The 144179-nt window shown below is 43.7% G+C and overlaps 5 protein-coding genes across 13 annotated transcripts in view; all 5 read left to right on the forward strand.

Annotated features, from left to right (window-relative positions):
• The window catches only part of pou2f2a (POU class 2 homeobox 2a), a 44563-nt gene extending 39625 nt beyond the window's left edge, over positions 1-4938 (forward strand). The window contains exons 13-16 of the mRNA XM_077007824.1: positions 2060-2108; positions 2375-2522; positions 3472-3545; positions 4560-4938. Coding sequence (XP_076863939.1) covers positions 2060-2108; positions 2375-2522; positions 3472-3545; positions 4560-4867 — 579 coding nt within the window. The 3' untranslated portion in view covers positions 4868-4938. The remainder of the gene's footprint in view (positions 1-2059; positions 2109-2374; positions 2523-3471; positions 3546-4559) is intronic.
• Positions 4939-24855: 19917 nt separating this feature from the next.
• On the forward strand, positions 24856-47987 carry erf (Ets2 repressor factor). Of its 2 annotated transcripts, none has more exons than XM_077009586.1 (5): positions 24856-25440; positions 39825-40059; positions 43208-43335; positions 43425-44368; positions 44471-47987. In XM_077009586.1, exons 1-5 carry the CDS (start codon positions 25419-25421, stop codon positions 45014-45016), a joined length of 1875 nt encoding a protein of 624 aa, XP_076865701.1. In that variant the 5' UTR covers positions 24856-25418; the 3' UTR covers positions 45017-47987. The 2 variants fall into 2 exon arrangements, with proteins under 2 accessions (XP_076865701.1, XP_076865702.1); XM_077009587.1 differs by having other exon boundaries at positions 43208-43323.
• Positions 47988-53261: 5274 nt separating this feature from the next.
• On the forward strand, positions 53262-81547 carry cica (capicua transcriptional repressor a). Of its 3 annotated transcripts, none has more exons than XM_077009584.1 (21): positions 53262-53388; positions 56419-60183; positions 64560-64691; positions 64811-64964; positions 65130-65229; positions 65384-65566; positions 67230-67362; positions 68104-68282; positions 68388-68511; positions 69005-69102; positions 69443-70313; positions 70662-70801; positions 70912-71015; positions 71506-71693; positions 71792-72193; positions 72666-72910; positions 74117-74241; positions 74964-75112; positions 75667-75798; positions 77541-77666; positions 78869-81547. In XM_077009584.1, exons 2-21 carry the CDS (start codon positions 56580-56582, stop codon positions 79150-79152), a joined length of 7473 nt encoding a protein of 2490 aa, XP_076865699.1. In that variant the 5' UTR covers positions 53262-53388; positions 56419-56579; the 3' UTR covers positions 79153-81547. The 3 variants fall into 3 exon arrangements, with proteins under 3 accessions (XP_076865699.1, XP_076865698.1, XP_076865700.1); XM_077009583.1 differs by lacking the exon at positions 53262-53388 and adding an exon at positions 53912-54093; XM_077009585.1 differs by lacking the exon at positions 53262-53388 and adding an exon at positions 53912-54093 and having other exon boundaries at positions 68433-68511.
• Positions 81548-82855: 1308 nt separating this feature from the next.
• gsk3aa (glycogen synthase kinase 3 alpha a) lies at positions 82856-100014 on the forward strand. 3 transcript variants are annotated; one of them, XM_077009596.1, is made up of 11 exons: positions 82856-82930; positions 83193-83360; positions 84459-84646; positions 84765-84848; positions 85798-85908; positions 86114-86244; positions 88823-89027; positions 95386-95481; positions 95567-95753; positions 95869-95946; positions 97737-100014. In XM_077009596.1, exons 2-11 carry the CDS (start codon positions 83195-83197, stop codon positions 97787-97789), a joined length of 1299 nt encoding a protein of 432 aa, XP_076865711.1. In that variant the 5' UTR covers positions 82856-82930; positions 83193-83194; the 3' UTR covers positions 97790-100014. The 3 variants fall into 3 exon arrangements, with proteins under 3 accessions (XP_076865711.1, XP_076865710.1, XP_076865712.1); XM_077009595.1 differs by lacking the exon at positions 82856-82930 and adding an exon at positions 82966-83047; XM_077009597.1 differs by lacking the exons at positions 82856-82930; positions 95869-95946 and having other exon boundaries at positions 82990-83360.
• Positions 100015-100672: 658 nt separating this feature from the next.
• On the forward strand, positions 100673-119415 carry LOC143517273 (uncharacterized). 4 transcript variants are annotated; one of them, XM_077009591.1, is made up of 8 exons: positions 100673-100965; positions 101780-102021; positions 102832-102976; positions 107805-108615; positions 108710-109247; positions 111744-111841; positions 113766-114241; positions 114437-119415. In XM_077009591.1, coding segments are annotated over exons 2-8 (2601 nt in total). In that variant the 5' UTR covers positions 100673-100965; positions 101780-102019; the 3' UTR covers positions 114968-119415. The 4 variants fall into 4 exon arrangements, with proteins under 4 accessions (XP_076865706.1, XP_076865708.1, XP_076865707.1 ...); XM_077009590.1 differs by having other exon boundaries at positions 100875-100984; XM_077009593.1 differs by lacking the exon at positions 101780-102021 and having other exon boundaries at positions 100865-100965.
• The last annotated feature ends 24764 nt before the right edge of the window (positions 119416-144179 follow it).

Here is a 144179-nt window from a genome sequence, read left to right on the forward strand (position 1 = left end):
CAGTTCCAGCAGTCCCTGCATTCTGCATGTGTGAAACTGCCTTGCCAAGAGTACAATGCATAACATATCAGTGGCTCTAAACCTCTGTAATCAACGCAGTAAAACACAGCAAAGTTGTTCTTTTGGCAAAGAGAGGCTATCAGGACACAGACACACACTCCTCTTTATCACCTTCATTTTCTGTGGTTTTATCGCTACAGTGTAACATATCATGGAAGAGCAGGCAGGGGAAAGCAGTTAAAAGTTGGAGGTGGAGGTGAGCGGACTCGTCCTCGGTAATGGCCTGTAAAATGGGGGCTGAAATGGTTCCTGCATCGAGTTCGCAACCCTCAAAAATAAATAAATAAAATGAAATAAAAGAAATAAATAAATACAGGATGTAACAGAAGCATTAAAAAAATGCTGCCATGACGACTTCACATCGAGGTCCATTCGGTTGAGGTTTTCTGGTACCAGCTAATTTCAGAACAGCCTCAAGGTGTCCACCTCAGATGGTTCCAGTAGAGAAATGCTCTGTTGTTGCCCATTACCACACTGTACTCTTCTAGATCACGCCCTCTTTTTTTTACCTTTGCTAAATGTTTGGAAATGCACTTCATATAAAGGCTCACTATCCAGAAATAACTATCTGGTTGGTTTAACGGCATTTTCTCTGTCACGATGAGGAAGCAACAAGGGGAACGGGGTGAAGTGCTCTTCTAGTGCATTGGCAGGTGCAAAATGCGCTCTCTGCCGAACCGGCTTGACACCACCGGTCCTGATCCAGCTCGGGCGACCGAGGCCGATGAGATGGATGAACCTTGGCAGAAACGCCGCAGAAGAAGTGTAGTGTACCCGCGCTGATAGACACAGTTTAAAACACAACAGAAGAAGTGTAGTGTACCCGCGCTGATAGACACAGTTTAAAACACAACAGAAGAAGTGTAGTGTACCCGCGCTGATAGACACAGTTTAAAACACAACAGAAGAAGTGTAGTGTACCCGCGCTGATAGACACAGTTTAAAACACAACAGAAGAAGTGTAGTGTACCCGCGCTGATAGACACAGTTTAAAACACAACAGAAGAAGTGTAGTGTACCCGCGCTGATAGACACAGTTTAAAACACAACAGAAGAAGTGTAGTGTACCCGCGCTGATAGACACAGTTTAAAACACAACAGAAGAAGTGTAGTGTACCCGCGCTGATAGACACAGTTTAAAACACAACAGAAGAAGTGTAGTGTACCCGCGCTGATAGACACAGTTTAAAACACAACAGAAGAAGTGTAGTGTACCCGCGCTGATAGACACAGTTTAAAACACAACAGAAGAAGTGTAGTGTACCCGCGCTGATAGACACAGTTTAAAACACAACAGAAGAAGTGTAGTGTACCCGCGCTGATAGACACAGTTTAAAACACAACAGAAGAAGTGTAGTGTACCCGCGCTGATAGACACAGTTTAAAACACAACAGAAGAAGTGTAGTGTACCCGCGCTGATAGACACAGTTTAAAACACAACAGAGCGCAGTGTTCATTCCCATTCGCTGCCCCCCCCCAACTCCTGTTTGCAGTACCACAGACGAGTTACGAGCTCTGAATTATACACACTAGTATTCAGGTTGACAAGATCATTTACATGACTAACCACTATGGTGGTTGCAAAAAACACTTTTTGTATATTATGAAAGTTGGACTCCAAGTTCTGAAATGGGGGTAGGTGTGATGGAGAATGTATTTGATTTAGTAGTCCATGAAATAGACTACTGTAGACTGCCTACAAAATAAGACCGAAATATGCAGTGTGACTGTTTGCACTACAACTATTACTTTTTGTAAAAGTCCAATGTCCAAATGACACATGTAGCCTAGGAAGTGCATCAAAAACAGGAATCAAAATTTTTCATAAACTACTTAACCACTTAAATATTCTATAGTATTTTTATACTATAGTATGTTTATATGCTCTTGTCTGTTCTCTTATCTTTCTCCCTCTGTCACCCTCTTTCTCCCTCTGACTCCCTGTTTCCCCCTCTGTCTCCCTTTGTCTCCATCTTCTGTCTCTTGTCTTCTCTCCAGATGTCCAGTCAGGGACTAACACAGCCTGCCACAAGCCTCAGTGGTCCAGGTAACTCAACAGTGCTTCCTAGAGAGCGTGAAATTCATCTGACAAAACCCTCTTTATATAGTAATCATTTATATTCCTATATATACATGTCATTTATATCATATTCCTTTTAAAACATGTTATTGTACTCTCATAACAGCAACTTGATCAGAAACGTGAACACATCTAATTACGATAGTGCTTTGTCTGGTAGTATATTCTAAAACATGACTCTATAACCTCCCTGGACCTGAACGTCTCTCTCTGTCTCTCTCATTGCTCGGTAGCTGTTAGTCCCACTCCTTCTGTGGCCTGCCCTCCTAACCCCACTGGCCATCCAGCAATGAGCTCTGCTCCATCTTCAGTGACTCCACCTCCTCTTGGCACAGCAAGTCCTGCCCCACCTAATTTAAGCAGCCCTGGTCTGAACACAGGGTAAGCAAACTGCTCTTGCATTCTCTCTCTCTCTCTCTCTCTCTCTCTCTCTCTCTCTCTATGTCTCTCTCTCTCTCTCTCTCTCTGTCTCTCTCTCACTCTCTTTCTTTCTTTATTTTTCTTCCTTTCTCTATCTCTCTATTGCTCTGTCTTTTTTTTCTACAGAAGGATTGTTCATATATGGACTCACAGCCTAATGGGATGTTAAGACATTCCTTGAAGCTCAAAACCCCTGTAATCAAATAGCCATTCAGGCCGACATGCAGGGTTACTGGAAAACCGATGTAGCACAATTTTCACAAAGAAAGAAGCAGGAAAAGTCCAGGAGATGAGGAGATTCCAGGGATATGAGAATATGACATGATGAATGGATCATTATATCAAAGGCCAGTTTAAGTATTGAGCAGTCGAGGTGCGGCCCACTATAAATTCCACGGACTTCATGAGTGCCCCGAGCTCACGGTGATCCCGTCCTTCACGGTGTCCTTTTGTCTGCTCTTGTCATTACCGTAACGTTTTCTGAAACTTCCGAGGCGGGGTGGCCGAGGGGCCAGACGCTATCTGTTATCATCGCCTCATGATCCCCGGTGTTTGAGCACGTCGGTAACATTCCTCTCTTCATTAGCAAGGGCGCTCGTGCGGAAGGGAGATGCAGCTCACTAAATTCGCTCCACCGCTGCCAAGTGTTGAGAGACCCTGAACTGATGGCCGGCTGGCGAAAGGAATTTGGCTGTCTGGAATGTGCAGACTCCAGCTTGATGACTGGCTCATTTAATCCCAGGCTTTTTCACCTGGGCATTTACACACAGGCCTGGATCAGCTCCGTTACTGTCTGGGTTTTTGAGATGAATCTAAAGATCCTCGCTTCTCCCCTGCATGTATGAATGTGTGTGTGTGTGTGTGTGGCTGTGTGTGTATGTGTGTGTAACTGGGACCATGCACCTTGCAGGAACACAATGATGGGTGTAAGCACAGGCATGAACCAGGCCCTCATCGCCAGCAGCCCCCTGGCTACAATGCAAGGTTTGTGACAGAGGGAGCAGGAGCTCAAAGCAAAAGACAGAGAAGGGGAGTGAGAGAGCAGGAAAATGGATGTTTACTTAGAGAGACAAAAAAGAGACTCAAAATAAGTGTATGGGGGAGTAATGTGAAAGACGCAGTAGCCAAGCGAGAGTGGCGGGCCACAGCTCCCTTGTCATTTGCGCATTACTAGAGTGAAGGCCGTTTTACTGAAGTTCTGAAGATCCTACTAAAGCAAGTAGAGCCTTCACTACTGTGGCTTTTCTCTGCTCATAACTGTGTGTGTGTACCGTGTGTAAGCAGGTAGAGAAGAATCAAAATGTGTAATTCATCCCCTCACATCCCTGCCACAAGCATGTTCCCACCGAATGAATGTGTGTGTGTGTGTGTGTGTGTGTGTGTGTGTGTGTGTGTGTGTGTGTGTGTGTGTGTGTGAGTGGATGACCGTGTGTGACCATTGTCAGGTGCAGCCATTGTCGTGTTTCATTCTAACCCTTTAACATGCTCTCACACTTCGTATGCAATCTGATGTCCATAATCTCATGTCCATTTCTTTATGTTTATCTAATACTTAGCTGAATATTATTATCATACAGTTATCATACAGTTAAGCCCGCCCACTAAGAGGGAAGATATGATTGGTCAATTTTACTGTCATTTGAAACTGGTATTGCGCTGAATTAGAACTGCCAGGCCCTCTGTAAACGAACAGCGGGCATCACAGTCCTGATAGAGGGAGACACAGGCTCACAGGCTTCCACTTAACTTAACCCCTCACCTTCCAACACAGATTGAATAGACACGGTTGAATAATATATTTGCTTATATTTTTGTAATTGTTTAGATGTCGATTGTCAAACTGTAGATAAAAAAATTGGATAAATAGTATTATATATATTTATGTATTAAGAATATTTTAGGCCCTCTGAGAGGGCGTAGAGGGCCCTGACGGTTCCCCACTGAGATATATTGATAAATATACATAAAGATTTTTTTTTTCTTCTTCTCATCTCACAGCTCTGGCTGCCAGTGGTGGTCAGATGTCCATTACTGCTCTTGAGGGTGGTGGTCAGATGTTCCTCAGCGGAGCTGGAGGTCCAGGGGCCGGACTTCGCCCATCCCTCTTCCTTAACCGTCCCACCTTGTTGCCCATGACAGCAGGTGCCGGCATGGGATTGGTCAGCGCTACCCGGGGATCTCCACCTCCCAGTGTCAGTCGCATGAGCCCAGACTCATGTTCCGCCTCTCCCTGCTCAAGCCCAGCCTCCTTCTGCTCTTTCAGTGAAGCTTCGCCACCTCCGCTGGGTGGGGCAATGGCTGAGTGACGCCTATAGCAACCTATTATTGGGGAGTGGGGGGTGGGGGGGTGGTATCGGCGGAGCAGTCGTAATGTCAGAAAAAAAACCTCGCCTTTTCAACCAAAGCCATCTCTCACTCCCTTGTTCCTCTCCTTTCCTCCCTCTCTCACTGAGTCTTTTAATGCTAAAACCACACAGACTGAGGGAGGGATGGAGGGAGGGATGGTGGGAGGAGTGGGGAGGAGAAGAGAACAGGAATACGGGGGGGAGGGGGTGTTTAAACCAAAAAGATTGAGCTGTCAGTTCATTTGGAGAGGTGGACTGGTAGTGCTTCTCTGTTGGTAATGGTCCTTTCTAATCGAAGAAGAGACGCCTACAAACAGATGAAGGTGAGGGTGGGGACGAAAGAGGCTCCTACAAACAGATGAAGGTGAGGGTGGGGACGAAAGCCAAAAAAAGAGAATACGACTGTTGTGGGGAAAAAATGGATGGCAAAGACAAGGAAGGAATGCCACTGAACAAGAGTCAGTGAAAGGAAGAGAAGATTTGAACCAAAAAAAAAAAAAAGACTCAAGAAGACTAACAAAATTACCAACATGCCAAAATCGCCAAAACAAAATACCAAAAACCGAAACCAAAAAATCGGAGAGAAAAGCTTTACCTAAGACATTTAAACCTGACCCGTCCAGGATCAGCTCATCAACTTCACAAAACAGCATCAAAAATATTCCTCGTTTTTCAGATTTCGTTTTCTTTAGTCATTGAATGTTCAGTGTTCACACTCTTTCAGATTCTCCTTCTAAGGTCCATATTGTAGAGCATTTTCTAATCTGCTAAAATGTCCTTTCACAGCTTTCTCAATCTACCTCTGCTGTCAGCTTGCTCCATTTCTTCCATTTCACATGAGCATATTTCCATCAGATGACCATATTTCCGTCTCAGATTACCATGTTTCTGGATACTTCCAACAATTTATTTTCTGTCATCTTTTACAACTGTGCGATATGATAAGGGCCCATTTGGAGAGATTTTGAAAAGTTTGATGCTTAGTACAAAGCATCAAACCAGTGAAACTATACAGACATCCACATGAGTGAACATGTAGTTACACAGTACTTAGCAAATATCCTCCCTAACCCTTTTTATTTACCATTCCATGGATTTTTATTCTTGCTGTCATCTTATTCCAAACCATAACTCAGACTCATTCTCTTGGATACCAAAGTAATTGTCTGACTTTTTAGCACTAGCTAAAGTGTTCAGACCAGACCTCAGACATGTCAAAATAAAGAAAAAAAACCCACCAAACAAACACACATACACACGGAAAAGAAGTGATTTTTTTAAAGCGACACAAGCCCCTCCCTGCAAGCCCCCCAAACGCGCCCGTGCTCTCGTGCCCGATGTCCTGTGCCGCAGAAGGATACAGACCAGGCGGGCTGAATCAAGCACGGCCAGGAGGGATCTGGCAGGCAGGAGGAGCCTGACTGAAGAGGAGGTGCGGTGCCTGAGGGGCGCTCCACATGATCTGGAGGGGAGCTCTCCACAGGAACATAGAATGTCGCTGTTGTTGATTTTTTTTTTCCCTTTACATTCCCAACACAAGGATCAAACCAAAAAAAATGTAGAGCAAGCAAAACCAATGAATGACTAAACTGACAAAAGAAACCCAAAACCAAATACAAAGAGTGGACGAATAGGAGGTGGAGAAGGAGGATGCTTTTAGAGGAGGGAGGTGGCGCAAGGCTTGTTTGTCATAGACTGACCCTGCTGTGATTGGCAGTTCCACAGTTCACAGTGCTGAGTGACAGACAGGATCCACGCCCTCTCCTCCTCCCTCCTTTCCGTTATGTAGGGCCTCCATTCGCTCACTCTCTTTCCTGGACGGAGGAATATTTAATGACCTCACTGAACTGAACTTCAAAATATATATTCTATATATTTTGTTTTATTGATTTTTTCTTGGTCTGTCTGTTAATTCTGTATGACCTTGTCTCATTCTTTCTATTTTTGGGACAATGAGGTAATGCGTTGCCTATTTTCATATTTTGTCTGTTTTATCGTTTTGATCTTATTGTGGGAAGTTTCTCATCAGGTGGTTTGAAATAATACTGTGAAAATGTAGCTTCCAAGTTTTTCTTTGATCAAGAATGTTGTGAAAAAAAAAGCCAAAACTGAAAAACCAAAAGCAAAACATTTTTGACACACAAACGTACCAAATAGCAACCGAACCAATGCACAACAGGTGGAGTCAGAACTGTTCTGGTGCTAGGTCATTGTGGAGAGAGGGAGAGAGAGAAAGAGGAGAGATGGAGTGAGAATGGATGCGAGTTGCATCAGAGACCGTTCGTGTGTGTGTGTGTGTGTGTGTGTGTGTGTGTGTGTGTGTGTGTGTGTGTGTAAGGAAGCTATTCTCCAGCATGTAAACCAAACCGAAAATAACCAGTTAGCCTACACACCTTCTGTCCAGTGTGTCACCAAAAACAGTGTTTGATTATGTGATCTTACTGAAAGACATTGCATAACACAGATACATAAAAACCAATGAGAAAACTGGGTGGGGGTGGGGTTGGGGTTGGGAGGGGTGGAGGGTGGGTGATGGGATGGTGTCAGATCAACTGTAAAACCAGTTGCCATACACTTCTAGAGGGAATGTACCTGTTAGTGCGTCGATAGATTTTGTAGGAAAAAAAGATCTATGTTCTACTGCTTACTTATTGCTAATGTAAAAAAGGCTGTGATGAAAAGGTCATTATGAAATGTGGATGATAATGACTTTAGACCAAAAGCTTCAAACTGTCTCTCTTTGAATTTTCTTTTCATTCAAAAATTTGTATTTATTATTGGGTTGGGGTGTTTCGCGATGGTTTGTTTGATGATTTGTATGTTAGCGACTCTTAACTTTATTTATCAGCTTATTTATGTATTTATGATGTTTTTTTTTTATTTATCAGTTTGGTCTTTTTTAATCTTTGTAAACCAAACTGAACTGGGAAGATGTGGGATGACGTTCTGGTAAAAAAAAAAGTCTTCACTGAGATTAATGAAAAATAATATTTCTTCTTAAACTCCAATAATTCAAAAACAAGACTAAATAAGCCAAGCTGAGACTGCTGGTTGGTTTCAGATTTACTCCCATTGACTGATGGGCTACTGATTTGAAACCAACCAAAACAAGGAGTCATAGAAAAAGACAGAAGATCAAAAATCCAAAAGAAATACAAGAAGTTGTCTTAGCAAAGCTTCCCTCACTGACCCATCGATTATAAAGCAGGATCAGACTCCGCCCTCTAAATCAGACTCCGCCTTCTAAATCTGACTCCTTCGTTTCTGCTTCTGTCCCTCTTTTTTCTGAATGATTTGGGGAGGAGAGAGAGAGAGAGATACATTTCTGCATATACCTCATGTTTGATTAGAAATGCCAAATAGATGAAACCAAAAGCTTTAACTTTTTTGACAAAGGTGCGCAGAGGAGATGTTGCTCAGGAGAGGGTTTGATAAACTCCATTTGCGTGAGTAAAAAGGTTTGCAAACTTCCCCAGATAACCCATCTTCCTCCAGATTCACACTTACTTTACATGCAGATCGCTAGCAAGAGGCTACATTCAGTAGCCAAGAATCACACAATGTGTTGGAGGCCAAAGAATCGTGGCAGTTCCTCTTTTTTTTATTTCCACAGTGTGTGAATCTGTTGGTGTATATATGTGTGTATAGACTTGTGGTGGATTCCCTGTGGAGAACCTAGAGCGATACCAAAGTTAACCTCCGAGGGCTACCAGTCGCATGTCACAGTCTCTCACACACACTCACACAAACACATATATTAAAAATACATGTAAATATATACCAGCTTTTTTATATCAAATTGTGGACCATCTACATACATATCAACAAGAACCATTGCATGTAAAATTATTTTATTTGCTGTATTTCATTGTCATATTAGCTTTTTTATAAGGCAAGTCAAATATAACTGATAGGGTTATATTTTTATGTGCATCTGGAGTTTCTCTGTTTTGTACATGTGGGATCATAAATCCCTCTGAATCGTTTTATGCTGCCACATTTCTTCACTGGCCAAGTTCTAATACAAGACTTTAGCCAGTACCACACTGACATGGTAGGGATGCTTACGCCTGTGGAAATCAGGAATTCAGTAGAATTCACTAGAACCTTAGAGAGTGTTGGTCAAAGCCAAATTTTACAAATACTCCTTTCAAATGGCCACTCACACATCAAAATGCAGTGTTGTGACTAAGAGGACAACACACCCCTCCACTACCCCAACCCCGCCCTCCCACCACCCCAAACCCAACCCCGCCCCTCCCTTCCCCCCCGTCATGTAAGTGCATGCCATTTTCATTCCATTTTTCTCCTTTTTCTTCATTTTTCTTTTGACAGCTTTAATCCAAAGGTAGTTTGATGAGGGCAGGAAAGGAATATTTTACTTATGATAAAAAAAAACCTCAACAGTGAAAACCAAAGAGTTCCACAGAAACCTTTTTCTCTTTTTTATGAAAAAATGCAGAAATTTTTAGTTTTTCTCATTCTCAGAAGACGTCCTGGACGTTGATAGATGATAACGACTCTTGCGATGGTCGCTCTTTGACTCTGTATTTCTGTATATGCTAGGATCTGTTATCCCTCTATTCGTCTGTGTGGTTCCCCGCTCTTACCTCAGAAGCTCTCCATGGAGTTTGTAACCCGTTTTGGATTTTGTTCAGAACTGTTGAACTGTCCCTTACTCATCGCTCTCTGTGTGCCTGTTGTATGAGGGTGGGACTCGGGGAGGGGAGGGTGTGGGAAAACCAAACAATATGTGTTAGGATTAAAGTGCGACTTTAGACCAAGCAGTGTCCAAGTGATTTATTCCCTCTTATATTAGCTTTGTGAAGGCTTTTCTGGGTAAGGTGTGTCTACCTCAAAACTATGTATACTGCGTATGTGTGTGTGTGAAGCTACAGAAAAAAATAACATAAAAGTTCAAGAGAATAAATACAATTGCTAGAATTGCAAAGTTAATGTCAGAAATTGTCTAGTAATGATAATTGCTAGTTTGTGATTCCTGATCCTCGGCTATGATGGCAACATCCCAGATTAAAGACGTTCCTCTCAGCTTATTCCCGGTTAGGTTAGAGCTATAAAGAGAAAGGTCCTCCCTGAGCGTTCAGTCTGAGGTGTGTGCAGATGCTGGAGAATTGTGATCAGAACAACTAACCTAGCTGCTCACTGTTTGAGGCAGCAAATATTCTATCTGAATCATGATAAATCAGGGAAGTATAATCTAATGCTCTACCTGCATGAACACACCCACTTAAGATCATTTTATAACTAGATAATACGCTGGCTGAACATTTGAAGCATGTGATATAGCCCAGACATTTATCCCTAACACTGCAATGGTACTTAGATCATTCATGGTAATTCCAGACCATTTATGACCATTCCGGACCATTCATAACCATTCATAAACTGCATGCATAAGTACATGAAGAACATTACATGACAAGTCTGACTGAATCAGAGTATATTTAAAGTCCATGAACATAGATGGAATCCTCATACCCAAAGCTCTTCTTCTCACTAATTATGTTCTCCGTAGTTGGGCTTTAACCAGTTCATCTTTCAGACCTTCCAGATGGTGTCCTGGTCCTTGTACCTTTGAAACAAGCAGAAGCTCGTCAAGGTGCAGTTTCGTACTCATCCATGCAGTTCTATCTTTCAGCTCCTCCATGTGGTTGTTTGTTGTCATGCCTGACAGCACATCCTGAGCCAAGAACTGTTTTCATGTTTACACGAGATAAGATGCTGGCAGGTCTAGTCAAGGTAGCCCAAGCTCACCTGCATATTCAGATAAACGCTTTCATTTTGTTCTCATTCTAAAGCAGCAAAGCATTTCCTTCCCACCATTTCCTTACGTATACTTGGTATACACCTGTGGAAATGGTTTATTCATGTTAGACCTTAACATTGCACTCACAATATTTGGCAGATACTCTTCTCCAGAAGAACTTAAATATTTAGAAGTATGACTGCATGTGTCCTCAGTGGGAATTGAACCCACAACCTTGGTGTTACTAGCACCATGCTCAACCTTCTCTTGTCCTTAATGATGTAAAGGTGAGTATACACCCAGAGCTCATACAATCATTCACCTATCCTTTATTTGTGGAAAAGGTGTGTTTGCACACAACAGACTACTCTATATGTGTTTGTGATAGGGTAGCTGCTTCTCCCTATCACCAGCCTCAAGAAGGCATGTGTTTAGAGACATTTCTACTTAATAAGATAAAGAACTGCGAACTGGCACTTACCTGAATCCTTTCAGGGAGCGACAACGCACGGGCCACCCAACTCCTGTAGTCTTGAGAGGACTTCAGGACGTCACTGGTTCAGGGGGGGATCCAGTATACTTGGGGGAGTATAATATGAATATGAATAGTTAAATGACCATGCTTACCTGTTAGACAAAAGAAGGCAACTTCAAGTATACCGTCATATCACAAATGGATCCCACCCCTGCCACAATTTGTGGTATGGTAGGTCAAGTCGCTCCCCAAAAGGATTCAGGTAAGTGCCAGTTCACAGATCTTTATCTTATCAAGAAGAAATGTCTTTATACACATGCCTTCTTGAGGCACCTACCCTATCACAAGGTTGTTTTCCAATCATGTGAAGACTTATTACATTTTGACATATGGATCAGGAACACTTCCACACTGAGTTAACCCAACATCAAGGTAAGTAATATACTTATGTAATTATAATTGTAAATGCGAAATAATAATTTAGAATAGAATTTCTTAAAGGACACTTGGTAAACCTGGAAGGTGTGGAAGCTCTCAAAGTACAGTGTAATAATCTTACAACCCAGAGTTGGTCTCACTGCCTTTTTTAATTGTGCACTTTTATGTAATGTTATTTCCAAATTTGAGCTTTTTTTAGTGTATTATTTGTCATTTGCAAAGTCCATTATCTGACCTTGTATTCAGTCTCTTCCCGTCCCCAGGCCTATCTACTGCAAGTGACATCTGACAGGACTTCCTACATGTAACATGGCGGAGCCAAAGGGCAACAGAGCCCTTGACACCCCTACTGCCACCCCACTGGAAATGGTAATTTAAAGAGAAAATATGTGTTTCCTTTCATTCATCATTTGTATATGGACCCCTCTGATAAAGCCTTGGTCACCCTTTGCCCACCCCTTGAAAAAAAGTCTAGCTTCGCCACTGTCTACATGTACCACTGCAGTACGACCTTCAGCACACCTGACTTTTCAGGCTCCTTAACTGTCTTCAGTTAATTCCAAATGAAGACCCATCTCTTTTAGAGCACTTATATTTAACCTAATCATGCCCTCAGATAGATTGTACATATTGAACTGTCTGGTTTAGTAATCGTGCCTGAACTGTCTTGTGCAGTCTGACCTCCATATTCACAGGGGTCAGGGGAGCAGGACCCTGGTAAAAGTGTAAAAAACTAGACCCCTCTACACCTTAAACTAGACCCCTACACCGCTTAATACTGACGACTATATTTAACACCCGTCTCTCCAAACAGAGTGCATAGTTTGCAGTTCTTGCTAAATCTTTCAACTTTTTCTACATTTCTTTACATTTTCATGTCTTATTGCATCATCCAAATTTAATTATTCATGGCAAACCTGTGAGAAATTGAACCTGTGAAAGTTAAACCCACAAATGTTGAGCTTTGTCTGTATTTTTTAAGCCTGTGTTGTACTGTATCTCAGTTTAGGTTGCAGCACCAACTTTTGTTTGTGGCAGTCTCTGGTATTACAGTGTTAATGACCTGCAAATGGCAGTGACTGCACCAGACAACTTATTTAGAGACAAAAGATCTGAATTTTCAGTCAAATATACTTCATTACTGACATTAGTTAATTTACATTGAGTGTGAGAAACCAAGCCTAAACTGCTAGGTTTTATTCCAAAAACCTCTTTTTGAAGCATATTGCATGGTGTGGCCTCTGTTTTTGCTTCTTTTGTCTATTGTTACAACCTACCCCGGTAGAGGGGTACGTTGTACAACGGAACACCATGTATTTGATATCAACTCACGATGGCTGTGATATTTGAATTGAGTTTTGAATTGGTGCCATTTATAGTAAACAAATGTGTGTACTTTGTATAAACGTTTGAGAACTCTAACTCTAACTAAATTCAGCGAGTTACGGGTTCTGAAGCAAAAAGTGTTAAAACCATAACCGGTCTCCCCTACATACACAAGTCCATCTGTTTCAGAACACTCTCAGTGGACTTCAGTGGCTAGCCATCAGGAATTAGGGGTGTTGTGTAATGAAGTCCGTAGTGGTCAGAAGCATGTCATTCCAGAAGAAGATTAGACCTGACATAGTTTGTACAAAATACAGTAGGGATGACAAAAACGACTTAAAAAGCTGGCTACCAATACATTAAGTACTAGGGAGTAACAATTTCTGTTACTTATTTGTTATAATCCAAAGATTTTCCTTTAATGACAAACACTTTTCAGCTCTGTTAGCTGTTAAATTTCGTCCTAACCAGTAATGTAACATGCGCCAAAAAAAAAAAATAAATAAATCACCCATTCTTTTAATACTTCTTTCTACCACTAGATGGCCACCAAGGCTACTCTTTAAATTCTGTCTAGACCCCGTGTTCAGCAAAACTGGATTTGTAGCTGTGGCAAATATTTCAGAGTTTGGACTCCAACCGAGTAACTGGTACTAATTCATGTAAATTCTTTCTTGACTGTTAGATTCACATGTCGTGACAAAACCAGTGCAAACATGTCGAGCCGGTTAAGGGTATTTTGAATAGGCAACATATTTGAATATTAGCTGTGACTCAGAGAGTGACTGTTGAAAACTATATTGTATTGTACTGTATAGCTTTCTCACCCTGATGCACTGACAACAGTAAGCATGATATAGTAGAGTAGTGAATATATATATATATATATATATATATATATATATATATATATATATATATATATATATATATATATATATATATATATATATATATATATATATATATATATATATTCATTCGTGGTGTCAATTCCAGGTTCTAGATTTGCTAGATTTTCTAATTAGCAATCCAGGTAAAATTAGTGGAATCAACACAATACAGGAAGCCTGAGCAAAATCCTGGTGAGGACTTTTAATCTCTGAACCTCGAATTGACACCTCTAATATATATATATATATACACATTATTGTTGCAAACATGTTGTTGCATACATGTACCACACACCTGAACGTAGGACTGTGTAAGAGAGTACTCACCAAACTGAGCCATTTAGGACTGTGTAAGAGTGTACTCACCAAACTGAGCCATTTAGGACTGTGTAAGAGTGTACTCAACAAACTGAGCCATATAGGACTGTGTAAGAGTGTACTCACCAAACTGAGCCATTTGCACGCCGTCAGGCCTCAGCCTGCTGCTTGATCTGAAGCTGCATTTCTCTACTTCCTCCCGTGGAGCAGGTAAGCACACCAAAGTGACCTTTGAGCGGGCATATGTGGCGCATGGCCTGAGGACGTGTCCCGCTGCAGGACAACGCATGATGTGTCCTGCTGCAGGCCAACGCACGACGTGTCCTGCTGCAGGCCAACGCACAACATGTCCCGCTGCAGGCCAGCGCAAGACGTGTCCCGCTGCAGGCCAACGCACGACATGTCCTGCTGCAGGCCAACACACAACGTGTCCCGTAGCAGGCCAGCGCACGACGTGTCCCGCTGCAGGTCAACGCACGACGTGTCCCGCTGCAGGCCAGCACACAATGTGTCCCCTTACAGGCCACCGCACAACATGTCCCACAGCAGGCCAGTGCACGAGCACAGTGCCCTTGTGGCTCTCGCACCAGCTTCTCCCATGGATCCAGCACCCTGACGCCTCAGCGCAGTAAAGTCCCCCATGTTGCACTGCCACAGAGGGGGTGCTCACCAGGAAGGCGAGACTCTTCCCCAGGACACCCCACGTCCTCCTCACACACACAGTAGCTCGTGATGTTCCACATCAGGGGGAGTTCTTGGTCATGCAGTGACATGCTGTAGTCCAGGACATGAAGTTACTTAATAAACATGATGGCAGCAAACAGGTATCAAATGTATCAGTCCTCTCTTCTTTAGGGGCTTAAAAGTGACACCACTATTAGAGAACTTTTACCAACAAATATGTCATCCAAAGAATGATAGTAATATCATAGCCTTAGAAAATGCCATGTTTCCAAAGGAAAAAAACAAATATGAAGCATTTGAAGAAATATATATATATATATATATATATATATATATATATATATATATATATATATATATATATATATATATATATATATATATTTATTTATTTATTTATTTATTTATTTATTTATATATCAGTGGGGAACTGTCAGGGCAGGGCCCTCTACACCCTCTCAGAGGGCCTAAAAATATTCTTAAAACAAAAATATATAACATAATTTATCCAATTTTATTTTATCTACTTACAGTTTGACAATCGACATCTAAACAATTACAAAAAAAAAAATGGAAGGTGAGGGGTTAAGTGGAAGCCTGTGAGCCTGTGTCTCCCCCTATCAGCACTGTGATGCCTGCTGTTCGTTTACAGAGGGCCTGGCAGTTCTAATTCAGCGCAATACCAGTTTCAAATGACAGTAAAATTGGCCAATCATATCTTCCCTCTTAGTGGGCGGGCTTAACTGTATGATAATTTCTGATAATTGCTGTCGTTAGCGTACCACCGCTAGCTAGTTTCGATTCATTCCTTTGACGTCCTCGTGCGCGTTGTTTACATATTCTGCTCCCGAGGTACACGGAGCTGTGGACCTCATTTTGTTGGAACCTTATTTTGCTTAAGAAGTTATCTAGTACAGATATTATTGTTTATTGCGTTTCTAAAGCTGTACTGTCGTCTCAATTTTTTTTCATTATTGCAGTTAATTAGGAGAGTAAACAATTTTTTTCCGGGGGTGGGAACAGGCCCAGGTTTAATGGTCACGGTTCGCTACTGATATATATATATATTTATATATTTATATATATATATATTTTAGGGGTGGGGCGCGATCAACAAAAATTAATCGAATTAATCAGAAGCTTTATAATTAATTAATCGAAATTAATCGCATTTTAATCGCATTTCAGTATTTAACATGAGAAATATTAATTTAAGTTTGAATGATGAATGAATCAATGAACATAATCATAAACTTCAACATCTTGTTTATTTTTCTACTACACAGACCAATAGATGAATGCAGAAAACAGAGCAAACAGTTTTCAGAACACTGGAAATTCTGACCAAAAATGTTGTTTAATTTTGGGAGTTTTGCTCAGGATATTGGAAGAATAAGAAGAATTGAATTAAATCAGAAGATGTTTTTTAATACCATTTTAGATGGTATACCTTTTCTTTAATTTCTCAGGCCTCTGCCACAGGCATCTCCATAGTGCCTAGAAGTGTCTTCTGCGTGCTCAAAGCAAATGACTGGATCTTCCATTCATCATTTATAATATGAGCTGTCACACCAAGATAATTCTTGTTGCTAACAGAGGTCCAGTGATCCCCAGTCAGAGCCACATTTGTGGCGCTATTCACAATAACCTGTTTTACTTCCCTTTCCTCATACAGCTGCTGGATTTTCTTCGACATTGTCTTTCTGGACGGCAGTTTGTAACTTGCATCAGTTGACGCAATGTGTAAGCCTTTATCTTCAACAACAGAGAGTGGACAACACTGCAAACAAACGCCTCCGCCGCTCGCGCGAGGTGTGCGGAGTCGCGCGCTACGGTCACTCGCGAAAGTTTAATCCAGTCTTGATTAAGTTTAATCCAGTCTTAATGGTCCAATGAAGGTAATATAAAAACCAGGACATTTCCTCACTTAAAAGAACCCGGGACACCAGGGACAGAATGTGAAATACGGACATGTCCCGGGAAATACGGACGTTTGGTCACCCTATTGTACTAGGAATACATTTAGCAGCTAAGTTATCATTACTGACCTGGGGTGAGTTTCCCGAAACGTTCGTAGCGCTAAGTACTTCTTAACCTCATACGTTTCATACGAGGTTACGAAGTACTTAGCGCTGCGAACGTTTCGGGAAACCCACCCCTGCGCGTTAGCCCAACATGTTTTGCGTTGAGGTGGTAACGAAGGGTGCAAGTGCTCCTGTGATAAGCGAACTCCTTCCTGCATAAAGTGCAATTAACACTATTTGTGTTTGTACTTCCATCTGGAAGTTTCTTATATTTAAATTTCCCATCCACCAGCGTAGTCTTCAGTCATCTCCATCATGATCTTATTGTGCGTCCATATAATCTGTATGCCTGGAACTCGTGCACTGAGAAACATTCCACGGTGCAAAAGTGTCTCATGTGTTATATGCATTAAATTTGCGATAATTTTTTTAGTTTGTTAATTTTCCTGTAATTAATTAATCGAAATTAACGCATTAAAGTCCCACCACTAATATATATATATATATATATATATATATATATATATATATATATATATATATATATATATATATATATATATATATATATATTTAGTCAGTTCAATCAATTTGATGCACCAGGCATTCATCTCACATGCCACCCAATCAGTTGTCTGAAAAGTTTTCTAACTTTTGGCTGGTCCACACACACAGCACTCAGGCCTTTAGCTGCAGAGTCTCCAGCATGACGTACACCTCATGATGTTGTTATTATTATTGTTAACAGTGCTATTATTAATAGCTGGGCTTTGGGCTTTGTGTAGACTGAGAGTGGTGACCGTGGCAACAGATGCTGTGGGGTGTTTTTTTCGACGCCCGCCACACGAGGCTGAGGTCGGAGCATTGGCAAGCCAGCTGCTCACCACAGTCATCCTGGCACTGGCCCTTGTGAGGTACACACACACACACACACACACACACACACACACAGACACCCGCGTCCATGCAGACATAAACGACACACTCACTGAGTGTTCGTCTCGCACTTAAACTCACGCCTTCACACGCACACAGATCAACAGAACATTCTGAACATTAACAAATATGCACATAAACATGGAGAAGTACAAACACACACACACACACACACACACACACAGGCCGAGCACACTCGTCATCCTTAACGATGCTCTCATTAACCCACACAAATTAGTTGAGACACACACATAGGCAGACATAAACATACAGAGACACTTTAACACTAAAACACACACACACACATTTTCCATTTACCATGTGTATTAGGAGGTGGCAAGGTGGAGGAAACAGTTCATTCCAGGGGAGTTGGGAGTGTACTTCGCCACCCAGTCCCCAGACCCCGAGTGTAACTGGGCACCATTCCCCACTTTCCAAACCCACCACAGCGTTCCTGCCGCTGCCTCCACGCCCCTTCTTGCCCCCCACAGGGTGGCCGGGAGGCCGGTGTTCCCACTCTCTCCCTCCGAGTCTCTTCCTCACTCCCTCGCTTTGCCAAGCACTTTGCACTTTGTTCCGTCAGTATGGAAGCAGCTGATTTTTTCCATTTGCGTTTTAGAAATGGCCAATCGGGCTCCTGGAGCTTTTGGACCACTCCCACTTTCGTTTTTTCTATTTTTTTTTTTTATTTGTGCTGCTATTTTCAGGTCTTCCACAGGGAAAGAAAGATTAGCAGCAGCATGCGAGAGAGGGAGTGCGAGTGAACATGAGGGTGGTGGGGAGTGAGGTGGGGTGGTGTGGAGGTGTGGTGGTGTGTGGTGGTGTGGTGGTGTGGGGTGGTTGTGTTGTGGTTTGGGTGGTGTGGAGGTGTGGTGTGGGGTGGTGGTGTGGAGATGTGGAGGTGTGTGGTGGTGTGGTGTGAGGTGGTGGTGTGGAGATGTGGAGGTGTGTGGAGGTGTGGTGTGAGGTAGTGGGGTGGAGGTGTGGAGGTGTGTGGTGGTGGTGTGGAGGTGTGGTGTGGTGTGGAGATGTGGAGGTGTGTGGTGGTGTGGTGGTGGTGTGGAGGTGTGGTGTGGGGTGGTGGTGTGGAGATGTGGAGGTGTGTGGTGGTGTGGTGTGTGGTGGTGGTGTGGAGATGTGGAGGTGTGTGGTGGTGGTGTGGAGGTGTGGTGTGGGGTGGTGTGGAGGTGTGTGGTGGTGGTGTGGAGGTGTGTGGTGGTGGTGTGGAGGTGTGGAGGTGTGGTGGTGGTGTGGGGAGGTGTGGTGTGGAGATGTGGAGGTGTGGTGGTGGTGTGGAGGTGTGGTGTGGGGTGGTGTGGAGGTGTGGTGTGAGGTGGTGGGGTGGAGATGTGGTGGTGGTGTGGGGAGGTGTGGTGGTGTGGAGGTGTGTGGTGTGTGGTGGTGTGGAGGTGGTGGTGTGGAGGTGTGGTGTGGGGTGGTGTGGTGGTGGTGTGGAGGTGTGGGGTGGTGTGGAGGTGTGTGGTGGTGTGGAGGTGTGGTGTGAGGTGGTGGGGTGGAGATGTGGAGGTGTGTGGTGGTGGGGTGGTGTGTGGTGGGGTGGAGGTGTGTGGTGGTGGGGTGGAGATGTGGAGGTGTGGTGATGGGGTGGAGGTGGTGTGGTGGTTGGAAGGGGTTTGGGGGCATCAGTGCACGGTGCCAACAGAAGCAGGAAGGGAGAGTTCCTTCGAAGACACAGGAGACACTGTCAACACGTATACGCCAAGCTCAATATAGACTGACACCGTTCCACACATGCCTCTGCTTCACACACACACACACACACACACACACACACACACACACACACACACACACACACACACACACACACACACACACATACAGAAGTGAGCTCACCCTGTCCTAACCTCTCTGCTCACTCAACATTTCTTGCTTAACCTCTACCTTGCTCTACCATGTTTTACTCATGTTCCTACTTTTAATCTTCTTTCTCTCTCTTTCCCTTTTCTTTCTCTTTCTCTCTCTGTCCCCCACTCCCTCTTTCTCTCTCACTCTCCCCTTCCACACAGGATGGGTGTTATAGGCTGTCTTGGCATAGTGCCTGAAATGGGTCAAATATAACTCTGGAATTCCTCTCCTGCAGTCTCTCTTCCTTACTGACTTACCATGTCCCCTCTCTTACACACTCACACTCACTAACACACACACATGAAGAGTAGGTCTCTCCCTGGGATTACAATAGACTTTATTTACACTTAACTGAGTGGTATGAGGGCACCTGGCCATACCACCTTTGAAAAATTTACTTAAAATATTTGTACGTGTATTGTATGTGTATTCACTATCCTGTAACTATGCAGAATATTTGGCAGAATGTCCATTCTGTTTCTAACCGTATGTTCATTAGCACAATACTGCCATGCCACATTTAACCTGAACACAACGGGATGTTTTTCAACCTGAAACATTATCATCTCCAGTGTAATCGCAATATTCCTGAAACATGTAACTGCCAAGACACATTCAACATGAACCACAAGATTTGTTTCTTTCTTTTCTTTCTTTCTTTATTCTTTTCTATGCTTCTTTTTGCTTTGTTTTTTCATTCTCTCTTTTGCCCATTTTGACCTCCTAACTCCCTTTCTCTCTTTCTTTCTCATCTTTCTATCCTGTCCTCCTCAGAGCCAGAGTGTGTTAATCCTATTACAAATGTGTGAATACCAGCTGGGACAAGGAGAAGGGGAGGTCCAGGACAGTGAACCACGAGTGTGTGTGTGTGTGTGTGTGTGTGTGTGTGTGTGTGTGTGTGTGTGTGTGTGTGTGTGTGTGTGTGTGTGTGGTGTATTTTGCTCACTGTGGGGACCAAATGTCCTCATGACAAAAAATGTTCTGGGGTGATGATGTTTGATGTACTTTTTCTGCTTGATCACATATATTATGACATAAAGTCAGTCATAGATGTGATAAAGTGATAAAGGTTTGCTTAGACCAACTATGGAGTCTTTCTCCAACTTGGTGAATGTGGGTCTGCATGGGTTTTAGTTCTTACTTCAGAACTGTAAATGTGTGTGTGTGTGTGTGTGTGTGTGTGTGTGTGTGTGTGTGTGTGTGTGTGTGTGTGTGTGTGTGTGTGTGTGTGTGTGTGTGTGTGTGTTTGCATGAAACTCAGAAGTATGTGCTAGGAGGTGGCTGTTGCAGACAGCAGAGAGACAGGCCAAATGTGCTTCCTGAAGGGTTCAAGCACCAAGAAAACAAATAAGTCACAATGAGTCCATTCACACATGTGCTCTGTCTCTCTCTCTCTCTGTCTCTCTCTCTCTCTCCCTTTCTTTTTTTTCTTTCTCTCTCCTGCCTCTCCTTCCCTTTCTCCTACATTCACAGAAGCACATGCTCTCTCTCTCATCCATTTTGGGCTCTGCTTTATCCCTTTACACTCTCACTATTCTGTCCCCACACCCCTTTATGTCTTTCTCTCCCTGACCCTCTTTGCTAATCCCTTATTCTCCCGAGGCTTCATTCCCCTCTCCCCTATGCCAAACCACTTCCACTCTCTCTCTCCCTCATTCTGCCTCTCTGTCTCGATATCTCTCTTTCTCTCCCTCTCTCTCTCTCTTTCCTGCTCTCAGGCCAAGCACGGAAGTCCCGAAAAAGACCTTCGTTTCCACAGTTCATCTCATTTTTAGCAAAAAGGTGGATCAAAGAAAAAAAGATGGAGCTACTGGATCAGGAGTCAAGAAGTGAACTGCCAACCACGGCACCTTGAAACATCTTCATAACGCTTCATATTACACACACACACACACACACACACACACAAAAGAAAACCCGCCGCCACTGAACACAAAGCAGCCTTTGTGTGTGCACGAGTGTTTGGATTCTGTATGCATATGTGTGGACATGTATTTTGGTGTCCCTTTACAGGGTCAGTGGGGGAGGTTTAAGACCTATAGTCATGGATGGGAGTTGGCTAGGGAGGGCCGCTTTCCCTTCTGAACCCCAATCACATTACCATTAGATTTCCTTAATCAGATCATCTTAAAATGCAGTAGAGAGCTGGTGGCCGGCTCTGGCTAGCTGTTCCCAGCAGAGTCCTCTGTGTGCTTGGCACCATCTTGACCTGCAAATCTAGGACACTACTTTAATCAAGTTTATCTGCTTTTTTCTGTGCCTGGTTGATCTTTAGACCACTACCATTGGCTATCAGGGGGTTAATCTCATCTGACCAGCGTTAAATCATTAGCCCTGCGAACAGCCCGTCACAATCCCTTGTCAATTCAGCGCTGGGACGGATGCTGGCTGGACGCAGCTTCAGACGCCTGCTCAGACGAAACATTTGGGCTGGTGGCTCTTAGTGACCAGCAGTAGTGATAAACAGATAAATACAGGTTGGGATCATGTAGATATGTCTTGCGCGTGTTCCTTTGTTGAGTTAGCAACTTTGTTTACTGACATGGACATTTGGTTGAAAAGCAAGTCTGCTCTCCAAAGGTTAGCCAACTTTTACATCTATCAAGAAGTTCATTAAATCTTTTAACTTCATTCAATCCCTCAGTGTTAGAGATGTGTGAGTAGACCTGATGCTCACATGCTGAGATAAATTATACATTGTTTATTTTATTTTAGTAAATTTACCAAAGTTAAAGTTTTGAAAGTATCAAAACTAGGATGCAGATCAAGTTTAAATTAACATCAATATTAAAATTGTATTAGTAAATCTAAAAATGTAATTTACATTTTACATTTGAAGACTTAAAAACAGTTAAAACAATTAAAACAATGTACCAAAGTACTGCAAAAGCAAACTTTTGGAGATTTGCCAAACATTTGGAGATTTGGTTTGTTAATTTCCTTCTTGATTTCTGTTGCTGTTTCATGAGAACCAATTTTAAAGAAATATCTCAATTTAACAGACTTGGTAGATTATTCAAATGGATTAGGAACATTTCTTTCTTGCCTCTTTACTGTTGCTTGCTGCTGGAAGTCTATACAGTGTTTGATGTGTAGTCTTGTAACAGCACTGTTGCAGGCCAACCCCTCATGCCTCAGGTGATGTATCCCATTGATTGCTCTTTAGTCTTCTTTTGCCCTTTGGGGGACTTGAGGAAGTTTATCTTCAACTCCAGCCAGCACACTAAGACGTTTAGATGCATCATGATTTCAGGTTGAAAAGCAGAATGACTCTTGTTAGTGTTATCCTCAACTGCCAAAAAAAAGAAAGAAAAAAGAAGCATTCGACCAATCGCGGCCTCGCTCCTGTTCAGACATGTCACAGACCTTGAAGGTACCTCAGTAGAGGAGCTTACACGGAGTGGTGTTGTTCTGCTCTGCGACACGTCATAGGCTGGGCTACAGGAGAATGCTCCAGTCAGTGGCTGGAAGGACAGGCTCCTCTCCTGTCTAGCCTCTCTCCCTCTTCTTCTCATTCTTTTCTCATCTCTATCTCTCCACCTCTTCTTCTCATTAGTTTCTCATCTCTATCTCTCCCCCTCTTGTTCTCATTCCTTTCTCATCTCTATCTCTCCCCCTCTTGTTCTCTTTCCTTTCTCATTTCTATCTCTCCCACTTTCTTTTTCTGCGGCCGCGTCTGTCTGTCATCCTGATTAGGGATGGCAAGGTTGCCCCACAAAAGAGAGGAGAGAAAGAAAACATCCAAAAGAAACGAGGCCACACCCATATTTGGCCCCTCACGTTGAACCAAATGGTTACAAAGAGCCTGCGGTGGCACCTTCATATTAACATCAGCTAGTGAAGTCAACACTTCTATCTATCAAATTTTCCTCTTATGTTAGCTGTATTTCAGTTTTCAAATGTTCAGCATGGACTTCCACACACAAACCTGTCGATACAAACCCCACTGCAAGCCAGTGTTAATTCTCGAGACATCTTTATAAAATGTTAGTAGTAGAGAAGGCAGGTGATGTGTGTATACTCTTGTGTATGAGTCTAGGTCTGAGAGAGTGAGAGATAGATGAACATTAACACTTCATTGTTAATTTGGCATTGATGTGCAAATACTTCAGAGATGTTATTGTGTTCATGCTGCAGATGGAGAAAGGCGGAGGTGAACGAAGGAAATGGAAGTGGGGCGGTGGAGAAGGCCACCTAGCGTCACCAATTTTTTTCCTTTTCCATTCAGCTGCTCTTGGTCTATGCTTCTGTCACGGGTGACATTTTTTGAGCTGTCAAATGCACACGTAGCACTGTTTGCATATATAGCACTGACATTGGGCTCATTCAGTGCACACAGGCAAACATACCTCCTCTGTTCCTCTAGGAAGCCATGCCTTGCCACTATTAACTAATACTGGTAAATAGATTACTATGATTTAAATATAGATATGTGGTATGTAAAGTTAGCTATTCTGAGTTAGTTAGGCAGAGCTATACATTTGTAATTAGGTCAATTGATAACATTATTTTTCTACGCAGCAATAGATAAATAATAAGTGACAATCTATTAATCATGTATTGCAGTCAGGATGTACTGCGCTCAGCGTACAATCTCATCTTTGTCTCCGGCTGTGGGTTTTGCTCTTAACTGGTAGTCCAGGCCTCTGACAGTGAATTCAAATTTCATCCCATACACTAACACCTTAAGAAAAATTATAATGAAGTTTATCTAAAATGCTTAAAAGTCACAAGCTACCTATATTTAGGTAGGTAGGTAGATACTTTATTGATCCCAATTTATCCACAAACGAAGTATGTAGGTCAGTATGTAGGTGAAGATTGTTAACATTACTATTGCATAATTTTAAAGCAATGATTTGGGCCAGCTGATATAGACGAATAGACTTCATATGGTCAGAACTACTGTCTTCTGCAGTCACGTCCTGGGCATTTCTGCTCTGCCTTAGTGAGCTGCTGGACGTTTTAGGGGTTGTTGCGACTTTTCCTTCCCACAGTAGGGAGAGATGATTGATTGTCTTTTCGGGGCTGCGTGTGTGTGTGGGACAATGTTGTGACGTCACCTCGCGCAATCTATGTTCAGCGGCGTTGGCGGTCTCCACAGTAACGCCGCGAGCTGCAATGACGCCAGCCGAGCAAATGGCGAGTGGGCGTGACCCCCCCTCCGCCCCCCCCCCCCCCCCCCCCCCCCCCCGCTCCGCGTGGGCGGCCCCGTGTGGTCGCGAGAACGAAACACGACACTCCGAAACGGAGGAAGGGGGGGCCGACGGGGGGAAAGAGTGCATAGAGAGAGTGGAAAAAGAGAAAAATTCTGTGAAAAGAGAAGGAGAAAACTGCCTCAGACAGTGATTTTTCCCCCCCTTTTCGGACATGGTATGTTTTGACTATGAGAATGACGCGGACGTGTTGAATATGCGGCGCTGTAACGCGATTAAAGTCATCAGTAATTTACCGAGTACACTCCGGGCACCCGGATCCCGTCGGTCGGCGCGACGCGCTCAAACTTCTCCGTCCGCGCAGCTCGACAATAGCGCGGCTCTCCCGAACTAAGGCGGCGCTCGTCGGCTGTAATCGACCTCAAAACAAACTCGGGAACAGCAGGGGGGCCGAGAGCGGAGCGGAAAAGTAGCGAGAGGGGCTGAAAAGTTAGCGAGGAGTTTTGCGGCGAGCGCGTTATCAGGCCGGGAGGAGGACCGAGAGAGAGAGAGCGAGCAGACGGTCGGTCTCACCACTCCGGTGACCCACTCACAGCAGGCAGGCTAACCGAGTAGCTGCTACCGACATGAAGACCCCGGGGGATTCGGGTAAGTTAATAACACAGCGAATACGCCGCCGGCCGTCTATTTAACCACAGGTTAATCGGTCCCGGTCCGGTGTAGCTAACTCTCTACTCGTGTTGTATGTTGTATTTGTATCTGCAGGCTGTTTTAACGTTACACTCGACGTACTAAAAGTAATGGTGCAACATACCGGGTTTCATTAGCATACCAGGTATTAGGCTAACTTTATACCCCCTAGCTAACTAGACGACCACGGGTGACTTATAACAGCACCACTAGGAGTGGAGCTTTATTGTTCTCGTTTTAAAGTTATCCGGACAACGTCCTCGTTGTCTTCTTTTGTTCCAAAAGTTGTCCAAACTTTAATTTAGATAAAAAAAACCAAACACAGCGAGCTTAGCCGAGATAGGTGAGCTAACTATGATAGCCAGCTAGCCGTGTGATCGGAGTGTGTGAGGTTACACTGTGGTAACTGCTGCTGTGTTTGTTGTCATCCACCGCACCTGGTCTGGGCGCTACGTGAATGTAACATAGTTGGTGCTTTGGTGAGATGTCGACGTGTGGAGGATGGAGGATGCAAATCTCGCATCCAAACGGAAGCGAAAAAAGTTGTCGGCTGGTACACGCGAGTTTGGGCCAACTTTGGGTGGTTGAGTCGTGGCTAGCTGACTAACCCGTGCTGGCGGCTCGGCCGCCACCGTCCTACACTCGCTGGTTTTCATCCTGCTCGGCTTCAGTAACCAGCCTTGGCTTTAGGACGCCAAGAACTTTGATGAACCAAGACAAACGCGACGGGACGGACCCGCAGTGTTATAACAGGCGGCCGTGACTCACGGCTCGCCCACCATTTGCTGGTTTTCCTGCCAGCCATTTGGCTTGAGAAAGTTGTGCTGAGCGCTCGCCGCCTGCACCTCAAGCCCGCACTGCGCGTCTTTGTTCGGCCTGCTGGCTGCGTGGCGCATGGTAGCCACATACCAACGTCCACTTTTAGATGTTGGCAAAACGAGCCTTATTCGTTTTATAGCTGCTAATGTAGGCTATATTTTTATCCCCGTTGGAAAAAAATCGATAGTTTGAACTGTTTAGCTAACGTTAGCACTGCTACCCAAATAAAATGTGATCTCGTTAGTAGCCAAGTTAGCTGGTGAAGGCTCAAAGTTCTCCGCCCTAGCAGTACTTGATGCCCTTTAATGCACCTTGGCGAAATTATCGCTTTAATTTAATTGTAATGACGATTTAAGTTATTAAACAACGAATTTACTACCGAAGAAACAGTTTACAACAACGGAGGCTTCAATTATCTCCGTCAATCTTGGCTTTCCGGAAGTTCTGATACTTTTGCTTTTAATCGCATACATGCACAATAAATTTAATCCCGTATTAAAATACGGCGCCCAATGAGATATATACGGCCATGTTGCTATTTAGCGCTCGGGTCTAACGTTACACGGACGAGTAAGTGCACAATTTGTGTGTAATGGTATGTGCCTGCTGGAGCTGTGAGGAGGGAAGTCTTCAGATACTGGCGTGTTTCACCGAGTTTGGTGGTCTGCGCCACTTTTAAGAGGAATGAGACATCGCGTCTCCTAGTCTTGTGTTGTATCTTAAAAATCATTTAGCCCACGGTGAAGTCATTTTCTCGTGAATTTAACCATTAGCTGATTTCTTCCATTCCCCTCCCCCTCGAGTTCTCCAAAGTCCTGACACCCTTTTATTTAACCCTTTTTGTGGTATGGTAGGAGTGTACCATTTTTATGTGTGTAGGACAGCGCTGCGTGTAGGTGGTCAGAGGTGGGATTGTGAGCAAAAGGTGGGATGCTTGTGCGCTGAAGTTCATCTTCAAATGCAACACAAATCATGCTAAACTACAGTGAGGCTCCATCCAACATTTTTATGGTGCTTCTAAGTTAAGCAGAAATTCAAGTGTGTAGGTTCTCCCTTTAGAGTTCTGTTATGACTGTCTAGGAAAGTGCTCACCTACACTACCTTAAATGCAATTTGACAAATTACAAAGCTTACTTAAAATAAATTGGTCCGTTTTGCTCAACAGCTGATTTTTAGACCAAGTCTAAAGGTTCTCATGAGTATGGGACAGGCAGGCTCAGGGGGAATATAAGGTGTTCAGCTGTGTAGAAGCAGTATCAGATGGTGTGCTCTAGGCACTGTGCTCCCCACCCAAGCCTCCTGTGTGCAGGAACTCTGAAACCGCTCTTCCTGCAAATTCTTGCTTGGGTACCCAAGAGGTTAATTACACTAAAACAGCTATTTTACTCTCTGCTACTGTTCTGAGGTTCTTAGACTTATTGCTGGTGTTGTCACCTCAGAACACCACGTATTGTTTTATGTATTAACTAGTGCTAAACCCCTGGTTTACCCTGTTGACATAACAAAGTGAAAATACAACTATATTCATTTTACTGATAATGTAAGTATTTTATTTGAAAATGTAACCACTTTAGGAAGAACCAGAGACACAAAAATCCCAGAGTTGGTTGCTTATTACTCCACTGGGTCCTTGTCTCTTTAGCTAAACGTAATATCCGTCCATCTGCCTCACAGACCAATAAGGTCCCAGTTTGATGTTTTTTTTTCTTCTTTTTTCCACTTGCATTACTCATTATATCAACATTTCTCCACATGTGAGGCGGCACATCTGGAAACGGGCACGTCGTTGTCTCTTCCAGAGTGAAAGGGCCCATATGGGCAATTAGCCAGCATTTAGAGAAGGCAGCCGTGGGTGCTATTAGTTTCAAAGGAAGGTGGTGGCGAGGGGGGTGGGGGGCTGGGTGGAGGTGGCAGTGCCTGGGGAGCTTTGTAGGTGTGATTCACCCCCTCCTCTGACACCAAAGGGCCTCAGACATCTCAAGACCCAAATGTGCAGTCAGAGGCTACTTTCACATTGTCCCATAGAAACAACCTAATGCCACTCCGGCAGAGACAGCCAGAGGCACGTGACGGCCTCAGCCGTGTGAGCGGTATATACAACCGCCTCTGTTCTCTCTATTGCTGGGGGGGGGGGGTAACTCTCACTCGAGTGCTGTTTCCAGACAGTATTCCATAAGTTTTAGGCACTTTTACTTATAAGTGTGTCATTACAGCAGTGCCACCCAGGCAGCAGAGTTTTGATTGGCTGGTGCATAGCACAACTCGCGTTGGATTGGTTGTACTTCCTGTCTGACCTGTGGTGATGCACAGGAAGCAGGTTTTTCCTGGAAACAGCAGAGAGATGAGAGATCAGCGACAAACACAACACACGGTGAGGCTCAGGTAACGTGAGCTAACCAAAACCACATGCCAGGATGCAATGCTGACATGGTGTGAGCCTGAAGAGAGCAAGACATAAACACACACGCTGAAGAGCAGCTTATCACTCGGAGGTGTAACGAGAACGCCAGCCAACCGGAACCAAAGCGTGGGGGTTACAGGGCAATTTAGAATTGAAGACTGCTATCTCCCAACACCTTTTGGCACGTTTCCCTCTGAAACCTGAGTCGTTCTGTTTTTTTTCCTCCCTCCCACCTCAGAGCTCGTTTTACCTGACTGTGTTGGTCTGAACCACTTTAGTTAGTAATGAGAATTTCAAAAGTCTCAGCTGCTCGAGAAGATATTAATCCAAGTCCTACTTAATGCCTGGCTTTGAATATGCCAGACACAAAGTTGTGCCGGGCTCCGTTTGTGGGTTCCTGGCGTCTCCTGTGGCCGAGGAGCAGGTCTCTGGCTGAAGGACACGCCCCCTCCCTCCAGCCGCGGTTGTGGGGCGAGCGAGGCCGCGGCCGTGTTGTGTCTGCTGCCACGGTTTGGTGGGAACTCTGAGGTCTCGCCACGTCTGTCGGCTCTCGGCCCGTGCGTCTGTGGCTTCACCTCTCCCTTCAGGGCGGGTAGGTGCGTGTGTGGTCACGTCCGCACAAGTGTGAGTGTGCGGGCGTGCACGCGCGCCAAGAGGCTTGTGTACTTGGTGACGTTTTCAGAGCGTCCCCTCGGAGCCCGTGCCCAAACTGAGGCCGAGACGCCAGCGCGGTGCTGTCTGAAGTCTCGGCAGCACACCAGACCTTCTGGTGGCAGCATTGCTGAGGAGACAGCGCAGCGGCAAACAACTCCTTTAAACAAAAACGCTCCTCCATCTTAAAAACAAGCTTCTGAGAAACCCGGGCCAGCTCAAACAATCTGCTTTGCATATTACTAACTGGCTCATACCAGCCATCATTAGATATTTGCAACATTGGTGTTATTCTGTGAAATTTTGCTCCAAGAGGCTCCTTGGAGAGTGATTTCTCTTCCTCTCTCGCGCTCAGATTTGCTTAAAATAAGAAAGCAGGGATGAGCAAGGCCATTGTTCTGAGTAATTGGTGCTGGAATCTAAGGATCAAAAACTTGTGACATAAAAAAAACCTGGTTCTCACAAATTAATTAAAACATTTTCACCTTGGCTCGCTGTTCCACCCACAATTTGCTGGTAATGAACACAAGTCATGGTTCATAAAGGGTTGAATGCAACGCACACACAGTTTATTGGGGGGGGGGGGGGCAGACCCCCCACATTCCACTTTAATGGCTGGTGTCTGCATTGCATTACACACACGCCCACCTACCCGCCCTTCTGCAGACAGGGACACACACTTTCCTAATTCTCACACTCGCGCTCAATCTCCCTCTCTTGGGCTGCCATCTTTGTGGTGACGCCACTTTGACTCGTTCCCTTTTATTGTTACTCAGCCAATTTAGTTTTGCAGGCAGATCTAGCATTAGTGCAGCGGGGTTTCCGTGCAGCGTGTGGCTAGCGGGTAGCAGGAGTCTGGCCGTGAGGCGCTGCGTCTCGAGGGGGGCCCTCCGAGCCACCCAGGTACTCCAGCTCCTCCCACTCTGACTCATGGCTGCGTTTGTGCACAGGCAAGCGCCTTCTCACAACCCGTCGGTGGATTTCCGACCCCGTGTCAGCTACCCTGCTGGGCGGTGGAACTTTCAGCCACTCTTGCGGAACAGTGGAAACGAAGCTATTAAAATGCACGACTGTTCAAGAAATGCAGCCTTTCAGTGGACTCGAGAGCCCCAGGTGATTTCCAGTTCAACAGACCGGGTGTCTGGAGGTGGGCGCGTGGTGTCGGGGCCCAGCGTTGTTGACGGGGGGGGGGGGGGGGGGGGGGCGTTGGAGTCTGCACGCTGGCGGGGAGCTCGTAAGCGATGGCTCGTGGCGACAGCGCGGGGCGGGGGCGTGCCTGTGGCAACGGGGGCGGTGGCAAGCAACCATAGAGACTTAATCCCCCCACCCAGCACGTGTGCCGTCGGGCGCGGCGTCTGCGGGCGCACACCCGCACACGTGCGCCTGGAGGAAAATGAAAGTAACGACGGCGTCTTGAGCCCCAACCACAACACAGAACTTGAAAGAGAGGCAATCTCTCATTCTCACCCCTCCGCCTCCCACCTTCCTCCCTCCGCGTTTTCCACTGCGCCTGGCTCCATCTCCGCTCTCCTTCCTCGTCTTCCTTCTCAGCTTGACTCCTTTTGGATTCAGTTTGCCAAGTTTGCAGAATGTGACTGTAGCAGCTCTTTTGAGATTCTTATATATGCGATTGTTGAGAACTAATACGACAGGAACACCGAGAGCGGAATCGGAGCACCGAGGAGGTCGAATGAATTTTGTGCATTTGAGTTGGGTAGAAGTTGGAGTCATTTGGCTTTGGAGTGGAGTCAGAACATCAGTGCCATTGATCCACTCAGACGCGGAGGCTCCCCTCACCCGCCTCGTCTCTGCACACGCCGCCCACCCCAGCCCGTCTGCAGCCAGCCCTCCAGCTAGGGCCCACGCACACTCCAGCTGATTGCTGCCGGCACAGATGACCGTCTCACGGCCCCCTTCAGGGTGTTATGGGGTCTGTTGTTTGCTTCAGCAGGGTGTCTGCATTTGAAAGGTCTAAATGCTTAGGATAAGGGCCCGAAGGCTCGCAAACTGTTTAATAAACCACATGTCTTTCTTAACAGTATTCACTTTGAAATATTTCATTGTGGTTGTGTAGGTTTTATTCTTTGTTTGTTAATTGGTCCAAAAAAAAAATGTTTCTCTTGACTTTTGTTGTGGTGACTATTTCCCTTACTGGTATCCAGCAGCTCTTTACATTTCCTCTGCAACACGGCCTGGTCAAGCAGAAATCGAATGTTTCTGAGGCCTCTGGAATTGCATGTTATTTCAATCCATAGACCGACAAGGACATAAATCAGTTTGAAACCAGGGAGGAAAAGCTCGTCAGGCTGCCACATTAAGTACAGATCAAAAAAAAAAAATGAACGCAATTAGACGGGCAGAGCGGGTAGATTATATGTGGACCTTGTTTATTCCCCACAAACCCGTTTGGGCCCGTTTGAGGCCCCGCGCAGCGCGCTCCGCTCTCGTCTGACACGGGCAGGGCAGCGGCGGGTAAAATTACACACTCGCCACGAGCTCGGCGCCAAGGGAGAGAAGGCGAAGCGCCACCAGAGCCCAGTTCGACCTTGGTGACCTCTTGCCCTCCAGCAGAGAGCTGGCTTCACTCGTGTTCAGGGCGATGCTGGTGGCTCACACACGACTGACCCAGGCCTCCGAAGGTGTCTGCTTGGTTCTCTGAAGTTTCTTCCCCACATGAAGAGGCAGGCTCTGTTCTGATTGCTTAATGACCAGTTAAGATTTTTACTTCGCAGCTCGTCAGTTTTTAGGATGCCGAGGTTTCCGACTCTTGGACATGTGCTTTCAATCCGGTTTGGGTCGGTGTGCTGTAGAGACCCTGGGGCTGTGCTGTATAGGATGGACAGAGAGGGGTGGGGGCACCAGGTCATTAGTTCATGTGAGGTTGTTGGCCGTAGAAGATAAGGCAAGATGAAAGAACAGCCCTGATAAGATAGCAGCATAAAGGTTTATCAGAGAGATGAGCAGCTCAGTCACCCCTGAAGCCTCAGCTGATTTAACTACACTGTGTAAGGCTACTGACTTGTGACTGAAGACTTGACTGAATATAGCGTCATGCTATGAAATCTGAGAGCCAAATCAGACTGAATCTGAATCATTTAAGCGGATTATTGCTTAATTGCTTTAAAGTTGTATGTATACCTGAACATCCCATATCAGAACATTTTCAAACTCTGGCCTAGTGTACACTTAAACCAGAGCCATACAACTGTGACCAGCACATAGAGGGACTGATATGTTTACCCTTTGTTGGTGATTGTGTCAGTGGTGCGTAATTCAGTTTGGGCTCTTGGTGATCTTGGATTGTGGACATAGGAGCACAGAAGGCCCAGTTTTTAAAAGAGGGATGAATGTGTTAGACCCAGTACAGAGGGAGAAGACTGCATGCTCAGTGGCGTCTCCTGCTGGTGAGCTGCGAGCGCTTTGGCCTTTTGCACCGGGCCGGGTCCCTTGGCAGGCTGCAGCCTCAGTGCCCCTCATGCACGCCACTCCTCACATAGCAGGAAAATTGGCCCAGAAACGCGCCCTGCCTGACCATCTATGGCTGATTTAATCATAGCCCTGCGAGGAACTCCCCTGTGACGCGTCTGGTTTCTGTCTGGGCTGAGTTGGCTGTCGCACTATGGCGTCCCGGACATCTGGAGCACCGTCTCTACCGCCGCTTTGCCGGTAACTGGAGTTTTGGGCACGGTGGTGTTGACACGAAGATTGCAGACGTGAAAATAACAGCTCTTAGATGTTTAGCTTATGGTGCGACAGCTGTAAAAGTGTTAGACCCAGCTAATGCCTACCGATTAGTCTCCTTGTCTTCAGCCCACACACCCACTCTGCTCTCTTCTTGGGTGGGTAACGGTTCAGAGTGGCCCACTGCGTGCCCACCTCGATGTGGGCACTTCCCATCGGGCCTGGGGTCCCTGAAGTTGGGCTGGCGTGTTTGTGAGCACCTTTCCTAGGCTGTGACAACACGTGCATTAGAGCAGGTGCAGGTAGTGTTGTGAGTTGGAGCAAGTATCCTGTTGTGTGGCCAAGCTCAGGGGGCTATGCCCGTCGGGTTCGCACATTCCAGTTTAGACCGTCTCACCTCAGCACGCTCCAGCTAGTGCTCAGAGCTCCACAGACTAGCGGACTTTCACTAGTCAACCGGGTTTAATGTTTTATTCAGTCAGCTAGAAATGTGTGTGTTTACAGCTGTACAAAATGCTCATTTGCTGTTAAAGCTATGTACTCTAGCCCAAACACATTGTTGAGGTACCCGAGGGTGTCCCATATCTGTGAAAACTGTGTTTCACTCAGACAAAATAAATTAGTCATGAATTCTCTGTGCGTCCTTGGCTCGTAGCCTGCTCTCCTTACCCACATCAGCTGGCTCTTTGTCTGGGGCGGGCCACCCTGGCCCTGGGGGGCTGAGGCACACAGCGAATCTGCATCCAGGTGGCACCACCATGGGCTCCTGAGCACAGCAAGAGCAGTCATGAGGGCTTGGGTGGGTGTGTGTGGGGGGAGGTGTCTGTGTGTGTGTGTGTGTGCCTCAAGCTACAGGCTGTAGGTCCTCTAACCCTGGACCTGTTCTGTTGGGGTTGGCAAAGGTAGAAGTGACACACACAGACTGTTATACTTGAGTGCCCTGTAGACACACACAGACTGTGCTATGTTGGAGTGCCCTGTGAACGAACGCACACACACACACACACACACACACCATGCACCTGCAGGTGACTGACTTTCTTTGATCTCGCACTTATCCGGTCTTGCTTCACTTGCTCTTCTTCTCTCTCTCTTCCCATCCCCCCCTCTCTCCATTCTGCACCACCCTCTCCTCCCTCTCTCCTTCCTTCTATCTGAGTGAGTTTTCTCACCACCTCCTCTGCTCTCTTCTCACACTCCATATTTTGATGGTCTTGTTTTTGTTTGTCTCAGTTGCTCTCTGTTTCTGGCGCTGTCATTGTTTATCTGTGGGACTGTCACTGAAATGTTTCAGGAATTCACTGCGTTTACATGTGCCGCGGTGCTGTGGGTACTAGTACAGAACCAGGTTAATGGCCACCGTTTCTTGTGATCATTTCTTAGAGGTTTATTTTTACATTCCTCTCTAATGCAAACACGAACAAGTCAGTGGCAGCTTTAACAGAAGTGTTTTCACACACAGCGTTCCGCCAATTTTGCAACCCCTCCGGTACGCGTTGGGATTGGAGAAATCTCCTTCTCTCTGTCGGAGCCCTGATGTCCAAAGTAGACGTGGGCCGGGCAGTTTTTAGCTGAAGCGCGTGCTACAGGTGGTCCTCTCACGGTCCCCGTCCTGCCCGGCCCACTCACAGGACTCCTCACACACAGTTCCCATTGCACAATTACACGAGCATATAAAAATGCTTCGATAGAAAATCCGAAACAGCTGTTTACATGCCTGCAGAGCAGTGGCGTAGCGCCTGGGTGAATTATTCAGGTTTTGCGTACTGCAAAGAAATGGAAGAGATGGAGATAATGGTGTTCATATGGCTTCAGTAGTCGGTGTGTTTAATGGGGAAGGATGAGAGGGGGTGTGTGTGTGTGTGTGCAGCTTGTTTGCGGGTGCATGCAGTGTGTAACAAGCAGGTTTTGATCATGCCGCACAGAATCGCTGCACGGAGATCACAGCGTTGGAACATGGAGCACCGCATGCCATCTGAAAGCTGCTACTCTTCTCAGAGAGTGATCAGTGTAATCAATCAGTTAGCACACCAAACGTGGGCATGCGCTCACGCACACGCAGCCTGCACATAACGTCGTCTTCTCTTTTCACTCTCCAACACTCTGCAAAGAACTTTTGCAGCAAATAGTAGATGTAGAGGGGGAGCAGCAGCTCTTGGCTCCATGTATTTCTCATCACACACGCACACAGCGCTCACCTCTTTCTCCGCCGCCACCACCATCATTAGCAGATGGAGGCCGACCTTTTCCTCTGGCTAAATATAGACCCCACAAAGAATGGGAGGAAGGGAGGGAGGTGGAGAATGGATGGAGTGAGAGCAAGCGAATGAGTGCGGGGGCCTTCAGCATACTGGAGCCATTAGGCACACGCGCCCGGCGAGCACAATGACCCCCCCCGCCCCCCCCCCCCCCCCCCCCTCCTCGCTGACGTCACAGCGTCTCAATAAAAAAGGCTTTATAGCGGAGCGCTAATCGCAAACGGAGAAAGAGCATGGATCCTGTTTTAATGCACTTTAGGGACAGGTGTTCAGAATGTGTCCTGCCCCTTTAGGCAGCCTAGGCTGAATCACACAGGGCAGTCGGTTTTGGCCAACAGTCTCACTTTTCGTCTGTATAAATGTGTAGGGTGTAGGGTTCAGTTATTGTTTAGGCATGTGTGTGTTGGGTTACTGGTCAGGTTTGTGCTGGTTATATCATTTAAGGATTGTGTCAGGGTGTTTGTGAGTGTTTACCAGGCAAGGTAGGGGTGTGTGTGTGTGTGTGTGTGTGTGTGTGTGTGTGTGTGTGTGTGTGTGTGTGTGTGTGTCAGGTGGTCTCTCAACTCTGTACCCAGTGGTGACGGTAACCTTCAGAGAAGCAGCAGTCTCAGAAGGGCTGGCAGACATCAGGGGCCTCCCTGTTAGAACTGTTATTGCACTTTGAGCATGTTTGTGTTCACTCGGGAGCCTTGTGCTCTTAGCCACGCGTGATGCACTGGCCTGATTTTTGTGCAATTGCTTCAGAATGGTCTGCTAAGGTAACTGTTGAGCACACAGCACTCAATGGCTTCATGACCCCGCAGGCCAAGGGCAATTCAACTAGCTGCCACCATTTTGCCAAGTGGCCATAAGGGTCGACTTATAGAGCTCATATTCTCCTCGCGCTTTAGAAATGTGAGCTGTGGACTACGCCTACAGAATTTTTAGGGAAAGTAGAAATTCATAAAGCCTTGGCATATCCTGCATGTTAAAGTGCACGTGCGGCTGTTTGCAGGATCTGATCAGGACGTCCAGGTAATCGTGGGCTGCAGGTCCCAGTTCAAGCAACCTTTTTATTTTTTTTCTTCCTCGATTAATTGAATTTTGTTTTGCCTTTTTTTCCTTTTAGCTACACACGTATTTATAGAGCTGAAGTGTCTTGTTGCTAGGAGATGGCGTGGGAGCAAGGGAGCAAAATCGAGGGAGAGAGAGAGGGATGAGAGTGGAGGGAGAAAGTGGAGGGAGAGGGCGCACGTCTTATGAGAGCTGAATGACAAACACTCACGCACCCGTCGTGACACAGAGCTGACGCACACGCGCGGTGGGAAGCAGCCCGCCACTGTGTGTGTGTGCGTGTTCAAGGCCTTGTCCCACACACATGCGACTAGTCATGTATGAGCCCCATCTGTGTGGTGTGACTTCTGTCTCGGCTATGGAGAGCGAGCAAGATGTACCGTATGTGTGAAATCTGATTTAACTCTGCCTTTGGTGGCAATTATGTCCAATCTTTGCATCAGAAGGAAAATGAAGTGTGTCGTGATCTGAAGGTGGAGTGATGAACTCCAGACTGACCCCACGGGCTGGAGGTGGAGCACTGAACTCCACCACTTCCTTCTCCTCCGCTGGCCCAGTCTCCATGACGGACTCATCCGACCCGTGCCCCGCCATCAGCCCAGCGCGGCTCTCCCAGCCCTGGCCGGCCCTCAACAGCCCGAGCGTGGCCGATTACGGCGAGCCGGGCTGCGCTGTCTGGCAGTCGCACCGGCCCCTGAGCTCCAGACAGCCAGCCACACAGCACTCTCCAACACACCCTGTGTGCCAGGACTCCTCTTTTCACTCCCCTTTCTTAAAAGTGTGGGAATTATTCTACTTTATTTTTGGACGCTCCTGCTAGGCACTCCTGCTATGAGAGATAGCATCTAAGTTTAAGGCCCGGTCATTGTGTTACCATGTGGGGATTTTGGTTCTTTTTAATGAGTTCTTTGTGTCATTTATAATTTAAAGCCATCAGAACATGTTGACAGTTCAGTCCAGACTCATGGTATCTTAGATGTTTCCTAGCAGGCCAAACCGAAGTGAAGGTAAAGGAATGGTCAACCTCATGCCGTATGTATCCGCTCTAATCTGTCTTGCCTCAAGGTGCATAATGAGTCCCAGCATCTTCACGCCTCACCCTTTTGTTACACACCACTAATTACTAGGGGTGACCTGCAATAGTCGCTGATTCGACTATAGTCGACTATGAACGTCATAGTCGAATGTACCATTCTAACTGCATGGGGGTGCCCAAGGATGCAGTTAAGCATTAGTTGTTACATAAAATGTCTTTGTTATATATAGCCTTTTGTCAAATAAAATCATCCTAATTTCTGTTAATAAATATTTTTAAATGATGTTTGCGCATTAACAATAGGCATCTTCCTTACTACACATTAATAAATCACACCCTGCAAATGAGCGGAGCTGAACACGCTACAGAATACGCAGCATCTGCCAGGATTATAATGGCTACTAAAAAACTTCAAAAATATTTTGATAAAGATGAATCAAACAAAGTAAAGTGCAAGTTATGTCATCAACGTCTTTCATTTCGCACGACAACAACCAACATGGTATACCATTTAAAACGCGTAAGCCATTTGTTGTTTCGGTCGTGTCGTCTCGTTGCGATGCGTCTCGGCAAGTAGGCCTATAAACATTTTTTGTTGTTGTTGTTTGCTTTTAAACCCAGTTATTTGAGCCTTTCCTTATATATTTTTTGCTGTTGTGTAGCAATTTTAAAATATTTTCAGGCAGGCATATTTTATTTAATATATTTTTGACATTTTGCACAGTGCCTGTCTGACAGTTTGATATGCGCAATGCGCACTGACGGTTAATGTTCTCTAACGTTTCATAAAAAAAAATCAATAAGTAAATAAATAAAAGCTGAATAGAGCCAACATACCGTGTTTATTCATTTATCTTGAGTGTTTTAGGTTTTTACTTTGAAGAGGAAAAAAGTCCTGAATGAGAACGGGATCCCGTTTAAGGTGCTCTAAAAATATAAATAAACAAACCCGATTCGACTATTAGTCGACTAAAGGGAAAAGCTGACGATTCGACTATGAAAATCCTTAGTTGAATACACCTCTACTTATTACACACAGTGCACAAATGCATTGACTATCGAGTCGACTCATTCCCAACTGGGATGATTTGGCTGGCGATATGCTAAACTGAAACGGCAAGGGAATTAATAACATGCATGCTTCCAAGGACCCAATATATCCAGCACCCAGCTACACTGGCAGTGTAGGTGTTTGGAGGGGGAGGGTCCTGCCCAGATCACTAAATGGACAGGAAATAGTCAACTAAAGCCAACGGAGCAGCTGCAGTTTGAGACGCTTTTCCAACACCCTCGCAGCCATGAAGCCCAGTGAGCTTCAGCCCATCTGACCTGCGTTGCATTCATTGGCATGTAGGCTGTGCGTACTGCACGTATTAAGCAGTCGGAGGTTTTGGAGTCATCCTCTGGGATCACTCTAGATTTTCCCATGCTGTGGCGGTGGTGTGGGACAGGTGCAGGTCTGTCTGAGGCAGACAGTGATTACCTTGCTTATCAGCACATGGATAGTCCTCATGCCCAAACCGCGGAGCATGAGATGAACTTGTGTTTTCGAAGAACAGAGTCTCAGTTTAGAACACACACACACTTCTGTTCAAGCACGTCTTTTCTGCTTTTTGTGGGCATGTGGACCTGATCTTTGTTTTGACTGCCATCTCAAGGATGACAGGGCTCCTTCAGAGGAGAAGCTCAAAACACTGACTCCAGTGCTTGTAGCATTAGAATGCTTCAGATTTACGCATTCTTCCCAGAATACATCACAGGCGACTGGGATGACTTGGGCATTGTTTCGTTAATTTGACCGATTCGGCTCCTGTTTGTCGTGCTTATGACTGAGCGTGGACATGTAAGTCCCAGTCAGTGCCAGTGCACAGACTAATAATAGACAAGCACAGAACGGCACCACCAAGACATGAGCAGCTACATAGTATTTAAGGTTTGGTAATTACACCTGGACATGGACCAATAAAAGACAAAAATGTCTCAATTTCCTTGGAGTCCCTTTCAGTCAGACCAGCGGTGCACCAGATTAGAATGAAAGTGTTTCTTGCCTGCAACACGGACATCTATTTCGAGCGACTTTTCCATGTATATCTCCTGCTAGCTGGGTCACTCGGACAGAATGGACCAGGCCACCATCACTGATGGGTGGGGATGTTCACATCAGTTTAGATCAGAAGTTCAGAACCGATTCAGCTTAATCGTGGGTCTATTAAATTCACTTTGTCTCAGACTGGCAGAAGTCTCCTGAGTAATGGTTTGGAAGATATTACAGGTTATATATATTTCTGTACTCTGCTGGGTTAACGTCACGAACAGATTGAGGTTTGTACAATTGCTGCAGTTTTAGCTGATCGTTTGAGTGGTGTACTGATGCGTCTGGTGTGTTTGTGGGTGTGTCTGGTGTGGTTGTCTGTGTCTGGTGTGGCCGGTTCTCCTCCCACAGGGTTCGCCTTCCCCGAGTGGGCCTACAAGCCGGAGTCGAGTCCCGGCTCGCGGCAGATCCAGCTGTGGCACTTCATCCTGGAGCTGCTGCGTAAGGACGAGTACCACGACGTCATCGCCTGGCAGGGCGACTACGGCGAGTTCGTCATCAAGGACCCGGACGAGGTGGCGCGCCTGTGGGGCGCCCGCAAGTGCAAGCCGCAGATGAACTACGACAAATTAAGCCGTGCCCTCCGGTAAGCCCCGCCCACCGGTCCCCCTACACGCGCCATTGGCCGGGACCTTCTCTAAGGCGGGCCTGGTACACAGACAGTGGGCAGGTCTCTTTGGAGTTCAGCGGCCTTGTTATGTTTGCCCAGGGAGCTTTTGAGCTGAGGTGAGGTACAGGGAAAATCCAGATAAAATCAGCAATCGTGATAGAGTTGGCTCAATAGGGGAAAAAACCCAGTGCACTCTTTTCAGTTGAGGGAGGGAGAGATGGAGGGGTCTCTACATCATAACAAACTATAAAAAATATTCCATTAGTGGGTCAATTTAGTGGGCCAGAGAAACCCTTAGAGATGCTTTTACATGGTTTATAAAATGCTGCATTGTCCATATGTGAATTGCCGGCCAATGATGGTGTTGCACCATGTGCTTTTCTCTCCTTAGTCTAAATGGCCTTGTTCTTTCTTTCATCGTTCTTCTTTTGTACCTCTATTAATTTTCTCCCCCCCATCATGTAACCTGCCTTTAATAGCATGTTTTCTTCAGCAGATATACTTCTGGTTCTATCTATTTTCTATATCATTTCTTTCGAGATGGATCTGTGTCCCTTGCCTTACCTCTACTTGCCTCATTCCTCCATTCTGTCCCCCTCCATATCTCTCTCTCTGTCTCTCTCTCTGTCTCTCTCTCTGTCTCTCTCTCTGTCTCTGTCTGTGTGCGTGTGTGTGTGTGTTCTCCCTCTATGCTGCAGTCCTTCTGTCTGTCCATGTTATTCGGGTCTGTGCAATGATCTCCATGGCGACAGCAAATGCCCACTCAAACCTACTGAACCTGTCCTCACCATCCCATAATAAGGGCGTGGTGAGGAGGGCAGGAGTGAAGCAGAGAGGGGGTGATGGAAAGAGAGAGTGATGGAGAGTGGGCAGTTCTTTTATGTGACAGTAGTAGGCAGAGGCACATCTGCTGAAGTTTCACAGTGACCTGAGGAACGGAGGGACTTGTGTGTGTGTGTGTGTGTAAGGAAAGGAGGAATGCAGCTTTCTTAATGCATTGCACTCGTCCCCACCCGTACGCACCCTAGAGTCCCATTTAAAGGACATCATCCTCCCTCTTTGACTTTATCCTCATTATCTCACATAAAAGCTGTTCATAACCAGGACCTTGAAGCACACCTCAGTTAATTCCTCCATCCTAGCTGAGGAGCCTCAGGCCCTGTAAGCTCGGTCACGTCCTTCATGTCAAACATTTTGCACTATCGCCAAATTCTTTGCTGCTGCGTCTCCTGTTAACTATAACCTGTCTGATAAACGCCCAGATGCACTTTCTGTCTGTCTAACAAATGTGTCTGTCTGATTTAGGAGCAAAACGTATAGTTCTATGCCTTTTCCTGCACTGTAAATGCTGAAGGGGTGTACTCGAAAGCCTCCATATACAGAGCCAAATGAAACCTTAGCCCCCCCCCCCCCCCCCCCCCAAAACTTAATGCAATTAATCAGAAATTGGCAAGCCCCGCCTTTCCACCAAGCTCCGCCTTCCCAGTCAAGAGCTTTTAAAGTTAAGCTCCCCTTTACATGATAGTTTTTCAGGCCTTCAGGACCTTCAGGGAAGGGAAGGAGTGGTGTTCTGGATCACCACAACCGGGCTGAACATTAGAGTGGTGTTCTGGTCCAGCCCGGGTGTGGTGTTCTGGTCCAGCCCGGGTGTGGTGATCATTAGAGTGGTGTTCTGGTTCAGCCCGGGTGTGGTGATCATTAGAGTGGTTTTCTGGTCCAGCCCGGGTGTGGTGATCATTAGAGTGGTGTTCTGGTCCAGCCCGGGTGTGGTGATCATTAGAGTGGTGTTCTGGTCCAGCCCGGGTGTGGTGATCATTAGAGTGGTGTTCTGGTCCAGCCCGGGTGTGGTGATCATTAGAGTGGTGTTCTGGTCCAGCCCAGGTGTGGTGATCATTAGAGTGGTGTTCTGGTCCAGCCCGGGTGTGGTGATCATTAGAGTGGTGTGCAGCACATGTGAACAGACACAAGTTCTTCCCCTTCTCCCAGTATTTTTTTGAAGTGAGTTCAAATGCGCTTCAAAGAGAGTGTGCACATGCCTCAGCGTGTCTGACCCCGCGTGTGCCGCCACACACACACACACACACACACACACGCACACACGCGCGAGTGCCCTTTCCTCTCTTCTGCTGCTGAGTCTGTGAGCAGGCTGCGCATGCCAAAAAAACTTCCGTTGCCTTTACCACTGAAAACACGTCCGCATGTGTCTTAACTACACACACACACACACACACACACAGATCCACACGTGCGGATCATATTCAAACCAATGACACATGGGACCGAGTGCTTTGTTCACAGTGCCGGCACCGAGCAATCGTGAACCCTAACAAACTTCCACTCGGCTGCATTCATTCAAGTCAGTGCCATCTAGAGCCATGGCATTTATATATGTGTAATTAGAGAGGTTACAATTAAGACCATTTTGAGCACTAGTTTCATCTGCCATATCACTAAAGCATGCAGTGTTGATGAGAGATGAATACGGGCCCTTTAACACCGTTGGGAAGCCATTCAACAACGATGTTCTGCCATTCTGGGCAAAGAGAACCAAATGTTAACACATCTAAACAACACAGAAGGACTTCGGATGGTCAGTTGTAGTTATCCATGTTGGTTTGATTTGGCGACCCGTACCTCGTGGAAACACACTATATCGGTAGATCCAGAAGAGATGATGATGAACAGGGCTTCCCATCAGCCGTTTAGTCTGGGCGAGCTGCTTCTCTGCCACTCCGAGCTCACTTTAATATAATGCCTGTTTTGGCGGGAAACGGAGTGAGCTCGTCTCCCTGTCCGCTTTCAGAGCGAATGGCAGCAAACTAGCATGACCTCATAAGGCGAAGGAACTTGTCGTGCGTGTTAACGGGGAGGTCAGTGTGGGGCTGTCCAGGGGTCGGCCTCGACTTCGCTGGTCATGACTTCAATTCCTCTGCTGCTTCCTCCCTCACTCAATTTCTGCAACTGGCTCCACTGTTAAAAGCACTTGCTAGTCAGCACCTGGACTGATTCTCCACGTTTGCTGGGCGGAGCCAGCTTCCTTCTCAGAAACCTGACGATCGGCCATACTGTGCTCATTTTGATTGTCCTTCACAGATGTGTAACCATGCCAACATTTTTCCTACAGGTACTATTACAACAAGAGGATCCTACACAAGACCAAAGGGAAGAGATTCACCTACAAGTTCAACTTCAACAAGCTGGTTTTGGTCAACTACCCCTTCATAGACATGGGATCAGCAGGTAAACCCATCGGTCAGTATGTTTCTATGGAATCTTTCCAAAAATACATATTTTTAAAATCTCAGCAGACTCAGTGCCTCTGCCTCTCTCTTCCGCTTTAGGTTCTGGAGTTCCCCAGAGCGCTCCCCCGGTCCCCTCGGGAATCGGAACCCATTTCCGGTTCCCCCCGTCCACGCCGTCGGACGTGCTTTCCCCCAGCGAGGACCTGCGCAGCCCGGGTGTCTTCAGCGCCGTGGCCCGCCGCATGGCTCGCGGCTCTGTGTCCGACTGCAGCGATGGCACCTCCACCAACTCGGAGCTGGAGGAGGCGGGCGTGGCGGCGGGTGACGAACGCCCCGCCGAGCGTGCCTTCCGGAGCCTCCTCCACCCCCGCCTCTCGCACGATTCCCTCTTCCGCGTCTATGGCGGGCCTCCCAACCCAGGGCTCACGCGTGCCGGTCCCCACGCACCCCAGCACAGGGTGCACCCTGAGCCCCTCTCCCCCTTCCCCGTCTCCCCTCTGCCAGGTCCCGGAGGCCTGCTGCCCCCCCCTCTCTCCCCGGCACTGTCCATGACCCCCACTTCACATCTGCCCTACACCCCCTCCCCCTCCCTGTCCCCCATGCTGGGCTCCCACTTCTCCTTCAATCCGGAGGACATGAAGCGCTACCTGCAGGCCCACACCCAGAGCGTCTACAACTACCACCTGAGCCCACGTGCCTTCCTGCACTACCCCAACATAGTGATCCCACAGCCCCAGCGCCTGGACAAGGGGCTTGGCGGGCCGGCAGGGCCGGGGCCACATCTCCCCGCCCACCCCCTGCACCACCACCAGCCTGAGGAGTCCCACCTCTCGCCCTTCAAGTTCAAGCTGCAACCTCCTCCACTAGGCCGCAAACAAAGAGAAGGGCCTCCCACCTCCGGTGCAGGCCACGCCCCTTCAGGCACCACCGCCGGACTGGGCTCCTCCATCTCATTTGGCAGTGAGCATGGCTCCGCCTCTGGTCAGGGTTCTAACTCATCTGGCCTGGTGAACAGCAGTTCAGGAGGTCCGCCAAAGATCAAGGTTTGTGTTCAGTGCTTTAATCGTATTCATCAGCGGTGAGTGTACGTTTTCAGTCGAGCAGACTGTTCATCGACCTTTTGTGGCGTGTTTTGTGCTCAACAGGTTGAACCCATCTCTGACATCGAGTCAGAGGAAGAGGTAGAGGTCACGGACATCAGCGAGGAAGACGACGGATGCGATGTCTTTGCACCGCCCCACTCCAACGGAGCCCCTGCACCTGTGACTCGTCATGACGGCGCTGCCGTGGATGACGAAGACCTGGAGGAGGACGTGTTCAAGGCCCCGGCCGCTCCCGGCCTCTCTCCGGCCCTGGTGGCCCTCAAAGCAGAGCCACGGGAGACCAGTCCCGGCGCGGCCCCTCCCAGCAGCCCCGGAGGCACCCGCTGCATCCCCCTCAAGCTTCGCTTCAAGCGCCGCTGGAGCGAGGACCAGCGCATGGAGGCCGAAGCCGACGAGGCGGAGGATAAGAAGAGCCGGGCCGAGAGGGAGGAGCCCATCCAGGAGGCGGAGCCTAAAGGGCTGGAGGAGAACGGAGAGGGGAAGAGTGCTCTGACCTTGGTGGTGCCTCTAGCTCCGGGCCAGAGAAGGGTAAGCTCGGAGCTGCAGCGAGCCACGGCGCAGCTGTCTCTGGAGAACAGTGGCTGCTGAGGAGACGAGTGCGGAGCAGACCTGCGGAGCTGTGCTCGGATACAGACTCGACTGCGTTCACAACCGCTGGCTGAAAACAAATAAAGCAGTCACTCGTACCAATTTTCCTAAAACGTCTGAGGTACCATCCGTGCAGTTAAACACAGGTTTGGAGAAACACTGCTTCATTCACCTCTGCGTGCCGAGACACGACACTAAGAATGGCTAAATACTGACACCGTCCTACTCACCATTTTGAATTCAGTACAACCCCCCAGATCCTGAACTTTTGCTCCTGTTCCACTATAAAAACCTCCCATCAAATTGACTGATACAGCCCACTTCTATGACAATGTTCATTAATGTGCATCATAAAATGGACATCTTTTATTCGTCTGCAACCCCCGGACTCCCCTGTTGCTTTCCAAAACACACTTTAAAGATAACAGAAGTGCCTGAGCAAGAGGTCAGCGTCTGCACAGAGAGCAGCGAGCACGGGAGAGGGGTGGTCGCTCTCCAGAACAGCCCGAGACTCCTCGTCTTCTGCCGCCCCCATTGGCCCCCACACGTTGTGGTGCGCGACCTTCTCAGCAGTCGTGCCCGAGGATGGTCGGTTCCTCACACATCAGCATGCAGCCCCACCTACTCGCCCCAGGGTCATGGCGGGAAACCCGGCCATCTACACAGGAACCTGGACCTCCGTGTGTAGCCACTGCCTTTGACCCTGTAAACACAGTCGTGCAAACCCGCCGAACACTGCCTTTCCATTGGCTCCGGGGTCCAGCGTGGGGTCCGGCACAGTGCCGGTCCTGTTCATCTGCCTCTGTTCAAGGGACCACTCGACCTCTTCAAATCTCCAGATGTAAATACACCCACAAAGAGATTTGTAGTCTGTTTTGCCCAGCTATTTAAGATGGACTTGGACCCCCTGCAGTGACATATGGACTGTGTGGGGTGCTTCTCCTCCCAACTAGTTAGTATTTTTGAGCAGTTTTAATGCTGAAAGAAACATTAGTGCCCCGTGAAAGAGGTCGCTCATGATGCCGGGGGTGATCGTGTAATGAGCGGAAAGGTTTTAAAATATGCTTTTGAAGCTCTTTGAAACCAGTCTAAGGAATATTCTAGAAAAAGAAAACTGCGAATTTGTGAGTACAAATCTCAGGCATACTTCACTAAGACCTAACCTCGACTATAGATTTGCATAGAATATAGTATCTGTATGTCAAAAAGCCTCTTAAAGAACAAAGTGAAACTGTGCCTTTTTGTATAAGTCTGAGACTTGGTACCCTATGCTTTTAAATATGCTCCCATAATCAGACACGCAGACACACAAGCCTTAGAAACATGACCTCAAACACTGCTATTATGCCTTTGTTTTATATTTTTTTAGCATAGAAGAAAATATCATTAATTAGATCAAAATTAAAGCCCATATGTTCTCTATATATTGCATACAGTAATCATATATATTTGATACAGATGATCTATATTCAAAACTCTGGTTTTGATAAGAAGTGTATTTTTAAAAATAAGAATATATGGAGAATATATATTAGGTGACCTCAAAACTTTAGTTACAGGGATCCTACAGAACTTTGCTCAGTAGGAGTAAGGTGTTATTGGAGTAAAAAGCAAAATGACAGTAACTGATGAATCATTCACAACTGAATCCTGTATTTTATGGTCTCTTGTATATTTCTGCAAATGTCTACGCCCGTGTCCCAGGGCTCAAATCTCCACGCGGGAGTTTGTGCTCCCTGCTTCACATTTGAACCACATTGGAACAGCCTAGAGCTGCTGTAAGCGCACGCGTTGACACTAACGCCGCCCATCGCATCTCTACTCACACGTGCGGCTCCTCTGAAAGCAACTTTGCGTTGAGGAGCTGAACCAGGCCATGGAGCAGACCGTGACCCAGTTGGAGAAGGGCCTGCTTCATGACATTGGGCTTAGTTCTCCAATTCACATAGCAGTAGCCGGTAACGTGGCTCTACTGACATAATGAGTTGGTGGATTGAAACACCTTGTAATCAGAGCAGTGGGCAAGTAGGTTTGTTGCAACACTGGTACAGTGTGGTATGAATCAGCCCTGCAAGCCCCAAAGGACCCTGCATATCTCGCACTCAACAGTCCACACCAAAAAGTGTTCGTTATGCTAAATACATACTGTGAGTAATGAGCAGGCAGTACGAGCTTTCATCCCCAGCCTAAGCACCGCCCACAGCATAAGCCCTGCCCCTGGTCTAAGCCCCGCCTCTTTGGGTTCCGTTCTTCAGTGCAGCAGCCTTACACCAGCTCAGTGTCTGTACACAATCTGACAACTGCCTTACTCACTCATACTTGTTTAAAAAAAGAAAAAAAAAAAAAGCAAAAACTATTTTTGTCCTCTACAATATAAACATTGCTGTTTTTATTATACTTATTGTTAATGTTATTACCATTTATAATTTTTAACAGTGATATTACTGACTTTGACTTTTTTTTTTTTGTTTGTTTTTGGGACCCCTTCCTGAAGTTTAGCTTCATGAGATCAAACCTTTTAACAAAGCATATTCCGCAACGTTTGTTCTGCAAACTACGTAACAGCAAATGCAGTTCTTTGGCTTTGTATCTATGCTGGTTTTACTTGTAATTATTGAGGAAAAACAAAATGAATAACGACAAACAGGGAAGGGGGAACTCTGCTATGGCCTGATTTTTCTCTTATTGTTATTTTTTTGTCTTGTGTACATATATTTTTTTCCATTTTGGGGGACTGTAAGAAAGTGTTTCTTTATTGTGTATAAGGTCTCTCTCCCTTTGTTTTTTATCCAGTTATCCCTCTGTCTGTCTCTGTCGCTCTCACACAATCTCTCTCTTAGCGGTTATATAACACTTTAAAGAAGAGATGAGACTTGACATCATGAGGAAATATGTACACTTTAGTTTTGCTTTTTTCCCCTCTTGTAATTAAAACTGTAATCAGGGTTCATTAAAAACAGGTAAACATGGATCATACTGTCTCAATTGTCATTTCATCACCTTGTTATAAATAAAATAGGCCTACTTGTGCAGTTATTGCCATATCAAGTATAGTGTCCTCCACTGTTATTGCACTTCATAAATATGTGCAAAAAATGCTTTGAAGTATACTATTTATCAGCATTATCTTTAATTAAAGTCTAACCTTTCAGTAAGGTAAACATAAAAAAATCTAGCACTTTACATGTAGTCACATTAATATTTTCCTTTATGCCAGATTCAGGAATTAATAAGTGGTCATCCATGACTACTCTTCTACTCGTCTGCGTGTGTGTAAATATTAGGTGAAGCACAAGCCAAATACCCTTAGTCATCTGTTAGCACAGGGAAGATCAGAGAGTACACAAATGAAATAACACAAAAGGTTGTTGGCCTTCAGAAATGTGGCGATGGCTACAAAAATAGCCCCACACCTGCAAGTACCCGTATTCACTACTGGCTCAATAATTACAAAGTGTCAAACATGCGGAGCTGTGCTGAACTTGTCCCGGTCTCTGTGCTATACAAGGAAAACGCACACCACCGCTGTGACTGACCTGCATTAAGGTGGAGGATATGAAGCTACAAGAGGGTCTGGGCTTTAGCAAATGTCACCCCCTCTTCCATAAGTGCACCTACAGGCTACAAGTGCAGTGGCGGAGCCGCAGGAGGGGCAGTTGCCACCCCTAGTGCCACCCCACTGGAAATGGTCATTTAAAGAGAAAATATGTTTTTTTTTTCGTTCATCATTTGTATATAGACCCCTCTGATAAAGCCTTGGTCACCCTTTGGCCACCCCTTGAAAAAAAAGTCTAGCTCCCCCACTGTGTAAGTGTATATGTTGATATTGACCACGTTAAAGACCGTGAAGTTATATCGTGCAAGATATACTGGTCTTCATATGTACCGCTGTCATAAGGTACATAAAATGTACCTTATATATCTATACAATGCACAATATATATATATATATATATATATATATATATATATATATATATATATATATATATATGTGTGTATATACATTTAAAACATATGGTCATTTGTGTGTGTGTGTGTGTGTATAATTACACTCTCGTGCTGATGAATCATAATGCTGCCAGTCAGATGCTCACTTAATGTTTGCTGTTGAAGAAAAAAAAAAAAAGAAGAGACACTGTTAAATTATGAAAGCATAACCGATAACAGAAGCAGTCTTGTATATAAATAACATGGGATTCTTTACAAATCCTTTCTCCTTCTGGACACATTATTACGGCTTTAGGCTGCTAGTTCCAAATGACTGGAATGATGTTTCCTGATGCTCTTGGATCTGATGACAAGCCAGAAGTTTCTTCTGCAACACTCAGTCAACCTGACGATGACTTCCTCCAGAACATTTCAGAGGTACTATACCAAAAAAAAAACCCAAAAGACCATGGAGAACGGCTTCATTAACAGCCCCAGTGTTGCCTTTCAGCACCCATGTAGGGTGTCACTTCTTCCACAATACGTATAGTTGTATACATTCCCATCAGCTATGGTCAGCAGGACTGGTTTTATTTCCAGGCTGGTGAAGCAGGAGTGCTTCAGTGGGGCGCTGCCTCCAACCCAAATTGGTCTTTGTCCCCTTGTTCTCTCTACAGACTTTTGTCAGGTCATTCGTATGACTTCTGGAGTGCAGCAGCTGGGACAACCAGCTCAAAACAAAACAACCAGCTCAAGGACTGGGTTCGTGTCGCTGTTTCATCAACGTGAGATATATGAATGAGCTAGAGTCTCAGCCTTGCAGTGAGAACAGGCCAAACGACATACATTGTTCAGTAGGTTTAGCATAACTAAACAGGATGTCATTTCCTATCAAGAAACTTCAGAGAGATTTGTGAGCTATGCATCTCTAGTGACTTTAGCGCCAGTTGGTCAGATGACATGGCTCGATGTACCCAGTCAAAAATAATGTGATATATTAAGAAACTGTTTTGAGAATTTGTGAAGCATTGTGCTATAGTTATGAAAACAGCGCCCCCTGCTGGATCCTCACAGCAACTCCTCATTGTAAAGTAGCTTCTCCTTCAGAAGTACATTATGTTGATCTGTTACTTTTTCCACTCAAACAAATAATCAATCCTGTTTCTCACAATCAATACGGGTTCTTTTCTATTTCTCTGACAAAGCAAGAACATGATTCTAGGAATATTGATTATTCTCAGGGTTAACACCTCATCCATGTGTGATCCTCAGTGTGCTAGCTGTGTCTGCATGAGTACATACAAATTCATCTGGACGTCCAAGACTTTCAGGATATATATTGAATACATTTTGAGACACTGTTAAAGTTAGCCTTGAGGAAAACATTGTTATTACAGTCCAATGCTGTCTAGCCACCCATAATACCACCTTAGTAAAATGCTTACTGTATACTGCTATCCACCAGCAAACAAGTTTGCTTACCGTATGTTCTGTGTTTTGTCACTGTCAAGCTTTTCACATTCTTTAGGCCCTTATCATTGAGATCTAGCACTGTTCTGACCCTCTTTAACCCCACTCCATCAATCATACACTCTACGACCAATCATGTTCACCTGGAGGCGGGCTTTTAAATCTTGACTGCTGAGGGGAGGCAAGGGAGCTAATTAGTGTGGTTATATGTTGTCTAAAGACACCGCTTGATTACAAGCAAGCCACTCTTATGGTTAATTGAGCAGCGATGTACAATGGCATAGTCACAAAGCACAGGATGAACTGCAATGTCCTTGTCCAGAGTGAGAGTGCTTCTTTCCTGTCCCCGAAGTCTCTGGTGTCAGAGTGCCAGTTTTCCACATTCATCTTCTCAGTATCATTCATGTCTGTTTAATCTCTTAAAATCTGTTTTCTTTCTATAGTGGGTAATCTTGAAGCGCATTGAGAACATTGTGTCTCTGCTCACATGGGAGTTCCAGGATGATGTAGTGAATGTGTTGCATATTTTGTTAATTTACTAAATATATTGTTTTTAATTACTTTTCAAATAATTTCAAGATTGCCCAAGCAAGCCTGGAGCCTTAATCTGTTTAGTTACTTTTCCTTTGTGTGGACACCATGCCTTCTGTTTCTTTATCATTTTTTAAATGTTTAGTTTATGCTTTTATGCCTGAATGTATATTTTCTGCCCTTAGGGTCTTCACCTTCTTATTTGTAAAATTATCTCAGATATTCCTACAGTATGTAATAAGTATGTAACCTGTTTGCTTGTCCACATTTTTACTTTAGACACAAGCATTTGTGTCCCCTTCTTCAGTCCTTCACATATTTAACATCAATGTTTCGGTTTAAAGGCTGTTCCATTATATATATTTTTTATAATATATACCACAATACCACATATTGTTCCCATTTGTTTGCCAAAAATGGGGAGTCCAATATAATCTAAGTAATCATCAGCACATACTGTGGCTATAGTAATAAACTTTTGTTCACCACCTAGTGGACAACATTTGACATTACTTCATGGTAAGCTGCACCATTTAAGGCCTAGTTGTTTATAAACTTCATGTTTGTAATTCTTGCTCTTGCTCATTTAAGTCTTGCATTTTTCCCTCTAATGTGTAATGACCTGGAACTTCAGCTAGAGATTTTGATTCAACTCAACATCTGATGATCTGATGGCCTGTGGAAAATGTTGTATTCACTATTCACTTCCCTTGTAATAAGGGGTCCAAGCACCAGTGGTGCTGGAACCCTATTGTTATTTATTACTATTGTAATTACTATTATGTGTGTGTATATATATAACAAAGAGGTTGTTAATATATATACTATATAATATATTGTTAGTATATATGCATATGTATATATACACATACATATGCATATATATATATATATATATATATATATATATATATATATGCATATATATATATATATATATATATATATATATATATATATATATATACTGTTATATATACATATATAATAGTAATTACAAGGGAGGTGCATATACAACTATAGTATAGGCATATCTATACATATCTATAAATCTGTGGCAACTGTATCTCGTCTCTTAGCAACTCTTAACAACCTCTTTGTCTCTTAGTAACCTCTTTGTAAGCTTTGCTTCTTGCTTCTCATTTGTCTCTGTGAGAGTGCGAGTGTGCATGCGTGTGTGTATGTGTGCACGTATACGTCTGTGTATGAGTCAGACCTCCATAATTGGTTCTTGTTACAGAGTGTCATGTGAGTTAGGAAGGTCCCTTACGGATCTTTCACTCAAACTTCAAATCATTGCTCGTACTCTTTCTCCTTTACTGTTTTTTCAGTTTTCACTGCTTGTTTTCAATTATGTGCTTTGATCCCGTGTCTCACTGTTGTCTTGGATGACACTAGATTTCCTTGATGCATTAATTTTTTCTCCTTTCATTTTCATTCAGTCAATTTTCAAATCATCTGTAATATATCCTCATTAGTGCTGTTCTGATGAGGTGAATGGTATTTTAACTCAAGAACTCAAGGCATAACAAAACTGATCTCACCTCAGCAGGTGTCCAGAACCATTTAATTTGTATTATTTTATTTTGATTATGAAATTTACGACACACAGGCTTTAAATAAAAAAAACACCATGCAAATAGTGATTACATATTATTTGAAATGCAGCCTCACCATTCAGAATTGTCATATGTCATCTGCTTCTCACCTACACGGGGTGAGAAGAGCTTGTGACTAAAGTAAGCTAAGGAAGCAGTGTATGGTAATACCAGGGTGTGTTAGAGATACACCGGTTACGTAAGCTATTGCATCTAATTACTGTACACAGCATGTGTGAGAGTCCGATTGAGGTGCGACAAATAAAGCAGTGATCATCTCCAACAACGCTGTGAGCTATAGCTAATTCACGTACATGCACGACTGCGGTTTCTCTTACATTTACTGTTGTACGTATTATGTACAAAAACACGTTGACATTAATTTGAATGCATGCTACAGCATACACAAATAAGATTGTAGTACAAAATAGAGGGGAAGACTAAACTAACCTACAAAGTGAACTGCAGTGTACAGTATATGGGTCACACCCTGAAGTACTGAACGATAATCTTCGGTTTAGATTAATTTACTCTCAGTCGCAACCCTTCCTGTTTGGTCTGAGTGATGGCAACACGCATAATGAGCTCGTCGTATTGACTGATCATTGGTCTGCAGACCCCCCATCACTCGACCAATCACAGGTTTATTTGATGACGTTAGCGCCAACGTCTGCTCGGGTTGGACGTGAAGGCGGGTTTAAGGCACGAGCTAACGTCAAAAATAGTCGGAAATCGCTCTGTGAATGGTTGGATTCGTTAAGGTACAGATCGGATGGAAGCAGTCATGGGAAGCAGAGTCAGAAAAGGGTGCCCTGGTTCTGATGTCTCTCATTTCAAGCTTGCGTAAGTTTGAAGCATATGCCTTGTGCGCAGTTGTAAATAATTATCATTACTCATCCTGTGAACTTCTTGTTCGGTATATTAAGCTATAATATATCCCCCCAATTTAACAAGAAACCTCGGATCAACTGGAATTTTAACAGGTGTTCTTACATTTCGCCTTAAATTATTGATCTTTAGGAACATCATTTCCCAACGTGCACCGTATAATACGGCGCCGTGCATAGCGTCAGCTTCCGACGTCTGAAGCCGCAGATTGGTGAATAGTGTTATTTTTCTTCATTTCGCCCTCCTACTCCCTTTCACTAGATATTCCCTACATCCCCATTGGATGGTACAGTTTCAGGTCCGACCAGCTGTTTCTTGTTTTCCCGTAATCTGATTCGACTGAATGATCTGTCAATCAGCTAGACTTTGACAGATTTCTCCACCTTCACTAATGTTACTCATATTTTTATTGGTTACTGTAACCTACAATGTCCCCTGATTGGCTGAAGTTAGTAGTTGTCAAGGCTTTGGGCTTCATTCACCATTTTGCGACTGTAGTGTAGCCTGAAACATAAGCGGCTATACTTTTCCTCATTTGGGTGGCTTTGCGGAAGAAAAACATTTTGTAAACCTGCCCGTTGGCAGCCGCGAAGGTTATACGTTTATGTCAATTTCTTTTTTACTCAATATAATTTGATCGTCACTGTAAATATTCAAAGGGTGAGTTGAAAGCTTGCTACAAATCTTTTTTTCTGCAGCACTGCAGTGATCTGCCTATTTTGCCGTGTTGAGCTTACGACGATGGGTGTTTTCTGTAACAGTTGCTAGCGACTAAGCTTCAGCGTATGTTTCGCAAATGATTATCTTTCTTTGAGGGCAGTGAGACGGGGGGTGTAAGCATTTCACCAGGCACACATAGAAAGGGAGGGGTGGGGGTGCACAGTCAGCCTAAAACTTTTTTCCAGAAATTATTCGAACGACACAAGAGATACTGTTTGGGTAAACTGGTCGGAACTGTTAATTGTGTTTTGAAAACTTGTACATTGTAATTTAGAAGAGGCAGATACAATTGTATCACGTTTTAAACTTGGACATTTTCATAACACGTCGTAATTGTGACACTTTCACTCCCCCTAGATTCTTTCCCTTACTTCAGGCCCTTGTGTCTTCCTCTGGACGCATAAGAACGATACATTGTTGCCGTAGAGTAACGAGACGTGTCTGTTGATCAGTAGTGCGTAGTGGATTACCTTTACGGTCAGGACTGGCCGCTCTCTCACGCAACGGTTTCCGTGCAAGCTTTAGAAATGTAATTTGATTTTCAGGTTTCTTTTTTTCCGAGCTTACAGATAGGCCTACGCGAAGCTTAGTGTGACACGGCGCAGTTTCCCAAATAGTAATGGTTATGTCCATTCTTTATGAATATTTAAAAGCATTAGAGAGCGTGAAACTGCTCTGCGGCCTTCTGTTATGAAGAGGCCTGCGTCACTCCACTTCCCTCTTTGTGTAGTAGGTGGTTGTAAGCGGAGAGTAGGGTACTACGGCCAATAAAAGTGCTCGACACACACTCACTAGTCCACTACTCAGCAAAACTTTCTGAAGCCGACGACAGCCTTCCTTTTGTTGGCGATAAACAGGACTTCAGGCTATCTTCTATCACAGTTTTATTGAAGCTCGAATATTTTAAGCTTTTCAAGCTTTGATCGAAAGGGAGTGTTTAATATGGCGTTTACATGTGGAGATTTATTTGTTTTTTACAAATATAGTAGCTATTTTTTGTCGTTGATTATTGATTCATAGTATAAATATGGGCAGTATAGTGGATCTGGCCTAAAGTGATTGATTTGCCTGTACGAAGACTTCTATTATAAATTGTCCTACAGTTTGTCCCTATTTGACTTAAGCTATTACTCTTATTTTTACTATTATATGTATGTTATTACTGCCGTTCAGTAACAACTTATTTTTTAAACCATATTTGTTTTACTCATCTCATACTATATTACTTTATGATGGACTTTTTATTAGTGGTAGCAGTATACATCATATCTTATATTTGCACACAGCCTGCAAATTGGTATTACAGAGCAAACGTCCATGAACAGTGTGGTTTCTGTGGTTTTCTAAACCAAATGGATCTTGTAGCAAAGCCTAACACAGGAACATTGTGTTTAAAGTCCCTCTAAAGAGGTCAGTGACATTCTGGCCTTATTACAGTGACATGTATCTTTTTTATAATACTGTTATAACATGATATGTAACATTTTGAGCATATTATTTTATACTCACTGGACTTGGAAGGTTAAATGTTTTTTTTGCATAAGCCCGATTTGTGGTACCAACCATATATCCGAATAGAAATAATTTTACTGATTTTTAGATCTGACTTTCTGTGCATTTAAAGATGCACTGTTTGCCTTTGGGAAACATGTCTACTGGTAAGATTCAGAGAGTGAATGTGTGTGTGTGTGTGTGTGTGAGAGAGAGAGAGAGAGAGAGAGAGAGAGAGAGAGAGAGAGGGATGATGATGTAGCCTGAGATATAGTAATGCTGTGACAGGAAATGAGGATTGTAGTGGTGGAATGTCTCAGTAAGAAATGCATAAAGGTCAATTGGGTGAACAAGTGAGAGAGAGAGAGAGAGAGAGAGAGAACGAGAAAGAGAGAGAGAGAGAGAGAGAGAGAGAGAGAGAGAGAGAGAGAGAGAGAGAGAGAGAGAGAGAGAGAGAGAGAACCAGGAATTCCCCCGCCTCCGCTGTTCCAGCCAACAACCTAAAAAGAGTGTGTGACTTGTCTGGGCATGCACTTTGCTTTGTATTCAGTCCATCTTTGTTATGGCATGTAATGCTAAATTGCATTGGGGTACATTAAACAGTTTGTATATGCTGATTATGTATTTTTTATGTCACTTTATGTCACTTGCTGTAGGCATTGGGTTTATTGGAACCTAGGTACGGTGATATATGTTCTCTACATTGTATGTGGAAAATTCTTCTGTTGTTAAGTTCAAATCTAATTTGTTTTTTTATTCTGTCTTCCATTGCAGAGTCTGAATTAAGAGCAAACAGACAGAGCAAACAGGAAAAGGCAGGGATTTAAAGAGAAAAGGGGCGGGATGAGAGAGGGAAACAGACTGGAAGTTATCAGTAGGCTGGGACATACAGGGAATCTCGAGGACTAAAACAAACACTCTTTGAGCTATTAAAGATGAAGCCCATTAAAAAGCAAGGCAGACGGTCACCTCCTTCCACACGAGCCAAGGGGGGGAAGAGGAGGGGCCTGGCTGAAGCAAGCCCGGAGGAAGAGAAGAGAGACACGGAGGAAAAGCCCAAACTTTCACCCTCCTCTCCCAAGAGGCATGTCTCCTCAAATTCTGACTCCTCGCTGGAGGAGCCAGTAAGAACCTGCAGAACTCCAGATAGGGAGCAGCACCGAGAAGGAATACTGGATATAGTAGGAGATTGTGGGAAGCCGGAGGAGCATTCCGGGAACTTCAGGTCAGGCGCACAGAGCGATAGCAACAGCAGCACGGCCAGCGCCAACAACAGCCCTAACCCCTCATCAAGCCGTAAGACGGCCACCTTTAAGGCGCGCGTGCCCAAGAAGAAGTATACCTTTGAGCACTGTGCTGGAAACCATGGCAACGCCAGCACTCCCAGCACTCCCCCACAAAGCAACAGCAGCGCGGCTCATAATGGCGGCGGCGCTAGTCAGGGCCCCACGGGCACCGCCCCCACACTCGGCACCGCCCCCACACTCGGCACCGCCTCCACACTTGGCGACGTGCGCCGCCCCAGCAGCCAGCCAGCCGAGGCCGGCACCACCCATAGCGGCGTGATAGCCGACAGGCTGGGCGATGAGGGCGCAGGGAGGGACAAGGCCAGCACTTCCAGTCCCCAGCGCTGCTCCTCCACAGACACAGCCAGTGAGCACTCGGCCGAGCTGGAGAGCGTGGCGCAGCGCCCCGAGCCCCAGGCCTGCTCCCAGGGGCCACAGCCACACCCCGGCCCCCCACCTCTGCAGGAAACCCTGCCGCCCGCGCTGTCCGAAGCACTTGCCCAGGGCTTGAAGAACCAGAGGGTCTTGGCCAGGGTGGGCACCAGGACGGGCGACGGCTGGCCGCCCGACAGGGGTCGAGGTGCCCCGGCCATTTTCCACGCTGGTGTCGTCCGAGAGGTCGACGGAGAGCATGGAAGCGTGGAGGTGCAGCTGAACGGAGAGAGGAATTTATGCCGGTACCCATTCCGAGGGGGCAGTGAAGTAGTGGACCTGATCCTGGATGCCCCCCCTCCAGGGCAGGCCCCTGTGGCCATCGGCACACGTGTTTGTGTGCCCTTTGGAGAGGCCAGTGAAGGGAGCGAAGGGCCACGACAGTTGTACCGAGAAGGCCTAGTTACTCAAGTGGACCCGCACCCCGTTGTCTCTTTCCCCTACCGTGTCCAGCTCCGAGAGGACCCAGCAGAAGAGGAGGAGAGGAGGGGAGCTGAAGAAGACGGCAGGGGCACCTCCGCCCAGGCGGTGTGGGTCTCGCGGCAGAGCCTCCGCCTCCTGGTGCCGCCGTGGGACCTGGAGCTGCCCCAGCACAACGAGCAGGGGAAAGACGGAGGAGTGAGGGCCAGAGAGAGGGAGTGGGAGGGGCCAGAGGAGAGGGAGTGGGAGGGGTCTGAGGAGATGGAACGGGAACTGCGTCATCTCAGCATGGTGCATGGAGTGGGTGGCCCCGTAATAGTGAGAGAGATGTTACACCCCAGCGCTGTGCCTTCGTTACCACCTTTGTCCTCCTCTTCAGTCACATCACTTCTCGGCGTATCTACTGACCGAGACTGGGACCGCAGCCGAGAGAAGGAACGAGAGAAAGAACAGGACAGGGAAAGGGTCACTTTGCCAACACCAGCCCCAGAGGACATGGAGGTCATCCATTTCAGCCTGGCTCAACTCAGGGAGGGTGGCCTCACCTCACCCATGGGCGCAAAACCTCTAGGGGTGCCCTCCCAGCAACGGCCCATTCTCTCCAAGCCTGCAGACTACCTCAGCTCTCATCTGTCGGTTGTGAGAGGCATCGGGCCGCAATTAGCCCCCCACCTGTCTCTCGTCCCTCACCCAAACACCTCCATGCTCCTGGGCCTAGACACAGGGCCGGCGGTCATCTCCGCCACCCCACACCTGCCTCCCATGCCTCCCTCCTCCTCCTCCTCATCCTCCCGCAGCTCCCTGGAGAAGACCTCCACCCCGGGCTCTCATTCTGCATCCGGTGGCGGCGCAGGCTCCTCCTCCTCTTCGGCAACGTCATCATCCTCACGCTCCCGCACCCCCCTCACGGCCGCCCAGCAGAAGTACAAGAAGGGCGATGTAGTCTGCACGCCCACGGGCATCCGCAAGAAGTTCAACGGCAAACAGTGGCGGCGGCTGTGCTCGCGCGAGGGCTGCTCCAAAGAGTCGCAGCGCCGTGGCTACTGTTCGCGCCACCTCTCCATGCGGACCAAGGAGATGGAGGCAGGCGGGGGAGTGGGCGTGGGCCGGGAGCGGGGCGGAGGCGGGGGCGGAAGCACGGGCACCCTGACCCCCGATCTGCGCCTGGGCCGGGCTAGCAGCGAGTTTGATTGGGATGAGACTTCGCGGGACAGCAGCGAAGCCAGCAGCCGCGGTGGAGACTCGCGCCCACGCCTGATGCTGCCCTCGCTGCTGCCACAGGAGCTGCCGCGGGACCTTTCGCGCTTCGACTTTGACGAGTGCGAGGCTGCCAACATGCTGGTGTCGCTCAGCAGCTCGCGCTCCGGCACGCCTTCCTTCTCGCCCGTATCCAACCAGTCGCCATTCTCTCCCGCTCCGTCCCCATCGCCGTCCCCGCTCTTCGGCTTCCGGCCGGCTAACTTCAGTCCCATCACGGCACCCTCGCTCACCCCTCGCCGCCCACGTCACCTCAGCGGCACCAAGGTGGGTAACCCCGGCTCGGAGCGGGAACGGCACTTGTCTGGAATCATGCCCACCTTCCAGACCAACCTGACTTTCACTGTTCCCATGAGTCCCAGCAAGCGCAAACTGGATGCTCCGCCTCCCCCACTCCCTAACACTGGCGACTATGGCAAGTCCGACTCTCAGCTGGGTGACTTGGGACTAGGCCTTAACGCTGCGGCCTTCAGGGCGGTTTCCCCCCAAAGCCAACCGACCACCCCTTCCTCACTTTCCTTCCCCCGGCCAAGGAGTGCCACCAGCCGTCCCTCATCCTCTGCAGCATCCACCCCTCCACCCATGCTGGTGTCCCCCACACCACCCTCTCCCCTGCCCCAGGACCCCAGCCCACGCCGTGTCGTCCCCCTGCGCGACTCGCCCGTCATCGTCCGCAACCCAGACGTGCCACTGGCCAAGTTCAGCGACGGTCCACTGGGCCGGAGGGCGAGCTCCCGTTCCAGAGAGCACAGCCAACCTCTGCACCTCTCCGCGGGCCTGCAGGCCCCAGTCCCCATCAACCGGGCCACCACTAACGGAGGTGTCCTTCGCAACCCTGCACCCACCCTGGTGCTGGTGACCTCAGCCCAGTCGCTGACCACCGTTGCCACGGGACGGCCTGCCCGCTCCAGTCCCAGTGTTTCTGGCTCAGGCTCTTCTGCTGCCCTGACCCTGGCAAGTTCGGGCTCTGGAGGACGAGAGCGTGAGAGAAAGCCGGGTGAGCACACGGACGCACTGGGAGGGGCGCTGCCGCAGCCTGTGGCCTGCCACCCGTCCCCCACGGCCCTCCTCCCCCTCATCTTGCCCGCAGAGTCTCCGCATCCTGCCCCCCGCAAGGACATCATCATGGGGCGGCCTGGCACCGGTGAGTGTACTGCAGAAGGGAGCTGTGTGCTGTGTGCATGGGGAAAGCTTGTTTTTGATGCAGAAGCAACACTATATACATCCTTAGCTGCTGTTTTTGTAGAACTGTCTGCCAACGTCCAAAATTGCTGAGGAATAATAGAAATGCGTGTAGGAAATGTGTTTAGGAAAACCTGATTCATAAAAGTACAAAATCAATACACACAGACACAATGCGAGTTAGACTGCCTGAAGAAGTAAAAAATGCTTTTGAAAGCTTTTATTATGATTTTTTTGGGAAAGGCAGTCATTGTTAGGAGTAGGTCTTTTTTGTTCCCAGGGTCTATCAAGTTGTGGATATCTATGATTATGCTAATCAGTTTAGATTTTAGTCAGATATCATACATCTCAGCCTAACCTACAGAAGAGCAGAGAAAAGCCTTCAAGCCTCCTCTGCCACTCAGACCTAGCACACATCGTGGATGATCTAGTCTGACACCTTCGGTTCCATTTTTCTGCTTCGTGGTGCTGGTTATATCTGCTCTGATCAAAAACTTATTCATGAAAAGTTTCAGGACAATTTGCAGTTGAATTTGCAGGATGAAGAGCATATATATATACCTGCTTTATTTGTGGAAATTGAACTTTTTGATGCTCGCTGTTACTGGTAGACTTGAGTATCAGTGTTTTGTACATTAGCCATATTGAATTCTTGCTAATTGCGCTAACCATTGAGATTCAGTGTGTGTATGTAAGGTTGAAAACAGATTATCTCTAAATTTAATTTGATTATCACATATTTGAATTCAGTTGCTAAGTTATCACACTTTAAGGTTATATAAGTTATTAGTTATATACAAGTTATATAACACACTTTATATAGTTCAGAGGAATAGAATCCCAGCTGTTTAACATGCCCTAGGGGAGGGAGTCTCACAACTGTTTTGTAAAGGCTGCTTTTATTGTACTCATATATATTTGCATATTGATGGGGATAGTACTTCATGCCGTAACTGCGAATTATTTTCTCAACAGTTATGAAATCTCTAAGGTTTTCTTCCATAGCTGTTTTTACATCTGAATTAGTTTCAAATTTGCAGCTATTACTCGAAGTAAACAATGATCTCACATCATTTATGCATATTATTTAAATGCCATCCTTTTGCTCTATTTTCACAAGGTTTTTTCAAGACGTATTGATTACAGATTACATTTTTCTGTCACAGTAACTGATCACATTTAGGATTACATAATGCAGACACAAAATCCTATCCTATCTTGCAATTATATGGCTATACATACTAAACATAGATATACCTTCAATTACATGTGAATATACTAGTGAGTCCTTGATGTGACATGCTAAAGTAAGTGACCTGCCGTACTCTGACCAAAAATAGTCTTGTTGGCTGGACGGGAGTGTGGTGATTCATCCACACACCTACACCGCTTTCATCTGGAATGTCTGGGATGTCAGGCAGTGGTCAGGATGCTCAAAGCACATGATTAAAAAAGGCTAGCTTGTTAGATAACTTGTTTGTATGTAGATAGCTTGCAGCCTTCAAATAACTTGCAGCCTTATAACACACAAATCTCCATTATATGTATTTCAATACAATGTGATGCTGTATATAAATATTATTTTTATGGACACAAACAATCACATGGCAGCAACTCAATGCTTTTAGGCATGTAGACATGGCCAAAACGATCTGCTGTAGTTTACAAAGAATGGTCAGAAAAAGAAAATAACCAGTGAGCGGCAGTTATGTGGGTGCAAATGTCTTGTTGAGGCCAGAGTTCAGAGGAGATTGGCCAGACTGATTTGAGCTGATAGAACGGCTACAGTAACTAAAAAAACAGTTGTTACAACCAAGGCATGCAGAAAAGCATCTCTGAACACACAATATGTCGAACCTTGAGGCGGATGGGCTACAGCAGCAGAAGACCACACCAGGTTGCCACTCCTGAACAGGAAACTGAGGCTACAATTTGCACATGCTCACCAAAATTGGACAATAGAAGATTCCAAAAACGTTGCCTGGTCTGATGAGTCTCGATTTCTGCTGCAACATTCAGATAGTAGAGTTAGAATTTGGTGTAAACAACAGTTCAGTCTGGTGGTAGTGGTGCAATGGTGTGGGGGATATTTTCCTGGCACATTTGGGCCTATTAGTACCAACTGAGCATCGTGTCAATGCCACAGCCTACATGAGTATTGTTGTTGACCATGTCCATCCCTTTATGACCACAGTGTACCCATCTTCTGATGGCTACTTTCAGTAGGATAACACGCCATGTCATAAAGCTTGAATCATCTCAGACTGGTTTCTTGAACACGACAATGAGTTCACTGTACTCGAATGACCTCCACAGTCACCAGATCTTAATCCAATAGAGCACCTTTGGGATGTGATGGAACAGGAGATTCGCATCATGGGTGTGCAGCCGACACATCTGCAGGAACTGCGTGATGCTATCATGTCAATATGGACCAGACTCTCTGAGGAATGTTTCCAGTTCCTTGTTGAATCTATGCCACAAAGGATTAAGGTAGTTCTGAAAGCAAAAGGGGGTCCAACCCAGTACTAGCAAGGTGTACCTAATAAAGTGGCTGGTGAGTGAATACATATACACTATATTGCCAAAAGTATTCGCTCACCCATCCAAATTATTAGAATCAGGTGTTCCAATCACTTCCATGGCCACAGGTGTATAAAATTAAGCACATGGGCATGCAGACTGTTTTTACAAACATTTGTGAAATAATGGGTCGCTTTCAGGAGCTCAGTGAATTCCTGCGTGGAATTCTGATATGATGCCACCTGTGCAACAAATCCAGTCGTAAAATTTCCTCCCTCCTAAATATTCAACAATTAAGCTGTATTATAAGAAAATGGTGTTTGGGAACATAAGCCACAAAGTGGTCGGCCACGTAAACTGATGGAGCGGGGTCAGCGAATGCTGAAGCGCATAGTGCGAAGATGTCACCAACTTTCTGCAGAGTCAATCACTACAGACATCCAAACTTCATGTGGCCTTCAGATTAGCTCAAGAACAATGCGCAGAGAGGTTAATGGAATGGATTTTCATGGTTGAGCAGCTACATCCAAGCTATACATCACCAAGTGCAATGCAAAGCGTCAGATGCAGTGGTGTAAACCACGCCGCCACTGGACTCTAGAGCAGTGGAAGCGCATTCTCTGGAGTGACCTAGAGTCTGGGTTTGGCGGTTGCCAGGAGAACGGTACTTGTCTGCCTGCATTGTGCCAAGTGTAAAGTTTGGTGGAGGGTGGAAGTGGGGTTGCTTTTTAGGAGCTGAGCTTGGCCTCTTAGTTCCAGTGAAAGGAACTCTGAATGCCTCTGAATTAGCAACTCTGAATCCAAGACATTTTGGACATTTCCATACTCCCAACTTTGTGGGAACAGTTTGGAGCTGGCCTCTTCCTCTTCCAACATTACTGTGCACCAGTGCACAAAGCAAGGTCCATAAAGACATGGATGGCAGAGTCTGATGTGGATGAACTTGACTGGCCTGCACAGTCCTGACCCCAACCCGATAGAAGACCTTTGGGATGAATTAGAGCGGAGACAGAGAGTCAGGACTTCTCGTCCAACATCAGTATGTGACCTCACAAATGCGCTTCTGGAAGAATGGTCAAAAATCCCTATAAACACACTAAACTAAACCTTGTGAACAGCCCTCCCAGTAGCTGTTCTAGCTGCAAGGGGTGGACCAACGTCATATTGAACCCTATGGATTAGGAATGGGATTTCACTTAAGCTCATATGTGAGTCAAAGAAGTTGAGTGAATATTTTTGGCAATACAGTGAAATCATATATATATATATATATATATATATATATATATATATATATATATATATATATATATATATATATATATATGACACACAGAAAGGTGACTTTTTTCAGGACTGTATTGCAGAGTATGCTGTGTGTGTGTGTGTGTGTGTGTGTGTGTGTGGTAACACGTGCATGTCTATGAGAGAGAGAGAGAGAAAGTGGGGGGAGGGGTGGAGTCTTTGGTATGCTGATCAGCAGCAGGTGTGTCTGACTGTGTAGTGGAGTGTTCTTAGTTTTCAGGGTCAGTGTGTCTTTAGACAGTTGCAGCATGCCTGAAGTGGAATACTGCAACTTGCCCAGACATGCATTCCGAAAAGCTGTAGGATGACACATGTGTATGCACACTTCCACACCCACAAAGTGTACACACACACACACACACACACACACACACACACACACACACACACACACACACACACACAGCCACACATGCAAACAAACACGTAGTAAACTGCCTTTGTGATACTACATTCCAATTTTACTGTCTAAAAATGTTCCTATCTATCAATCTACCTATCTCCCTATAGTCTGGACCAATGTGGAGCCTCGATCGGTACCAGTGTTTCCCTGGCATTCATTGGTTCCTTTTCTGGAGACCAACCAATCAAATTCAAGCACCCAAGCTGCTGATAGTCAGACACTTATGAACCAGAACAAAGGTAAGCACTGACTGTAGCACTTCATGTTGCACTCTTTAGCACTCACCCTGAAAATGATTGCCTGTTATATATTTTTGAAGGGAATAAATTGGCATTTATTTCACTCTACCGCCTCATAGAACCACGATGTGGAGTAGCTCTTGTGACTGAGGGTCGCGCTGGCCAATCAGGTGCAGAGGGACGGTCTCCATCACGACCACCACCCTCTATAGAGGATCCTCCAGCAGAGAGGGAAGGAGGAGACAGCGAAACTGAGAGTGATGCTGATGATCTGTAAATACGCTGCACTTGGCAACCTTGTGCCCTTATGCATGTACTGTGTTAAATCATGTTTGTAAAGGTGTGGGCTACCTGTTTGGGGAAATAAGCTTTTCTATCACACATCAAGAGGTTGAGTTTAGAACAATGAAATGACTCATTCGTTGATTTGTTAATTAGATTTTACTCAGGTGGCACCCATGACCCCGTCCCCTCCACTGGTCAAGTGAAGAGACGGACCCAGTCACTCAGCGCTTTACCCAAAGACGGGGACAAGAAGGTGGGTGCAGACAGCAAACACCACAACATGCCAACACCTTTAACCGCTCGCTGTTTTATTCCAAAATAAAAGTCACTGTTCTTTTCAAACTAGCCACCTCGCCATATCTCAACATGCTTACGATGTCTCTGTCTCCACCCCCACCCCTATCCAGAGGGAGAAGGACCACATCCGCCGGCCCATGAACGCCTTCATGATCTTCAGCAAGCGCCACCGTGCCTTGGTGCACCAGCGTCACCCCAACCAGGACAACCGCACTGTCAGCAAGATCCTGGGCGAGTGGTGGTACGCGCTGGGAGCCAAGGAGAAGCAGAAGTACCATGACCTCGCCTTCCAGGTAGTCAGGGTGCCCTGCAGGCCTTCCAGGTAGTCAGGGTGCCCAGGCATGGCGCTACGTCGCAGGCAGCTGTCGTGACACTGAAATGGCCTTAGAATTTCTACCATTTTGAATGATGGTTATGTTTCCCTGCGTCTTTATATCCTCTGTTGTTGTAAATTTATCACATTGGACAATTATTAGATGATATGACCCTGAGTAAACAAATTATGCTTTTTATTATGTATTCATTCATTTATTCATTTAACAAAGTGATTGGACACCCACATCCTCTGAGTGGAAAAGTATTCGCTCCCCATAGTTACGGTTGTGCAACTTTTTTCTAAAATGAATGTGTAAGGATTACAGGAAGTGCTAATACAGAGAGTGCCTATAATTGACACAGTGGTCTGTATTACATTGCTGTAGAGGTTGTTGGGGAGGAATAGGCTTCTTTTCTTTGTAGAACAGGGTGTCAGGCATGAACCACTTGAACGAGGCCCTGCTGCAGCATCTCTGTTGGGTTTAATCTGGACTTTGACTAGGTCACTCCACAGTTTGAATTTTGCCCTTTTTTTTAGCCATTCTGGTGTTGAGTTGTGCTGTCATTATCTTGCTGCATACCTAACTATACATCGGCTTCTGTTTTAGCACTTGCAGAAGATTGAATCAAAAATGTTGTGATACAGTTAGAATGTTAGAGATACTTTACTTACTGCGAGATCTCTCCTGAGGCAGGAAACCATCTCCATGTTACCACAACCATGTTTGACTGTTGGAACAATATTCTTACTCTGGAATGCTGTATTTACACCAGACATAATGGGACCCATGTCGTCCAACCAGTTCCGTTTTCTACTCGTACTTCCATAGAAAGTTCTCCCAATAGATTTGGGGAACATCCAGAAGCTTCCTGGGAAATCTGAGTGGAGCGTTTATTTTGACTTTGGTTAGCATCGCGTCCCAACTTGCTGCTTTCCCATGACGACCAGTTTTGCCCGGGCTCTTTTTCACTATGGTCCCCTGGAGCCCCAGGGCCTTTATCAGCATGTGTTTGTCTGATCTCTAATGTATTCCTTCGATTGTGGCGAGGTGTGCAATCTTGAGCTTGCCTGTTTTCACCCTTGACTTTGCTAAGGGTCAAATTATGTAAGTTTTATAAAGAGCAGTGCTGTGTGTAATCAGGTCTCTGGTTTGGTCAGCTAATGTGGTTAACTACAAATGGAAGTTTCTAAAATAAACAACATATGTTACAATAATTGTTATTTGTTCCCTCTAGGCCCCTTTATAGCTCTGGAATCCTCAACCTGAAAGTGAAACTGTAGCACCTTCAAGAACCATTGCATATTGTAGTTATTAGTTAATAGGATTTCTGTTATTTTACTTCTTGATTCAATTATTTTATCTTATTCTTTTCTTTCTCTTTTATATTATATATATCGTTTATATTGCTTATTTACTTTGTTTCTTTATTTTGTATTGTATATTTGAAATGTAAAGCCCTTTTATTTAATCTTGTTTTAAAATGTTTTGTACAACAAAAATACATTGTAGTACATTTATCTCATGTCAACATTTGCAGGAAAATATGCAGTAAAGCAGTAATATAGAAGAATAGGAAGGGTTTAACAGGTCTGTGAAAAACATTTAATATTCATATACACATCTCTTGTGTGTGTCTTAGGTGAAGGAGGCTCACTTCCGGGCACATCCTGACTGGAAGTGGTGTAATAAGGACAGGAGGAAGTCTTTGTCGGAAGGCCGGGGGGCTCCAGGGGCCAAGGACCCTCGAGAGCGAAGTGTGTCTGAAAGCACAGGTGTGTTAGCCGGGCTAACAAAGTGTTTTTGATTGAATTTGTGTTATCCAGGCTAGCAAAGTGTTTCTGAAAGCACAGGTGTTTTGGCAGGGCTACATAAGTATTTCTGAAAGCACAGGTGTGTTCACCAGGCTTGCAAAGTATTTTTGAAAGCACAGATATTAGCCTGGCTAGTGAAGTTTTTCTGACAGCACAAGTGTGTCACCAGGCTATCGAACTGTGTCTGAAAGCGCGGATGTGTGAGCTTGGCTTGTGAAGTATTTCTGAAAGCACAAGTGTGTTAGCTGTGCTAACGAAGTGTTTCTGAAATAACGTGTGTTAGTTGGGCAATAAAACTGTTTCTAATGAAGCCGTTGAACCATGGCCCATACATGCTTGAGTTGTTCCATTCAAATGATTTATCTTTTTTGTTCAAAAGAAGTGGCTGTAGTGAATATGAAAATGAATGCTGATTAGAGTGCTTGTATTTTATAGCTTTTCAGATTGTTACAGAGAACAGCTTATAGAGCATTCCCCCGGATTTGAAGTTTCTTCTTTCTTTTTTTTTTATTTAATTGAATTTTTTTTACAAATCACAGATGTCACAGTACAATTATGAGAGTATGCCATATTAGAAAGTCTCTACCCCACTCACCTCAGATGATCATGAACCATGCCACAGTATTTACTGGGTTGTAGACCGTGGTCCATAAGTGTGGTGAGGGGTTATAACAAAACGCTCTCTGGTTGCTCTCAATCTAGAGGCCCAATCAGCGTCTCAGGCGGTGGAGCACAAGGAAACAGGCTCCACCTGGGCACTGCCAGGGTCTGAGCAGCACGGAGAGCCAATGGGAGGCCAGCTTCCACCACGCCCTAGAGCATTTTCCCAGAGTGCAGTGCACAACCTGGAGAGGAGAGAACGAGAAAGGGATCTGGAAAAGGTAGATGGCTATATTAGGAAATTCACAGTCTCATCCTGTTGCTTAGTAGCCATCTACTAATCACCCGCCCCTCCCCCATCTCTTTCACTGTCTTTATTTTGTAAGGACGGAGCTGACTCATTTCAGACATGCCCTCCTCCTCTCACACAGCGCAGGGCCAGTGAGGATGTGACCAGTGATGAAGAGCGCATGGTCATCTGTGAGGAAGATGGAGATGATGATGTTATGGGTGAGAATAGTTGCACTGTGTTTTAATGCATGATTTAAAAAGGCTGTTTCACGCTTGTCCTGTTTTTAACAACTGTAGTTTTAACTTACAATTTGTATATTTCTATGTCTTAGCCACTGTGGCTATATAATAGACAGATCTAACATAAAGTAAAACATGAATGCAAAAGTCAGTTAATTCACAAGATTTGCGGCAGATGTCTTCCATAAACATCTATAATAGTTTCAGTGTGTCTGCACAAATTTTCTAAGCTGTCTAATCATGAAATTGATATTTTGATAGGAATCTAATTCCCACCAAAGAACATTATGTATTTAATGTTTATTATGGAAATGTGGATGTTATTTAGCGTGTACATGTGTACGTATATGTCGCCCAATTGAAATTAAGGTAGCCATTGTCTTGGAAAAAGCTTACATCCTGAATCTCATTGCTGGGTTAGTACAAGCTTTCAGTCTGACGTCTCTCACGTTTCCCTGTGTCTCTATTACAGATGATTCTTTCCCTGAGGGCTCAATAGACCTAAAGTGTAAAGAGAGAGTTACAGACAGCGATGAAGAGAACAACCCTGCAGATGAAACCGATGGCAAGGTAAAACCCTCTGGGACTTTCATACGTTGCATTTTATATACCAAGAAGATCAGAACTGAGTTCATGGCTTTTTGTTTCAATCACTGTTTTATGATCATTTCTTTTTTAGCATCACCCCCAGTAAGGGAATGTTAAGAGTTAAGAGTTCAGTCAAATGTTAAAATAAGCCGCCTGGCGTAGAGACTTATGGTAGATGTATGTGACTTATGGCAGATGGCTTGTATCAATTGCATGACTCTGAGCATGCGTGACCTTTCTAAGGTGACTGTTAGTAGCAGGAGGAGGGTGTGGCCTCTCATACTTTGCTCTTTTGTCCCGTCCCCCCCCCTGCCCTTCGCAGTCAGTGGTCCAGCCCATCATATTGGCAAGCAGAGAGCCACGAGGCAGAGGAGGGGAAGCGGAGAGAAAAGAGGTGGAGGCTGGAGAGCAAAATGGAGAACCAAGTCAAGGCAAAGGAGGAGGTGCAGGAGGCGGAGAAGGGCAGGTCCCCTCTCACTCCCACCCATCATCTGTTACGGGCCTGAACATGACTCCCTCGTCTGAGCCTGGGGGGTCACATGTGCCGGGGACCGGGCGCATGGCCCCCACAGTAGTGACCAATGTGGTTCGCCCTGTGGTCAGCACTCCCATTCCCATTGCCAGCAAGCCTTCCGAAGGGAGCGTTCCTCTTGGGGCACCACCCCCTGATGGCAAGCCCAAGCTCCTGATTGGCACAGGAGGAGGAGCAGCTGGAGGTGGAGCCTTTGCAGGGGGTGGGTACTTTCCATCATCCTCCTCTCCCAAACCTGTTGGACAAGGAGGCCTAGTCACAGGTTTAGTGCTTGGTGGACCGTTCCCGAACCAGCCCACAGTTCAACTCATAACCCCACCCCAGGCCTTGCCAGGCTCCACCCAAAGTAATGGAGCATCCAACAACGGTGCTATGCCCTTGCCGCTGCTTCAGCCTCAATTCCTGCCAGCAGCTTCTCTTACTCCCCCTAGTGGTGGCAAACCAGTCACCCAGGTGCAGTACATCCTTCCAACCCTGCCTGCCACAGCCAACCCAAACTGCCCCTCTCCACAACACAGCCAGCAGCCAACCAGCGTCCTTGCACTGCCTAGTGCCCCACCCACACATGTATCCCTGCCCAATGGGGTTCATGCCGGAGCTGGGCCAGGAATAAGATATGCTTCAGTGTCAGCAGTGGGAGGGGTCAGCCCAGGAGGAAGAGGTAAGACTGGAGTTAAGGAGTGATTTACAGGATTGAAACAGCGTGCACCTTTTTCTAATATTTGAATAGATTTTCAGATATAACAGTAAATTGTTATGTCCAGCAAGTGACATAAATCTGATAAATATGAAAAAAATATTTCACTACAGAATTAGCGTTAGTGTCAATTTAGATCCATTAGAAAAATCTAAGAGACTAATGGAAACCAGTAGCTGAACAGACTAAGTGAACTGATCATACTTCAGAAGTTCAGAAATTACTCTCATTCAAGGAGGTTCTAGTTCTCTCTGTCAGTAAGCTTTAGAGCAGTTCATTCCAACTCCCCCCCCCGTCTTTCTTTCTCTCCAGTTCAAGCACAGTCTCCTGTCTTACAAAACAAGATGTTGGTTTCTATGGCAACAGTGAGAAACGGATCCACACCTCCGCAGCCAATTTCCCTCGTGGCCCCGCCTCTTCCTGTACAAAATGGGGCTCAACCAGGAAGTAAGGTAGGTTGACACAGCTGTGCAGTCATGGCAATAATCCCACAAATCCAGCTCTAACGTTAAAGGTAGCCAAAGGCGGTGTTGTGACCGCCCTTCCACTGTGTTTACGGCAGATCTTTCAGATCGCACCCATGCCTGTCTCTATGGCAACAGCAGCTGTCATGGCATCAGGCACCACCCCTCCTCAGACAGTGCTGCTGACTCCATCTCCCACAAGGTAGCTGAACCTTCTCTGTAATTTCATTAGTCAAGGTAAAATAAGTCTTGATTATTCAAGGATGGATTTATGTCTCTAGGTTTTAAGGTATGGACACGTTTCAGGGGGTTTGTAGGTGTTTAGCTCCACTTTTGGGGCCCCACCCAGTATATTTTCTCAGTTGCTACTTCTAACGTCAGATTTCTAAGGAAATCTTGATTCCAGCCCTAATTATTTCCACTTGATTCCATCATTTAAATTTATTCAATTTTTATTCTTTCTGAAACCAAAGCAGGCACTTCCTGGAATAGTGAGGTGGGATCTGGTTGTTGTCCTGCCAACTGAAGGGGCAGGACGTTCTTAAGTCACAACCCCACAGTCTCTGAACTTCACTGGGAAAGAAAAAGCTCTGCCCGTCTGGAAAGGACGGTGTGGACGGTTGTGCTGTGAGTCAAGAAGGTCGATTTCCCAGAGAGACATTTTTGTTGTCTTTTTTTTTTTTTTTCCTCAGGATTACTTATGTGCAATCAACGTCTGCTGTTGCTGCTCCTTTACCACTGGGCTGCACGTCAGCAGGCTCCTCCCCTCCACAGGCCCCGCCCCCTCCTGGACCAGCATTTTTGCCTTCGCCCATGGCAACTCTTGGCTTCACTGCCATTGCCCCTACTGGTCAGGCACTGGTGCGTCCCCTAGTAGCGGGTGAGTAACAGTAGCCGTCGTGGCTGAGGAGTGTGTAGCACAGCTTCACACACTGGTGCGGCAGGAATGCGCAGCTCACCAGCCACTTTGTGTTTCAGGCCAGCCTCCCCTCTTGGCACCCGTCCCAACCCCCAACTGTTCACCGCAGCCCACTCGCCAGCTAGTGACCGCCATTTACCCCGCCCCCGGCGTAACCATGGCAACGGGAGTGGTTTCCATGGCGACCGTGCCTCAAAGCACGGCCGGTTCCACGTCGACTCCTACGTCCCCCTCGTCTGCGCACACCAAGACGGCCGTGGCTTCCCCTGCACCCTCGCCGTCTCAGACGCATGGCGACGCACACGCGCAGTCCCAGGTGGCGGTGAAGATGGAGAGCCCTCCAGGACGCGATGCTGACCCGCAGAGAGAACCAGTCTCGTCAAGCACGGCTGGTCAGGCGCCCTCCGGTGGTGTGGCAGAAGCACTGTGGCCCGCTAGTCCAAACATGCACCTACACACAGGTAAACAATGGGTGGATTTGCGAATTTTTACACATGACACACACTTACATAACCTGTTGAATTTATGTTGAGGTTAATTATATTGTTTGGCATACTATATGTTTTGTGTCTGGTATTGCTGACTCACTGCTCACTCATCGTGATTTCACCATTGGGAGTAACACACGGTCTTTTCGTGCACCTGCTTTGCCAGCACAACACTGAAGTTTTTGTGAAAAAATGTCCTGTCTTTGAGTTCTCATGCATACAGTATTTCCCTTCCCACTGTACAAATGACCACTGACCAGTTGCAAATCTTATGAATAGTAACATATTCGTTTTAATTAGTGCAGCTTTATGTAAAACAGTCAAGTATAAACTTCTGTATGAATTTATTTTACTATAACAATAGGTATTGAATGTACATTAGATAAAAATAATTGTTTATTTTTAAATAATTGTTTAAAATATAATTAATCATTTACCCTTACAGGAATTGCATCCGGGGCCGCCAGATTGTCCCCACTCCCTCCAAAAGTCAAAGGTCAAGTGGAGCATGTGCCCTCGGCCACGGTGGGGGAGGAGAGAGACGTGAAGAAGGAGAGCAGGACGGAGCAAGAGAGCAAGCGGGAGAGCGCCTCCTCATGGACAGAGAGAGCAGTGAGAGAGAGGGGAGCGGACGGCGGCTCGAAAGGCCAGCTCACTGAACATGACTGCAAAGAGGAGCCCAACAGGGAGGTGTGTGAGGAGCCCAACACAGTAAAGATAGCACAGCTAACAAAAATGACACAGCTAAAACAACTAACACAGCTAATACAACTAACACAGCTAACAAAGATAACACATCTAACACAACCAATACACCTAACACAGCTAATACACCTAACACAGCAAACAAAGATAATACAGCTAACACAGCTAATACATCTAACATAGCTAACAAAGATAACACACAGCTAATACAACTATCACAGCCAATACAACTAACACGGCTAACAAATATAACACATCTAACACAGCTAGTACACCTAACACAGCAAACAAAGATAATACAGCTAACGCAGCTAATACACCTAACATAGCTAACAAAGATAACGCATCGAACACAGCTAATACACCTAACACAGCAAAATAAAAGATAATACAACTAACACAATGTTGAAGCACACTGAAATGTATGTCAGCATACTGATTTAGTATATCGTTCATGTTATAACAAGTGTGATGATTCACTAGAGTCTAATTTGTGTGAATTGTGTGTAGTGTTGGTTGAGTATAATACATTCTGTTCCATCTTACTGAGCGCAGCTGAATGGACAGTAAAAGTGGACTCTGCTTAGCACCATTTTACTCTGAGATGACTAGCATATAAAAGGCCAAGTAATGGATGGGGATTTAACAGTGTTTGCTTGACACCAAATGCCAGGAGACAGTAATTTGATGGAGATTTGGTGTGGGTGCTTGAAGCGGTGATTATTCTCCTGTAGTTGCAGTCTGTTTTAACATAAGCTAAATGTTTCAATATGGGTCTGTGGATGAAAAGGTCTTTTATAATGTGCACCAGGCCAACATTATACATGTATGAAATGAAGCTACCATTTTGTAAAGATTAGGTTTAGCTTTAATATGTGTAATCTTAATCTCAAAAGATGTAGTATGATGTAGGCATGCAGTAAAACATGCATGTTCTGTAACCTCCTTTCTCCTATTATTACTCTCACCTTCTTTTTTGTCATCTCTCTTCCCATCCTTTCTTTCCTTCTTTCTACATGTTTCATTTGAACACAATTTCTTTTTGTAATTTGCTGTTGTTTTTACTTTTCTTTTGACAACAGCCTCTCTGAGATGATAGATGATAAGTTTGTTAATTAACTCTTTTATGTGAATCACTTTTAATTGCCTGTGTGGTATATGAATAAAGTGGCCTTGTCTTGGCTTTTTCAGGTCGGGCGGAGGGACCTGTCTGGGCTGGACCCGCCTCCACTGCCACCACAAAACGACACTCCTGTAACCAAGAAGACCAAGTCCCGCCCCCCGCCACTCAAGAGCACTGCTGAACCTGTGGAGAAGTGAGTGAGCAAGCCAAAAACAGCTCGTTCATTTACACAGATAAAGTCTTGTAAATGCAGTCTGTGTGTTTTTGGACAGTGATGTCATTTTCTTAGCGATCCATTTCTTTAACGATCTGTCCATAAGACTTGGTCCCAAGATTCAGTACATGCCATGTACACATAAGCAAGCTGGATCCTTAGCTTTGTGTTCTTGAGGTTAACCAGTCATCTTGCATCTTGATGTATTCTTTGCTTTGTGGTACCTTGAAATAAGGTTGGTTCTTCGTGATAATATGTGGTTTTCGGTCAATCACTTCAGTTGTCTACCAAGGTCTTCTAGCTTGGTTGTTACTGTAAAGCTAAAAGGTGGACACCAGCTTCTTTTACCAAATAGTTTTTGACCCACTTAAGGTTTGGTCTGCTGATTTACAGACAGAAACCCTTTAGTTCTTTGTTGAGACACAGCAGCAGCAGAGTCCACACACCACCAAGAATAAAATCAAGCCTAGTGTCCTTCCGTGAGACCTTTGGAGCATAAACTAACATGACGCTGACATAACTGGCCTTAAAACAGCTGACTAGGCAGTGTATTTGATCTGAGTTTATTTGGTTCATTTTTGCTGGAGTACCAAATCTCTACAATGGAACTGTAACTGAGCAGTTCAAGTGTGTGGTTTTGGACTGTGCCTTTGTACTGTGTTTGAAGTTGACCCACAACTGGCTGGCCTCTCTTTGTATAGAGTGCTGTCTGACACGTACTTGGAGAAGCGCCTGGCTGAGTTACCTGAGTTTAAGCCGGAGAAGGTGCTGCCCTCTCCGAACCTGAGTCTGACCACCTCCCCACGTGCCATACTGGTCAGCTACCGGAAAAAGAGGAGGAACTCCACAGGTAAATGTGTGTGTGTTTGTGTGTATGTATCTTTGGCTGTGTGAGTGTGCCTATGTGTGCGTGAATGTGCCATCCTTTGAGATATACGCAAACAAAGAAAGCAGCATCACGGCAGTGTGTGCAGGGCAGGATAAGGGGAAGCTCAATAACCTCGTTCCATATTTTGTAGCCTTGATACATGGTTAATGTTTTGAAAAGGGACATTGTGTGTCAGTTAAAGTGTGGCACTGTTGTTGTGTGTCAGTTAAAGTGTGGCACTGTTGTTGTGTGTCAGTTAAAGTGCGGCTCTGTTGTGGACTGTGCAAACAGACGCGTGGAGCTCGTTAGCAGATGCGGGCTCAGCGGGGGTGGATTTTGGAGCCTGATTGCTTATTTGGCCTGTTCATGGGAGATTCCTTTTGGGGAATGCATAGTTCTATTCCTAACAGCCTTCCTCTCACTCTTCTTCCTCCTACCTGTCCCTTTCGGCTGTTGTTCTCTCCTCCCTTCCCTTTGTCTCCGTCTCCGTCTCTTTGCTCTTTCTCGTCCTCTCTCACGTTCTCCGTGCCTCCCAGATCTGGATTCTGTCGATGACCCCAGCTCTCCGAGGAGAAAGAGCCGCCGCTTGTCAAGCTGCAGCTCGGAGCCCAACACTCCCAAGAGCGCTGCCAAGTGTGAGGGAGACATATTCACGTTCGACAGAACTGGTGGGTACAAACTCTCTCTCTCTCTCTCTCTCTCTCTCTCTCTCTCTCTCTCTCTCTCTCTCTCTCGTAGGCATGTGCACTCTCTCCTTCATTATGTATAAAGGATTCTTACCAACACTGGGACTCATTGTAAATGCTTGTTGTAAACGCTTGTTGTAAACAATATTAAGTTTAAGCACTTTGCAGGAGCAGCGCTGATGCCTTGCCTTGCACATTAGATTATTTTCCAAACAAAAAAAGCGTGTTTTATGAGTGAGTTAAGATGATAAGCCACAAACCCCCATAAATTCCTTTAATAATCATAACTTGGTCTGAGCACCAGTAAGAGTTTATAATGTGAAGTTCTTTGATATATTGCTATATCAAACTATATATTGATATAAGTAGGCTACTGTTCCTAATTTGCTCTGCTGTACTTCAAGCAATACCTGTTCACTAGTGGTCTAAGAAGGACTTTTCAACCAGTCTAATAGATACTCTAAGAACATTTATTTGGTTGGAGCTGTTGGTTTCTTACAGTCAGCTAAGTTGTTTTTTCAAGCTCTTGTCAGCTGGTGCCGGATGACGTCCAATAGGACGGATGTGAAATAGGAAACGACCTATGAAATGTGGCATTTCTACCAGATTAGCTGCCGTCACCAATGACACGCCTCTTGATGTTGTGCCGTTCCGCGTGAGAGGCAGGTAGGGTGCAGCAGGGCGTGTCTCAGAAACGGGCATGTTGCAGTCATCGGTCTGGCTAAGGTTTCTCCACCCCCTGTGGCCCATGGCGCCTGGCACTCATCCCCTCAGGGCCAAACACTCATACGCACATGCGCCGAAGACCTGATGTGTTTGTGTGCGCATGCATGTGTGTGTACAGCCCACATGTGAACGACACAGAACCAGCATGGACCGAACTGAAGCAGACGATAGCTGGCTGCCCTGACTTCAAGTCAAAGCACTTGACAACTTGTTAGTTTTGGCCCAAGTTATTTCTTATGAGACACACAAATATTCATTAAGCATAAGAGGCGGTTCCAGCAGGGGGTGGGATGGGTAGGGGGTGTGTCCAAAAATCTGGCCTGATGGGCTCTTCTCTGTCAGCCAGCTCCTTCGCTGATGTCTTTAATGGATATTTTGTTGTTTTAGCGTGTGAAGGTGGACGATGATGAGTTCAAGTTGTTTGTCAGCCTTGCCGTGCAGAGAAGCATCATGTCTCCTTTCTAGATCATCTCACGAGTATGCTGCGCATAAACAAAAGGCCTTCTGTGCTTCTCCAACCTTGCCTACTGGCATTATCATTCCAGCAAAAATATCAGCCAGTAATACTGAACCACCATGGAAACATTTTGAATGCATGATACATGACACTACACATCACACCTCCTTGGTATTTTGTCAAAGTAATCCTTGGCATATTGTAGGCTATTTTTGAAATTGTCAGTGAGTCATCCTAAGGATACGTCGCTCCTAGACTGATAGGTCAAAGTTCAGCCCATCCTTGGCAGCTCTCGTTCCTAATGGCTTTGTGTAAAAGCCCAGTGCCATTAGGCTTCCTGCCATGTGCTGTGTCTTTACTCGCTTCAGTTTAAGATGCCTTGCAAGGGTGAGCTGCCAAGAGTTCGGTTAACATCTGCAACACTCAATGAGAGACGAAGGAGTAGCGCCCGACACCTGCTCCTTCTGCATCAGACACGAGACCTGCGCAAATGTGCTTTTTTACCAACCTCCCCATGTGTTCCCGTTTGTCCTCTGAGCAGGAGAGACGGAAGACATCCTGTCGGAGCTGGACCGTGCGCCCTACTCGTCTTTACGCCGCACGCTGGACCAGCGCCGGGCCCTTGTAATGCAGCTGTTCCAGGAGCACGGGTCCTTCTTCCCTTCAGGTGAGTGCAGAAAACAGGCCAGGATAAGCAGCAGAAGTAGAACCTGGACCCAGTAGTGAAGTGAAGGAATTTACCCAAAAAGTGCTAAGCATTCCAAATAATTCCCACTAGGATTCATAGATGTTCAGCAATGTTCACTGAGCAATGAGGTTAGGTTAGTTTGATCTTTTCACCAACAGACCTCCAGAAGTATTTGTTGGAGGTGCACAATGTATCTTAGGATGATACAATATTTGCCAATAGTTTTTGTAGCTATTGGTCCGATACTGAAATTTCATCTGACTATTAAAACTGATAATTATCATCTATCCAACAGATTAAACTTATTGATTTAAACTCATTTAAATTTAGGCCTTGTTATGTATTGCTTGTTTTTTTTAAAGCTAATAAACAGAAATGGTTAGTTTTGTTTTGTAGATTGCAACCTGTGTTTACTCATCAGGCAAAGTGTCTGATGTTGGTGATGGTGTAGTTGTAAAATGGTGTAGTTGTACAGTGGTGTAGGTTCTTTGGGGCTTTCCAGCCACAGGCTCTGTCATACACGTACAAGACATGTTGTTCTCCTGGAACAACGTATTTTTACCATAACTGTGATGTCTAATTTACCTGTGACTGGGCTATGTAAAATTATTTAATGATTTTCAGAGTTTAACATACCTTACACCAATTGCACTTCATATATAAATTATAGTTTGAACTTTATTAGCATTATCAAGGTGCTAATGAGCAGTTGTCGTATTGGCCTGTGAAATTCAGGATTGGACCGGAGTTACGACCGACTTTTTTTAAATTTGAGGAGCAGTGGCAGCACAGTGGAGTGTTGTGTACGATAAGCTAAGGCAGCGCAGACTCCATCGCAGCCCATCTCGGCAACGTGATCGCTCTTTGTCACGTTCTACGCACGCACAAGAACATTGTTAGTTTTTTTCCATACTGTATATATGATCACAGCCTATGTAAATCTAGGGTCACGCTTAAAGACGAAAACTGCTTTACGACGGATTTTTCAGTCTCTAATCTCTTCGTTAAGTGGGACGATATATATGTACACACACACACACACACACACACACACACACACACACACACACACACACACACATACACATATATATAATATATAATATATATTATATATTATATACTCTCCTCTATGGTTAATATGCTAACACTGTCTACCTACATCTTGCCCTGCATGTCAGCCCAGGCCACAGCTGCCTTCCAGGCCCGCTACTCAGACACCTTCCCCACCAAGGTGTGTTTGCAGCTGAAGATACGTGAAGTGAGGCAGAAGATCATGCAGACGGCAACACCCGGCAGTTTGGATGCTGGTGGGGGAGGGGCAACCAGCGGATCAGACTCCACCTCTGCCCCCGGACCCTCCAATCCCATGGCCAGAGAAGAAGGCGGGGCTGAGTCAGAAGACAAGGGCCGAGGGCGGGACGGTCCAAAGGGCGGCTCGGGTGACTCCCAGGAGCAGAGATGAAGAAAGACAGAGAAGTCAGAGCAAATGGGGACAGAACGTAGGAAAGGGTAGTGAATGAGTATAACCAACTTCACTGACATTACACAGCACTTAAGTGGATTTTGTTCCATTTCTAACCAACCGTGTGGATTTCCGTTCTGTTTTGGTTCACTTTGTTATTTTCCTGTTATTGGACAAAATATTTCTGAGGCAGTTCCACACACCCACCAAAACACGTGTATTTTATGCAAGTATACACAACGATAACCTTCACACACTCTCACCACTGGCACAAGAACCTTTTCCGTACAGCATCTGGTGGCAGTCGTTTGTGTGTGTTGGGCAGTGTTGGGTTCACCCACAGTATGACTTCACTTCCTGTCTTGAGTTTCAGAGCCCTTCAATGCTGCACCTCAGGCAGCACTAGACTGGCCTGTCTGCACAATGTTTCCTCAGCAGGTAGAAATGAGACTGTTCTAGAAGAAATGGCCGAATGACTTGCGCTTGCACTTTGATTAGAGAGAGACTGAGACAGAAAGCAATAGGCAGAGAGGAGGAGGGCCTTCGAAGGAATGGCACACATGTATTTTTGGGGTGGGGTGGGGGGTGGGGGGATTGTTAGGCTGTTTCTGATCTTGGATGCAGGCTCATAACCAAACTCCTACACAAGCAACAGACCCCAGGACATACAGCCCAGCAGAAAACCAGAAGCTAGACCAGCCGACCAAACTGCGCAAACAACACCAGAAACAACGACAACAACAACACAGCACATTCAGACTGAGAAAGCAGTGCTCTTCTGCTCAAATGGAACATCCCCACAGAGAAAATGGCGGGGGGGAAAAAAAACGAGATGCTATACTCTATGAATCAACTCGTAGTTATGCTTTGTTGTTTGTAGCCGTTGTGTGGTACCGGTGGAAACGACTGATATATATTTTTCCATAATAGCTTGCTCCTCTCTTCTTGCTCTGGTGACATTTCCAGCATGGACTAATTGAGCTCTCTGAGTTTTGGGGTGAAAACAGAAAAAAGGAAGAAAAAAACGACTCTGTTCTGGCCTCTTAGCTGACGCTCCTGTCCTCAGGCCTTTATCGTAGGCCCTCACACCCCTCCACCTCCTCCACCCCCTCGCACCACTTTGCATTCTTTCTTTTCATTTTTGGTTTTTTTTTTTTGTTGTTGTTTGTTTTTTTGGAAATGTTTCAATCAGGTGTTTGCACAATACGTGGTCCTGGACCATGAGTAAAATCAGGAAAGTATTTGCTTTTAGAGTTATTTAAAAACTAACAGTTTTGTTCTATTTTGTTCGATTCCCTCCCTTTCAATTCTTAAGCTTAGCTTTTTTTTTTTTTTTTGCCCTTCCCCTCAAACTTTTACCTGAAGTGTTGATAGAAAGCGCCTGTAAAGCCCTGGTCCAGAGTCAGAATAAGCTTTGAAGTCTTTGGTGAATTTGAATCAGGATAATGCAAGGGAAAGCTGACCTGAGACCAGTGCAAATGTGGCATTTCTCAGGATTGCCTCTTCCTTCTTCTGCCACTTTACTTCGTTCACTGGTGCAATAGGACAGTATGGATGGGAAGTTTCTTTGGTTTAGATGAGTGACCGGTTTGTGCCACTGTACAGGCTGACAAAGCTGTCACAATATGATATATATATTGAAAAAGAGTTAAAATAAGAATTATATTAACATTCATAAATGGGTGTTGAAGAAGTAATCCAGACAGAACAAACCACAAGCTAAAATCTAAAAAACAAACAAAAAATTAACCTAGCACTTTTTTTGCGTCTTGTTTTGCTGAGAGAAGGAGTTATGACTATATCGATACTTCTCAGTCTTCACTTGAATGTGTGACAATATAAATATACATATATATTTCTATATGTCCGTAATATACAGGTGTTTTGTGTGTGCGTGTGTGTGTGTGTGGGTGTGTGTGTGTGTGTGTGTGTGTGCGCATGCGTGTATGTGTGTGAGCGTATATGCTGATACCTAATATGCACCTTGGCAGATCAGACTTGCCCTCATGCAAATGCCATCCATATTTTTCATAACCCAGGGCACTATACTAGAAGACTGTTATCATATGCCTCTAAGCCGGGTATTATTGTAGTGATAAGGGGATTCTCAAGCAAACCGTATAACATGGTGTAAACTTGACCTTTGGCACTTCACTCATTCATTTTCCATTCCCTAGCAACTGAGAAACGCTTACACACACACACACATGCATACTTGCACATGTATGTGTGCACACCTTCTGATTGTGTATCCAATAAATTGTCCTTACTTTGGACTGGAGAAGAGGTTTTAGAATGAGAAAGATGAGTGGAAGCTCATGAGCAGGCATGTTGACCATGTGCAATATTTCTAAACAAAAGAATATTGAAAATATTAAAGACCTAACACAACATGTTTCTTGGCTAGTTGTTTTTGTTCCCACCAAGCCTTGGTTTGAGGGTCAGCAATAAACAGGTCTGCATTGGATCCAGTGCAAGAATTCTATAAAAACAACCAAAAACAGGATTTTAACTAATTAAAAAACGAATTAAACTAATTAAAATGAAAAGAAAAATTAAAACCCTTTTTTAAATATTCACGGTTCTACAAGGCCTTATGCCTTTATCCTTCAATGGTCTATAGCCTAGCGTATAGACCATAGCTTAGCTTATGATCTACCATAGCTTATGAACATTAGACACCAAGAGTATCCGCTTGCTTATTCCTGAGCTGTCTTGAAAGAGGTCAGAAGTAAGAGCCCCATTATGCACTGCAGAAAGAGGAAGCAGTGCATAACACTCCCCCCCCCCCCCCCCCCACACACACACACACACACACACACACACACACATTCTTAAATGGTTTCCTCCCACTTATTGATTTAAGGTGCTTTCATGGCACTTTATAGCGATGTTATCTCTGAGACACTGAGGACTAAATGTAAAGCTGGCACGGTCTAAGTTAAATAGTCATTGGTGTTATTAAAGCATATTTTAATTTGATAACAATATGATTCTGTAGGTGGGATACTGTTATTCATAGCAGCCACCAAAGGCAGATTCACCAAAACTCTCTGGAGGAGAGAAGAAGAAATAAAGTGTGTTAATGTCAACAACCCAAAGGTACTGAAGCTACTTACCCAGAAACGAATGGCTGTCAGACATGGAATGATGTCATTTGATTATGTGGTCACAAATGTACATTTTGAGATGATTCTAGGTTTGCTGGGATATTATATGTGTTCATATGTATATGCTGTAATGAACGCATTAAATCCCACCACTTTTTATATGATTTACTTCAAGGTGTTTTGTAACAGATGCAAGATGACTTGAATATGAAAATGTACTGTTATGCAAAGTGGGAAGCTGGTAATTCAGAAATCTATTGTAGTTACACAGACGTAATTTCAGACGTAAGTTTATCAGTGTCTAATAACACGTTGCTACTAACACGTTGAGCATAGCACAGTAACGTATTTTAACCAGCATAAATTTATAGGTTTTAAGTCCAACTCAGTAAAAAAAACAGTTCCCAGAATTCTATGAGCTAATCAAAGCAATGTGGCTACTGATCATCGACATATAATGGCTTATATTAGGATAAATTACAGCACAAAAAACAATATGCATATGCAGAGAAAACAAATTACTCTGGTTTCTCAGAATAAAATGCTAGCGTCACACAAAATAAAACATAATATTTTTGGAAACAGAATACGCTTCGAGAGTGCTTTAAACCAGTAGGTGGGTGAGCTTTCTGATAACTGAGAGAGGAGCGCCATCTCTGGTTGTAATGGTGAGTGCCTTCTTGAACCCTCGTAGTTGTTTTGAACCTTGAATAGCATCAAATCGTCATAGAGTGCAGTCAATTCGAACTTCATTTCCCAGGTGGCATTGTGATTTGACAGTAGAAGTGAGCGAAAAAGCCGTGGTGGAGGGTGGCAAATTCTTGAATGATTTTCTTTTTAGCTCAACATTTAAATAACAGTAGTCATAGTCTTGTCTTTATCGGAGAAACTGCTGATCCTTAATCTCCTGCCCCGCCACGCTTTTAACAGATATGAGCGGCAGCGGGCGGCCCAGGACAAGCTCGTTTGCTGACCCTCAAGGGGTTCCCGGCGCCGCTTCATCATCCGCTAGATCAGCCGCTGTCGTGGGGAGTAATACAGGAAAATCCGGGGTCTCTCAGGCCTCGGGAGGCAGCTCATCTAATCTGAAGTTGGCCAGTGAGTATTCAGATATTTTCTGGCGTTAGTTATTAAGTTCAGAGGCGTGTTAAAATATAACAGATCTTGAATGTGGACTATTATAACTTCACTTTCTGACGTACCAGGTAGCAATACCGTTCTAGTTACATAGGTAACTAGCTCTCTGGCTAGTTAGCTAGCTAGCTAACTTGATTTAGCTTTAAGCTAAATATATTACGACCTTATGTCACCACACTAATTCTTTGGTAACTAGCTAGATAGGTATTAAGCGAAATTGAAATCATCCGTTGTTTAAGTATAAACTAAACTCTGTTAGCTGGCATAGCTAGCTAACGTTAACTAACTATGAAAGCGTCGTTAGCTTAGCTATGAAAGCTTAGCTAACTTAGCTAGCTAGCTAAGTGTTAAGATTTCATTGTTGCCCATCTATAGGTCGCTGGCAAGCTTCATATCTAACTACATGATGTTGAGCTGCGCTCTGAGTCCCCGTCAGAAACATCGATTCAGCGTACAGTAGCATTTTAGCTGGGTTGGCTACCTATACGAGTATCTTGAAATGAGCTAGAATGCCCATCGTTTTAAACATAGCTAACTAGCTAACAGCTAACCTAATTAGCCAGCTACTACCAAAAAGCTATTATTTTCAAATGAAATACTTCCGATCAAGGTAACCAACGTAATCTTTTAAAAAATAGTCTACTCTGTTTGGTACATGGTATCTCTAACATTATTTATGTTATACACTTTATTTGATTTAACTCGCTAACTTACTGGTTGGCATGTTACTAGCTTGACAAACCTTTATTATTGCAGATTTATATTTACTGATTGTAAATGTACACGAACATTAAACCGAACATTAAACTGCCTGCCTTATTGACATGTCAGAGTTAGTTTAATGTGTAAGCTGTCGTCTGTTACAGGGGCTGTAAAGACCTGGCTGAACAAAATTGTGTGTCTACACTCTTGTTAATTGGATTGTCTTGAAACTTTTCAGAAAATTGCTGGTTCTTTTTGCCATGAGATTAGCTCCAGAGAAAGGATTTGTCAGTTAAGGAGTGGCCCCTGGATCTAACATAACCCCCCACCCTCATTTCTGTCTCTCTGTCTTTAAAGGAGTTGGTGGGGAGGTGACAACAGTAGTTGCCACCCCTGGTCAGGGGCCAGACCGTCCGCAGGAAGTGTCCTACACAGACATCAAGGTGATCGGCAATGGGTCCTTTGGTGTGGTATATCAAGCTCGCCTCATTGACAGCCAGGAGTTGGTGGCGATCAAGAAGGTTCTTCAGGACAAACGGTTTAAGGTGTGTCAAGTTTAACACCCCCCCCCCCCCCCCCCCCCACAGCTCTCTGTGATTCTCCAGAAATGGAGACTAATCCTTGTGTAAAATAAATCCATCACTCACTCGCCTGTCCTTGTAGAACCGAGAGCTCCAGATCATGAGGAAGCTCGACCACTGCAACATTGTGAGACTACGGTATTTCTTCTACTCCAGTGGTGAGAAGGTAAGACTGAAAGCCAGGTCTTCCTAAGAAATAAATAATTGGCTGTATAAAAAACTGTATAACAGATGTACTTGCAAAAGAGTGAATGATTTTACCTAAACATGATGTATGTAGCTGGTACATATAGAACTGGGGGGGGGGGGGGGGGGGGGGGTTGGCTTGCTTGCTGGAGGTGCAGTTATAAGTCTGCCACTTGTGTTTGCAAGTTATTTTGTTTCGAGTCATCATGTTCTCTAATGTTTCAAAGTGATGCACAAACATCCAGATTCATACTTTGTGCTTTAGATCTGATATTGATATATAGACTGAAACTATCCTGCTTCCTTGTTACATTGCAGTGTAACTGGCTTTATACCTGCTCTCCAGGTTCAGGGCCTTCACAATGATAGATAATTCATGGTTCTTATAATATTAAATAATATGGTAATCTAAACTATCCAGTTGGAATTTCTCTAGGTTTGAAAGTTGTGGGTAAGAATGGGCATTGGGCATGCATGATTCATTCTGTGTGTAATTACTGTAATGAGACATTTGGTTATAGAGGTTAATAAAAAAACCTCATCTGCATGTCGACTTTGAGCACACCAATCAAGCTCTAGGGATTATGATGTGGCTTTAAAAGGATGTTGCTCTATATGCTTAGAGAAGCATAATGGCACATTGGACAGGTGTGTATATTTAGCTGGATTTGTGTGGTGTTGTAAGTCCACTGCTGCCTGTAACCTCTCCTCTAACATATTTTATTGTGTGTTGGCATCTGTAGGGATGTTTGTTCTTGACATGATCTAGATTAGGACTGATGTTGGATCAGCTCTCTCTCTGTATAACTGTATTCTTTAGCAACTTATGCCAGCGTTCATTTATGAATGTTTTTCTGAAAGTTTGTCTTTGTGCTTTGCTTTGAGTAGTATAATTGTGCTTGGTTAATTGGTAGATATGTTCTCTCCAGAAAGATGAGGTGTATCTGAACCTGGTGCTGGATTTTGTGCCAGAGACTGTATACAGGGTGGCTCGGCATTTCAACAAAGCCAAGACAATTATCCCAATCATTTATGTAAAGGTAAGTGAGGTTACAGTAATTTACAGTACTGACTATATAACCTACTGTATTTGATCCGTGAATAAGACTCACTTCAGCATGTCCCGCTTAGAGTATTAAATGTGTAGTAAAACTAAGGGAGTATGGCTTTATACTTACTTAATAAAATCTCTCTCTCTTTCTCTCTTTCTCTCTTTCTCTCTCTCTCTCTCTCTCTCTCTCTCAGGTGTATATGTACCAGCTGTTCCGCAGTCTGGCATATATTCATTCCCAGGGTGTGTGTCATAGAGACATTAAACCTCAGAACCTGCTGGTGGACCCAGACACAGCAGTTCTCAAGCTTTGTGACTTTGGCAGGTGGGTACAGGGTTGTTGAACAGTAGGTATACATAAAAGGCTTAAGAGGATTTTTAATTTCTAGGTGACACGTGTTTTTATGATTGATTTCTTTGTGGTGCAACTGATTAAATCTGATTCAGCAATCTGATTGGTCCTCCAGCTTTTAAACACAGTACACCAGTCGGTCTATGGGGGTGTCTCGTTTAAAAAACCATTAACATGAGAATTCTTAGCACTGGGCTTCACCTTCACAGTCTGTGAAACTCATGGGCTGCATTTAGGCTTGGGCCTGCCTTAAACTCACATGTGATTGGCTTAGCAAGGGGAGAAGTTTAAAGATGAGAACACTCTTTATTGCTCACCATCAAATAATTAGGCTAGCTCTGACTACATCACTTATCCATTTAGCTACCAACCTAGTTGCTGGGTTCTTGCTGAATATATTTTGCATGTACATTAGCTACATAAATGGACAATAAGCAGTTTTAACGTACTGTCATGGCATGTTTTAAAAACTTTTATGTGCAAGATAATCCTATCTGTGGGCGATGGGTTTCTTCAAATTCAGAAGCCACTGGCTAGCAGTACATTGCAGCATAATAAAGATCCAGAAGGCTACAGGAGGTTTGCCTTTACAGTTCTGTCATACCGATGTCATGCAGATCATGGCTTTGTCCCAATGCTACGTCCCACAAATGGGCCAGCACTTAAAACTTTTGGCTGACAGATGCAGCCTAGGTAGAACAAAGTCCTTTGAATTAATTGCTTCTTTCTACTGATGATTTTTTTTTACAGTGTGGCCATAATGCCAAGTGCAACACTGTGCAGTCGGTCTTACTGTACTGAAGCATCACACTATCACACAGATCAGAACATTTGAACTCAAAACACCCAGGCTAGCATCAGGATTTCAGTCTCTGTCAGGATTGATGGGCATCTTGATGGAAACAACCTTTCAATTCCAACAGTTTGAATTCTTGCTCTACAAAATACTGTTGTGGGGCAAATGCCACTCAAGCTGCCCACTTCCATTTAAAGCATCGAGTATGACAGGTCGTCTGGTTGCTGTATAGTATCGACCTTCCTCCTTCAGACTGAATCAAATCGAAAGGATTTAGCAAGAGAGTGCTCTATCAGCTTTTATTTCATACTCCTAGCTTTTATACGGATTGCTGAGTGCTCGTCCCCCATGGGGTGGGGGGGTTTCATCTGTCATGCTGTTAGCAGGTTCGGTGGGATATTTCCCCGTGTGTGTGTGTGTGTGTGTGTGTGTGTGTGTGTGTGTGTGTGAGTCCAGTAACTCCCCTTCTGCTGTGCTGCTGTGTCGATGATAAAGTGCTGGTGCACTGCATTAGCAGGGGCAGCGGTCACGCTCAGGTATTCTGCTCTGGCCGTAGTCATTAGCTCTTTGGCATGTCTCCTTCACATGCTTGGGGACAGAGGTGTACATTTTTGCTATTCAATATTCTGACATTAAGGTTCAGTAATGGTCTTTAGTAATAATAAAAATAAGAAGTGAAATTGTACACAAGGTAAGATGTAAAATATCTTGTGACAATAGGATAATAATCTAAATCTAAGCACTTCTGAATGCAAGGTTTTCAAACTGCTTCAGAGAAGAATATAATAGGAAAAAATGAAATGGGATCAATTAGGCTAAAATAATAGATAAAATATTGGCCACCGTGGCCTACAGTTTTCTTCTGGACTCCATAATTCCACATAGGGCCACATAACTGGAAAAAGCTGGATTTCACCTCCCCTAACATAGCAGGTGTGAATAATGTCTTCCATTTAGTACATCTGAGGGGTTTTGTGGACATACCTACCAATCAGTCCATTGAGGTACACTGAACCAAGGCCATGACAAAATAAGAATATAGTAGAATTTGAATTAAGGGTACTTAAAAATTTATTCTGAAACATGCTGATAGTGAGTGCAGCTGTCTGAGAGAAGTTTAAATGTGCTCCCTCATTCACATCTATGCTAAAATATTTGCCACAACATTTTGAACTCTCTAAGTTAGAGATGGAGTTCTTTGACAGGAAAATGTAAAAAGCTTTACAATACTCCCGACATGTTGTTGACATAAAAGCAATGTTGTTTTTTTCGCTTTTTGCTCTTGAGAGAACGTCACGGACCTTGGATGTATTTCTCAGGCGATATATGGTTTTGCAAACGTTTCTATGGTTCTTAAAGTTAAGGTCTCTGTCGAAAGGTCGCTTTATTGTGCTAAGACATGAAATGTTGTTTTTCACAACAGTGTAGTGGATAAATTGGACTGCCATACAGCTGGGTATTAGATTTAGACTTGGTGTTTGTGACTGATCAAATAAAATATTATCTTGAATATGTGCTTATTCATGAAGACTATATATTTTTTCATGTGTATAGCATTCCCTTTAGTAATAATGTGTGATAAAGCCATGGTGGGTAGGTGTTATTCTTCCACCTGGGTTTGTTTTAAACCCCGTGAGTAAGCAGTGCCCTTGAAACCAAGAGTGACATCGTTCTCTAAGAAGGCCCGATCTAAGACATTTGTGCAAAGTACCTTGCTGTGTGCCCTGAAGCCACTTCTCTCCCACTCTCCCGCAGTGCAAAGCAGTTGGTTAGGGGTGAGCCCAACGTCTCCTACATCTGCTCGCGCTACTACCGCGCCCCTGAGCTCATCTTCGGGGCGACAGACTACACCTCCAGCATAGACATCTGGTCAGCAGGCTGCGTGCTGGCAGAGCTGCTGCTGGGCCAGCCCATTTTCCCCGGGGACAGCGGTGTGGACCAGCTAGTGGAAATCATCAAGGTATGCCTACTGGCTTTCTGACGGACCAAATTTTTTCTCCTTCTCAGGACAAATTTAGATTATATATCAACAGATTTCCATTACCTCCCCATCACCATGCAAGTTTTCAGGCTCTGTGGTCTCTAACCCTTGCATACATGCAGATAGTAAATGTGAAAAAACATTGATTTATAATAATGTAATATCTCTATTAGAGATCAGTGGTTAAGAGGAACTTGATTTTTAGTGAAAAATTGAGTGACTCGACCTACTTCATTCTCATAAGAGTTTCATTATAGATCAATCCAATAATTTAAAATGCTTTTAGTGGAATTTAAGCATATGGAGAAAGATGGAGTTAAGGTTTTGGAGTACAGTCATGCAACATGACCAGTGTTTACCTTAGGGCTTGGGTCTTTACTGGTACAGTTCAAGCCAGCAGTGTTTGGTAGAATACTGAATGTGAGAGACCTTTTGCTGTTGTTGAAGCAGCTTCTGGATCTGTCATAAATATGGAAGGGAAGGGTCACTCATGTCAAACTTCGGAATCAGGGGGTTTAACACACAAGGGAATTTAATAACTTGAAATTCAGAATGAGATGGTTGTCTTTGCATATACAGTGGAGAAAATAAGTATTTCATGCATGCTGATCAATGCAAGTTTTCCCACCTACAATGAAAGAGGAGTTTTGTAATTTATCGTAGGAACACTTCAACTGTGAGAGACAGCATCTAAAAAAAAATCCATACAATCACATTGTATGATTTTTAAATAAGTAATTTGCGTTTTATTTTATGAAAAGTAATGATACTATAGAAAAACAAAGCTTAATTTTTGGTACAGAAACCTTTGTTTGCAAGTACAGAGATCAGATGTTTCCTGTAGTTCTTGACCAAGTTTGCACATACTGCAGCAGGGATTTTGGCCCACTGCTCTGTACAGATCTTCTCCACATCTGCTAGGTTTCAGGGCTGTTGCTGGGCAACATTGAGGTTCAGCTCCTTCCAAAGATGAGGTGTATCTTTTGGGTTCATGTCTGGAGGCTGGCTAGGCCATTCCAGGACCTTCAAATGCTTTTTAAGGAGCCACTCCTTAGTTGCCCTGGCTGTGTTTGGAGTCATGCTGGAAGACCCAGCCACGACCCTTGTTCAGTGCACTTACTGAGTTGTTGGACAAAATCTCGTGATGCATGACCCCATCCATCTTCCCTTTAATACAGTGCTGTTGTCATGTCCCCTTTTTGCAGAAAAGCCCCTACCCCAAAATATGATGCATCCACCCCCATGTTTCACGTTTGGCATGGTGTTCTTGGGGTTGTACTCATCCTTCTTCCTCCCAAGATAGCGAGTGGAGCTGATTCCAAAAAGCTCAATTTTGGTCTCATCTGACCACATGGCCTTCTTCCACGCCTCCGCTGGAACATCCAGATGGTCATTGGAGAACTTCAAACGGGCATGGATATATGCTGTCATGAGCAGGGGGACATTCCGTGCCCTGTAGGATTTTAATTTATGACTGCATAGTGTGTTACTAATGGTAATCTTTGAGACCGTTGTCCCCGCTCTCTTCAGGTCATTGACCAGGTCCATCTGTGTATTTCTGAGCTGATGCCTGACCTTTCCCAGAATCATCCTTACCCCACGAGGCGAGATATTGCATGGAGCCCCAGACTGGGGAAGATTGACAGGCATCTTGTGTTTCTTTCATTTTCTAATAATTGCACCAGTGGTTCCCAAACTTTTTCTGCCGTGCCCCCCTTTAGTAGATGAGAATATTTTTGCGCCCCCACTACTGAATCGACTTAAAGCATTTTTTTTTTAACACAGACATACTGAATTACAAGTTTATTGAAAACTCTGCACCAGTATAGCACACTTAAACACACATAAAAACATGTAAAAACAACACAACTTGCATTTGTTCAGTCAGTGCAATTATGAATATAACATTGAATGTAAAATAAATAATACCAAAGAACCTGAAACTTACAAAAACTATAGGTTCACAACTTTGGTCAAACATGAAAAAAATAAACTGCAAGAAACCTTTTAAATGGTTCAAGAATTCTAAATATAATTTTAAATAAATAAGGAGATGAAATAAGAGAAACAGCAATACATATGCGGCTAGTTTGCAAGCGCAGACATCACGCAGAGCACAAAGCATGTAACGGCCAGAAATATGTGTACTGTCTCTTTTAAGGGAGCGAGTTGAGCGTGCGTATGGAATATTTTTTTTTAGCTTTCTGCCGTAGACCGAGTCAGTCCACTGCTCTTTATTTTATTTCTGTAAGTAACGCATTAAATGAGCTTTGGACAACTCACCAGTTCATGTATGAACAGTGAAGTATTGCTGGAGCCCAGGTTTATTTTGGTCAACCAGCAAATAAACGGACTAAGTGCAATACCACCAGCGCGAGTATTAAGGTTGAACTAATTCCGAAAAGCAAGCAATACAAGCATAGAATTAGACTGAATAGATCTGTTTTTATGGATCGGTCACATTGTCACATTGTCAGTTTGTTAATAACAAATAAGGTATTTAGACATAAAGTAGACAGGGCTGTCAATAGTTGTATTGTACTGAAAAGTCCCAAATTTCTTGCCTTTAATTAAATAACAATATTTAAACAAATAAATAATAACAGTGGTCGAATACTGGGGAGACAGTACCATCTCTTTTAATGTGATAAAAAGGTAATAATTTCGACCATATTTGTATAAATATGTAACTTAATTAAGCTGAAAGTGCTGGAAAATATTACATAGTAAAAGTGCTAGAATTCCACCTTGTAAAGGTGTATGAACCCTGCAAACATAGCACTGAAGAGCAGAACGCGCAAAGTTACAAAAATCGAGAGGTGCACGAGCTTGCGACGCCACCGCGATTGCGTCCCTCGCGGACCATCGAGCCAGTCGTGGCATGTCAAGTATAAGCATCTTTATGGGTGGTGCAGGAGATTGCTCTTGTTACCACCAGCCGCAACAACTTTTGCTCGACAGCATTTGCAGTGACTGACTGTTTGGTCTACATCCAACCTTTAAAACCCTATGTACTTCCTGACAACAGACTCCTTTCTTTGGCAAGAGCTCCTTTGGGGCATCATCTTTTACTTCAAGGTTTGGTAGAATTTCTGGTTCAGAATGTCTCTCATTTTCAGCAAGCTAGATTTGTGCTCTATTGCATCAAGCATCCCATGAGAAACAATTAACGACCATGCTGCGTTCCCAACAAGTTTAGGCAATTTAAACCGGTGTGGCCGGTATATGAAAAATTCTTATTATAACAAATAAACACCGGTTTTCAGTGCAAACCGGTATACCACCCAGCACTAGTAGTAGTACAGTAAAACATTGATTTACAATTGATTTACTCATTGTCCCAGATAAGTTTTTTTAGATCTGATTGGGCCCTGTGTTCGATTTATTTATTTTATTGCTTCATGTTGAAAAACATGAGTGAGGTGTGTGTGTGTGTGTGTGTCATCGTATGATGATCGTACAGATTTTTTGCTGTTTAAAGTTCTGTACAAATGAATGACATTTGAAATAATATCTATGGACAATTTTAATAAACAGTTCTACTGTTTATTACCATTTGTCTCCTTGCTCATTTTGTCGTGTGTGGCACTTGAGCATATGCAGTAACCCCATGTCAAATAGACAAATACCTAATTGAATACATGTTTACAACAGGTGTGGCAGCTGTCAGATTTTAAATGAACAAAATACACTATATTGCCAAAAAGTATTCGCTCACCTTCCTTGACTCACATATTAGCTTAAGTGAAATCCCATTCCTAATCCATAGGGTTCAATATGACGTTGGTCCTCCCTTATGCAGCTAGAACAGGTTCAACACTCTGAATGTTAACAGCTTCTGGGAAGGCTGTTAACAAGGTCTAGTGTGTTTATGGGGATTTTTGACCATTCTTCCAGAAGCACATTTGTGAGGTCACATACTGATGTTGGAAGAGGAGGCCTGGCTCTCAATCTCTGTTCTCATTCTCATTCATCCCAAAGGTCTTCTATCTGGTTGAGGTCAGGACTCTGTGCATCAGTGCACAAAGCAAGGTCCATAAAGACATGGATGGCAGAGTCTGGTATGGATGAACCATAGTCATGTTGGAAGAGGAAGGGGCCAGCTCCAAACTGTTCCCACAATGTTGGGAGCATGGAATTGTCCAAAATGTCTTGGTATGATGAAGCATTTAGAGTTCCTTTCACTGGAACTAAGGGGCCAAGCTCAGCTCCTGAAAAACAACCCACACCATAATCCCCCCCTCCACCAAACTTTACACTTGGCACAATGCAGTCAGACAAGTACTGTTCTCCTGGCAACGGCCAAACCCAGACTCATCCATCAGATTTCCAGATGGAGCAGTGTGATTCGTCACTCCAGAAAATGTGCCTTCATTGCTGTAGAGTCCAGTGGTGGCGTGCTTTACACCACAGCATCCGACGCTTTGCATTGCACTTGGTGATGTATGACTTGGATGCAGCTGCTCGACCATGGAAACCCATTCCATGAAGCTCTCTGTGCACTGTTCTTGAGCTAATCTGAAGGCCACATGAAGTTTGGATGTCTGTAGTGATTGACTCTGCAGAAAGTTGGTGACCTCTTCACACTATGCACTTCAGCATCCGCTGCCCCTGCTCCATCAGTTTACGTGGCCGACCACTTTGTAGCTGAGTTGCTGTCCTTCCCAAACACTTCCATTTTCTTATAATACAGCTGACAGTTGACTGTGGAATATTTAGGAGCGAGGAAATTTAACGACTGGATTTGTTGCACAGGTGGCATCATATCACAGTTCCACGCTGGAATTCACTGAGCTCCTGAGAGCGACCCATTCTTTTTTTGTAAAACAGTCTGCATGCCTTGGTGCTTAATTTTATACACCTGTGGCCATGGAAGTGATTGGACCTGATTCTGATCATTTGGATTGGTGTGTGAATACTTTTGGCAATATGGTGTACATTGGTTGGATTACTAAGCTACTTGGTTAATGTGTTATCGTGTGCAACAGGTGAATAGAATCTGCAGACACACGACATGGTGCAAGACTATGCTGATGTTATTAGTCCTATAACTGTTATTGGTGCAAAATAATCTTATCCAAAGTAGGCGTTAGGCTAGCCTGCGTTCAGTCTGACATTAATTGGTGTACAATACTACTAGGACATTACTTTTTCACTCTACAACAATATTCTAAAATGAAGTGCACAGCCATATTTTCAAATGCAAAAGTAATAGGACATTCCAATAGGAATGTCACTCAACTCATTCATTGCACTTTAGTAGCTAAACTGAGAAATCCTGCTTTGTGGAATCTAACACCCCCCCGCCCAACATTGAAATGCATGGTTCCATTCCTCGTACTTAGCTGAGTTCGTAAGGAAGACACGTGTGTCTGAATGCAGGATGCGTTATTCAGCACAAATTGAGTGCAGAGCCAAGCCTGCTTGTGCACAGTGTTTACTGAAGTCTGGATATCACGATGAGTGTTTTCCAATGTCCATTTCTCCATCACAAAGGAGGCTAATTGACTGAAGACTTCAAAGAGTGCAGCTATTCACTGAACGTTAGACAACATACAAATAATGCCGTCATATTGTAGCTGCACTGGAAAATCCATACAGAAGGACTGAGTAAATAGGGTTGTGTCTCAAAAATATGCAAATTCAAATGTACACTGAATTAATTCTTAATGGCCGTTCAGCTAGCTCTGAGCAAAAAGAATGATGATAATTTGCCAGCTCCACTGCATCACTGATATGTTTTTACAGGAGGAACCAACACAAACCTTTAGTTTACAAGCTATTAGCAAGTTTGATGGATGAAGCGTGACTTTTTCCCCCCAAACACTTCAGACTAGGTCCTTTTAAAAATTTCTGCTAACTTTGTTGCTAACTTTGGTTGATGTTGGACAGTATTTAATGCGGGTTTTTCAAAGTTAGCAACATTTACCAGCAAACTGCAGTCATCAACCACCAACCATACTGACCGTTGGGTGATTTTCTGTGATTTTACAATGAAACCATTAATTTCAGCATATATCAATACATGCTTATGCACTCACTTCTAAACTATGACAAGTATAGCATTATGGGTAATTATTAACCTTACTATTGCTGTTTTTGTGTATGAGTATTTGGAAACAGTGTTCAAAGCCTCCATAATAGTATTTGGCCAGTCTTTAAAAATCTCCCATAAACAGAGGCCAAACTCTTTTGGTTTTAGGTTTTCTAGTTAGTTACCCGATACAGAATTGTTGTCCAGTGATTGTCATGGTAAACTGGCAGAAGCTAGCCAGATCCAAGCTGTGCTTTTGCTGCCTGTAATCCAACAGCATAACGGCTCTCTGTTTCTTTTCAGGTGCTAGGCACCCCAACAAGGGAACAAATTCGAGAAATGAATCCCAACTACACAGAGTTTAAATTCCCACAGATCAAAGCGCACCCTTGGACAAAGGTAAAACGCATGGAATATTGAAGCCCTGTTTTTAGAGGGAACAAGGGGCCCTCGTCCTCACTCACCTCTCCCCACGTCTCCTCAGGTGTTCAAGCCGCGGACCCCCCCTGAGGCAATAGCTTTGTGCTCTCGGCTACTGGAGTACACGCCCATGACGCGGCTGTCTCCGCTGCAGGCATGCGCTCATGCCTTCTTCGACGAGCTCCGCCTGCCGGGCACCCGCCTGCCTAGCGGCCGTGAGCTGCCCCAGCTGTTCAACTTCACCGCAGCCGGTAAGTTGACGGCCCCATCCATTGGTGTGCTGAGGTGCTAGGTTTCCATGGACGCCATGACCTTTTTTGTTTGTTTGTTCTTCATTATTTGTTTCTATTTTTTCTGTTATTGCAGAGCTGTCTATTCAGCCTCAGCTAAACTCCACCCTCATTCCACCCCATGCTCGTGCACAGACCACGCCCTCTTCACACGGTAATGACATCTGCCATCCTGTTGTAGTTTAGGCTTTTAAAGGTGATGTAGATTGGGCATGTTGCTTGTGTTTGTAGACCCTTTGTCCATAACTCAGTCCTCCCCATTTAATTATTTTATACAGTTGGGTCCATATATATTTGGACAGAGACAACATTTTTCTAATTTTGGTTCTATATATTACCACAATGAATTTTGAACAAACCAATTCAGATACAGTTGAAGTTCAGACTTTCAGCTTTCATTCAGTGGGTTGAACAAAATGGTTGCATAAAAATGTGAGGAACTAACTCATCTTTTAAACACAATCCCTTCATATCAGAGGCTCAAAAGTAATTGGACAGATTAAACAATTGCAAATAAAGTTTTCATTTCTAGTACTTGGTTGAAAACCCTTTGTTGACAATGACTGCCTGAAGTTTTGAACTCATGGACATTACTAGCGTTTCCTCCTTTTTAATGCTCAGCCAGGCCCTCACTGCGGCGGTTTACAGTTGCTGTTTGTGGGCCTTTGTCTGAAGTTTAGTCTCTTTAACAAGTGAAATGCTCAATTGGGTTGAGATCAGGTGACTGACTTGGCCATTCAAGAATATTCCACTTCTTTGCTTTAATAAACTCCTGGGTTGCTTGGGCTTTATGTTTTGGGTCATTGTTCATCTGTAGTATAAAACAACTAGCCTACCAATCAGTTTGGCTGGATCTGAGCACACAGTATGGCTCTGAATACCACAGAATTAATTCGGCTGTGTCACATCAAACACTAGTGACCCAGTGCCACTGGCAGCCATGCATGCCCAAGCTATCACACTGCCTCCACCGTGTTTTACAGATGATGTGGTATGCTTTGGATCATGAGCTGTACCACACCTTCACCATACTTCTCTTTCTATCATTCTTGTAGATGTTGATCTTGGTTTCTTCTGTCCAAAGAATGTTCTTCCAGAACTGTGCTGGCTTTTTTAGATTATTATTATTATTATTATTATTTTTTTTTTAGCAGTCCAGTCTAGCCTTTTTATTCTTGAGGCTTATGAGTGGTTTGCACCGTGCAGTGAACCCTCTGTATTTACTTTCATGCAGTCTTCTCTTTATGGTAGATTTGGATATTGATACGCCTACCTCCTGGAGAGTGTTGTTCACTTGGTTGCCTGTTGTGAAGGGGTTTCTCTTCACCATGGAGATTATTCTGCGATCATCCACCACTGTTGTCTTCTGGGGGCACCCAGGTCTTTTTGCATTGATGAGTTCCCCAGTCCTTTCTTTCTTTCTCAGGATGTACCAAACTGTAGATTATGCCACTTCTAATATTGTAGCAATTTCTCGGATGGATTTTTTTTCTGTTTTTGCAGCTTAAGGATGGCTTGTTTCACATGCATGGAGAGCTCCTTTGACCGCATGTTTTCTTCACAGCAAAACCTTCCAAATGCAAGCACCACACCTCAAATCAACTCCAGGACACTTATCTGCTTAATTGAGAACGACCTAACAAAGGGATTTCCCACACCTGTCCATGAAATAGCCTTTGAGTCAATTGTCCATTTACTTTTGGTCCTTTTAAAAACAAGGTGGCACATGTTAAGGAACTGAAACTCCTAAACCCTTCATCCAAATGAAAGCTGAATGTCTGGACTTTATGTCCATGTACATTATATAACTACATCTTGAATATGTTTCAGTAAAAAGACAAAATTTGTGTCAGTGTCCAAATATATATGGACCAAACTGTATATATATGTATATACATATATATATATAAATTGTCTCTCTGTCTATGTCTCTCTATCTCTCAGATGGCTCGGACGGCTCAGTACAGCCCAACTCAGCTCTGACCAACAGTACCTGAAGCACTGACTCATTCAAGCAGACACACATGCACGCACACACACACACGGCATCTGAGCCACCTCCTCAGTACACACTCATGCACACTTACCTCATACATGTCTCTGCTTCCCTATTAGCCCTGAACGTACAGAACAGAAAAGTAAATGCTCATCCACTCATTTAGTTCTTCAGGTTTTTCCTCGGACATTTCAGTGTTTCTTTAGTGACTGCTGGTTGTATACTATTTTAATGGACAGGGAGGCCTACAACTACTACTGATCCAGTTGTCTAAGCTACACACACACACACAACATTTTCCTGCTAATATTTGTTCTTGTTGACAGTGAAGTGCGTCTTTTTTCGAAAAGAGTGTTCTGAGAGTGGCTAAGTCTGTTTATAATGCCCATTATACAGGTTATGTCTACTTTCATCAGTCACTATTTTGACTGCAGGGCCTTAACATACTGTGTTCATGTGATGGGAGGGGCAGGTCCTCTGTCTAATCTCTCTCTTTGTTTTTGTTCCTTTTTTTAAAAAAATGAATCTTAATCTGTTTGACTGCACACTTAGTACAGTTGGAGACGGCAGGCTTCCCCCTCCTTTAGCCATCCAAATGATCCCACCATGTGTACTTACATGAAACTTGCCTCACTCACAGTTATCCTCTGGTTTTAAAGATGATTAGAAAAAGCATTTTTTTAAAATTTAATTATACTTAAAAAAATTTTAATGTATATTTGCTCAAGTTATTGTACATGTATAAAGTTTTAAAGTCTGGAATTGGATGGAGGTATGCCATGCTTAAAAGTGTGTGGCGAGTAGCGTGAAGTGCATTTTGATTGGGGGGTGTGGGGGAGGGGGGGGTCTGTCGACTAGCCGCCACCCTCGTTTTTATCACAGCTGAATCTTAATGGCCAAACCTGATTGGGGTTCTTTTGAATCTCACATGTGGCATGTCATGCAGAAAATAGATAGATAACCTTCATATTTGTTAAAGGGCAGAAGTGTAGGTGGAAAACATGATGATTGGATCTTTTTTTTTTAATGCACTGTTGTAAAATAAATATCTGTATATCAGGCTAGAAAGAGCATCGAAGTTTAGGTTTAGGTCAACAAAAAAAAATCTTTGTATTTTGTTTTTACGTTAAGCTATCCTGGTGTTTTTGTATTCTTTCAGTCCCACTGGATTTCGTAGAAATGTTTGCCAGGTTCTCCGTAAGGTAAATGTCTCGGCATTTCTCCCAGATATAAGGAACTGTTTGTGTCAGCCTGTGAGACTCAGAGGCACAGCAATAGTAGAGATCTAGACCAGAACACGACATGTTTGTGCACAAAAAGCTTAAACGTTGATTTCAGTCATCTGGGTCATTATTGATCAATAGAGAGACAGCAGTGAGAATGTGATGTGTGACATCCAGCTACTTCTCAGACTCTCACCTCTCCCCCTCCTCCTATATGAATGACCTGTGCTGCTCTCATGAAAACTGTTTTATTTATATTTGGTTGTCATGTTCCACCCTGTTGTGAACCGGGTGTGGTTTTGCCAAGGTTGACTCCATGCATCCTTGTGTAAATATATTTAGTTTTTTAGCAGTACCACTCCCCTCCCCGTCTCTCTCGTCTCCTCCTTCCTCAGGATCCTTTAAGCAGCCTTTTATTTATTTCTGAACGTTATGGTCTTTTTTGGGTTTGTATTTAATTTTTCCCCCCATCATTGTGTGCAATGTAAACCCTCTTTTAAAATGTACTGTACCCGGGTCTATACCCTCGGCACCCGGAATCAACTCAAGTTCTACTGGGGACAGCGTTTGAAGAATCTGGACAGTCGTGTTGTATTAAGTATGTGTCAGTTTTCATTATGAGGTACATGTGTAAATGAATTGTTTCCTGTGAGCTTGTTTTGTCTTACCTGACTTTACAGATGGACATTTGAACACAAGGACACTACGAGATGTACTCTTAAATGCATGGGTCAAATGGTGTGAAGGGAACAACCTCTTAAACAGATCCAGCTGCTTTAAACAGCAGGTGGAAATGGTGCATCTGGCCAGTGCTGAGCCATGATGGATATGCTAAGATGACAGTAAAGCATAGATGTGTTGTTTTCCCTCACATCTATGAAACTGATCTCTAGCATCCTTCAACATATGTATGTTCAGATCTTGTATTCATAAAACTTTTTGCTGATTAGAGATCAATGGTTGTGTATATCAAACTGGAGTAAAGCGACTGATCCAGGATCAATTTTTGCTTCTCCTAATCTTGTGAAATACAATTAGATCTACAGGAGTTGTTTGATTCTAGGTCGGCATGCTTGATGCATATGGTGTCACACTTGTCTATATTGATCTTAGGCATCGAAATACATGGCTTAGAATTTTTTATTTATTTTCTGAAGGTGTGTACAAAATTGCAGTTGCATCATAAAGACCAAGAAATGTTGGGCTCTGACAAACTTGTTATTCTCTTTTATCACAATCATTAGCCGTCGGCACCAGGACCAGCCGGACTGTGTCCATATACTGTCAGAGGTCGTTTTTAAAAGCTATGTAGCGTCGATGAACAGGTGGTTTTAATGCTAGCGGAGGTAAATGGGTCGAGGGATTTTCTCTACAAGAACTAGGTTTCATAAAGTGAAAACCATTTAGAGAGGCTAATATTCCCGTCATCACTATAAACTTTTAAGGTTTTTAATCAAAGAACTGTAGCTGGTGGCAGTAACACCAACCCGTCATCTCGATAAACATGCGAGTGATTGGATATAAACGTCTGCTAAATGCCATAAATGTAAATAACCCGCGATTAAAGGAGGAAGGGTGGCGCTCATGCAGACACTGCAGGCATTACGTGATAGGCCTACTAAATCTTCATATCTTCAAATCTGGCAAGAACAGCTTAACACTAAAACGATCTAGTGCCAAATCGTATAACCAGCGCGGACATTAATTCTTAAAAAAATATTACAGCAGTCTTTTTTCGTTCTTTGATTTTATACTCAATTAAATCTGAAAACTAAGATGACCAGCGGTGACTGCCAAACATCTCCCGGAACAGCCAACTCGTCGCTATTTTATGACGAACTCCAGCGCTGTTTAACGACAGCTAGGCTGTGATTGGTGCGTTATCTACCCAAGACTAATCCAGCCAATCCAGTTAAACTTTATAGCAACGTGCACCCGGACTTCTTCAACAAGGGTGAGATTGGGATTTTACAGTGAGTAAAATACAGTTAAATAATGTCCGTGCGTGTCATTCTGTTTCCAGCAAATGTTTCCTACAGCTTTGTTTTTGTCATCGTTTTCTACACCTCAAGACTTTAGTTGCAGTGGTCAGAGCTGTAGTCGCGAGGAGCATCGATACCAGTCGCCCCAGAAATGAGCGGCCATTATACCATAGAAACTTGCATGTACTAGAATGGATAGATTGGTTTTGCCAAAACGGGCCAATAAGTAAAGTCGCTCCAACCACTGCAGCGCTACTCATAAAACTAAATTACCGGCGTGGTTAATGTTTTAAACACTCACTCGCTGTTATTTGTGCGCATGCTCTACGAAACACAAATACACATTCAATCTAATATATTTGGCTGCTTTAGTTCACTAACTTGATATCTTACTAGACAAAACTAGATTCTCAGCAGAAGCTGTATTAAGTGGTTGGTCTTTAAATGACCAATATGCTATTCGAGCGCGTGCAGCCACTACACTGGGGGGCAATATTGCACAAGTGATAAATATCGCTCACCAAAAGATGCACCTGCTCTCACTCCCACCGGTTTAAGCAGTGATACGATCGACGAGCCCTCATAGAGACTCGCTGCGTTATTCATACCTTTTCTAGCATAGGTGCCTTTGATGCAGCATGCACTGCTAGTTCCACTAATTTTACGGCTGTCTACAGGAACCCAAGCTTTCGCGGTTTGCGGCTTTCTGGAGTGTGTATAAACCCTAGTCCGAAAACAGTATGCAGGCTACATCAACTGCCAATATTTTCCACTAATTTGTTTCAGTGAGAAAAGAAAGATCTGTGTTTGGCGTCACCCAGGAAGACTTTACGGTGCCGAGACCGTAAAGAAGACCGGAATTTCTATCTCTCCGCACAATTCCCATCGTTCATCCATCATTTGCCCGTGCACTCCTACGTTCCAGCTATTCAAAGAGCAAATACCTGGTCCTCAGTTACCCCATCCTGTGTGCTCTGTCAGGCTCAAGCCAGGCGCGCTCAGGTGGATAGGTGGCAGATCATAGAAATGTGAGTGCCTCCACAATTTAGTAGTGCAAGAATGTAGGCGAATATAGATCTGTGACAACTAAGATTGCTGTTTGGAGGGTGAAGTAATTAAGAAATTGCCCCATGCTTTGGGAACAATCATCTGTTCTGCTTTTGCATCAAAGTGCAGCAGAAATTATGGTCCATAATACAGTAGGTTTGAATAATTACAATTACATTCCAATACCCCAAGTGTGCACATGTGGAAAAATTTTATTCGCTGGTATAACATGTAATGTTTTCTGTATTTCATTTGCATAAAGTTATCTAGAGCTAGGTTTTTGAGCATGCAGTGACAGAATAGGTTAAGATGTGCACGTAGCTTCAATCTAAAATGATTTAGCATGTAATATGTGTGTTGTTCTTAAATGTATTGTGCTGTTACACTGATGATACCTGAAGAATGCATCTGCTTTACATTGTTTGGTTGGTTTGGTAAGTCATTGTCTGTGACGCATATGTGATAGTTAGCGATGCCAAGCCTTCTAAATAGCCATATGTTTTCAGCATCTATCAACGCACACAGCCCAAAAAGCTAGAGGGTGCTATTCACACAACCCCCTTCACACGTCAGGGCTCCTGCAGGAGTGTTAATGCCAGCATTAATTTCATTCCAGCATGTGCTTAGTGCAATGTGGCATTGAACTGGCCTAAACACACAACACTTTTATGTCTGCACCTTATTCTAGCTTACTCTATTCACTTTCCCCTGTCTCACATATAATCACACTAAATGCCCATACTTTCACATTTGGGCATGTGTTTTATGTCCTTGTGTGTGTCTGTTAACAGGCTCTCTGAGATGGCCAGCACCTCCCTGTATATGTGTTCTTCATGCCAGCAACTTTTTGACTCTTTGAAAGATGTTCTGACCCACCACCTTACTTGCCACCTTTCTGACACAGTTCAGAACAGCTGTGCGTCAGCTACCATTCAGGTACTGTACCAAACTCGGCTTTGTTTAACCATCATACTTTGTTTTACCAGCATACTCTACAGTAAATATGAAATTGTTTTTTGGCATTATTGACAATGTTGACAATAAAAAAATTGTCAACAAATATTTCATTGTTTTAACTTTTCGGTGGTGTCAAACCAAATATAAATGTATGAATTAAAGGAGTAATAACAGCAAAAAGTAGCAAATAATATTTGTGATTATAATTTATATTTCTTATTACTATAAAGCAAAGCTCACTTGATATGAAGAATTAGATTCCTTTATAGTGTTCCAATGAAGCATTTTATGCTCCATAGAGTGGGTTTGCCACATGGAGGCAGCAATGTTTAAAATAGTTTAGAACTATTTTAATTTAATGTAATACAGAATCTCTGAAACATCAAGTTCAGCAGCATTGTACAAAATGGAGAAAAAGGTAAATTACTATATGCTAACGTTATCCTTTCCAAATTAGCCAGTCATTAATACCACTAGTCTTTAAAACAATCTAAGTCAAATCGGTTCATATGTTTAGCAGTTTGCTGTGAAACTTACCGAACATGACATATCATGTCATATGATGACAGTATATTCATTAGCTCACCATATTTTGGTTTTCAAAAAAAGAGGATGGGGACACACCCACTTTAACACATTTTAACAAGAAATATATATATATATATATCTCTTAAAAAAAAATCATCCATAGACACTACGGGGCAGTCATGGCCTGGTGGTTAGGGAACTCGTCTTGTGACCAGAGGGTCGTGGGTTCGATCCCCAGACCTGAGGCCATGACTGAGGTGCCGCTGAGCAAGGCCCTTAACCCTCAATTGCTCACTTGTATAAAAAAATTAGATAAAAATTAGTGGTGGGACTTTAACGCGTTAATTTCGATTAATTAATTACAGGAAAATTAACGCACTAAAAAAATTAACGCATTTTAACGCACGATACACTTTTGCATCGTGGAACGTTTCTCAGAGTTCCAGGCGTACAGATTATATGGACGCACGATAAGATGAGCATGATGCAGATGACTGAAGAGGCTACGCTGGTGGATGGGAAATTTAAATATAACAAACTTCCAGATGGAAGTTCAAACAAAAATAGTGTTATTTACACTTTATGTAGGAAGGAGTTCGCTTATCACAGGAGCACTTCCACCCTTCGTTACCACCTCAACGCAAAACATGTTGCAGCTAAAGCTGGGCGTACACTGTACGATATTTTAAATCGGGTACTCAGCTCCAGCTCAAACTGTACGACTAAATCGCAGGGAGAGTCGGCTCGTGGAGCTGCTTCAACAGTGCGATACTCTCACGAGGAGCGATTTGAATTTCAAACATGTTTGATATTCTTGCGACGCTGCGATTTCTGATCGGGAGTTGGTCGTGAGGTGTGAATCGCTCCTCGTTTACCTGTGTAAACTATACGATGCACGACACGCGATTGAGCCGAAACGAGTGAAAAATCGGCTGAAAATGGGCCAAAAATCGCACAGTGTACGCCCAGCTTAACGCGCAGGTCAGTAATTATAACGCTAAATGTATTCCTAGTACGATAGGGTGACCTAAACGTCCGCATTTCACATCCTGTCCCGGTCGTCCCGGGTTTTTTTTTTAAAGTGAGGAAATGTCCTGGTTTTTAAAGTACCTTCATTGGACCATTAAGACTGGATTAAACTTTCGCGAGTGACCGTAGCGCGCGACTCCGCACGCGTTTATACTTGACGCGTCATATTATTTGTGTTGTTCGACACACTGCTCTCTGTGGTCGAAGATAAAGGCTTACAAGAAGCGCTGCACATTGCGTCAACTGATGCAAGTTACGAACTACCGTCCAGGGGTGAGTTTCCCAAAACGTTCTTAGCACCAAGTACTTCTTAACCTCGTACGTAAGAACGAGGGAAAAAAAACAGGTTATTGTGAAAGGGAAGTAAAACAGGTTATTGTGAAGAGCGCCACAAATGTGGTTCTGACTGGGGATCACTGGACCTCTGTTAGCAACAAGAATGATCTTGGTGTGACAGCTCATATTATAGATGATGAATGGAAGATCCAGTCATTTGCTTTGAGCATGCAGAAGACCACTTCTAGGCACTATGGAGATGCCTGTGGCAGAGGCCTGGGAAATTTAAGAAAAGTATACCATCTAAAATGGTATTAAAAAACATCTTCTGATTTACTTCAATTTTTCCAATATCCTGAGCAAAACTCCCAAAATTAAACAACATTTTGGTCAGAATTTCCAATGTTCTGAACTGTTTTCTGCACTCATATATTGGTCTGTGTAGTAGACTGGTGGAAAAATAAACAAGATGTTGAAGTTTGATTATGTTCATTGATTCATTCATCATTCAAACTTAAATTAATATTTCTCATGTTAAATACTGAAATGCGATTAAAATGCGATTAATTTCGATTAATTAATTACAAAGCTTCCGATTAATTCGATTAATTTTTTTGATCGCGTCCCACCCCTAATAAAAATGTAAGTCGCTCTGGATAAGGCGTCTGCCAAATGCCATAAATGTAAATGTACCCAGGTATACCTTCTGCTTTAGATACAATAATGCCATTTTAGTAAGGCAGTGTAGGTAAGACATGTGGACGTGGAATTCACATCGGGGAATCCAGTATAATACAATTTCTGGCCAATTCATATCTATAATTTTGTCAGGTTTGTTTTTTATTTGTGTTATTTGATTTACAAACCTAAAAAAGTAATTTCATCAGAATGTAGGTGGTGGAAGTGTGTGCAAAGAGATGTGATGTCACGTGCATGCTGTACACAGACAAAACAGACATAAACATCAACAAAAACAAAAAGATCCCACCCCTCAGGGGTGGTCACTATCGGCTCTGTGTTGGAATGTTTCTTAGATCTTGTTAAGGTGCCATATAGAAGGTAACGTTTGTGTATCTTCTCCTGCCTTATGCTACTGTGAAGCAGCTACACATACATGCTGTGAAGTAGTTTGATCAATGGTTGCATGTAGGGTTTGTGCAGGAGCCACTAATTGTGGGGTGTGGAAAAGGAGGGACCTCTAAAGAATGGTGACAGCAATCCAAAAGAGCCCCACGATGGATATGGTGACTGTAGAAAATCAAATTATGGACAATTTAGGCATTTATAGAAATCTTGGCTGGACATATATTTTAGGTCTCAAAAAGAAGATATTTCCAGGAAGTAGCGGATGTATGCTCATCCTACATACTAAACTGGTTAACATAGGCTTAAAATACAGGCCATTCTTTAATCATATTTTGGGCTGCAATCATCTCAGCATCCTGATTCTGGATTATCTATTCCTGACAGTAAATTAACAATAAGCTGTTCCTTGCTGGACATTAGTACAATAGCAAAAAAACTAATAGAACTAATGCCAGCTGTTCATGCAGTTATCGCTCAAATGTTTTACTTTTTTTTCCCAAATGAAACAGAGTTACTACAGCCTTTCATTTATAAGTCTCATTTAGTATGATTAATCGATTGTTTGTATCATGAGGTTGGATAAGCAGAGTTTAAACATTTGTAGCATACAATAAATGTGATAGAACACATAGCTGTGCTAACTCAGTAGAGGATTAGCTTTCTCTGGGGGTGCAAATAGTGAATTAGGCAAACGGTAAATGAACATGCTTTGGCCTCATGGAGCCAGTGGCATGAGACCAATATGATTACATTGTACTTGTACTGGGGTCTAAACCAGCATTCTGGTTTGTGTGTGTAATTACAGTGACACCTGTTGTTTTATTTATGCATTGCTGATATAATACAGTGCAATAGTACACAAAAGCCAGGTCTACAAAAGGTAATAAAGCTGATCCAGATTAAATGTCAGCCATGAAGATAATTTTTCCCATTGTTTGCTGTTTCATACCAAGGATTTCTAAAGATATGGTAACATTAAGTGTGATATGTGTACATATCAGTATTTACAGTTACACATATTCACTTCATTGTCTTTTAATTAACTCGATAGTGGATCTGTTACATTTTCAATTTTGCATGCTATATAGCTTTTCTCTATAATGAAAACTTTAATCTTTAATTAATTGTTTGGCATTTTAAAGTAATAATCATTTTATGCAATAGAATTTAAGAATTTCTGTCTTTAAAAAAATGTTTTAAAAAGTTACATACATGGAAATTACTGGAAAACTATCCAGTGTACACTCAAGCATCATAAAAATTTATAGTGTATTTTACACATTTAGGTCAATTTAAAAATACCATATTGTCTCTTGTGTTTGTACATACCCTAAATATCCAGCAATTGTTACAGAGATATGTTGCTGTGTGCTTTTTGCATTAAGCATTCTTCAGCTCATCATGGGTTGGCTTCTGACCATAGGACCAATGTGGGCTAGAATATTTTGGATGGTGGATCACTCAGCTTTCACTACTATGAGCAGGAACACAGACACGTGAAAAATCACCAGTCACACAGTTGTTTCTGACACACTTATATGAGTACTAAACCCCCTGCTAGCATTACAGAGGTTTGTTATCGAAGATATCTGATCAGTGATGACCTTGTGATCAGAGACAGGGGAAAGGGCTACTCACAACTTATTGAACTTAGTGAAATATTCACCCCCACCTTTTATATACATACTGGGGTTGTACCCAGGTACATAATGCCCCTATAAAATGAAAGTAGACAAGATCGATGTTCTTATTGGCTGGTGATGGTGTGCTGAACACTGAGGCACCATAAAGCTGTATCAGAAATACAGCATGTTCAGTTCATTTCCTGCACCCATGTTAGAATTCCTGGTGATATCTCTGTCTCTCTCACTGCCCTTTACTTTCTCAGGCTGCTCCAAGTTTTGTCAAGTCTCAACCCAAACTGCTCAATTCGTTGCCGGCCCAGCCCAGCCCTAAGTGCTGTCAGCCTTCACACCTGGGAGTTAAGACCACCACTCTGACAGGCTCCTTGCCCCGTTCACCCAGATGCGGCAAGAACCAGCCACAGGGAGCCATGCCTGCTCCCTTAATCCGCTACCAGTGTGGTGAATGTGGGACTCTGTTTACGTCCCTCGATCTGTGGCAGCAGCACAGCAAGTCGGGCCTGTGCTGCGGGACTGTATCAGAGGAGAACGAAAGAGATGGAGATGAAGTGAAAACAGAAGCAGAGGAACTGCAGGGGGAGGAGAGCCCTGGAGAAGAACTCACAGTGAGCACAAGATCAAGGGAGTGTGACCCCAGCGATGCAGAGGAAGGTACAGGAAGCGGAAAACAGGAGGAAGAATCGATGAAAGCTAGTGCACAAAACAAGGAGAATAATGATGATCACTTGCTGGATGGAGTAATAACCCGTAATGAGGGTTCCAATCTCCAGAGCAGGGATGCTTCAACTCCAGATCCTGGTATCTCAGACTCAGCTCCTGCAGACATGTTCCTCTGTGTGCAGTGCGGCTCAGGCTTTAGCTCCGAGGAAGTGCTTGCAGCCCATCGCAGCTCCCATCACGGCCTTGAGCGGACACTGCATCGCTGCTCCATCTGCACCCAGGAGTTTATGAACACCACTCAGTACCTCTACCACCGGCGGCAGCACAGGACCAATGGGAAGGGGCTACCTGTCATGACCACCAATCATGTATCTAGATCCCTGAATAAGACCACAGGTATTGACCTCAGATAGCATTTACATAGCATCGCACTGATTTTCAGTAGACACTCAATTTGTTAATGCTCTCAATGTCTTTGTCTTTTCCTCAGAAGATTCAAGTCCGGCCATCATCACAAATGAGCAGGTAGGCTCTGTTCCTGAAGTGCCTCAACCCTCCTCCCCCTCCCCATCACTCTCTAACGCCACTCCCCACTCTACTCCACCTCTCTCCCGGAACCACCCTGGAGCGCCATGCCCGACCTGCGGACAGGTGTTCAAGCGACGTTGCCATATGCGTGCCCACATGCTCCGCCACAGTGGACACAAGCCGTACCGCTGTGACGTGTGCCACAAGACCTTTGCCTACAAGAGCAACCTGGGTCGCCACCGCCACACGCACACGCCACGCCGGGCCCACGTGTGCCAGCAGTGTGGGCAAAGCTTCACCCAGTCAGGCACGCTCAAGAAGCACCAACTGCTCCATACTCACAAAGAGGCTGAGACCGAGGCAGGCGGAGGAGGAGAGTTGGAAGGGGGCGGCACAAAGAAGAAGGAGGGTGAAGAAAAGGAGGCAGCAAAGAGAAGTCCGTTCGTCTGCTCGGACTGTCCAAATAGGTATCGCACTCGCACGCAGCTCCTGGTGCACAGGTGAGTGTTTTGTATTTTCAGTGGTTCATGCTGGTAAAATGGTGGAGAGTGCAACAGTTATGGTAATAGCGGCTCATTAAGTGATAATATAGAATTGGTCAAGGTTATTGTCAAAACAGGGCTAATATGAAGATCGTGACGGTGGTTATTCCTGTAAAAATGATAATGTTGTTGAAAAATGAAGCAGTACTCTCGGTATTAGCCTGCAGGTTAAAACAGATCAAAGACACAGATTAAAGCCTCTGCAGTATGAGATATTGAAATGAGAGTGGTCTTCAGTTCTGAAGAACAAAACGGAAGAGCGACTGGTTTAGTGGTCGTCACAGAGCAGCCTGCCAGTGACTGAGGAGACTGAGGAGAGCCTTATGCTTTCTACTGCAAGCAGTATCCTGCCAGATGACCTGAGGGTAGGTGAGGCAGTGAGACCAAGAAGCGCTACAGTAAAAACCAGATGTTTGAACATCATAGGATAAGACTGATGACCAGTGGAGCGGATGTGGTGGATGTGCACAAATGCTTTATTCTGGGCGAGGACCGTAGAATGTGAGGGTTGATTATGCTGAGGTCCACCCAGGGTTTTAACAGAGAAGCAATGAAGAGAGCTTTAGCATAATCAATACCGGAGATTATGAGGGTACAGAGGTTTAGCATGAAGGAAACATTCATCATGTACTATTTGTGTAGTATAATTTGTTAGTGTGGAATAATTTGCTGCTGTAGTATAATTCTAAAAGAATTAATTTGCTTTTCTGGCAGATTTTCAATAGCCTTTCAAAAGACCATATCTACATCATCTCTAAGAAGTAGAGATTTGAAGCCCTTCTTGAAATAGTATGTAGGCCCGAGGCTGTGATTGAGCTGCACAATTATTAGTCAATGCGTTTGTGTGGTTGACAATATAATGAAGTGACATTTTCGCCAGTCAGCATAGTAGTTTTATAAAAGAGCTCTTCTCACTGTGTTTTCGACAGCATTAGATAGCTTACATTGATCATGACACGGCCATTAACTATAGCACATTGGTATGAATATTTTGGTAAGATGACAAAAATTCAATGGAAACTATGTTCTGTTATTTAGCATAAGCTATTAACTATCGCTGACACATTTTATGTTCAAGGGTAAAGCTGCATAACACAAATAAATTTTAGAATGATTTACAGTATAGGCCATTCTATATATAGCTGTTGTTGCATGTGTTTCTGGTTTATTTCAGGACTGCATTTTCCTCCAATCAACTTGGTGCTAGTATCATCTCCATTATTTTCCTAACTAGAGCAGTTGGCGGTTTTGTTTCTGTACTGATTAGCTGAGGAGAATCATGATTCATTGCCTCAGGATAATGTACATCTGTTGTTGTTCACAGTTTGTCAACCATTATGTAGCCTGTTTGTTACTGGTGTTGATGTCACAGTTGGGTTTGGCTTGGTTTGTCACCCAATATGGTCAGCCAGTATTAGCAATGTGGTCAGAAACTGACTTGAGTAGGAGAATATCTCACTAAAACTCAGCATGTGAAGAATTGGCCTGTAGTTTGTAACTCCCCCTACAACTCTACCCAGCTACATACTGATGACAAAGCCTGCTTTACAGAATCTAGCAAGAACACAAAACTATATTGTCCATATTAATATCAATGCCAGGGCATTTTAATACAGAGCGTTTTTGTACTGGCATTCACTCTGTAGATGTGAGCAGAGCCACAGGTCATAGCCAGTCACTCACAGCATGCACTGGTGGGAGAATGGCAGAAAAAGACGTAAATGTCGTATTGCTGTTGTGTTTTCACTCATGTGGTGACTTGTAGAAGCCACTTGTTGCGGCTCTTCACAGGACCCACGTTGTACTCGTGAGTCCTGATTCCCTCCCGTCCCTTCTCCATCAGAACGTGCTTGTCCTCATTCTCCCCATGACTAACTGACCAATGTCCATTACACCTCTTGGCCAAGTCGCAGGAGCATGAAAACCTGTACTGGTCTTCTCCACTCCTTGACCAGTTCTACAATCTGCCGCACAACGCACACATCTGCCCACACAGGAACACAAGCACACAGACATGTAACACGTGCACAAATTCGGAGGGCAAAGACGAGCACGAGGAAGGCACAGACCTGATCCTTGCCCAGCCGTATGACAGTGTCCTGACAGTAACTCATGTGTTCACCCATAAATCAGGGCTTGTAAGCAGACACAATGCCACGGGTGACATGTCTCATTAGCCTTCCTGTCGAGTGCACATTACTCTGCCACGCCGCTTCCTCGGATACCGAACCGAGCTCAGGGCCTCCTTGGATCCGCGTATTACCGGATGAAATGTCTGAAAATGTCAGCTTGCCTCTGCACACACAGTCCTGCCCTCAAGAAACAGCCAGATAACAATTAAATAAAGCCCAAGACTAAAGCCTAAAACAGGAGCTTGTTCTAAATAAATAAATCTACAATGTTGCTTGAAACTTTCCATCAATGACTTTAACCTGATGCCTGTCACTCCTGCAGGTTTGTTCATACTGGTCAGTACCCTTTCTCCTGCTCCATCTGTGGGGAGACCTTCCCACGTAAGAAGAGCCTCCAGATCCACACCCTCTTTCATCAAGGTATGGAATGGGCACAGAGGGCTTTATATTAGATAAAAAGTATAATATATTTATCTAATACTTTTATACTTAAGCACTAAAAATTAAATACTTTATACCAGGCGTACTCAACTAAATTTGTCCGCGGTCCAATTTTGGCATATACCTGTGACCTGAGGTCCGGGGGGGGGGCTGAGGGGTGTTGTGGTGTTTTGTCCGAAACGATATGTGGTAGAAACACCCCTCAAAACAGGGGAATGAACATTTACCTGACCAATTTTAATGTTGCTATGTGTTTCAGGTTTGAAAAGTGCTGGAATTTAGGTTAAAGTACTTTAAAATGCTTGAAATTGTAACTACTTGGTTTCACAACAAATATCTGTCTGACTGAATAGTTATCTTGTATTAGGTTAACAAATACGAGCCTCTTATAATTCCAGGACGAAACATGAGAACGTGAAGACGTGAAGATTGGGCGTTTTTTAAATAAACAACCATTAAATAATGTGATAAAAAGCGAATTATTTCGAGTCTATGTATAAATATTTAACTTAATTATGTTTAACATGCTGGGAAATATTGAAATGGACCTTGAAAGTGACGTACAAGTGCTTTAATTCCACCTTATGAAGGTGTATGAACCCTGAAAACGTGACTTTGTTCATTGCGCTGAAGCGCGGCGCGCGCGAAGTTACAGGTGCACGACCTCGCGAACCGACAGCGCGGAGCCTCAGCGATTACCTTATTTTCGCCGCGCGGACCCTCGCGCCGCTCGCGAAGCGTCAACCAGGCTTGTAGCCCGGGGGGGGGGGGGGTTGGTGGCGAACGTAAGTTGTTGAGCGGGGGTGGCAAACGTAACACTCGTGACGGAGTGTTTTTTCAATAGCCCTGAAATAAATGTTACGGTTTTGTTTTGGTCCGTATCCAGTTAATCAGGAATGAGATTGGGTCCGGACAGGACTGCGTTCGGGTCCGGATCCGGACCGCGGTCCGCCAGTTGAGTACCCCTGCTTTATACTTTTGATGATGGTTGAGTTTGGGGGGGGGGGTTGTGAGTGGGTGAGAGAGAGAGAGAGAGAGAGAGAGAGAGAGAGAGAGTGTGAGAGTGAGTGTTCAATAATGTGTGTTGCTTTTCAGTGAGAGTTAATCTAAAGCAAAGGGTTAAGGGTTATACCAACTTTACCTGGACAGAGAGTGCCACAGCACAGGTATATCTGCGTTAATAAACGTGGCAAAAAGAGAAATGTGCACCGACCTATCAGGGAAATGATGAAGCGCCTCGTCCCGGCCCAGCAGCTTTACGGCCTGCCCCGCGCTGACCGCCAGCATACCAGATCAGTACCGGGTGCAGTAGTGCTGCCTGTCTGCGTAGCTCATTAGCGCCTGATTTATGTTGTCTGGATTCCCGTTATTAAGGCACTTTGATGCAGTACGAGGCTTCAGCAGGGCGCTGTAGGAGTGGAAATAGACTCGGACGGCCGCATTGCCTGCTGATATCTAACATGGGAATATCAGGTGTATTTTGTACTTTGCAGAGACTGTAGGGCAGGGGTGCCCAATACGTCGACCGCGATCTACTGGTCGATTGCGAAGGAAGTGTGAGTAGATCACATGACATTAAAAAGTAGTGGATGAATGACCAGGCTATCGTCCATCTGCACTGACGGTTGTATTTTGATTGACATACATGGTAGCCAATCTGTTTGACACACACGCCGCAAAAAAAAAGATTGTTGGTAGATCATTTTGACTTGGTCATCTTATAAGTAGCTCGCAAGCTGGAAAGTTGTGGGCACCCCTGCTGTAGGGCATTAGAGGTTATAAACCCAGGGGACTAGGTCGACAGCCAAATGTAGACTTGGAGTTCTGTGTTAATAATTGGTGTCTATTACCAGTCTTGCTGGTTTTTATATTTATTTTCATTGGCTACTTATTATTGTCTTAGGAAAGCATCCGGTCACTTGCCCTTCCTGTTCAGAACAATTCTTGGACCAAACCTCACTGGACAACCACCTGCCCCTCTGCAAGCAGCAAGAAATTCCGGATCATCAGAAGGACACTTCCGTTTTGGGAGTGGCCAGGAAGAGGGCTGGAGGCGGAGCCAGGCGCGCGGGGAAGCTGATCTGTGACTTGTGTGGACATCGATGTGTGACACAGGAGGGCCTGGGCCTTCATCGGCTCTCCCACACCGGACAGACGCCCCTGCGCTGCCCCCACCCGCCATGCAGACGGCGCTTTACCACAAACTCTGCCCTGCAACAGCACATGCTCTGCCATGGCCCATCAGCCCCAGAAGCCGATGCCATTGGTGCAGAGCCCAAGCCCCGCCCCCACCACTGCCAGCAGTGTGGAAAAAGTTTCACTACTGCATCTTCACTTAATGTGCACATGAGGATTCACACTGGAGAACGACCCTTTCAGGTCAGAGGTCAACGAACATCAGGCTGTAACTGAAATTTTAGAATTTGAAGTGAATTTGACATATGACTGTTGAATTACATGAATTTTCAAGTAAGGTATTTTAGCATATGAACTGCTGAAACAGAGAGAATCTCTTTCTGTCTTTGCTCTCCTTTTCTCACCATTCTCTCCCTCCATTCTGCTCTTCCTTGCCAGTGTGGTGAGTGTGGGAAGCGTTTCCGCCAGATCCCACACCTCCGAGATCACGAGCGCCTCCACGCCGGCACGCGGCCGTTTGTGTGCGGTGTGTGTGGCCGGGCGTTTGTCCTGGCCGCCCGCCTGGCCGAGCACGCCCGCACACACAGCGGAGACAAGCCCTACCAGTGCACGCTGTGCCACCGTGCCTTCCGCTCACTCTCCAACCTGGGCAAGCACCGCAAGACCCACGGCTCAGGCTCCAGCCGTGAGCCCGGCAGCTCTGTGCTGGAACATACCGACCCCGAGCGTCCAGCCAGGCTGGGCCCGGAGCCCCCAGGGCAGGGCCAGCCCTCGGTACGCACCATATTGTTGGTCCAAGCACCAGAGGCCCCGGCGTGTGACGCTGGCCCTCCCACGGCCTGTGCCACCACAGCCTCTCCTGCACCACTGGTGTTTCTGCAGCCTGTGATTGGAGAGGGTCAGCATGGCGTCTTGGCACCTGTCCTGCATCATACGATTGAGGTGGTAGTGGCGGAAAATCATGACTAGACTGTGAAGAACACAGGCCTGAACTTCATATCGACAGCTGGGATCATAGCCATGTGAAAGGCCTTGCAAACAAGGAGCCAAGAAGTAGTTTTGTTTGTTCATGTAGGCTTGTTTGTTCAAAAGCCTTTAACAGGATATTCCAACATTTCACTTAATTAAACATTTCTGCATGTTTCACAGGGCACAAGGCTAAATATACATTTATGACCACCCATAGTCTTTCATAAGGTAAGAATTTTGTGCTGTTTGGGGTTCAAAATGTACTGTTAGAAACAAAATGAATTCTATGTTTCATATCCTCAACTCATTGTGTAAATTAAGACATGTTGTGAACACTGTTAATGTTACTGTTAGGTGTTCCTCTGTGACAGGGTATGCCTTGGGCCCTTTCACAAGCTCTGGATTTAACGGCCTGATGCACATATTTAGTGATCTACGAATTATATATGTGACGCGCTTCCAGGAAATAAAGATTTGAATATCAGCAGTGCATAAGTCAACATCCAAATAAGTGTGGAGCAGTAAAATACTCCCAGGTGAGCTGAGATTACATGAGTTCTGCTCTTTATCCGGTCTTGCCCAAGAATGGTGCAATAGCTCTGTGGAACATGGTCTGACTGTTATATGATGTTGCATCACTTTCTAAAAGCAGTTTTGCTGCCTTGTTCTGTATCCTGTGCTTAGAAAACAAACAGACAAAAAACTATAGCAATATGATCTTAAAACAATGTGAGTCAGGGAAAAGATTTTGAGAAATAAGTGAAAAAGCCGGAATTTACCTTTAAAGTTACTGTATTATGCTTATGTGGTTTTTGTTCTGCGGTGTGTGGAGATGGAAGGGACAGGATGAAGGAACCCTTTGATGTCCTCCTCTTTAGACATCTGCAAATCAAAAAAGCTCATCAAACTTTTCCAAGTTTTGAGCTGTTAGAAATGGTTTTAAACAGTTGAATTTCAACCTGGTCATGACAGTCTTTCAAAGTGCCCCAATTAATCTTGTCCTAATTCTGGAAATTAAAGCTTGGGGCTCTGTAAGATCAGAGTCAAATAATGTTTTCTGACTTTAAGCACAAGATAACAGAAACGAGGACAGATCAAGGGCTAATCATATCCAAGGTGCACTGAATGAAATGAAGATTTCAGAGACTTCTATAAAAATGTTTATACAAAAACAAAAGTACATAGTTTATTAAATATTTGTATAGATTCAGTTGAATGCAGACTTTATACATCATCTTTAAATAAAGTCTCTTTGTGTGTGTGTGTGTGTGTGTGTGTGTGTGTGTGTGTGTGTACACTGGTTTTCAGGGAAAATATGTGATATCTGTAATCTGTCACCTCCAAGACAATTTAATTGTTTTTATTGGCAAAAAGATAAAAAAAAGAGTCAATTTGCAGTGCTGAATTTATGTAATTCATTTGTACGTCTATATCGCTCAGCCCAATATATCACTCGTTGACGGTCCTTATTGCATTTGGACAGTTGTTGTATGGAAGCCTGACATCGGAATTATAATGACAACATGTCTCAGTAATGACTCCCTCAGTTCTGCTGCTGATCTCTGGTCCTAGACTGGGTACTGCATGACCGGGGAGGAGTGGGGAAAGTATTATGGGATGGCTGTCCCCTGCCCCGGAGAGGCAGCAAAAGCCTAGTGGTGTCATTCTCATCAGCATTTACCTCCTAATGCCCAGCTCACTGACCTCAGAGCGCTGTGGATGCTGGCCTGAGCCTTCTGTTCATGTCTGTGACTGGGTCTGCAACGCAGGGAGAGGGCGAGGGAGAGAGAAAGAGTTTTAAACCGGGCAGTGACGATCTCCAGCAGAGCCTCGAGGCACTGAGAAGTCGCTTCACAACATTTATTACAGGCACGCTGCCGTGGCCAAAGTGTATCAGTTGAAACCATTACTGACGTGCAGCCAAATTACACTTACGGTGCGATGCTCATAAACTCTTCTGAGGTCTCTCCCCGGGGAAGGGAGCCATGTGACTACCTTGTACACGCACACATAAACACTCATCAATAATAACAGTTATGCTGATCCCTTACTGTTGTTTGTCTCTACCGGTGATTCCTTTGTGTCTGTGTGTCTGTATGTCTCTGCCGGTGCTTTGGCAGCCTCTCAGCTCTGTCGTGTAATAGGCTGCAGGGTGTCCAAGGGGCCTGGATGGACACCCCTGTGACACGGATGACGAGAGTCTGACGGGACAGCAGGATGTCTGGCGTCGACCGCTCAGACAGAAGGACAGTTGAGGGACCAGTGAGATGGACCCTTTGACCTCAGCTTGGGCAGCTGGCCTTGAATACTGCAAGTCACATGGGCAACTGCCTCCTTGTCATTTTTGACTCTTGTGAACTTTGCTGATAGCTTTGTGGGTCTGCCAAGAGGCTGCAGAAAGCCAGTCTTTGGGGTTTTTTTTTATGCAGTCTTGCCTTACAATTACAGCTAATGTTGCCTAATACTACTTCAGTCAGTAATTTGCTGTTTTTGGCTTTGTGTTAATTGTGAGAAAATGTTGTCATTTGTACCTCAAAGTAGAGCATGTTAGCAAGTCCAGCAGGAGGCCTTCTGAATCCAATAAAAGCAAACAGTTCTTTGTTGAATGCTGCCAGTGACAGTAATGAGTACTGTTGCATTAGGAATGAGATTAGCACAGAGGCGAGAAAGAGAGATTCAAACCAACGGCAGTGCTAATCAACTCTACCCCCCGGGGCCCTGGGCTAAGGGACAGAGCGATAAAGGAATCGTGCTTCTCTTTAATGGTCTCAATCTGAAATGTTCCCCCTTGTGACTCTAAGGCTCACATTCTGCTCCAGCTCTTTTAAGCATTACAAAGTGATGCTGCTTTCATATTCCTGCAGAAAACGGCACATGGATGAAGCCAGTTGTATACACACAACACAGTGTTGTTCATTGCTGTTTGTGATCAAACTTATTGGGTATATTGGGTAAAGTGAAAATGTTGGAAGTTTAAAAAGAACAAGATCAAGTCAGTGTTAGATTCTAGTTTAACTGCCACTATAATTTATTTGTAATTTTGTGTTTGTGCCAGGTTTAAACATTGCTTGTATCTGCTTGCTAATTAATGTATCTGCTTGCAACAATTAAGTTTTATGTTTTCATTTTTCTGTGGTTCTCTGGCAGCTTTTTAGCATTGATAAAGCTCTTTAAAGGTGTAGAGTGCCATAAAGCTAATAATGTTAGGATCACAAGTTGGTTATTAATGTTGGATCAATGTTAGCATGCTTATGAATCTGACAAACTCTGTCTTAGTGCTTTCTGCATATAAAAATGCAAGCAGCACCTTTAGTATATTTGAGGCATTGCACATAAAACTACAGGGATCTTTTAACCTCTGGATGGATATTTAATGTGAAAGCCATCCTGGCTCTAGCACACGCAACCCATTTGGTCTGAGCCAAGACGTTTACAGAGGGATTTAGATAGAAATCAATCTGCTTTAAAGTGACGAACAAAGCTCATTTTCTAAAGCCTGTATTCAAATGTTAATAGTTTGGTGTGGCCATTTTCATAAGCTCTGTATGTGAATATTTTAAATTGGCTAGTGATTTGACTTTGGCCAACCTATAACATTATTTTAAGGGTTTTAGATGTTACTCTGGTTGGACTTCTAGGCAGAGTATATTTGTGGTGGTAGCAGGGCTTTGTTTACTGTGTTTGTGCTTGACGGAGCCGTGGGAGTGGATGAGCAGATCGGAGTGGGATTTCCTACGTGTGCTTTACCATCATCTGCCTTTCCCCCGATCCTTATGTGTACATTCATCACTGCAGGTGGGATATATACTACACATGACAAATGTCCTCTGCTAGTTCTCGCTGTGAGTTATGGTGCTCTTCCTGCATCTCTCTCTCTCTTTCTTCCCCACTCACTCTCTCATTAACGTCCGTACTGATACACACAGAATGGCCTGTGGTCAAGACTCTGGCTTTGCTGAGGTGGTTGTCACCGCACTGACTTTGACTAAATCTGTGTGTGTGTGTGCTCACAGTATATACTCTGTATAATCAGGGGCTGCTTGTGTACCCTTGCTCCCTGTGGATGAGCCAAAAAAAAGTGTGTGCATCCACATGTGCATGTGTGTTTATTCATTGGTTCATGACTATGAATTCACTATGGTAGTCTAGTCATAGCTAGTCATAGATGCTGTCACAGACAGTACTTATATGTAAACTCTGCCTGCTTTCTGACATGACATTGTGTATGAGTGCATGTGTGTGTGTGTGTATGTGTGTGTGATAAAAAGCCTCATCATCCGTGTTCGCCTCTGCATCCCCATGTTTGTCCTCTATTTGCCTTTTTACACCACACTTCTCACCACTTCTTTCTCCCCCTCACTGTGTGCTTCACCCCTCCCTTATTTACCTTGTTTCCCCCTTTCCCCTTGTTTCTCTGCATTGCTCTCCCCGATGCCCACCCCCCCCCCCCCCCACCTCTGCCCTGCCCCGCAATTGATAGTAGAGTATATGTGTCCTGAATGCCGAACCGCTAATCACCATGCTGCAGGCAAAAGCCCTTTCCTGAGATGGAATGTCAGTTCTGCCTTTCTCTCTCTGTGCATGAACAGAGAGACCACACAGCTTTGTGAGAGCAAGACCTGAAAGGATCCAGTGAGGTGAAAGTTAAGGCGCACAGGCATACTGGGAGGTTGCGCAGCTTTCTGTCAAGTTCACGTCACGTTCAGACGCATGTATATGTGCCTTTGCATGTATGAGAGGGAGAGAGGAAAAAAGGTGAGTTGGGTTCTCAGTGGAGCCTCTAGAAGGAGCCTCTAGATTAGTGTTCCAATAGTACTGTGTCAAATAGATTGTTTTTCCTATGCACAGAACACTGTTAAATGATTTTCATGAATTTCCATTACTTGGTATATATTTAACTTTGCTTCCTGTTGTTGTAATACTTCTATTTCTGTTCTGGAATATAATTTATGAAGCTTTATCTTTCTATAGCAAATGCTCTCCTTGAGGCTTAATTCTAATGGGGTATAGTGAAATCTTCCTGATCGGTCTCTCAGTTTCACTTTATCAGGCAAAATGTCCGTATTTGCAGGGGTTTAACATAATGGTAAAAATATGTCATGTACCCAGTGAAATGTTGGGTCAAGTGAAATATATGTCAATGGAATATCTTTAGCCCCTTTTGGAATGCTGCCATAAGAGCCTTGAACTGCTGCAGTGACATACTGAACTATTCTAGAAGAAGAAAAGCTTTTAGGTCTTGGAAGTGTAAATCTATTTTGCATTTTAATTGGCATACCATATTATCATATTAAAGTTCAGAGTTGTTAGGTGCTGGTGACCGAGCAGGACATGATGAGGGTTTGACTTCAACCTAGTGCTTTATTAAAACAATGCTTGATTTTGTTTAACTGTGTATATCATCTCGGAATATGGTTACACAAACAGTGTATATCCTCTTGGAATTTGGCACCATCTAATGATTGAATAAATCCTACAAGAAGATTGTTCATCCTATTTTGCATTCACCACTATATATTTGCAATCAACCACCTTGATTTCCTGAAGGCTTTGTCCAAACATAAAATCATCTGACTGTAGTAGAAGAGATAAAAACTACTTCTGAGATGTTTTAGTACTTGGATATTTGCTTTTAGTTAACATAAAAACCTTCACTGTCTGCAAAATAAAAATAATTATTGGCAAGATACTAAATGACTATTTAACTATAAAATGCATTGTAAAGTTTATCTTTAATGTGTTATTTTGTAATATTGTATAGTTAATTCATGAAGGCAGTATTCACATACCTTCCAATGAATCAAAGCAATATGACCAACAGCTGGTTATTAGCAGTGAAATGCAGAATGTCCAAGAGGTGCTCACAAAACAGCGTGGGGTTCATAGATAATTGACAGACTTAGTGACAATGCAGAGTGGAGCTAAGGCAGCAGGCAACGAGGATAAACTGACCATCTGCTGATTGCTATAAGACATGACCATATTGACCCTGTCTGTATCCTGTGCTAAAAGTAAATGTAGAAAACTTGTACATACTGTGCATAGATCTTTTTAATGGTTTGTTAATTTTTGAGATTTTATATTGAAAATAAAATTGGGACAACGTCAGTGTCTTTGGATTCTTTTTACTGAATTGTGTGCTTGAAACTGAGATATATTTCTGTAGCTGTGGCAACTGTGTCCACTCACAGACCACTAACACCGTAGATAGCACTTGTTGTCCTTGTTCTTTTAATTGTATGTTTATATGTCTTTGTTTATTTGTGCTTCTAGGTATGTTTTAATTCCTGTTGTTTATGTTTGAGCTTATGTTTATTTGGAGTATTGGGTAATGGCATTTGTTCCTGTAGTTTAGTACTAGTCTGGCTCAAGGGTATCTTGAATTTTGACCTATCAATGGTACTATCTAGGATGCATTCTGTGGACAGATGCTCTGGATAAGAGCATCTGCTAAATGCCCTAAATGCAAATGTAAATGTTTTTTTGCTGATTAGAATTGTTTCCCTTTGCTTATATTACTTGATAAATAATGGGAATAGTCCTTTCCTGGTTTAGATCCAATTGATCTGATCACTACATTTGTGAACAAGGATGGTGACATTTCAGCATACACCAAGGTTAGTTTTGGTGTCCCACATTGGTCTGTTGTAGGGTCCCTGCCTTTTTCTTTATGTATGCTGCCTCTGGGTGAAATTATTCATAACACTGTGCTAGTTTCCACTGCAATGCTGATAACAATAAGTTACATGTCTCAGACAAACCAAATGACAAATATAATAATATTATTTAGGACGTCAGACACTGATATTGAGAATCTTTCTCTCATTTAATCTTGACAAAACAGAAGAGCTACTATTAGACCCACAGGCAGCCAGGAGTAGACTCTCGTTATGTAATAAACCTTGATGGTTTCTCGATTATACTGTGTTTAATGGTTAAAGAGTTTGGTGTAATTATGGATCGTAATCTCTCGTTTGAAGCTCATATCAATAATATTTCTAGGACAGCCTTTTACTCCTCAGGAAACATTCCAAAGATTAGATATTCTCTCATTATATGATGCAGAAATTATAGTCAATGCATTAATTGCTTCCAGATAGGACAAGTGTATTGCCTTACTAAGTGCATAAACAATCTCTGTTTCAAAATGTAGCAGCCTGAGTTTTTACTAGAAAGTAATTCATAATACAATTTGTCCAATTGTAGGATTACTGCATTGACAAAAATATTTGGACACATACACATTACACCTACAAGATCTTTTATGACATCCCATTATAAATACGTAGATTTGGTAACCTCTTTGCAGCAATGATTTCAACTCTTCTGTGAAGATTTTCTACTGATATTTAAAAATTTCTAGCCGGGTCAGAGTCTGATGTTAGATGAGACAGCCTGGTTTGTGATCTCCATTCTAGTTTATAACAAAGGTGTTTAATGGGGTTGAGGTCAAGCCTTTTTGTTGGCCAGTCAAGTCTTTCTACTCCAAATTCACCCAACCATGTGTCTATAGACAGTGCTGGGATAGAAAAGGGTCTTCCCCAATCTTTTCACACACTGTTGGAAGCATACATCCAAAATGTATTGGTATGATGAATGTATTGGTGAATGTAATGGTAAATATAGTGGTATGAAAAGTTCCCTTCACAAGAAATAAGGGGCCTTGGCCAACCCCTGACACTGAACCCCATAGCATTAACCCTCCTCCACCAAACTTTACAACTTGCAGAAAGCAGTCAAACAGTTAATGTTCTCCTGGTATATGCCAAACCCAGACTCATTCCTCAGACTGCCAGATAGGGATATGTGATTCATCACTCCACAAAAGATGTTTACATTGATCCAGAGTTCAGTCACCTCTGGTTTACTTCACTCCAGCCAATGCTTGGCATTGTGCTTGGTGATGTAAGGCTTGTATGCAGCTGCTTGAACATCGGAACTCATCCCATGACGCTCCCAGCACACTTTATATGCTAATGTTAATGCCAATAGGTTTGGAATTCTGCGCTTATTGAGTAAGCAGAATGTGGGCTACTTTTACCTACTATGCACCTCTGCATTTGGCAACTCATGACTGAGTTCGTAAACACTATATAACACTATATAATAATTCCACTCACACTAATATCTAGAAGGGAAGAAATTCCACAAATTGACTTGTGACAAAAAAAATTTGTTTTAAAAATAGCTCACTATAGCGCCAAGCACCAATGCGCTGCATTGTTTATGTTTTTGCTACTATTATAGTAGCAAATATAACCCCCAAGCTGAACAACTTTTCGATTGATGCGTATTAATCTGGTAACCCTTGTCATGTGTTCCTGCATCCCCCTGTCAGTCTTGTCTTTTGTTTTGTTCTCTGTGGTTTTGAGTGTCTTTTATTTTGACATTTCCTAGTTGTCTCTGTTTTCACAACCCTGCCGTGTTCTCTGCCCCTTGTTATCACCATCAGGTGTGTCTTGTTGAGTCCCTTGTTTAGTTGATGTATTTAAGTCCTGTGTTTGGTCTCTGTGGTTGTGGGTTATTGTATGTTGTCAGTAGTAAGCTGTAAATTCATGTTCTAGTCGTGAGTAGTGGTTTTTGTTCAGTTAGTTCATGCTCTCTGTGTCCTTTTGTGTTTACTTTCATATCATCTTTGGTCTTTGTATGAGTTATACCTTTTTGTGTTAGTCATTTATATTAAAACCTCCTAATATCTGCATCTGCATCCTACCTGGCCAGCTCAGTTCATACAGCCCTCCGCAATATTTGGTATCCAAGAAGTAGCTCCCAGTTTCAAAAAGGTTGGTGACCCCTGATCTAAACACATAGCATGTTGTTTTAACATGTTTAAAGCATATTTGTAATTTGCAGGTCATACCCACCCCTATTTGTCACTGACCCAGGCGTTGCTAGGGATTATGGGAGTTGTGGTCTCCTTGGTGGGGCTGCATGACAGTAAACCCACGAGACACTAAAAGCAAGGACATAACTGGAAAAGCATTTGTTTTGCCTGTTATCTGCTACCAAGTTCAAAGTGTTGTAAGTCAGTGTCACACAGTAATGGAAAGATACTGACAAATAAAGAAAACATGTTTGCTCTTCAGGGAATCGGAGAATATTTTTCTGATAAATTAATGTTAATGATGTTTTGATTATTAATAAATTATGGATTCTTAAGAATAATCACAATCACCTCATCACCTGGCCTTTTGGAAGAGCATTGTGAGTCATCCGTACAATACCAGAAAGGGTTTGGGCTAATGTTTTGTTGCCAGCCCCAACGAAGGGACACTGTCATTTGAGAACCAGTCTATACTTGCAGGAAATCAGTTCCCTCCTGTCCAGAGGAGCAATAAACTGTAGACACTCATGTTCACCCAGAGGGCTTCTATTCAATTTACTTCGTCATTCCAAAGAAAGACAGAGGTCTGTGTCCAGTTGTGAACATTAGGCTTATGTGTTCTTAAAAGGGCTGTCCTTTCACATGTTACATACTGCAGTTATTTTCCTTGGTGTTTGGAAAGGGTGTACATGACATACTGATGTTGTTTTTCATGCTTTCGTGTTTCATACAAATTGTGGATCCATGCATAGGCACTGGGCCTCACTGTAACCATATAGCAATACCGGTTGTTGATAGCCTCATTGACTCTGGATCAAGCCCATGTAATTCTGTCCTTGATCCACTGTGTCAAACTGGGCCTGAGTGCTTTATTTGTTCCTAATACAACTACAGGGTTTGCCCATAGCTGTAGTGTAACTTGTTGCACTGGGAATACTCCATATCCAATATTTTCAAATGTTGCTGATGCTCCATCTGAACCTTGTGTGTCAAGGGCATGTGTACATCTTCCCTGAGTGCTTGACATCCCTCAAACCTTGACACTTCTCAGAGGAGCCATAGGCTGACGCTTGACACTTCTCAGTGGGGACAGCCTTCTTACCCAAGGTTTTTCTTGTGGGTGTATCTATCAGTCAGTCAGCTTGGAAATGTATGTTTATTGCTTAGGTGACATCACTTGCGCTCTATGTGGTCAAGGAAGACTTCACTAAGGTGATGATGTAAAACAGATTGATTGTTCCTGTGTTTTGGGGACAGGATAGAGTTTGCTGCTGTTGAATCAGCAGTTCTGGTGGTTCTGGTGGCTGGTGGATAAAATACAGCTAGCTTTTGAAGCAACAACCTGATACTCCCCTCTGCTGGTCATTCCACCAGAATGTGGTGGCATACTGTTCTGCCTTCTTTTGAAAGGGGTTATTTTGACTGGCATCTGTGCAGTGGTCAAATGCACATTCTCTCAGCTTTATAATGTCAATGTTGCTGTATTGACTGCCCTGGCCTGCAGTTGTGATATATTGAAAGGGATGCATGGGCATACATGGGCTGCAGTTGTGATACAGTGATACACAAAATTGCCAAAAGTATTCGCTCACTCATTCAAATAATCGGAATCAGGTGTTTCAATCACTTCCATGGCCACAGATGTATACGATTAAGCACCTAGGCACCTAGACTGTTTTTACAAACATTTGTGAATGCCACTGGACTCTAGAGCAGTGGAGGTGTGTTATCTGAATTGACGAATCGTGCTTCTCCATCTGGCAATCTGATGGACGAGTCTGGATTTGGCGGTTGCCAGGAGAACGGTACTTGTCTGACTGCATTATGCCAAGTGTAAAGTTTGGTGGAGGGGGGATTATGGTGTGGGGTTGTTTTTCAGGAGCTGGGCTTGGCCCCTTAGTTCCAGTGAAAGGAACTCTGAATGCTTCAGCATACCAAGCAGCATTCTCCTATTTAAAACTGTTTCTAGCCTAACTAGTAATCATGACCAAATCAAATCACTAATCCCACTGGAGTGCTGCAGTAACAGTTTTATGGAATTCTTTAATGATAAGATTAGGGAAAAAAATTGTCATGCTATCTCAGAGCCTGTCAACCTGCAAATGTATCCTGACAGCTGTCTGGTCAGCTCTGATGCTCTTTTGGAGTTCTTTTCCCCAATTTGTCATGAGGAGCTTATTTCATTGGTAAAATCTGCAAAACCCTCGACATGCATACTAGATGTTGTACCAACTCATCTACTCAAAGTATTACTGCACAGTAATGTAGAACCTTTGCTTACTGTAATGATCTATTCTCTGAGCCTAGGCTACATCCCCAAATCATTTAAACCTGCAGACATCAAGCCACTAATGAAAAAACCTGCTTTTAATCCCCAGAAACTGTCCAATTATAGGCCAGTCTCTAATCTCTAAGTCGTTCATTTCCAAAATTCTAGAGAAAGTAATTTCTTCGCAAGTAATTTTCTTTCTTACAGACAGAACATGTCCTAGAGTTATTTCAGTCTGAATTTAGATCCCACCACAGCACTGAAACTGCACTGACTAAAGTAGTAAATGATATCTTAATATCTTCTGATAAAGGAATCATTTATTTTCTTATACTGTTAGACCTTAGTGCTGCTTTTGACACCATTGATCACAACATTCCACTGAATATGTTGGAGACACTCGTTGGCATAAGAGGTCAAGCACTCTCCTGGTTCAAATCCTACCTGACAGATAGTTACCAATTAGAACTTGCAAATAATGAATGTTCAGAACGTACAATGGTAAAATATGGTGTCCTTCAAGGATCTGTATTGGGCCACATATTATTCTCATTGTATATGCTACAGCTGGGCACAATCATTCGTAGGCATGGTATTAGCTCCCATTGCTACGCAGATGATACTCAGTTGTATATATTTTCTAATCCGGATGATATTAATACTACTCTCAAAATTGAGAATTGGGTCCAGGACGTAATGTAAAAGGCATTAAATGGTCTTGCTCCACAATATCCAAGTGAGCTCATTGCATACTATAACCCATTTCACCTTCTGTGCTCCAGAATGCAGGATCTCTCTTAGTTCCAAAAATTAGCAAGACTACAGCTGGAGGGAGAGCTTTCTCCTTTAAAGCCCCTCAATTATGGAATAGCCTTCCAGCTCCAATCTGAGATTATGACGCAGACCCAATCTTTAAATCGAGACTTAAGACTCACCTATTTAATCAAGCCTTCATTCTACATTTGAAGGTGTGGAGCTCGGGGGCCTCCAGTCATTGAGTCTTCTGGTAATCTAAGATGTTGATGCTGTCATCCAGCCGTGTCATACGATCACTCTAGTTGTGACAATGACTTGGGTGGAAAGCAATGGCTCAGTGAGCCCTCGTGACTGTGGTCACCTCCAGGCCCCTCCCTTCAGTTATGCTGCTACAGATAAGTCTGCCGGAGCCACATGCTAATCATGTGCTATATACAGTATATGGTTATTTAAATTGATGTTCATACTTAACTTGTATTTTATATCCTGGTTACATGCTTCTACCAAAGACAATTACATACAAGCACTTAGGAGATGGTCTGGCTTGCAAGTGGATGTGCCGATGTCATGGATGGGTGTGTGTGACACCGTTGATGGATATGCCATTACCCCCAGCAGATGTGCCAATGCCAACTCCTACCTGAGGCTCAACATCTACATTGGAGAGACTGTGACTGCTTGCCCTGGAATTAGAACTATAATTATGGAACTATATTAGAACTATGAATATGGAGGATGGATTCAATTTTGAGTCTTGGTCCTCCCAAGCTTTCTTCCTAATCCCTGTCTAGGGAGTTTTTCATTGCTACTGGCTTGCTCATTATGGATTTGGACACATGCGATTGTAAAGGTGCTTTGTGACAACGTGTTGTAAAAAGCGCTATAAAAATAAAATTGACTTTGAATTAGGAATGGTAGCGGGGTGTATTGGGAATGGAAGCATGGTGAATTGAGAATGGATGTATTGTGAATTGTGAATGGAAGCATGGTGTATTGGGAATGGAAGCATTGTGTATTGGGAATGTTAGTATGGTGTATTGGGAATGGAAGCATGGTGAATTGGGAATGTTAGTATGGTGAATTGGGAATGGAAGCATGGTGTATTGGGAACGTTAGTATGGTGTATTGGGAATGGAAGCATGGTGTATTGGGAATGTTAGTATGGTGAATTGGGAATGGAAGCATGGTGTATTGGGAATGTTAGTATGGTGAATTGGGAATGGAAGCATGGTGTATTGGGAATGGAAGCATGGTGTATTGGGAATGGTAGCATGGTGTATTGGGAATGGTAGCATGATGTATTGGGGATGTAAGCATGGTGTATTGGGAATGGTAGCATGGTGTATTGGGAATGGAAGCATGGTGTATTGGGAATGTTAGTATGGTGAATTGGGAATGGAAGCATGGTGTATTGGGAATGTTAGTATGGTGAATTGGGAATGGAAGCATGGTGTATTGGGAATGTTAGTATGGTGAATTGGGAATGGAAGCATGGTGTATTGGGAATGTTAGTATGGTGTATTGGGAATGGAAGCATGGTGTATTGGGAATGGAAGTATTATGAATTGGCCACTTACTGTGCTTCCACTTTTCACTAGTAGTTTAAACATCATCTAGTGTATTATTAGAAATCAGTAGTTGTTACAGACTGATGTTACAATTACTGGAAGAAGAATCTTTCTTTGCGCGTGTGTGTGTGTGTGTGTGTGTGTGTGTGTGTGTGTGTGTAAAACTGAAGTGATCTGATAAGCAAACAGAGAGTGCAAAAGAGCCTGAGCTAGAATAGGGACAAACACTGGATTGGTTTTTCAGTGTGTGACAACAAGTGTAAAAGGAAGACACCTTATTGTTATATTCTATACACTGTATAGTTTATATTTTATTATGGAAGTTCTGGTTGAGATGTTGCCATTTCATACATTAGAATATACTCTACACTGCCCATCGATTGCAGTCATCATTTTTAGAATGGTTTATATAATTCAAGAGTAATGCTATTTATTGTTGAACAGGTATGATTATTTAGTCTGGCTTTGTTTCCAACATTAACATGAAAGTAATAGTATAGTTTGTAGAAGTTTGCTGCAAATACAATGTCTTGCCTTTGCTGCACTGTCAACTATTGACTCTCAAATTGCCCATCGACTCTGATGGCTGGTTAGAAATCCTTTTTGTTGGTATCTGACAACTGACATCATTACCAAATGTTCTTCCAGCAAGTTTCTTACAATGACATATTTCTACCAGAGCAGTGCAAAAACACAAACATAATTTTATGTTGCTCATATAAGTGACACTTAGCCGGACTATACCTGTCTATATATCCTGAAGCCTAAAACTAAAATAGCTCCTCTGAGAAAGAAAAAAGGTCTTGACTCCTGTCCTGTGGCTCCTGTCCTAGGCTCTGCCATTATGTAACTACAGATGTCAGCACAGCTCGGCTGTACTAACCAATCAGAAAAGTTCTCTACTATACATATGTCTTGTTTAGTTGGTTTAACCACATACACCACAGATTTGTGCCGTACATTTTGAAATCAGGCAGCCCTGTACAAATGTAATGTGGCACATGCTTCTGTAACGTCCTGTACTCATGGACTCCAAATCAAGCAATGTTGAAGGTCATGTAGCTGCAGGGGTTTATTGAGAAAGGTTTGGAGGGAGAGACTAAAGGAAGGGAGTAGACTCCTTCAGTGCAACGGCATAAAATATTTCAGTATCAGTTGGTAAGGTTCGATTTGCAACTGCTATGCCTTTTCATACAGTGTTGCCATATGTTGTAATGATGTTCATGACTGTTGCTTGTAACTTAACATTTTTGCTGCTGTAATCACAGAACTGCTGATTAGGGCACCAATTTTCTTCCTTCTTTTTGGTAGTTGTCTTATTTTACTTTGAATCCTCACATGTGAATGTCTTGTTAGACCTCTTTAATAATGAATTATTACTTAAAAGATGACTGTCATTTTGCCCTCCTTACGTAGAATCTTTACTCAGCCTCTTATAACTGGTACTTGTACCAGGGACCTATACCACCTTTGTTGTCTCCTTTCATCTTTTCAGCTTTGTTTCATCTGCCTTCCCACTTATTCATACACAAACACACAAATATTTTAGATTAAACACCAGACTGTGTGCAGCTGTCACTTGGTTATAAATTATGCCCTTTTTTCATATTTCTCCTCTCCTTTTACCCCTCTGTACGTTCACTTTTCTTTTGTCATTTTTGCTAATCGTAGATGAAAATGTCACATGGATAACTTCCTGCTGTGATGCTCTCATTTCCTGCTGCCAACATCTTGCCTACCCACAGTGTGCACTGACACTCCCCAATGAGAATGAATAGATCAAACTACAGCTACTCAGTTTGGTAGATTCTTCGATCAAATCCCTCTGTTGTCCCTTTGGAATGCTGTTGGTATACTAAACCCTTCTAACACTCAGTGTTTGGTGCACTTATTGTTGTTTGGTATTGTGATTAATTTGAAAATCCTTCTGGGTTTCAGAATTGACTCTGGCCATATCCTAGTTCAGAACTTTGTACTATTTTGTGCTGGCAAGGTTATATTCTATGAGTAGATGATGAAAGCACTTTTGTAGGTCACTGAGAAATAGAGTGTTTGCTAAATACCGTAAATGTACACACCTTTGTCTTTGTCAATGTAAAGACAATTCAGTGTGTGTATGATGGTTAATGTCATGCAGGTGTTTGTGAGCCATGAAGTTACAAAAATGGAAGGCATACCACAATACTATAGGGTGTGAGAGAGAGGCAAAAGAATGACAGAAAGGGAGTCTGCACAGAAGTGACAAGAAACCCACAATAAAGGGTTACGTTTAACTTGAAGAAGAAAGGGCAGTCGTCAGGAAGCTCAAGACTCTCAAGTCTGTTATCATGCCTTCCTGGTTTTGTCCTTCACACACACAAACTCCCACCGTAGACGCACATCTCCTGAATGCAATGAGTTACTCTTCTGAATTCATATACTTTACAAGCAGAAAATATCAACTCACTAGAAAAATCGTGGTATGCGGAACAGGTGCATGAGAGTGATGCCAGTGATTAGAAGGCCTAGAGAGCTGTGTGTGAGCTCCAGGCAGACGTGTCGCCTCCTGGCAGCTTCACTTTATTCAAATCATTCATTAGGGACTGTGAGCCTGGCTGAGGTCCAAGGGAGTGAGTAGGCTGGACACCCAGAATGTGCTGAAAAGGAGGCAAGACTGGTGGATGTGTTGCTCAAAGGGGATCATCACAGGGTAGCAACAGGGCCCACCTTTCCTGCTGGACATGGTAGTAGGTTCTAAGTAGCCACCCAATATTTTGATAATTCTTCTCCACTTGCTTGTAGGCTTGGAAGTGAGACTTACGGTGACCCCCAGCTGCTAGATCCGGGAAGTGAAATGCGGTCTTCTGTCTGATAGAATGTCTTCTGGGATCCTGAACAAATGAGAAACATAATTAAATAAAGTCTCAGTGGTCTGGAAGAATGTAGAAAGAGATGGGAAAGAAATTGTCTGCAGGCTTTTCAAATATAGACCACCATATCTAATGCAGTGAACTGGCCTTCAGAGGGTGGCAGGCCAGTGAGAAAACCTAGTCCTCAGTAGTAAGCAGGGTCTGTACTGATGCTGCTTCACTGAGTGGAGACCATACGTGACACCATAAGTTGTGTATTTTTTTTTAGCACTGATGGCTACTATTCTGACAGTACATGAGTTCTAGCAATGTGTGGGTCCACCTTGAAAGCAAGACATGTTTTAGACACATTTTAGAATATCATGCTTTGTTTCGTAATGGAGCTCCCAGTGCACAGTGCATGAGTGTGCAATAATGAGACGGGGCTCCCTAGGCCCATTTCCTCATAGAGCCAGACAAATCATTCACTTTTCCATTCTTTGAACCTGGGCCATAAACTAAATGAAATTAAAACTGGAGAACCTGCCTTGTTTGTTTGGAATTCAAGCATTGTGATAACTGGATATGATTGAGGTTTTGGTGATCTGTCAGATTCTGTAATTCTATAGCTCCCTCAGCCTCCTCATGTCTCCGGATCCAGCCTCGCTGCCAGGCTAGTGTGCTGCAGTTTTTCTTGCTGGGCAAGACCGTTCAAATCAAAAGTGCAGGAATATAAATAATTTAATTTTGCTGTTAAATTTCTTTAGCTTCCATTCCCACTTCACACTTGATGAGGGAAATCACTAAAATGTCCAGGACTCTGGTCCTTCATGAAACCTCTTCGGTACAGGGCTGGATACCCATTGTCTAAATTGATAGTAGTCCATTTACTCTGAAGCTGCCATTCTATGGTGAAGGAGTCCTTAAGCATGGGTGGTAAACCAAGGAAAGCTGTATAGAGCATTTTTATTTGTACTGCACATTTCAAGGTAATAAGCAAAAATAAAACCACAAAACATAAAAGTAGAAATGATTTAAAATAAATGTAGAAAGTAAAAGGAAATAAGTCAGGCAGATGTTTTGTGAGGAAGTGAAGGTAGTAGCAGCCTTTTCAGTCTATTATGATGGAGATAATGATCTTTTCAGGACAGACACAACAACTGTACTAAAATCGATGTAAGAGGTGCTGCAATTGTTTGTAGAAGTTAGAGAAAACAAGAAATTGCTTGAAATTATATGCAGTTCTTGCAAAGCTGGATGTCCATACAGGTGATGTCAGTCAGTGCAGAACTCTTTTAATTTAAGTTACAACATTGAGGGAGAACATATCAAGATATCAGACTCTATTTAGATATCATGTACGGATAGAGAGTCATTAGAATGCTTCACTCACTTCCCAGGTTACATGCTCTCTCTACAGGTCTAGTTTAGTAAATAATTTTAATCCTCAGTTGTTCTAGAGCAGAGACCCTGCTACTTTTTTACAGTGGATGGGTCATCGTGAAATGGAATGGTGGGAACAATAAGTCTCCTGCCTTTTCAAAGGCCTCCTTGAGCAATTCTCCACTTTGAAATTATTGTCTTTCACAATAGCATAGTAGTGATGCCACAGTAAAGTATGTTTTTAATTGGTACTTTGTGAAGATCAACAGTTTTACAGTGTCACAGAATGTAATTACTAAAGTTATTATTAACAGTTTATTAATTATTATTAATAGCTTGTTATTGGATGTATTTATATATTGCATTGGATATATACTGTAATAGATGTATAATATTCACTCTGGTTGGTTAAGACAAGCGAGAGTAAAATAAGAAAAATAAACACAAGATTTATTTTGTTGTCATAAACGAGTGTGCTGGAGTCATGCTAGTAACTGTTGTTATTGAATGATGCAATTTAAATGAATTTCATGATGTCATAACTGATTAAATTATGAGAGTCCACAACAGATGCAGAATATATGGAAGTCTGAGCGATTGCTGGAAAGCGAGCGCAAACAGCTTGCCATGTCAAAGTTTCACGAAACGGAAACGACCAATTTAACCCAGACGTCTGCTTGGCCGATTTGGCTGCTATGCTTTTCTTGCTTTTGGATTGTGACTAAGCTCAAACAAAAAGAGGCTGATGGACAAGATAATTCAATTCTCTGTGCAATGGCCAAAGAGACTGAGCGTGTTTTAGCATGTATATGTTTATGGCAGTGGAAGAGACTATTATAAATTATTATGATGCTGCAGTGAGGAAATTTGTGACCACATCACAATATAACGCATGCTAATGGTGCTTCCAAAGATTAAATCAAAGACAAAATGTGGCAAAGCCTGTATGGAATAGCGGAGCACTGTGAATTCTGAGCAACAAAATATGAACATGCATAGTGCATTGTTCATGAATATCTAATATACGAAATCATGCAGTGGCCAAAATATCTGAGAAATTAACTCTGGAAAGAACCGTATAGATAGCACATCAGACAAAACTCCTTAAAATACAATTCACTGGCACGAGAGAACATTAATTAAATGGGTCACAAACCTCGGCAGTTAAACAGGTTAAGACAAACACAGGTGGAAAATCTGAACCTCATGGAAAACATGGATTTTGGATATATGTGATACATTACCATCTGGTCAATCAGAAAACCATTTGTGACATGTACTGAGAATATAAGAATATGAAATTGAAGATGATGTGATGACGTTGTTGGACAGTGAGCCAGTGCAGATCAGACTCAGACCAAACCAAATAAACTCATCAGTCCTCACTGCATGCACTTCATGATAGAGCACCAAAGCTCTATCTGTGTTCTCTACATTAGATACTTTAAGTGGATTTTGGCAAATACCCCTTGAAGCTAATAGCATGAAGCTAGTCATATTATTTGCTCCAAGTCAGATTTGTTGTAAACCTTTTGGTATAACATCTGCCCCAGAAATCTTCAAACGCAAGAATCTGAACCGCTTGCTTTTGAGAGATTTTGCAGGCATTGGGGCAAAAGACAATGTCATTGTACTCACCAATGATAAAAAGCATGATGGTAAGCTTGTGGCAGAGGTTCAGATAATAAAAGAGTCCCATCTAAAGTAATGAAGAAATGTTACTTTGCTTTGCTATGTATTAGGGAAGACTAACTACCTGGGCATATTTCTTCCCAATTAGTTTCAGTTCTGCACTCCATCTCAAATTTGCTCAAGAGTGACACCACATGGGTATGGGAAGACATGCAGAGAACTGCCTTTGATTAGATTAAGAGCATGCCTGTATCAGCACCCATTTGGCCTTGTAAGACACCAGCAGAGCTACGGTGGTGTGCTTTGCAGAAGTGTGGGCTTAGGAGCAATTTGCACAGTACCTACATGGACAGATTCTGTCTCCAGACATATCACAAGCCTCTCATCCCCAGATAATTCCTGTGTCCTGGATAAAGCAGCACTGCGGTGTGAGCGCCTGCTGATGTGCTTAATGAGGTTCTCCTGTCATGACAGGCAGCTAATTGCGATTTCAGTTCTTTCAGGCTGGGAATTCATAATTCTAGTTTCTGTATATAGTTCTGAAATGGCTCTCCACATTTACCTTTGGAAGTGTGATGGCTGCTTGGCAAATTAATCACACACACATTTAGAGTTAAACATTGTGAGAAGGTCTTCCTTCCACACTGCACTGAAACTATGCATTGTCAGTTTCTTGGTTTAGCCAAGAGAAAGGAAAGGAAGGACAGCAGTGACCGGTTCTGATGTTTGGATAATAATAATAATAATATATTTTATTTGTAGGCGCATTTCAGGACTCTCAAGGTCACCGTACATAATATAAAATCCAAGCAAAGACAAGTACATACAACATAAGCAACACTAAACAAATTTTAAAAACCTCAAAAAGGAGGCTAGACTGTATGCAGTCCTAAACAAGTGAGTTTTAAGGCATGATTTGAAAATGACCAAGGAGTCAATGTTATGAATATCGGGTGGGAGTAAGTTCCAGAGATGGGAGTGGTGGGGTTTTGGGGGGAGAGAGCTAAAAACTCTGGAACCCATGGTGGTCAGTCGACTTAGAGAGACAGTGAGATTAATAAATTAATTAATAATAGGATCTGTTTATATGAAGAAGCTTGGTGAGATATGGAGGGGCGAAGTGATGGACAGCCTTAAAGGTAAGCAATATAAGTTTATAATAGATACAAAAATTTGAAGTGAAGCTGTTGAAGGATGGGAGTAATGTGATGAATAGATGGGGTTCTGGAGATAATACTGTCAGCAGCATTTTGAACCAGTTGTATCTTATGGAGGGACTTCAAGGGGAGACCCATCAGGAGAGAATTAGAATGATCCAGACGAGATGTGACCAGGGAATTAACCAAAATGGCAGTATTATCAGGAGCGAGAGAAGGATGGAGACAGTTAATATGACAAAGATAGAAGTATGCAGACCGAGTAATGTTATTTATATGTGTTTGACAAGACAGAGGATGGTTTAAGACAGAGATAGAGATAGTTTAAAACTATCGAAGATGACACCCAGACTCATTACCTGAGGGGAGGGTGAAATGAAGGTCTTGTCAATGGAAATAGTAAAACTGTTTTCAAGAACTGGAACCAATGAGGAGAACCTGTTTTATTGCTGTTAAGTTTGGGAAAATTGGAGGAAAATGACTTCCTTGACTTCCTGTAAGCAATCACAGAGGGAAGAGGGAGGAAGAGTAGAAGTAGGTTTGCTCAAAAGATAGACCTGGGTGTTGTCCGCATAACAACAAAACTGAATACTATACTTATGAAAGATATGATCTTGAGGAAGCAGGTATCTGCTGAAAAGAATAGGACCAAGGACCAAACCTTGAGGAACACCGGAAGTGAGGGGAGATGGATGGGATGTAAATGCCTTAACTGAATGAACTGAGTGTGGTCAGAAAGATATGAAGAGAACCAATGTATTCGAAAAACTGATGGCTGATAATCTATGGAGGAGACTTGAATGGGAAATGGTATCATTCTCATTGAGAAGGATAAATATAGATAAAAAAAAACCTGAGTCTACTGCAGTTAAAAGATCGATGTTATCATTTTGGATGATCTCTCAAACTTTATTCTCTCCCTTTCTATACCCTATACACGTCATCAGCACCCTCTGTCAGTATATTTATTAACTCACATCTTATATTCTCAAAAAAACAAAAACATATGACAACTGGATAACCTCACAGTATCAGTCCATGTAGTATAATACTTTAAATAAGGAGGAGGGCGCATGATGCTCTCAGGGTAATGATAAGGGATGTTATGAGGATGTTTCTGGGCATTCTGCCTAATTTGCTGTGATGTGGAGCAGATAAACAATAGCTATGTCCAATCCACATGGCTTGTTCAGTTTTTGAGGTGTGTGGCTGAATAAGTTTCAAGTAGCGTCTCTTCCTTCTGATGGTGTGTTCCTTCATTTACATCACTGACCTAAACTAAATGTGGAGTATCTACACATTCCTGTACAGCACATCTGAAATGGGAGTTTTATACCTGGATTGAATCTCCTGCGCCAAGAGTTTACTTGTTGTTGAATCGTCTTTTCTGGTAGAGTTTGTCCTCTCTCGCAGGACAAGAACTGGCCACTTAAGGCTTAAATATGAGAGCACAGATGGAGTGCTGAAGTTAGAAGAAGAGGCTTAGTACACCGAACTTGGTACTATCTATGCAACATTTAGCCACTTGGACATCGTGGAGGAGTCTGAAATTTTCATCTTAGGTGCATGTCCACTGTGAGAGATACAACCTAAAAAAACAACTTGTTGAAAAAAGAACAACTGTTGGAGCAATTATTAGAAAATGGAAGAAGCTAAACCTGACTGTCAATCTCCCACAGACTGGGGGTCCACCTCAAGATCTCACCTCATGGCATAGCAATGATCCTAAGAAAGGAAGGAATCAGCCCAGAACTACACATGAGGAGCTGGTCAATGACCTGAAGAGAGCTGGCACCACTGTTTCCAAGGTTACTGTGGGTAATACGCTAAGACGTCATAGTTTAAAGACATGCATGGCACGGAAGATTCCCCTGCTTAATCAGCACACATCCACATCCGTCTTAAGTTTGCCCATGACCATTTGGATAAGTCATGGAAGAAAGTTCTATTGTCAGATGAGTACAATATAGAACATTTTGAATGATGAGTACCATCCCAAAAACACCATCCCTACTGTGAAACATGGGGGGGGAACCATAATTTTTTGGGGGTCTTTTTCTGCACATGGGATAGGACTATTATGCAGAAGCACCCTTAGTGGGCCCGCCGGCGGGCCCAGCTCGTAAATGGCCTTATAAAACATATTAAACATTGATGAATCTCCAAACAAATTCATCGGTAAATTCGATAAATTCAAAATTTCCTATCCCATCTACATGCCTACCGAGTTTCAGCCGTCTACATCATGCAGCCGATCACGAGAAATCCGGCTTTGAAGTTGGTGATGAAAGTGCACCCCGCAGGGAGGTCTCCATACATATTAGAGGTGTGCCAAAAAATCGATTCATATATCAAAAATCGATTCTCATTTACGAGTCAGAATTGATTTTAAATGTCCCAAAATCGATTCTAAGTCGTGGTGAAGTCTCGCGTTACGTAATTACAAAATTACGCGAGACTTTACGCAGCAGACTCTGGGACACACTCATCCCAGAGTGTGCGGAAAAGTTTCAAAACAAATGGAGGAAAGAGATATTCAACCTGTCCCATCTTCATTTAAGGCAAAAATATGGGTTCATTTTGGTTTTTACCGAATGCCAGGGAAGATCGAACTTGACACAATGTAGCTCGTGTGCAAGGCTTGTGTAACGCGGTGAGCACGGGAACGTACACACCGCGTGAAATAATATGGTGGACCCAAGTGCCGTTTGACACTTGTCAAATGTATTAGCGAGAGGGAAACGCGCACAGCGACCCAGAACGAACAAACAAAACAACGCGGAACACTCAACGCGCAAAAGAATAGAAAGAAAAACCGTGAGGGCACGGAGTAAATAGAAAATACAACGCATGGAAAATAACACTCAACCGCAGAGAGACGGGAGAAAGAAGTAAAATAACAACAGTAACTAAAAAACAGCGCAGATAAATGCAACGCGAAAATGAAACCAAGGACGCCAGCAGAAGTGACTGGCAAAAATAAAACCCTTCCCAAAAATAAAGGCAAAACGGATAGGAAGAAATACAGGATTGGGAAAACTTGAGATGGGTCAGGAAGCGGGATAGATACTCAAATAAGTAAAGAGAAAGCATAACAGAGAGAGGTGGCGAGACACAATTTAACGCGAAGCAACCACAGAGAAAGCAGAGACTGGCTGAGAACGTACGGTTACGCCGGTTTAGTCTGGGACTGACTCTGGTGCCCCTACCGACGGCTGGGGGAACTGCATCCGAGCCATCCCCGACAGCTTGCAAAATGAAGCTCAAGAATTTTGGTAACACAACACAAAGCATTTTATTTTACCAAAGCACATTATTTTTGTTAATTAAAAGTGAAAGACACTTTATTTTCTGTATTTGTCATTCTGTCTTGCAAAGAACACTGTAGATCATGCAGATTTTATAGACTGAAGCAGAAATCTTTATAAATCAAATCGTTTTTTGAATCGAAAATCGTTTTTAATCGAAAATCGATTTTTAATCGAATTGTGGCCCCCAAAATTGGAATCGAATCGAATCGTGAGATAGTAAACGATTCCCACCCCTAATACATATAGTGCAAAAAGTGTATTTTAAGTATACTTTAAACAACTTAAAGTTAAAGTCTTTAAGTAACTAAAACTTCAGTATTAGAGTAGAGTTCAGTATTCATAGATGATTGATCTGTTGTACGATCACTCTTTTTTTCTCCCTGTATGCTGTCGCACTTACGGCTCTTAAACATGAATATAATAAACATTTGCTAGGATACCATAATCGGACACATAATCTTGTATGCTGTAGTAATACTAGAAATGGGAATAATCACCAACCTCTTGGAATTCTTTGTACAAATCTGCGTGCCTTCAGGTGTTTGGCCAGATTTTGTTGTGTTAAGCTAGGATTATACTTTCACGAGTGACCGTAGCGCGCGAGTCTGCATACCTCGCGCGTCCCTGCGCGAACTGCTTGTCCGAAATGATATGTGGTAGTATAAAGAAACACCCCTCAAAAACAGGGGAAGGAACATTTGCCTGACGAATTTTAATGTTGCTTTGTGTTTCAGGTTTGAAAAGTGCTGGAATTTAGGCTGAAGTACTTGAAAATGCTTGCAATTGTAACTTCATTTCACAACAAATATCTGTCTGACTGAACAGTTCTCTTGTATTACGTTAACTTGTAATTCCAGGACGAAAAATGAGAGAACGTGAAGACGTTAAGATTGGGCGTTTTGAAAATAAACAACCATTAAATAATGTGATTAAAAGCGAATTATTTCGAATCATTTCGAGTATATGTATAAATATTTAACTTAAAATGGTTCCGAAAGCACCGCTTGCACACTGGCTTGTTCATGTCCTTCAGTTTTCCAAGTATTTCCACACAGCACTTCTGCTGCTTTCCTTGTTTATTAAGATGAGCTGTGAACACACTGTGTTTGCTTTAGCTGCCATTTTAGCATTACAAACTGTTCTGTGCATTACGGCAGCTTGGGTGGGTCAACCGAAAGCGCATTTTATGTAAAAAGAATCAATACTTGTAGATACGAGTATTGTACCGTTTCAGAATGTTCAGTATCGATACGTATCGATATATCGATTTTTTTGACAACACTAATGTATAGCAGTTTGAATACAACTGCTTGTGTTGCTTACAACACAAGCAATTACACAGGTAAAGTGAGTGAAAGGATTGTGTTAATAACACATGTGAAAACTATGCCTGCACAACATAAATATGCAACAATATGCAGTGACAGTGCTCAACACACTACAATGAACAAACTTTTTTAACACACATTTTTTGAGTAGATTGCACATGAATACCCATTCATTTAAATATGGTAATTTAACTGTAAACATTAAGGTTTAAATTTCTCCTCTCCCCTTTTAAATGTTTTCTTCTAAAGTTAATGTTATGGCCATATGTAAAAAGGAGGGAGCAAATGGAGTCTCCAACCAAAATACAACAAAATCAAACATAAAAGTGCACTGAGAAGAACAGAAGAAAGGTAACATTCAGTGACAATGGTAATGAAAATAAAAAGTGTAGCTAATGGCTAGCTGGGGATTTATGTGGTGGGACAGCTGTGAATGTTTCATCTGATAGGTCAAATAAGAAAAGTAATTGTATGTATATATGCCATGCACATGAATTTTTCTAATTCAATCTGTCTTTTGCAATTGCACATGTTCATATCGTGACAATGATGAAAATACAACATATTGCTCAGGACTAGAGAAAACAACGAAGTATCACTTAACCATCCGTGAAAGCTATTCCTGATTCTGATTTAAATTAAATGGGGGTGAGGTTCATGGGGCAGTCATGGCCTGGTGGTAGGGAACTGGTCATGTGATCGGAGGGTCGTGGATTCGATTCCCAGACCTGAGGCCATGACTGAGGTGCCCTTGAACAAGGCACCTAACCCCAACTGGGCGCCGGGCTAGGGCTGCCCACCGCTCTGGGCATGTGTGATCCACAGCCCCCTAGTAATCACTAGTGTGTGTGTGTGTGTGTGTGTGTGTGTGTGTTCGTTCTAACTGCACAGATGGGTTAAAAGCGGAGGACAAATTTCGATTGCGGTGTAAAAATCACAAATGACAAAATATGGCACATTTACATTAAAAGGTTACAGAGCATGGGGAGGGACTACAACTTATAGACAGAAAGCACATGGTTACATAAACAAACACTCATGACAGGTGGGGGTGGGGCGATAGGTGACAAATTCTTATGCTATTTTTGTACTTCATTAATTTATACCATAGCAAGAATGAAGCCCCTTGCGTAAAATATAATACATATGTGAAGTGTTTTATTGCTTATTTTTCTTTGTACATACCAAAAACCAGGTTTGTGGAACTTTAACCTGCAATATGTTTGTTGCATCTTTGTTTAATCAATACTTGAGCTTGATATATCTAGTTTATGCCTTCAAGAAGTATTTTGTACTCAAACTATAAGATTCAGTATTTGCTAGGCTCATATGAGAATTTGAGAACATCAGATGTCTACAACACTGATTCAACATGCTAAACTACAGAAGACAGTTGGTCATAGACACTCATTTACAGTCCAATAGCTGACAATAAGCTTGGTATGTCAGGGGCTTAAATCATCCAGAAGCCATTGCTACCATCACTTAGCCCCCTATTTTGGAAGTCCACAAGTGGAGTGACAAGATAAAGATAAAAATTGTCTGCCAGAACAATTGGGAAACTTGTTCTGTGATGGATGTCGGAGTAAGTTTTCTGTTGCAGAAACTGAGCTCAGATTGAATATAGTGTAGTTGCTATGACAAAATATGTTGTTAAGCTAACCTGCTAATTCTAAGTTAATTCTATACAGAGCATAGAAACATATAATTCAGGATTTCTTAATGCCATTGCCTGTATTGATGGAACGCACATTTCTGTTGCTTTTTGTAAAAATGAAGGACATTATGCAAACACGAAGGTCCTAAGCAGCATTAATATGAAGGTAATGACAGGTTAACGTCCTTCAATATGAAGCATCTCTTCACAACGTTCTGTGACTCATTACTCTTCTCCAGTGTCAAGACAATATGTACTGCTGCCCAAGAGACACAAACTTTGAAGTCATATCTATGTATCACAAAACATGAATCAGCATATTTTAAAATTGAAATACTTTATTGTCATACATTGTACAAGTACAAGGCACGAAATATCCGTTCCCTGATGCCCAGTGTTAAAGCCCCGGGAGCCCAGAGCAGCCGCTGCATCTAAGACGTGCCACCAGCTCTGCAGAGTGGGGGAGAGATTAACACTAGGAGGAGACAAAAAAATATGACCACAGATTATTCTCACAACAGGACAACAGTGTGCACGCAAAAAAAACCCCATAGCACATACAAGCATTGATGACACAGACTTAAGCAGAGAGAGGAGTGATTCATTCAGATAGGGAGGGGGGGAGCCAGAGGCCTGGCACACATTTTTTGTGTCAAAGTTTGCGGTGGAAGGTGAGAGCCATCTCTGACAGTCTCTGAGTGGGGGTAGGAGCAGGTAACCAAGACTAAGACCTTCTGGGAGAATTTTGTTTGTTTCCAATGCAGGAAGCACCAAGAATGAAGAATTTAGCAAGGAGCTCATCCTTGAGCACTTGAGCATGCAAAACTCCTCTTAAGTCAGTGGTCTCCCAACTGATCCAACTTCATGCATAGAGCATTGATACCCTCCACGATCGAATCCAAGCTTTTACTAACAGTCACAGTCTGTGTCCCAACAGCTCTACCCATTGCATTTTCCCTTATGCAAGGATAAAGTGAATATATTAAATGATTTCTTCAATTATGATCATAGAGCACTTTGATGGTTACCCTCTGATGTCTCCTTACCTTTACCCTGAGTCTTGACCACAGTTCTGCTACAATCTGGCCTACTGCAGGACCTGGAGCCAGAGCTGATCAGCATAAGTTTCATGTGATTTTTTAAAAATTTCCTTGTCTAAATGGACATTTGCAGCTCTTTCATAGGCAGTTTAAAAGGCATGCAAATAATCTTTTCTGCACTTGTGCAGTTTAACATTTATGTTAGACTAATATATTCATCAGGACAACCATTAATCATTTCTTATTGCAGAAAGCTTTCATCTGGAAGTGGACGGATCTTTTTCCAAATGGCCATGGCCATAAATACTCTTTGTCAAAAAGATAATCAAGTTGCAATAAACCAATGAATCAGAATCTGCCCTAACTGATATACAAATATACATCTGTAGGTCAGTATCCCCACCATAAAACTGCTGATATCTCTACATCATCCTCATCCTGAAATAGAGGATAAGTGCAGTTACAGGCTGCTTATCTGTTAGTCAAGGTAAAGGTATGTGAATAATTAGATCAAGCACAGCAAAAATCAGTATTACAGTTGTGTCACAGGTGTCACGGTACGTCGGGCCCCCTACTGGTCGCCCCGTATACAGCGGCAGTTGTCTTGCTGTTGGTTTGCGCACTTTAGTCATTAAAACCTCTCTCTTCCCTGAGACTTGGCATGATCGCTTCAAGCCATTTTATTTCGCACTCCCTGGCCGTCACAACAGGTATACACACTTGCAGAAAGAGGATGTTGATTATAAATGTGATTGTATTTATTACTGCACCCTTAATGATATTTAATTATCACTTACCCCCTGTGTCTCATTACCATTTACTACTCAGCGCTTGTATCTTCACAAAAAAATGTGTCTACAATCTCATATGCATACAGATGATGGACAAGTGGAAGACCCCTCATTGCCATAGGAAAACACTATGAGTACCTGGTTATGCCATTTGGCCTTGCAATCAATCCTTCTCTATTTCAACCTTTCATGGATTAAATCTTTCAGAACTTACTAATTCTTCCTAATTTATATAGTTGACCTCCTCATATTGGTACATTTATACCAAATCTGAAAAATATTACTTTTATTGTACTTATGTCGCATTCATAGGGTGCACATTTGCTGACAAGGCCTATGGACATGCAAAACTTCCTGGGACTTTTACTGGATATTCATCCATAATTCTCCATCTCTTGAGAAAGCAGGGCAAGGGCAACCTGTCTTGAACGGCTGTCATAAATGGGGCCTTCAAGTTCCTTAACTGCGCTTTCATTTCAGGAAAGCACACCTGTCCTCTGACAACCTGATCTGGCACATTCTTTCATTGCGGAGGTTGACATTTCAGAGGAGGGAGTAGGATGTATCCTCTCTTACAGGAACACCACCCAAGCTGTTTGCCCTGTGCATTGTTCTCCAAGGATGTGGAATATGGAGATAATTTCAAATGGGGAATCATGACATTTTGA

Source organism: Brachyhypopomus gauderio, chromosome 6, assembly GCF_052324685.1.
Source record: "Brachyhypopomus gauderio isolate BG-103 chromosome 6, BGAUD_0.2, whole genome shotgun sequence".
Taxonomy (NCBI): Eukaryota; Metazoa; Chordata; class Actinopteri; order Gymnotiformes; family Hypopomidae; genus Brachyhypopomus; species Brachyhypopomus gauderio.

Excerpts from the sequence above, each read along its gene's own strand:
- erf (XM_077009586.1), top strand. The coding sequence starts at position 25,419 with ATGAAGACCCCGGGGGATTCGG. Across the intron at positions 40,060-43,207 it reads AAATTAAGCCGTGCCCTCCG|GTACTATTACAACAAGAGGA; the intron begins GTAAGCCCCGCC and ends TTTTTCCTACAG. Across the intron at positions 43,336-43,424 it reads ATCAGCAGGTAAACCCATCG|GTTCTGGAGTTCCCCAGAGC; the intron begins GTCAGTATGTTT and ends CTTCCGCTTTAG.
- gsk3aa (XM_077009596.1), top strand. The coding sequence starts at position 83,195 with ATGAGCGGCAGCGGGCGGCCCAGGACAAGCTCGTTTGCTGACCCTCAA. Across the intron at positions 84,647-84,764 it reads TTCAGGACAAACGGTTTAAG|AACCGAGAGCTCCAGATCAT; the intron begins GTGTGTCAAGTT and ends CTGTCCTTGTAG. Across the intron at positions 89,028-95,385 it reads AGCTAGTGGAAATCATCAAG|GTGCTAGGCACCCCAACAAG; the intron begins GTATGCCTACTG and ends GTTTCTTTTCAG.
- LOC143517273 (XM_077009591.1), top strand. Across the intron at positions 108,616-108,709 it reads ATCCCTGAATAAGACCACAG|AAGATTCAAGTCCGGCCATC; the intron begins GTATTGACCTCA and ends TCTTTTCCTCAG. Across the intron at positions 109,248-111,743 it reads ACGCAGCTCCTGGTGCACAG|GTTTGTTCATACTGGTCAGT; the intron begins GTGAGTGTTTTG and ends TCACTCCTGCAG.
- cica (XM_077009584.1), top strand. The coding sequence starts at position 56,580 with ATGAAGCCCATTAAAAAGCAAGGCAGACGGTCACCTCCTTCCACACGA. Across the intron at positions 72,194-72,665 it reads AAACATGCACCTACACACAG|GAATTGCATCCGGGGCCGCC; the intron begins GTAAACAATGGG and ends TTACCCTTACAG. Across the intron at positions 75,113-75,666 it reads AAAGAGGAGGAACTCCACAG|ATCTGGATTCTGTCGATGAC; the intron begins GTAAATGTGTGT and ends CGTGCCTCCCAG.